Raw genomic sequence first — 144,179 nt, 5'->3', positions numbered from 1 at the left:
ATTCATCATGGGCTGGTGCATAGTGTGTTTTCACTGTGTTTGATTCATCATGGGCTGGTGCATAGTGTGTTTATTCACTGTGTTTGATTCATCATGGGCTGGTGCATAGTGTGTTTATTCACTGTGTTTGATTCATCATGGGCTGGTGCATAGTGTGGTGTTCACTGTGTTTGATTCATCATGGGCTGGTGCATAGTGCATAGTGAGTTTATTCACTGTGTTTGATTCATCATGGGCTGGTGCATAGTGTGTTTATTCACTGTGTTTGATTCATCATGGGCTGGTGCATAGTGTGTTTATTCACTGTGTTTGATTCATCATGGACTGGTGCATAGTGTGTTTATATTCACTGTGTTTGATTCATCATGGGCTGGTGCATAGTGTGTTTATTCACTGTGTTTGATTCATCATGGGCTGGTGCATAGTGTGTTTATTCACTGTGTTTGATTCATCATGGGCTGGTGCATAGTGTGTTTATTCACTGTGTTTGATTCATCATGGGCTGGTGCATAGTGTGTTTATTCACTGTGTTTGATTCATCATGGTTGTTCACTGGTTTGATTCATCATGGGCTGTGTTTATTCACTGTGTTTGATTCATCATGGGCTGGTGCATAGTGTGTTTATTCACTGTGTTTGATTCATCATGGGCTGGTGCATAGTGTGTTTATTCACTGTGTTTGATTCATCATGGGCTGGTGCATCAGTGTGGTGTTCACTGTGTTTGATTCATCATGGGCTGGTGCATAGTGTGTTTATTCACTGTGTTTGATTCATCATGGGCTGGTGCATAGTGTGTTTATTCACTGTGTTTGATTCATCATGGGCTGGTGCATAGTGTGTTTGTTCACTGTGTTTGATTCATCATGGGCTGGTGCATAGTGTGTTTGTTCACTGTGTTTGATTCATCATGGGCTGGTGCATAGTGTGTTTATTCACTGTGTTTGATTCATCATGGGCTGGTGCATAGTGTGTTTATTCACTGTGTTTGATTCATCATGGGCTGGTGCATAGTGTGTTTATTCACTGTGTTTGATTCATCATGGGCTGGTGCATAGTGTGTTTATTCACTGTGTTTGATTCATCATGGGCTGGTGCATAGTGTGTTTATTCACTGTGTTTGATTCATCATGGGCTGGTGATTCATCATGGGCTGGTGCATAGTGTGTTTATTCACTGTGTTTGATTCATCATGGTCTGGTGCATAGTGTGGTGTTCACTGTGTTTGATTCATCATGGGCTGGTGCATAGTGTGTTTATTCACTGTGTTTGATTCATCATGGGCTGGTGCATAGTGTGTTTATTCACTGTGTTTGATTCATCATGGGCTGGTGCATAGTGTGGTGTTCACTGTGTTTGATTCATCATGGACTGGTGCATAGTGCATAGTGTGGTGTTCACTGTGTTTGATTCATCATGGGCTGGTGCATAGTGTGTTTATTCACTGTGTTTGATTCATCATGGGCTGGTGCATAGTGTGTTTATTCACTGTGTTTGATTCATCATGGGCTGGTGCATAGTGTGGTGTTCACTGTGTTTGATTCATCATGGGCTGGTGCATAGTGTGTTTATTCACTGTGTTTGATTCATCATGGGCTGGTGCATAGTGTGTTTATTCACTGTGTTTGATTCATCATGGGCTGGTGCATAGTGTGTTTATTCACTGTGTTTGATTCATCATGGACTGGTGCATAGTGTGTTTAGTCACTGTGTTTGATTCATCATGGGCTGGTGCATAGTGTGTTTATTCACTGTGTTTGATTCATCATGGGCTGGTGCATAGTGTGTTTATTCACTGTGTTTGATTCATCATGGGCTGGTGCACGGTGTGTTTATTCACTGTGTTTGATTCATCATGGGCTGGTGCATAGTGTGGTGTTCACTGTGTTTGATTCATCATGGGCTGGTGCATAGTGTGTTTATTCACTGTGTTTGATTCATCATGGGCTGGTGCATAGTGTGGTGTTCACTGTGTTTGATTCATCATGGGCTGTTGCATAGTGTGGTGTTCACTGTGTTTGATTCATCATGGGCTGGTGCATAGTGTGGTGTTCACTGTGTTTGATTCATCATGGGCTGGTGCATAGTGTGTTTATTCACTGTGTTTGATTCATCATGGGCTGGTGCATAGTGTGGTGTTCACTGTGTTTGATTCATCATGGGCTGGTGCATAGTGTGTTTATTCACTGTGTTTGATTCATCATGGGCTGGTGCATAGTGTGGTGTTCACTGTGTTTGATTCATCATGGGCTGGTGCATAGTGTGTTTATTCACTGTGTTTGATTCATCATGGGCTGGTGCATAGTGTGGTGTTCACTGTGTTTGATTCATCATGGGCTGGTGCATAGTGTGTTTATTCACTGTGTTTGATTCATCATGGGCTGGTGCATAGTGTGTTTATTCACTGTGTTTGATTTATCATGGGCTGGTGCATAGTGTGTTTATTCACTGTGTTTGATTCATCATGGGCTGGTGCATAGTGTGGTGTTCACTGTGTTTTGATTCATCATGGGCTGGTGCATAGTGTGGTGTTCACTGTGTTTGATTCATCATGGGCTGGTGCATAGTGTGTTTATTCACTGTGTTTGGTTCATCATGGGCTGGTGCATAGTGTGTTTATTCACTGTGTTTGATTCATCATGGGCTGGTGCATAGTGTGGTGTTCACTGTGTTTGATTCATCATGGGCTGGTGCATAGTGTGTTTATTCACTGTGTTTGATTCATCATGGGCTGGTGCATAGTGTGGTGTTCACTGTGTTTGATTCATCATGGGCTGGTGCATAGTGTGTTTATTCACTGTGTTTGATTCATCATGGGCTGGTGCATAGTGTGTTTATTCACTGTGTTTGATTTATCATGGGCTGGTGCATAGTGTGTTTATTCACTGTGTTTGATTCATCATGGGCTGGTGCATAGTGTGGTGTTCACTGTGTTTTGATTCATCATGGGCTGGTGCATAGTGTGGTGTTCACTGTGTTTGATTCATCATGGGCTGGTGCATAGTGTGTTTATTCACTGTGTTTGGTTCATCATGGGCTGGTGCATAGTGTGTTTATTCACTGTGTTTGATTCATCATGGGCTGGTGCATGGTGTGTTTGTTGGGCCTGTTTTTGTGTGTAAAATCAATAACAATGTTAAAAGAGTGGTTCACTTTTTCTGAACCAATTGTCTAGTTTTGAGAAACCTACCTTAATTAAAACAAAGCATCGCGAAGGCCCAAGGTGGGTGATGACGCGATGTGATTTCTGCCCAGTTCTCTGAATGTCAAAGTGAACTATGACTCTCTTATACCACCCGCGACACGCGTTCTCATTGCGGCACCCAAAATACGTCCTTTAAGAAATCGGCAAAGCTCTCGGAATAGTGAAGCAGGTCTTTAAATGTTAGGGCTCCCAAGTGGCACAGCAGTCTAAGGCACTGCATCACCAATGCTAAAGGCATCACTAAAGACCCTGGTTCTATCCTGGGCTGTATCATATCCGACTGTGATCTGGAGTCCCATAGGGCGGTGTACAATTGGCCCAGAATTGTCCGTGTTAGGGGAGGGTTTGGCTGGGATAGGCTGCCATTGTAAATAAGAATTTGTTCTCATTTGACTTGCCTAGTTAAATGAAGTACACATGACATTGAGCAGAAACAGTCCTGGTGGGGGAGAAGTCCTGCACAGTCTTGTAGCCCAGGTAATGACTGACAGTGTCAAACTTCAACAGTTACCTGTTAGAGGACCATAAACCACTTTAAGGATATATTCATAGGGAACCATGTTATGGGTATTTATGAATGGTGGGCTATGATCAGAGGTGTACTGATTTAGTCAGTTTTCGTCCGTTTGGTACCTAATGAATATTACCCAGGGCTCAGATCCGTACTAATGTAATTCAGATCTTACTTGGGGACATTTTGGACCAGGATCCCTGCCACCAGGCCCATGATAGGCTGGCATCACACTCCCCCGTCTTCTCATTGATGCTGACCTCCAGGGGAGAGGGCACAGTCACAGGGACAAAGAGATTAGTACACTGCAGTGCACAGCACTGAAAACTCACCAACTTCTTTATCATCTCTATAGCAGAGTTTTTATATGTGTATTTATATTTGGAGGGGTTTTTATTTATTTTATTGAGGGGAAAGGAGACATGAAAGAAGTAGGACAGGTTGCCAGAGAAGTGCAGATTCTAACTGATATATTCAATGTATTCTTGCTGCTTTTTCCTGCAGAATTTTGTTCTTCCTCTTCCTCCTTAATTTTGTCCCCTAAATGCCTACTCACAACCAATCATAATCTTTTCTGCTCTAAGAACATGTTTGAGTAAGTAAAACTCCCGTCAGCCTAGCATGTGGCATTTATTATTTATATATTATTTTGCTCACCAAGAGAGGAGTTTTTGTATGGTGGTCAACGAGAGTGTCGAAAATGGTAAACAAAAAATGTAATGGCATATTTGCTAAGTGTTATTTATTTGATCGAATAGGAGTTTCTTAGTGCTTAGGGTGTCACGAGTGTTCCGATAAGTAGGAAACGTGACATCCCGGCAACTTTGAGAAAAAACATCGGAGTTGTGCCTGTTGTTTACACGCGTACCTGCCATCTCATTAGCTAGAATGTTCCCACCTGATCTTGCCTCCTCCCGACCGCATTCTAGTCTGAGTACCAGACTCTTTAGTTAACATTCCACGCCTTGCCACTCCTTGTCATTGCCAAAGAGACTGGCCTTTCGGGAATCTCAACATTCAACATGCGCTTGTATTTACGGCGGAGTTGCTCATTGGTTGATGGAAATAACGTTAATATTTCTACGACAACATGCGGAGCCTTGAAAATAGAATTTGAATTTATAATAAAGTCAAAAACAAAAATGTGGGAAAGTAATTTGTATTCTGAGGCTAAGATGTTGTGTGGTTGAAATTGCAGTATGTATTTCCTTTGAGAATTTCGACATGAGCTAACAAATTTTGACAGACTGGTTTCATCTGGACAAACAAAAATACCACAGTGTTCGGTGGAGAAAAAAAGTTCCAATATTTGCATAAGTTTTGTGATTGGAGGATAGCTGTGAGGGTGATCGAATCAGGATCAAATCCTCTGTTCTCCTCAAGCTCATTAATGATAGAATGTTCGTGTTTGAATATGGAAGAAAGGCCATTCTCTTTGGCACATGACATGGAGTACAGGGAGTGGATTAGGTAAAGAGACCGGTACCCAGGCTAACTGCCTTCCATTTTTGAAGACATTTCTTTTCACTGTTAGAGTGGCCTCGGAGCTGCATCATTAGTGGAGGTTGACGTTTACTGTTGACTTGTTTGATTTGAGTTAGATGGAAGTCAAAATTTCCTGGAGATAATTAAGGGGTTCCACATAAAAGACCCACTTAGTTTTAATTGCTTCCCAAGGCTTTGTGATCTTTTCTAGTTCCTTCTCGGAGCAATACCTTACCTGTAGTGAAGGATTTTGTTGTTTCACAGCCACAATCTTGGAGCTGCACTTTAAAATACAGATTCATGGTAATAGCACTGAGATGGCAGTGGTGGCATGGAACAATACCTCTTGCAGAATTTGTTAAGCTGAAAGTATTAATTTATTTCTGCGAAATTGTTATCCCCGACTTCAAAACTGTCACATGGATTAATTAAGGGTCAGGAATACACAAGTTGCAAAACAAACCCTTTACAAACCCTTTGCTGTTGGGCGAATAACTAATAATTTTTTTCTCATCTTTTTCATTCGTCAGTGCCAATACTAGCCGTAGGTGGCTGTTTCTATGTAAACAAACCCAAATCATAAGTTGTTGACTCTATGGGCCAATCAACCACTTTCATGGTAACTGAAGATGGACGTGATTTTGGTTAAACTTAGAAGTTTGGTTTGGTGCACTGTATATAAACTTCTGTAGTATTGAGGTTGATAGTGATTTTGTCAATATACAGTACATACAATTTAATTTGAATGATTATATTTGATTGATTGATTGATTCACTATCCATGTGTACTCATAGCCAATCAAAGCAATGACATTACTACCACATATCTACTATAGTGCCCAATGAAAAGGCACGGCAATGCATTGCAGTATCTATCCCTCTGCTGCTAACCTTGGTGCTGAGAAGGCTCCTGTGTTGGGGTCTGATGGAAAAGCTGGCCCAGTGCCCTGTGTTGGGGTGATCCCCACTGATGGGTTCATGATTACGAGGTCATGACTAGCCCAGCGCCCTGTGTTGGGGTGACCCCCACTGATGGAAAAGCTGGTCCAGTGCCCTGTGTTGGGGTGACCCCCACTGATGGAAAAGCTGGCCCAGTGCCCTGTGTTGGGGTGATCCCCACTGATGGAAAAGCTGGTGGTGACCCCCACTGATGGAAAAGCTGGTCCAGTGCCCTGTGTTGGGGTGACCCCCACTGATGGAAAAGCTGGTCCAGTGCCCTGTGTTGGGGTGACCCCCACTGATGGAAAAGCTGGCCCAGTGCCCTGTGTTGGGGTGATCCCCACTGATGGAAAAGCTAGTCCAGTGCCCTGTGTTGGGGTGATCCCCACTGATGGAAAAGCTGGTCCAGTGCCCTGTGTTGGGGTGACCCCCACTGATGGAAAAGCTGGTCCAGTCCTGTGTTGGGGTGTCCAGTGAAAAGCCCTCCAGTGCCCTGTGGGGTGACCCCCACTGATGGAAAAGCTGGTCCAGTGCCCTGTGTTGGGGTGACCCCCACTGATGGAAAAGCTGGTCCAGTGCCCTGTGTTGGGGTGACCCCCATTGGTGGCTAGGCTAGCCCAGTGATGTGGTGTATCAACAGCTTCCTCCTAGAACCCATTGGCAGCTTCTCATATAGCTCTCTGTCAGTGTGAGTTATTGTTCTGCGAGATCAACCATAGCAGCACAGGTACCCTAAGACCTTCCCCCCAGATCAGCCTCACTGAACTCCCTAGGACCCTCCCCCCGGGCCGGCCTCACTGAACTCCCTAGGACCCTCCCCCCGGGCCGGCCTCACTGAACTCCCTAGGACCCTCCCCCCGGGCCAGCCTCACTGAACTACCTACCCAAGATCCTCCCCCTGACCCGGCCTCACTGAACTCTCTAGGTCGCTCCCACAGTGCCGACCCCACTGAACCCTCTAGGACCCTCCCCCTGGGCCGGCCCCACTGAACTCTCTAGGACCCTCCCCCTGGGTCGACCCCACTGAACCCTCTAGGACCCTCCCCCTGGGCCGACCCCACTGAACCCTCTAGGACCCTCCCCCTGGGCCGACCCCACTGAACCCTCTAGGTCGCTCCTCCCAGGCCGGCCCCACTGAACTCTCTAGGTCGCTCCTCCTAGGCCGGCCTCACTGAACTCCCTAGGACCCTCCCCCCGGGCCGGCCTCACTGAACTCCCTAGGACCCTCCCCCTGGGCCAGCCTCACTGAACTACCTACCCAAGATCCTCACCCTGACCCGGCCTCACTGAACTCTCTAGGTCGCTCCCACAGTGCCGACCCCACTGAACCCTCTAGGACCCTCCCCCTGGGCCGGCCCCACTGAACTCTCTAGGACCCTCCCCCTGGGTCGACCCCACTGAACACTCTAGGACCCTCCCCCTGGGCCGACCCCACTGAACCCTCTAGGACCCTCCCCCTGGGCCGACCCCACTGAACCCTCTAGGTCGCTCCTCCCAGGCCGGCCCCACTGAACTCTCTAGGTCGCTCCTCCTAGTCCGGCCTCACTGAACTCTCTAGGACCCTCCCCCTGACCCAGCCTCACTGAAATCTCTAGGTCACTCCTCCTAGGCCGGCCCCACTGGATTCTCTACTGTAGGTCGCTCCACCCAGGCCGGCCCCACTGAACTCTCTACTGAAGGTCGCTCCACCAAGGCCGGCCCCACTGAACTCTCTACTGTAGGTCGCTCCACCCAGGCCGGCCCCACTGAACTCTCTACTGAAGGTCGCTCCACCCAGGACGGCCCCACTGGACTCTCTACTGTAGGTCGCTCCACCCAGGCCGGCCCACTGAACTCTCTACTGTAGGTCGCTCCACCAAGGCCGGCCCCACTGAACTCTCTACTGAAGGTCGCTCCACCCAGGCCGGCCCCACTGAACTCTCTACTGAAGGTCGCTCCACCCAGGACGGCCCCACTGAACTCTACTGTAGGTCACTCCACCCAGGCCGGCCCCACTGAACTCTCTACTGAAGGTCGCTCCACCCAGGCCGGCCCCACTGAACTCGCTACCAAGGTCGGCCCCACTGAACTCTCACCCTCCACCAAGGCCGGCCCCACTGAACTCTCTACTGTAGGTCGCTCCCACCAAGGCCGGCCCCACTGAACTCTCTACTGTAGGTCGCTCCACCAAGGCCGGCCCCACTGAACTCTCTACTGTGGGTCGCTCCACCAAGGCCGGCCCCACTGAACTCTCTACTGTGGGTCGCTCCACCCAGGCCGGCCCCCTGAACTCTCCTGTAGGTCGCTCCCCCACTGAACTCTCTAGGTCGCTCCACCCAGGCCGGCCCCACTGAACTCTCTACTGTAGGTCGCTCCACCCAGGCCGGCCCCACTGAACTCTCTACTGTAGGCTCCACCCAGGCCGCCCCACTCCACCCAGGCCGGCCCCACCCCACTGAACTCTCTACTAGGACCCTCCCCTGACCCAGCCTCACTGAACTCTCCAGGTCACTCCCCAGGCCGGCCCCACTGAACTCTCTACTGAAGGTCGCTCCACCCAGGCCGGCCCCACTGATTCTCTACTAGGGCTCCACCCAGGCCGGCCCCACTGAACTCTCTACTGAAGGTCGCTCCCCAGCCGGCCCCACTGAACTCTCTATAGGTCGCTCCACCCAGGCCGGCCCCACTGAACTCTCTACTGAAGGTCGCTCCACCCAGGCCGGCCCCACGGAACTCTCTACAGGTCGCTCCACCCAGGCCGGCCCCACTGAACTCTCTACTGAAGGCCGGCCCCACTGTCGCTCCACCCAGGCCGGCCCCACTGAACTCTCTACTGAAGGTCGCTCCACCCAGGCCGGCCCCACTGAACTCTCTACTGTAGGTCGCTCCACCCAGGCCGGCCCCACTGAACTCTCTACTGTAGGTCGCTCCACCCAGGCCGGCCCCACTGAACTCTCTACTGAAGGTCGCTCCACCCAGGCCGGCCCCACTGAACTGAAGGTCGCTCCACCCAGGCCGGCCCCACTGAACTCTACTGAAGGTCGGCCCCACTCCACTCCAGGCCAGGCCCCCACTGAACTCTCTACTGTAGGTCGCTCCACCCAGGCCGGCCCCACTGGACTCTCTACTGAAGGTCGCTCCACCCAGGCCGGCCCCACTGAACTCTCTACTGTAGGTCGCTCCACCAAGGCCGGCCCCACTGAACTCTCTACTGTAGGTCGCTCCACCAAGGCCGGCCCCACTGAACTCTCTACTGTAGGTCGCTCCACCAAGGCCGGCCCCACTGAACTCTCTACTGTAGGTCGCTCCACTCCAAGGCCGGCCCCACTGAACTCTCTACTGTGGGTCGCTCCACCCAGGCCGGCCCCACTGAACTCTCTAGGCTCCATCCCCGGCACCACTGAACCCCACTCCACCCAGGCCGGCCCCACTGAACTCTCTACTGTAGGGCTCCACCCAGGCCGGCCCCACTGAACTCTCTACTGAAGGTCGCTCCACCCAGGCCGGCCCCACTGCCGGCCCCACTGAACTCTACTGTAGGTCGCTCCACCCAGGCCGGCCCCACTGAACTCTCTACTGTCCAGGTCGAACTCTCCACCCAGGCCGGCCCCACTGAACTCTCTACTGGTCGCTCCACCCAGGCCGGTCGAACTCTCTACACCACCCAGGCCGCTCCACCCAGGCCGGCGCCACTGGACTCTCTACTGTAGGTCGCTCCACCCAGGCCGGCCCCACTGGACTCTCTACTGTAGGTCGCTCCACCAAGGCCGGCCCCACTGAACTCCGCACTCACACAAGAAAAGGTTGTCATGTCAATCCTGCCTTTAATGATTATGGCCATTCCTTCAGTTCATACAATATACAATACTATAATGGATTGTTTACTCTGTTACCATCTGGCAAGCAGTACCGGAGCATTGGGTCTAGGAACAACAGGCTCTGAGACAGCTTCTACCACCAGGCAATCAGACTGCTGAACATCTAACCCGAGCTGTCTCCTTGCACAGACCTGTACCTTAGAGACTATTTACACTGACTGTATGCACATGCAACTCTTGCACATGCACTCACACACACACACACACACACACAGCCATTTGATTACCTGTTCAAGAGTCTTATGGCTTGGGGGTAAAAACTTTTGAGAAGCCTTTTTGTCCTAGACTTGGCCCTCCGGTACCGCTTGCCATGCGGTAGTAGAGAGAACAGTATATGACCGGGGTGGCTGGGGTCTTTGACAATTTCAAAATCAAATCAAATTGTATTTGTCACATACACATGGTTAGCAGATGTTAATGCGAGTGTAGCGAAATGCTTGTGCTTCTAGTTCCGACAATGCAGTAATAACCAACGAGTAATTTAACCTAATAATTCCACAACAACTACCTTATACACACAGTGTAAAGGAATGAAAGAATATGTACATAAAAATATATGTATGAGTGATGGTACAGAACAGCATAGGCAAGATACAGTAGATGGTATTGAGTGCAGTATATACATATGAGATGAGTATGTTAACAAAGTGGCATAGTTAAAGTGGCTAGTGATACATGTATTACATAAGGATGCAGTAGATGATATAGAGTACAGTATATACGTATACATATGAGATGAATAATGTAGGGTATGTAAACATTATATTAGGTAGCATTGTTTAAAGTGGCTAGTGATATATTTTACATCATTTCCCATCAATTCCCATTATTAAAGTGGCTGGAGTTGAGTCAGTGTGTTGGCAGCAGCCACTCAATGTTAGTGGTTGCTGTTTAACAGTCTGATGGCCTTGAGATAGAAGCTATTTTTCAGTCTCTCGGTCCCAGCTTTGATACACCTGTACTGACCTCGCCTTCTGGATGATAACGGGGTGAACAGGCAGTGGCTCAGGTGGTTGTTGTCCTTGATGATCTTTATGGCCTTCCTGTAACATCGGGTGGTGTAGGTGTCCTGGAGGGCAGGTAGTTTGCCCCCGGTGATGCATTGTGCAGACCTCACTACCCTCTGGAGAGCCTTACGGTTGTGGGTGGAGCAGTTGCCGTACCAGGCGGTGATACAGCCCGCCAGGATGCTCTCGATTGTGCATCTGTAGAAGTTTGTGAGTAGTTTTGGTGACAAGCCGAATTTCTTCAGCCTCCTGAGGTTGAAGAGACGCTGCTGCGCCTTCTTCACGATGCTGTCTGTGTGAGTGGACCAATTCAGTTTGTCTGTGATGTGTATGCCGAGGAACTTAAAACTTACTACCCTCTCCACTACTGTTCCATCGATGTGGATAGGGGGCTGTTCCCTCTGCTGTTTCCTGAAGTCCACAATCATCTCCTTAGTTTTGTTGACGTTGAGTGTGTCACACGCGGACGTCCAGAGGGGGCTCTGTCGGTGCCGTCTTCCAGCACCCCCGCCCCGGAGCCCATGGAGTTGGTAGGGGCTGCGCGTAGGGAGGCTGGAGGAGGGGCCATCACGTGCACCATCTGTGGCCACAGAGGGCACACTAGTTTAGGGATCCCCATTATTCCTGTAGTTAGACCATTCCCGGTTCATGCTCTGGACAGTCCGGGCTAATCAGCGAAACCACCATCTCCGTGGCCATGGAGATGCAGCGGGGTCACGAGGAGAGAATCAGTCTCTTCCTCATTGACTGTCCTGCGTTTCCCGTGGTACTGGGCCTTCCCTGGTTGGCTCATCATAGCCCCACTATTTCCTGTCAACAGAGGGCTCTCACGGAGGGGTCGCGATAGTGCTCGGGGAGGTGTGTAAGGGTTTCCGTTGGTGCAGACCAGGTCTCCACCGTGCGCATCCTCCCAGAATATGCCGATTTGGCTCTCGCCTGTGTGACTCAATTACCACCTCATCGACCGATAAATCTCCTGGCAGACGCTGCGCTCCAGGAGTCACATGTATCCCCTGTCGCAAGCGGAGACAGTGGCTATGGAGACATATGTCTCTGAATCCCTGCATCAGGGATACATTCGGTCCTCCACTTCACCCACCTCCTCCAGTTTCTTTTCCGTGAAGAAGAAGGATGGAGGTCTATGCCCGTGCATTGACGATAGTGGTCTCAATCAAATCACGGTGAGTTACTCTTACCCGCTACCTCTTATTACCACAGCGATTGAGTCAATGCATGGGGCGCGCTTCTTCACGAAACTGGTTCTCAGGAGTGCTTATAACCTGGTGCGTATCCGGGAGGGAGACGGGTGGAAGACAGCTTTTAATACCACCTCAGGGCATTATGAGTACCTCGTCATGCCGTACGGGTTGGTGAATGCTCCATCAGTTTTCCAATCCTTTGTAGACGAGATTTTCAGGGACCTGCACGGGCAGGGTGTAGTGGTGTATACCGATGACATTCTGATATACTCCACTACACTCGCCGAGCATGTGTCTTTGGTGCGCAGGGTATTTGGATGCCTGTTGGAGCATGACAGGTACGTCAAGGCCGAGAAATGCCTGTTCTTTCAGCAGGCCATAACCTTCCTAGGGTATCACATTTCCACATCAAACGGTGGAGATGGAAAGTGACCATGGCATAGCAGCCGTGCGTAACTGGCCGACTACCACCACAGTAAAGGAGGTGCAGCAATTTTCAGGGTTTACCAATTACTACCAGATATTTATCCGGGGCTTTGGCCAGGTGGCTGCTCCCATTACCTCACTGCTGAAGGGGAGTTCTGTATGTCTGCAGTGGTCGGTTGAGGCGGACAGGGCTATTGGGCACCTGAGAGCTCGGTTTACCTCGGCTCCCGTGCTGGCCCATCCGAATCCCTCTTTGGCATTCATAGTGGAGATGGACGCATCAGAGTCTGGGATTGGAGCCGTGCTCTCTCAGCGCTCGAGCACGCCACCGAAGCTCTGCCCCTGTGTTTTCTTTTCAAAGAAACTCAGCCCGGCGGAGCGGAACGATGATGTGGGGGACCGGGAGTTGTTGGCTGTGTCTAAGGCTTTAAAGGCGTGGAGACATTGGCTTGAGGGGGCTAAACAGCATTTCCTCATCTAGACTGACCACCGCAACCTGGAGTACATCCAGGCAGCGAGGAGACTGAATCCTCTTTAGGCAAGGTGGGCCATGCTCTTTACCCGTTTTGTGTTTACCTTGTAAAAACAGACCAGGTTCCCAGAATACGAAGGCAGACGCACTGTCCCGGCTGTATGACACAGAGCAGCGGCCCATGGATCAGACTACCATACTCCCGGCCTCTTGCCTGGTAGCGCCGGTCATGTGGGAGCTGGGCGTGGACATTGAGCAGGCATGGCCCGCTCCCCTCCAGTGTCCCATCGGCGTATGTACGTTCCATCTGCTGTCCGTGACCAGTTGATCTATTGGGCCCACACGTCACCCTTCTCTGGTCATCTGGGGATCGGTCGGACGGTGCGCTGTCTGACTGGGAAGTACTGGTGGCCCACCTTGGCCAAGGACGTGAGGGTATATGTTTCCTCCTGCTCGGTGTGTGCCCAGTGTAAGGCTCCATGACACCTGCCCAGAGGTAAGCTACACCCCTTACCCATTCCACAACGGTCACACCTTGGTCACACTTGTCTGTGGATTTTTTAACCGATCTACCTCTTTCACAGGGAAACACTACGATCCTGGTCGTTGTGGATCGTTTCTCTAACTCATGTCGTCTCCTCCCTCTGCCTTCCTACGGCCCTACCGACTGCGGAAGCCCTGTCAACTCACATCTTCTGGCACAACGGGGTGCCTGAGGATATAGTGTCTGATCGGGGTCCCCAGTTCACATCGAGAGTCTGGAAGGGGTTCATGGAACTTCTGGGGGTCTCGATCAGCATTGCCTTGGGTTTTCACCCCGAGAGTAACGGGCAGGTAGAGAGAGTCAACCAGGATGTGGGCAGGTTTCTGTGGTCCTATTGCCAGGACCGGCCGGGGGAGTGGGCGGCGTTCGGGCCCTGGGCCGAGATGGCGCAGAACTCGCTTCGGCACTCCTCCACTAACCTCCCCCTTTCAATGCGTATTGGGGTACCAGCCGGTTCTGGTGCCATGGCATCAGGTTCAGACTGAGGCTCTTGCGGTGGACGACTGGCTGGTTCAGGGGAGCTGAGGAGACATGGGAGGCCGCCCATGTTCACCTCCAGCGAGCCGCGCTTCACCAAAAAGACCAGCGCAGACTGGTCTGACCAGGTCTGGCTCTCGACCCTCCACCTGCCCCTCCACCTGCCCTGCCAGAAGCTGGGTTCGCGGTTTGTGATGCCATTCTCAATGTCCTGAGGAGGTTGAACGAGGTGTGTTCCATCTTTCCTCTGATTACCGTATTAACCCCTTAATCCCTAAAGAGCTTGCCCAGCTCCCATGTCTCGGCCGGTTCGCCCAGGTGGAACGCCGGGTACTGTCACGTCTGCTCCCGCTCTTCCCACCCCCTGGCACTTGAGGGCGCCATATTACCCTGCATCACACGCTCCTGCCATCATCACTCACACCTGCCTTCCCTCGTCACTCTCATCAGCGTTAGTGGACTCACCTGGACTCACTTGTCGTGACATCAAGTAACATTCTAATATAATATCAAGCAACATTCTAATATAATATCAAGCAACATTTTAATATATAATCAAGCAACATTCTAATATAATATCAAGTAACATTCTAATATAATATCAAGCAACATTTGAATATAATATGAAGCAACATTCTAATATAATATCAAGCAACATTTGAATATAATATCAAGCAACATTCTAATATAAAATCAAGCAACATTCGAATATAATATCAAGCAACATTCAAATATACTATCAAGCAACATTCTAATCTACTATCAAGCAACATTTGAATATAATATCAAGCAACATTCGAATATAGTATCAAGCAACATTCTAATCTACTGTCAAGTGACATTCTATTATAATATCAAGCAACATTCTATTCTAATGTCAAGCAACATTCTATTCTAATATCAAGCAAAGTTGCTGAATGGATTTTTTTTATTTAACATGCTTTTATGTATTTTCACCCACCCAATAAGACACTTATTAGCGGAGAAATTATGATGAAATAATTTGTAATTAAACCGTTTTCCATCTGTTTAATCAAAATCAAAAACATGTCTGGAAGGCTGTATCCGGTCACACCGCCCACCCAGATTTGAGTGAGTGCACCGAGCGTGAACCTCAAAACACATCACTCTCGATTTTCATTTTTAATCAAATGCTATTGATTCGCTTAAGGGTTGAATTGATTGATGTGACACCCAAACCTGAGATATTCAGAGTGTGATGGCAAGTGCAGGCTTTATTGAGCAGAAGGAATTGTCTTTTATTCTGCTGAGAGCAAGTTAATCCTTTAAAACCTATACAGTGGATCAGGGCAATTGATAGGCAGCACGACTTATTCCCGTCTACTGAATAAAGCCTTTTCATATAATGATCGTGGCAAGGTTATTCACCTCCCTGGTTATTCTCCAGTTTTCAGCTTCTTCCTGACCTGACTCGGCCCTAGATGAACTAGATATTTATTAGATTGTTGATGTATGAAGTTGTTATTTATATGTGTTCCATTTTGAAGCAACTTTAATTAATAACCCACAGTGAAGCCCTCCCTCAAGTATTATTGTAAAAATAAAACATACTATGACAAGTATAATTCACCATGATTATTGTAAAGAGAAGTGCGGTGCTATCGCTCCCTCCGGGCTGGCCCCTACTCTGATAGGTTGAAAACACCCAGGGCTCTCTTTTTTAAGCAAACACAATTGTCAAACGCACGCTTGTTTGCAATTTGGACCTTGTTAAATTAGTGGATTCGGATACTGTAGCCACATCCGTTGCTAACAGGTGTATAAAATCGAGCACACTGCCATGCAATCTCCATAGACAAACACTCACAGGATAACGGTCTGTACTGAAGAGCTCAGTTGACTTTCAACGTGGCACCTTCATAGGACGCCACCTTAACAAACAAGTAAGTTCGTCAAATTTCTGCCCCCACTATATACCGTGTAGCCGATGCTATTTAATAAACTGTATCAAGCCACAATAGACCAGGAAGAGAATATTCCGTGCCCCCAGCCCAATTGGAGTTAATGACAACGCAAAGACCATCTAAGACACTGCATCTCTGTGCAAAAGGCATCACTACCGTCCCTGGTTCAAATGCAGGCTGTGTCACATCCGGCCATGATTGGGAGTCCCGTAGGGCGGTGCACAATTGGCCCAGCATTGTCCAAGTTTGGCTGTGGTAGGCCGTCATTGTAAATAAGAACTTGTTCTTAACTGACTTGCCTAGTAAAAAAGAGATAAAATGAAGCCATGAAATGCATTGATTGGCCAGTGAGTGGCCAAGCCCTTGTCATAGCTATTAATCAAAACCCAGCCTTTTAGTGCACTGCCAGCTCTTTGTGCCCCTAATTCCTTCAGTGAAAAAGGAAGCAGAAGGTTGTGTTAAAATAGAGCCCACAATGTCAGAGTAGTGTTTTTAAGTTTCAAGAGATGATTAATAAGCACCCTCTGAAATACTCAAATGAGATCAGAACAATATCTACGTTCCAGAACCGGAGATGACAGGAGGACAGAGACAATGCAAGACAAGTTCAGGAGTCAGTTGTCCTCTCATAGCAAATCCCTGACATAATGTTTTAACAAAAGGCCCCGAGTCTTGAGTGGATGGACAGTGGGATTGGCACATTCAAAGGGAAAGAGTAGTATCACAGCCAGACTTCAGCGGCAGGAGAAAACAATCGTGTGACTGAGAGAATCCAAGGAGTGTGTGTACTGAGGCAGAAGTCAAACAGACAGAGAGACAGAACCTGTCATTTTACCCCATACAGTCTCCAGTTGAAGTGTAATGACTTGGAGGTCCTCTAGTAAAATGTCCACTTTTCCTTTCCTTCTGATAAAACAATCCAAAAGACAAATGGAACCACCTTGTCTCATACCTTTATGATAAATCAATCCAAAAGACAAATGGAACCACCTTGTCTCATACATTTATGATAAAACAACCCAGAAGACAAATGGAACCACCTTGTATCGTACATTTTATGTTATAAACCAAGCATGTCAAACAATACTAGCTAACACTTTACAGTTGAAAGGGGTGAGAGGTACAATTTAGAAAAAAGTAAACAAAACAATTCTGTCTTTGCAGGCATCCACGGTACACTCGTAGGGTTCTTCGGCTGTTCCCATAGGATAACCATTTGAAGAACACTTTTTGGGTTCCAGGTAGAACCCTTTCAGTTCCAGGTAGAACCCCTTCGGGTTCCTTGTAAAAGCCCTTTCCACAGAGGGTTCTACATGGAACCCAAAAGGATTCTACCCGGAACCAAAAAATGGTTATCCAATGGGGGCAGCCGAAGAAGCCCTTTGGAAGCCTTTTTTCTAAGAGTTTGGGTGGCTATGGGAGGGAACGTTTCTGAATCCACGGGATGGGTCTGCCATGTGTTCTCCCATGCTTAGCCTTCACCATCTTTTGTAGCCCTTTCCTGCTGGAAATGACCAAAAGTGCCCTCTTTGGGTAGAATGTTATTCATATTTTACATAACTTCATTATTAAAATAGATGATAAAAAATAAAATAAAAGATGAAAATCCTGTGTTTCCATATTAAATGTTGTTTTTTTCTTGTTTTTCTCCCCCTTCATGTTTCAGTCTTCTGTGATGTATATAACATATCGTATTGGGATGGAAACACAATTGAATACATTTCTTTATATCTGACATGGTATGGATGTCTTCTCTTGTTTAAACCCATATCCATGTCTGTGAGGTGTATATTTTGGTTTCAAAGTGGATTTGTTTAAGGCTATGAATAATCACTCTGTTTGACCCTGATTTTAGCCCACTGCAGTAAAAGGTAATCAACGCTTCGCTGCCGGAGAGATTTACAACGTCTTTCATCAGTAAATGGTGAATACTTCTTCTCTACCCTCCCTACTGGAAATTTACCTCACTTTACCTTATCTTTATGGTAACGGCCAAGTCGGGCAAGTCTCACGCTTATAAAAAAATATATAAAAAAATCTGAGGATTGCGATCTGTTAGAGAATGTCAATAAGGAAAAGACCTTTACCGCTTCAGCACAGCCTTTGCTAATATTCCTTAGACATTTGAAAGTATTCAAAGGGTTTCGGCTTAAATTTATTGCATTACACATTGATTTGGGAGAATAACTTGAGCTCCTTGACCTTACTGTGCAAACAGCCAGATGACATTGGCGACACTATTCTAATAAATCTCTGCAGTGTAAAAGTAGTAGACAATGAAGAAAAGGTCCCCCCCCCCCAGTGACTTCGCACTCTGCTGTATGAGCTTCTGGCCCATATTAACACATAACAATCGTAGATCATCAATGTCGAGGCAAAAAAGTCACCAGGTACATGGGAACAATTCTCTTGACCTTACACAATGAGATTTGTTACAGTCATCCAGAGGTTTTGTTGGAAATACACACACATTTGACATGCACTGATAGCTCTGTTTACATATCAATCTTAATGTTAATATACTATAACATGAATGAAAATGACATATATATGGATGTTGCCGTAAAAAAATGATTGGTAAATGTTGAATTAATATGGAAATTACGAAAAGTAACTCCACTACATGTAACTGTTATTCTATGAGTTTAGAGATTTGGTTTGCTGTTACTACAAGTTCAACTAAAGAGTTGGGGATCATCTGAATGTGAACATGCTTATCTGTAAAATGGGCTACTAAGGAGGATTAGTTGACTTGTGTAGCGGTCTTCATGCGGTGAAGGAGAGTCGGACCAAAATGCAGCGTGTAGATTGCGATCCATGTTTAATGAACAAACGTAAACACGAATCAATACAAATACTACAAAACAAAAGAACGTAATGAAAACCGAAACAGCCTATACTAGTGTAAACTAACACAGATACAGGAACAAGGACACTAAGGACAATCACCCACGAAACACACAAAGAATATGGCTAACTAAATATGGTTCCCAATCCGAGACAACGATAATCACCTGACTCTGATTGAGAACCGCCTCAGGCAGCCATAGACTATGCTATACACCCCACACAACCCCAAGATGAAACACACCACAAATAAACCCATGTCACACCCTGGCCTGACCCAATACATGAAGATAAACATAATAAATATAGACCAGGGCGTGACAACTTGTGGAAAACATCAGCCATAGATAGGTGATCAACAGTCTTCAGCACCCTGGGGGAAATGTCTCCCACACCCTCAGTGGGAACATGACACCTCTATCCTCCATACAGGTGTGTGTCTGACATCATAGCTGATGTCAGCCAACGTCTTTTTCCTTCTCTTTAGGTCAGAGTGGCAATAAAGCCAGATACAGATACGAAAAACCATTTCAATTCCCGTCCCACAGCTCTGTGCCCCACTACATTCACAACTGAGTGTAACAATTTTCCTGGAATCTCTTCTCGGGTCGAACTTTACATTAAATTGCACTTAAAATAGACGCCATGTTACATGGAAGTGTTTTTGCAACTAGTAGACCTACCAGCCTTTCCGTTCAAGGCCAGTTTCCTTCCATTTAAATACGGCCACGTCAAGCAATTGTTTCAAGTGTGGTGTCCTATGCATAGTTCCCATGTACACCTGAGTGACTGCATCGTAGTTACCAAAGCAGTTACCAAGCAACAATTTTTAAGTATTGCCCTCCCTTCTTTTCATCTGTTCATGTGACTCAAACCAGTGCTTTTACTGCATAGAGACAAAATAAATTGCGCCTAAATTGCAATATTACATTATGGCCTTTCTCTTGCATTTCAAAGATGACGGAACAACAACAACAACATAGAATAGAAAACACACTTTTATCTGTTTGTATTATATTTTTCCGGATCTAATTTTTTATATTAGCCTACATTATCCTACATTCATTCCACAAAGTGTTTCCTTTCAAATGGTATCAAGAATATGCATGTCCTTACTTCGTGCGCTGAGCTTCAGGCAGTTAGATTTGGGTATCTCATTTTAGGATAACATTTTTAAAAAGGGTTCAATGTGTTCACTTATTTTTGCACCAGCATTAATTTCTTTTCATTTTGTTTTTCTACTACGTGCATGATTTCCTCTACACCAACATATGGTATTGCTAAATACAAACCTGTTATGTCAGATCAAAAGACTGGTTCTGATTAAATGAAGAGTTCATGGTAAAAACCTAAGAAATTGGTAATTTCACATACTTTCAAGAAGCACTGTGTGTATATAGTGCTTTTCAAGGACCCAATCTTGCCACAACTAAATTGATTGTTATTGCTTGAGACTTTCTTATTGCAGACTCCATTCAAGGTATTCTCCACAATGCTTGTCTGGAAAATGATCTGGCGGCGTACATAAATTGTATTCGCCAAGGGAGAGAGGGGAAAAGCAGACAGAATCCACCCAGCAGGGACTTCAAAGTTTAGAAGGCAGCAGTCGAAACACGGTAACACTTTGTAACTTACTATCTCCATGTGAAGCGGACTCTAAAATATTGAGAAATCGATAGATGTGTTATTGGGTGTATCATCTTCTGTGTCAGATGTACTATTACAACAGAAATGGAAAACTTCAAATCCTATTTCATTTTTGTATTTTGTTTTATTTAATGAGGAAATGTGATCCTGTCGGTGTAGTTTGTATCAGTATCGGTCTGTGCATGTTAACAATCTGCTTTAAATGACGCTCAGCTTATAAAGGCTTCGTACAGCCTTCATAATACCTTCATAAGCACTACATAAATGTGTTACAATTAAGTATCTATAACTGTATGTCATGTTCTATAAAGGGTTCATAAATGTGGCATAACTGTGTGACATAATCACCACTGTCAAATGTGACATAACCCATTATGTCGAATATGATATAATCATGTGACCTGTTGTGCTGAAGGATGGCAGGATGGCTCTGAGGTGATGTCATGTCAGTCACATTACACCTAATCTCGTTCCCAGACACCAACGCATCAAAATTGGCCTTCATTAGTTAGGGTTAGATTTAAAATCACAGTTTAAGAAGATACATTGCGGAAATGGGCAAGGTTTAGATATAATTATGACTTTATCACTGTGTTAAGTAGTGACGATGACAAATACTTTACTCAGTAAGGTCACTCCTATAGAACTCTATGGTCACTCCCTCTAAGGCCATCTCTGAATGGTTGGTATCCCAGGATAATATGTGCTGTGTGTTCAATAGCCTGGGGGACGCCGTTGCACCAAGAAACACTGACCCAACCTAAATATGTTTAAAGTAACAAGTCACATGTTCTTCAATACACAAACACAACAATCTGACGAGCCGTACCGTGGGGTGCTGGGCCCAGGCAGGTCTTTGACACGTTCACCCACTGAAAGATCAGCCACAACATATTGGCACCGTTGTAGTCGATTGTAATCAAGCCCTGGTCTCCAGCAACAGAAGAGGAATAACTGGTGTCGTAGACTCAGATTGGACTACTCCAAATCATCTTGGTTCTGACACACACACGCACGCACACGCATGCATGCACGCACACTCACACACACACACAAGCTTTGCAGGCAGGTCTATCAACACGTTTAAATACCTCTCACATACTACAGTAATCTGTGGATCATGAGAGAACCGTCATAAATCAACAGGACGTGACACGTTTATTGACACTTATTTTGGCAATAAATAAAGGTTAACTAACTTTTTTTTCCTGTCCATTGGCAGCACAAGTGGGCATTTCAATTGCAAAAAAACTAAGTACAGTACATGGTCAGAAGTATGTGGACACCTGCTCGTCGAACATCTCATTCCAAAAACATGGGCATTAATATAGAATTGGTCCTCCCTTTGCTGCTACAACAGCCTCCACTCTTCTGGGAAGGCTTTCCACTAGATGTTGGAACATTGCTGCTACAACAGCCTCCACTCTTCTGGGAAGGCTTTCCACTAGATGTTGGAACATTGCTGCTATAACAGCCTCCACTCTCCTGGGAAGGCTTTCCACAAGATGTTGGAACATTGCTGCTATAACAGCCTCCACTCTTCTGGGAAGGCTTTCCACTAGATGTTGGAACATTGCTGCGGAAACTTGCTTCCATTCAGGCACAAAAACATTATTGACGTCGGACACTTATATTGGGCGATGAGGCCTGGCTGGCAGTCGGCGTTCTATTTCATCCCAAATGTGTTTCGTTGGGGTTGAGGTCAGGGCTCTGTGCAGTTCTCCCACACCGATTTCGACCAACCATTTCTGTATGGACCTCACTTTAAGCACGGGGGCATTGTCATGCGGAAACAGGAAAGGGTCTTCCCCAAACTGTGACCACAAAGTTGGAAGCTCAGAATTGTCTAGAATGTCATTGTTTGCTGTAGCATTAAGATAACACCACTTACTGTTGACCAGGGCAGCTCTAGCAGGGCAAAAAAATTGGACGAACTGACTAGTTGGAAAGGTGGCATCCTATGATGGTGTCACGTTGAAAGTCACTAAGCTCTTTAGTAAGGCCATTCTGCTGCCAATGTTTGTCTATGGAGATTGCATGGCTGTGTGCTCAATTTTATACAACATGTGAGTCTAATACTGAATGCTGATTGTTTAAAACCACATTCCAGCCGTTGTCTATTCCACAAGTTGCCACCGGCTAACTCTTTAAAATGCCGACTCTGTTCCATCTGACTGAGCAATCCACTGTCTCATCAGCCCAGCCAGGCAATTTATAAACTTGATCTCCACTATGAAAAGCATCTAGACATTATCTCACATTTCTTTTAGACATTTAGTTTTCAACAGCCGAGATTTGTATAAACCTTGCAGTCTTTTTCTCTGACATTTGCAACAATTGTTTCAATATTCAAATTCGATCTCCAGAAGTCCCATAGTAATGAACGTGTCGGGAGTCGGGATGAGACAGACAGGCAGCTTTTCTCAGCCAGTCGAAATCATGAATCAACATAATTTACATGGATATACAGAAAGAACTGTCAATAGTATATACAAATAAATATCAATTTGGCTCGCTAGAGGTGCAGCGGTCTAAGGCACGGCAGCTTAGTGCAAGAGGTATCACTACAGTCCCTGGTTCGAATCCAGGCTGTATCACATCTGGCTTTGATTGGGCGTCCCATAGGGGTGCCCACAATTGGCTCAGTGTCGTCTGGGTTTTGCCATTGTAGGCCATCATTGTAAATAAGATTTTGTTCTTAACTGACTTGCCTCGTTAAATAAAGGTTCAATTTAAAATATATATCACAATAATAGAAAACAGGTCAAACTAAGTGCAGCTAGATGTCTTTCCAGCTTCAGTTTGAAATGATTGTCTTAGCTGTGCTGTTGGCCAGCTCCTCTAAACAAGCATCCTGACGAGAGAGCACATTTTCTGTGCCAGGATAAATCACGCATCATTACATTGTTGTGGATGTATCCAAAAAAATGCACCTGTCAGCAAAGGGTGTGGCTGAAATTGCAAAATCCACTAATTTGAAGGGTGTCCCTTTACCTTTGTATATGCAGTGCCTTCAGGAAGTATTCACACCCCTAGACTTTTTCCACAATTTGTTGCGTTACAGCCTGAATTTTAGATTTAGATTGTGCACCTGGCCTACACACAATACCCCATAATGTCGAAGTGGAATTATGTTTTTAGAGATTTGTACAAATTAATTAAAAGTTAAACACTGAAATGTCTTGAGTCAATAAGTATTTGACTCCTTTGTTATAGCAAGCCTAAATAAGTTCAGGAGTAAACATGTGCTTAACTAGTCACATAATAAGTTGTAAGGACTCCCTCTGAGAGCAATAATAGTGTTTAACATGATTTTTGAATGACAAGTGTTCCCAACACATACAATTATCTGCAAGGTCCCTCATTCAAGCTGTCATGGCAGATTTCCTCCTCTTCGTCTGAAGAGGAGTAAGGATCGGACCAAGATGCGGCGTGGTAAGTGTTCATGACGATTTTAATAAGAAAAGCACTGAACACTATGAAATACAAAAAACATAAACAAATACGTGAAATAACCAAACCAAAACTGTACTGTGTGGCGACAAACACACACACATGGAAACAAATACCCACAAACCAACAGTGAAACCCAGGCTACCTAAGTATGATTCTCAATCAGAGACAACTAATGACACCTGCCCCATACTAGGCCGAAACAGAAACCAAGCATAGAAACACAAAACATAGACTGCCCACCCAACTCACGCCCTGACCATACTAAATAAAGACAAAACAAAGGAAATAAAGGTCAGAACTTGACACGAGCAGTGAATTTCAAACACAAAATCAACCGCAAAGACCAGGGAGTTTTTCCAGTGTCTCACATGGGCACCTATTAGTAGTAAAAATGTCAAAAGACATTGAATATCCCTTTGAGGATGTTGAAGTTAATAATTACACTTTGGATGGTTTATCAACACACCCAGTCACTTCAAAGATACAGGCGTCCTTCCTAACTCAGTTGCCGTAGAGTAAGGAAACTGCTAAAGGATTTCACCATGAGGGCAATGGTGACTTTAAAACAGTTAGAGTTTAATGGCTGTGATAGGAGAAAACTGAGGATGGATCCACATTATTTGTAAGGGATTTCCTCTTCTTCCGAAGAGGAGAGGCGAAAAGGATCGGAGGACCAATATGCGGCGTGGTAAGTGTCCATGGTTCTTTTAATAAGAAATAGTACACATGAACAACTGAATACAAAAACAATAAACGTGGAATGAACGAAACCCAAAACAGTACCGTGTGGTGAAAAACACAGACACGGAAACAAATACCCACAAACCAACAGTGAAACCCAGGCTACCTAAGTCTATGATTCTCAATCAGAGACAACAGAATGACACCTGCCTCTGATTGAGAACCATACAAAAATGGCAAATCCAAACATCGAAATCCCCAACTCATAGAAAAACAAACATAGACTGCCCACCCCAACTCACGCCCTGACCATACTAAATAATGACAAAACAAAGGAAATAAAAGTCAGAACGTCACATTACTAGTATTGTATTACTCCACAATACTAACTTAATAGTCAGAGTGAAACCAAGGAATACTGTATAGAATACAAATATTCCACAACATCCCATCCTGTTTTCAACAATTCACTAAAGTAATTCTGAAAAAAATGTTGCAAAGCAATTCACTTTTTTACAAAGTGTTATGATTGGGTAAAATCCAATACATTATGGAATATTACTCTCCATATTTTCAAGCTTAATGGTGGCTGCATCATGTAATGGGTATGCTTGTGATCTTTAAGGACTGGGGAGTTTTTCAGGATAAAAATTAAACGGAATGGAGCTAAGCACAGGAACAATCCTAGAGGTAAACCTGCTTTCTACCAGAAACGGAGAAATTAATTCACCTTTCAAAGGGACAATAACCTAAAACACAAGGCGAACTCTACACTTGATTTGCTTACCAAGAAGACAGTGAATTTTCCTGAGTGGCTGAGATACAGTTTTGACTTACATCTGCTTGAAAATATCAGGCAAGAACAAAAAATGGTTTTCTAGCAATGACCAACAACTATTTTGAAAGAGCTTTAAGAATTTGGAAAAGCATAACGGGCAAATGTAGCGCAATGCAGATGTGGAAAGCTCTTAGAGATTTACCCAGAAAGACTCACAGCTATAATTGCTGTCAAAAGGTGCTTATACAAAGTATTGACTCAGGTGTGTGAATACTTACAGTATGTATATTAAATCTATTTAATAACATTTTCAGGCTGTAACACAACAAGATGTGGAATAAGTCAAGGGGTGTGAATACTTTCTGTAGGCCCTGTATCAGGGTCTAATCATTCATACACACAGGACATGTCAGAAGTGGCATCTTTATTTTTTTGAGAGGTAATGTTGAGCAGCAACTACTTCCTGTGGCTTGAGAGGAATATGATACGTGTTTGTCTTGTGTGGGCCACCCCTCTCTCTACGTTCTCTGTCCTGTCTGCTCCTCTCTCTATGTTCTGCCGTGTTCTCTCTCTGGCCTGTCTGCTCCTCTCTCTATGTTCTCCTGTGTTCTCGCTCTGGCCTGTCTGCTCCTCTATGTTCTGCTGTTCTCTCTCTGGCCTGTCTGCTCCTCTCTCTATGTTATCCTGTGTTCTCTCTCCGCTCCTTCCCTGTCATGTGCTCCTCCTGGACAGCCTCTATGTTCTCCTGTGTTTCTCTCTCTGGCCTGTCTGCTCCTCTCTCTATGTTCTCCTGTGTTCTCAAATCCTCTGGCCTGTCTGCTCTCTCTCTATGTTCTGCTGTGTTCTCTCTCTGGCCTGTCTGCTCCTCTCTCTATGTTCTCCTGTGTTCTCGTTTCTGGCCTGTCTGCTCCTCTATGTTCTGCTGTGTTCTCTCTCTGGCCTGTCTGCTCCTCTATGTTCTGCTGTGTTCTCTCTCTGGCCTGTCTGTCTCCTCTCTCTATGTTCTCCTGTGTTCTCTCAGGCTCGGCCTGTCTGCTCCTCTATGTTCTGATGGTTCTCTTCTCGCTCATGTTCTGCTGTGTTCTTCTCGTTCCCTGTCTGCTCCTCTCTCTATGTTCTCCTGTGTTCTCGCTCTGGCCTGTCTGCTCTTCTCTCTATGTTCTCCTGGGTTCTCGCTCTGGCCTGTCTGTATCCTCTCTCTATGTTCTCCTGTGTTCTCTCTCTGGCCTGTCTGCTCCTCTCTCTATGTTCTCCTGTGTTCTCGCTCTGGCCTGTCTGCTCTTCTCTCTATGTTCTCCTGTGTTCCCCAAGGCTCTGGACTGTCTGCTCCTCTCTCTATGTTCTCCTGTGTTCTCGCGTAAGTTCTGGCCTGTCTGCTCCCCTTTCTTGCTTGCTGTCTGAAGTTCTGATTTCCTGGATCTCCTATATTATTACAGAGATGGTACGGTATCAGTGTCATAGCAAAATGGAGTATTCTGAACAGACAAACACACAGAGAAGCAATATGAACAGGCAAATCCTTTCACTTACTCTGGCAAATGCAACAACCATCTCTTTGTTTCCTGAGCTGCATCGTTTGTCCTCTTTCTCAAGAAGAAATTGAGTATGTCCATATTCTATAAGTTGGAAAAACAATGTTAACTCAGCTATCCAGCTTTGTTTTCTCAACAGATAGCAAGTTATTTGAGCTCACGTTACCAAAAGTAGCTAACGTCATGTTAAAGTTAGCTAGCTAACTTTATTAGCATTATTTAGCATATTTGGATAGTATTTGATTAGATAGTAATTTGTTAGATAGTGATACTTTTCAGGTGATGAACAGAGCTCCAGCAGTTGGATTCAGTGTCCAGATAGCTAATCAATTACTGTCAAAACCTTGTTCATAAAATTTGCTCGTTAGCTAATGTTAGTAGCACTACTATCTAGTCTGTGTGGTCACTGACGTTATTTAGCTAGCTTAACATTATCTGTCAGCGTAGCTTTTGAGTCAACATGTTGGATTGTAAGTTACTTGAATCTGGCTTACTGTGAGGTCAATAACACTGAATAGCATCATCAAATAATAATAACACAGTGGTTGTAGAGAGTGCAACAGGTCAGCACCTCAGGAGTAAATGTCAGTTGGCTTTTCATAGCCGAGCATTCGGAGTCAGAGACAGCAGGTGTGATAGAGAGAGTTAAAACAGCAGGTCTGGTGAACAGGTCAGCATTCCATAGCCGCAGGCAGAACAGTTGAAACTGGAGCAGCAGCATGACCCGGTGGACTGGGGACAGTAAGGAGTCATCAGGCCAGGTAGTCCTGAGGCATGGTCCTAGGGCTCAGATCCTCCGGGAGGGGAGGGGAGAGAGAGAATTAGAGGGAGCAAACTTAAATTCACACAGGACACCGGATAAGACAGGAGAAATACTCCAGATAAAACAGACTGACACATCGTTTTGGGCTAGCAAAACGTGCTAACTATAGTAGTAGCAAGCTAACAAAGTTTACCTACAGTTCTCCTTCTCATCTTTGCTCTCTCTCAGAATGAACAGTCGCCATGTAAGTATGAGCCTAAATATAATTTATTAGGATGAATCAAAAAAGACTTTGGAAAACCTCCTAAAGAGACATCTTACACAGAAATGATATGTTCAGGCAGGATTAAAAAGGCAGGGCAGGCAAAGGCAGTGTAGATCAGTTTGTTTTACACCATCCCAGCAGAACAAAGGTTTTCGAGATAAAATCATCCCTGAAATTCAGGGACTGGTGATGTTAATGCTGAGTGCTATGGGGTGGTAGTCATTGTGGCATGAAGCCTTAAGAGTTCTTAGGAACAGTAATGATGGTTGTGATGATGGTTGTCAGTGGGGATTAGACTGGGACAAGGAAAGGTTGAAAAGGATTGGGAATATGCCTGCCAGGTGTTCTGTGCGAGAACCTCTCTCTCTGAGAACCTGCGGCCTTGAAAGTATTGACATGATTAAAGACCTTACTCACATAGGTCTCAGAGAGTGAGATCCCCCAGGCCCATGCCTCATGCGGAGGGCGTCAAAGCCTGTTAATTATGTTTTATGTTCTTTTTTAACCAGGCAAGTCAGTTAAGAACAAATTCTTATGTACAATGTTCTCTGTGTTCTCATTCCTGTCTCTCTCTATGTTCTCCTGTGTTCGGCCTACCCCAGACAACGCTGGGTAAATTGCGCTCCGTTCCCTATGGGACACCCAATCACGGCCGGATGTGATGCAGCCTGGATTTGAACTAGGGACTGCAGTGATGCCTCTTGCACTGAGATGCAGTGCCTTAGACTCTGGCCTGTCGCCACTATGATTCCAGCTCATTCCTATATTGTCCTTTTCTCTCATTTAATAGCTCTATCCTTGTTCTGGGACTTCTTGTACTTGTTCATGTCCTCAGCCGTAGCCTCAGGGTTGTCTGCGATAGCCCTATATGTGGTAGCCCTGTCCTTTAACTTAGCGCAAACCTCAGTGTTGATCCAGGTTTTTGATTAGGGAAGCAGCAAACCTCAGTGTTGATCCAGGGCTTTTGATTGGGGAAGCAGCAAACCTCAGTGTTGATCCAGGGCTTTTGTTTGGGAAGCGGCAAACCTCAGTGTTGATGCAGGGCTTTTGATTGGGGAAGCAGCAAACCTCTGTGTTGATCCAGGGCTTTTGATTGGGGAAGCAGCAAACCTCAGTGTTGATCCAGGGCTTTTGATTGGGGAAGCAGCAAACCTCAGTGTTGATCCAGGGCTTTTGATTGGGAAGCAGCAAACCTTCATCGTGGGGACAACGTCCCCGATGCATTTCCTAACAAAGCCGGTGAAGGAAGTGGAAAGCTTTCTGCTTGCGTTATCGGAGCTGTCTTGGAACATATTCCAATCAGGTCTAGCAAAGCAGTCCTGTAGTATATTCCCTGACTCTGATGATCATTTCTCAGCGGAGCAAGACACGGGTACTTCCCTGTTTTGAGCTTCTGCTTGTAAACAGAAGCAGGAGTATGGATTCATGATCTGATTTGCCGAATGGGGAACGAGGAGGGCCTTGAATACTTGCTTGTGGGTAGAGTAACAGTGGTCTAGAACGTTTTCATTACTCCTAGTGGCGAAGGAGACATGATAATGAAGATTAGGTATCACGTGGCTAAATGGACGTGGAATAAAAATCACCAGCAACAAGAAAATCGCAATACTAATCTGTGTGGTCCCTGTTATTTACCTTACTGTCAGTGCAAAACTTTTCCTGACTTTTCCTGACGTTTTTTATATCCTTATACAGTTTGTTAAGTGCCAAGCTTGTTATTTTTCTTGTCCTGTGGTGGAATGTAAACAACAGTCCCGATAACATCTGAAAACTCCTCGTGAGGTAGAAGGGCTTTTCGGCATTTGACCATCAGGTATTCCAAGACGGGTAAACAGTGGGTCGACTCTTCCACCGTGCTCAATACCATTTGTTGTTGATGAAGAGGCAAACCCCTCCCCCTTTCGATTTCCCTGACTCCACTGTCCTGTCTGCTCGGTGAATGGAGAATCCATTGTGTTAGGTACACATGTGGAGTATCTTGTCCGGAAGCCATGTTTCAGAAAAGCAGAGAATATTGCAGTTATAAGAGTCCAGTTGGTAGCAAATCCACAATCAGAGGTCATCCATGTTATTATCAATAGAATGAAAAAAATGGCCGGGTTTTCCCTTAGCCTTAATCTGGGTAGGATTCCCAATCTCTTGGCTATGTAACATTGCCATTTCCTCTTGGATGCCTGAAAATTACAGTACGGCACCATCTTGATTTAAATTCCATCCTCATTATAGGCCAGAACTTACAGAACGGCACCATCTTGATTTAAATTCCAGCCTCATTATAGTCTGGAACATACAGTACTGCACCATCTTGATTTAAATTCCAGCCCCATTATAGGAACATAGAGATAGAGAGGTTATATTGTTTCAGGAGAAGTATTGTAAATGAATCAATCCTTTAGGACACAACCACATTAAGTCTCCTTCCTTGGTGCTCTCACACAGACAGACACACTAACACTCTCTGTCTCCTTCCCTCATGCTCTCACACAGACAGACACACTAACACTCTCTGTCTCCTTCCTTGGTGCTCTCACACAGACAGACACACAGACACTCTCTGTCTCCTTCCCTCGTGCTCTCACACAGACAGACACACTAACACTCTCTGTCTCCTTCCCTCGTGCTCTCACACAGACAGACACACTAACACTCTCTGTCTCCTTCCCTCGTGCTCTCACACAGACAGACACACTAACACTCTCTGTCTCCTTCCCTCGTGCTCTCACACAGACAGACACACTAACACTCTCTGTCTCCTTCCCTCGTGCTCTCACACAGACAGACACACTAACACTCTCTGTCTCCTTCCCTCGTGCTCTCACACAGACAGACACAGTAACACTCTCTGTCTCCTTCCCTCGTGCTCTCACACAGACAGACACACTAACACTCTCTGTCTCCTTCCCTCGTGCTCTCATACAGACAGACACACTAACACTCTCTGTCTCCTTCCCTCGTTCTCTCACACAGACAGACACACTAACACTCTCTGTCTCCTTCCCTCGTGCTCTCACACAGACAGACACACTAACACTCTCTGTCTCCTTCCCAGTTTCGTGCTTGTTATTTTTCTTGTCTCACACAGACAGACACACTAACACTCTCTGTCTCCTTCCTGAGGTGGTGCTCTCACACAGACAGACACACTAACACATTTCTCTGTCTCCTTCCCCATTGTGTTAGGTACACATGGAGTATCTTGTCCGGAAGCCATGTTTCGTGCTCTCACACAGACAGACACACTAACACTCTCTGTCTCCTTCCCTCGTGCTCTCACACAGACAGACACACTAACACTCTCTGTCTCCTTCCTTGGTGCTCTCACACAGACAGACACACAGACACTCTCTGTCTCCTTTCGTGCTCTCACACAGACAGACACACTAACACTCTCTGTCTCCTTCCAGCCCATTATAGTCTGCTCTCACACAGACAGACACACTAACAGCCCCATTATAGGAACATAGAGATCCTTCCCTATTGTCTCAGGACAGTATTGTACAGAATCATCCTTCTAAGTCTCCTTCCTTGGTGCTCTCACACAGACAGACACACTAACACTCTCTGTCTCCTTCCCTCGTGCTCTCACACAGACAGACACACTAACACTCTCTGTCTCCTTCCTGGTGCTCTCACACAGACAGACACACAACACTCTCTGTCTCCCTTCCCTCGTGCTCTCACACAGACAGACACACTAACACTCTCTGTCTCCTTCCCTCGTGCTCTCACACAGACAGACACACTAACACTCTCTGTCTCCTTCCCTCGTGCTCTCACACAGACAGACACACTAACACTCTCTGTCTCCTTCCCTCGTGCTCTCACACAGACAGACACACTAACACTCTCTGTCTCCTTCCCTCGTGCTCTCACACAGACAGACACACTAACACTCTCTGTCTCCTTCCCTCGTGCTCTCACACAGACAGACACACTAACACTCTCTGTCTCCTTCCCTCGTGCTCTCACACAGACAGACACACTAACACTCTCTGTCTCCTTCCCTCGTGCTCTCACACAGACAGACACACTAACACTCTCTGTCTCCTTCCCTCGTGCTCTCACACAGACAGACACACTAACACTCTCTGTCTCCTTCCCTCGTGCTCTCACACAGACAGTAACACTCTCTGTCTCCTTCCCTCGTGCTCTCACACAGACAGACACACTAACACTCTCTGTCTCCTTCCCTCGTGCTCTCACACAGACAGACACACTAACACTCTCTGTCTCCTTCCCTCGTGCTCTCACACAGACAGACACACTAACACTCTCTGTCTCCTTCCCTCGTGCTCTCACACAGACAGACACACTAACACTCTCTGTCTCCTCCCTCTGTCACACAGACAGACACACTAACACTCTCTGTTCCTTCCCTCGCTCACACAGACAGACACACTAACACTCTGTCTCCTAACCTCGTGCTCTCACACAGACAGACACACTAACACTCTCTGTCTCCTTCCCTCGTGCTCTCACACAGACAGACACACTAACACTCTCTGTCTCCTTCCCTCGTGCTCTCATACAGACAGACACACTAACACTCTCTGTCTCCTTCCCTCGTGCTCTCACACAGACAGACACACTAACACTCTATGTCTCCTTCCCTCGTGCTCTCACACAGACAGACACACTAACACTCTCTGTCTCCTTCCCTCGTGCTCTCACACACAGACAGGCACACAATGCCTTGTGAAAAAGCTTCCACGTGAAACTGACCAAATAGTAGTACTTTTACGCTGATTTCGCTCACTGCTGGGCAACAACATCAAAACTGGATAATAACTCAAAAACAACTTGTAAGGCTAGAGATTTTTATAGACAAACACTATCACAACAGACATGGGGGAGCATAAACACAGAAAGAATGGAGAATAGTAATAAGAGGCTGATACAGATGACCTATTTTCATCACCCTGTACGGTAAGCGTGGAGACCGAACTGCTAAAAATCTATCAATTATAAATTAGGCGTACTTGAGATAATACGTGAAGATATACATGAGATGGAATGAGTGATGAGAAAGCAGCGACACTGGAAAAAATCAACTAAAAAGCTGAAGGGTACAGTCAACGTTATAGAATCTGACATTAATGAACTTAATAAAAGAGAGAACAAGTTGTTCAGAGAATCAACACTTGATATACAGACTAGATCAATGCACGAAAATCTGGTGCTTACCGGACTTAAAGAGGATGAAGGTGATGATTCAGTGAGGGTGGTGAAAGATTTCATTGTTGAAGCAGATCCCAGGTGACACTATCGACCAAATTAAACTTGAATGTGTACATCGTTTTCGGACAGAGAGGACAGCGATACGAACGCCCGATCGTTGCCAAATTTGCATATTCTTTAAAGATAAAATAATGGTTAAAAGCCTGGGAAAAACACTTGCCGGCTTTAAAATAGGAACGATCCATTCCCAACGGAAATCGCAGAACGAGGCAAAGTACTGTATGCACTCTTCCAAGACAGACTAAATCGGAGACGTGTAATGTAGCTCTCGTAGTCGATAATCTATACATTGATAACCAACTGTTCCGAGACACCAAGACCAGTCCATGGCTCTTTCAAAAATCAAATGGAACATCCAACACTATTAATGGTAAGGATTGTAATATAAAACTATATAGCTACACTGTACTATTCAAGTCAGGGAATATTCTGGAACACAGGAACTGGAATACAGAAGTACCCCAGGCCTGACATTTGTCAGGAATCAACAAGGTAGAAATAAAACCATGACAAACAGAGGACATAAAAGGCAGAATATGTGGTTATGTATGGAGTGTATCTGTGAGGGGAGAGTGGGTATGTAGGAAGATTGGGTGCCCATTGTTTAATGTGTTTGGGAAAGTGTGATGAGTTAATTGAGATATGGAAGGAAATAGTTGCAAATGCCATCTGTGTTTTCACTCTTGCGCAGATATGGGATGTACATTTCACAATTAAAGCAAAAATATATAGTTAATTTATTTTTGTCCTATCATGATGGAACAGTGCTAACCCTATATCATAGACACCGACCTGAGCAACCCACCCACTAAGGAGAAGTCCTTATCCGTTTTATTGGCCTATGGCAAGTGGCCTATGCAGGGATGACAGAAAAGTGAATGCTGTCAGAGACCCGCTAAAGCCCCTTCAAGAGTCTGAGTGTCACACCCTGACCATAGTTTGCTTTGTATGTTTCTATGTTTTGTTTGGTCAGGGTGTGATCTGAGTGGGCATTCTATGTTGTGTGTCTAGTTTGTAAGTTTCTGTGTTTGGCCTGATATGGTTCTCAATCAGAGGCAGGTGTTAGTCATTGTCTCTGATTGGGAACCATATTTAGGTAGCCTGTTTTGTGTTGGCTTTTGTGGGTGATTGTTCCTGTCTTTGTGTTTGTTACACCAGATAGGGCTGTTTTTGACGGTTTATTTATTTATTTATTATTTTGGGGTATATTGTTCTATTTTCATCTTTATTAAAGATGTATCACAATAACCACGCTGCGTTTTGGTCCGCCTCTCCTTCAACAGAAGAATCCCGTGACACTGAGCCTGTCTAGCAGAGTACTGTATGTCCAAAAGCCAAAGCTCCTGGATGGGTGAGCATAAAATACAATATAAGGATTTTCTCAAAGCTGCTAATGAGAACCTTGACGACCCCATACCTAGGCGGGAGGAACCTTGACGACCTCATACCTAGGCGGGAGGAACCTTGACGACCTCATACCTAGGCGGGAGGAATGACGACCCATACCTAGGCGGGAGGAACCTTGACGACCTCATACCTAGGCGGGAGGAACCTTGACGACCTCATACCTAGGCGGGAGGAACCTTGATGACCTCATACCTAGGCGGGAGGAACCTTGACGACCTCATACCTGGGCGGGAGGAACCTTGACGACCTCATACCTAGGCGGGAGGAACCTTGACGACCTCATACCTGGGCGGGAGGAACCTTGACGACCTCATACCTAGGCGGGAGGAACCTTGACGACCTCATACCTGGGCGGGAGGAACCTTGACGACCTCATACCTAGGCGGGAGGAACCTTGACGACCTCATACCTAGGCGGGAGGAACCTTGACGACCTCATGCCTAGGCGGGAGGAACCTTGACGACCCCATACCTAGGCGGGAGGAACCTTGACGACCTCATACCTAGGCGGGAGGAACCTTGACGACCTCATACCTAGGCGGGAGGAACCTTGACGACCTCATACCTAGGCGGGAGGAACCTTGACGACCTCATACCTAGGCGGGAGGAACCTTGACGACCTCATACCTAGGCGGAAGGAACCTTGACGACCTCATACCTAGGCGGGAGGAACCTTGACGACCTCATACCTAGGCGGGAGGAACCTTGACGACCTCATACCTAGGCGGGAGGAACCTTGACGACCTCATACCGGGAGGAAGTCCAGTGGAATGACAGTGGGAGTGTTGGTATCACTGGATGCAGTAACCCATTGGGAGGGAGTCGATAATAATAATTTTGCATGCCCAATTTTTCAGTTTTTGATATGTTAAAAAAGTTTGAAATATCCAATAAATGTCCCACTTGATGATTGTGTCCCACTTGTTGTTGATTCTTCACAAAAAAAATACAGTTTTATATCTTTATGTTTGAAGCCTGAAATATGGCAAAAGTTCGCAAAGTTCAAGGAGGCCGAATACTTTCGCAAGGCACTGTATATTGTGTGATCCTGTTTGTAAAGCAGGTCAGGTTTTTTGAGTATGGATTCAGGTCCACCAAGGATAGCCAACCCAGGACATCGATAAGAACATTTGCATGCGAAGATTTCTTTTCCTTGGAGGTCACTGAATTTGCACTGCCATACTACGGTGTGGTAGGATTCTTTGTTGCAAGACATCATTGCACCCTACATTGCAGTGAGGCAGTTATAAGAACACACCACATTTACACACCTGACCGTGTTTAATGATAGGCAGGGTCACTTACATTCCATCTCATAGTGGTTTATAAGTCAGTATTTGTGAATTGGGTTGTGTTTTTCTATTCTATTGAGCTTTGAACATCAAAGAGAGTTTGTTACACCCTAGGAAACTATGGGCAGGATATATAGCTGATATCTAAGTCTATTATACTGTTTATGTATTTAATTCATATTGAGCTCATTGTACAAATTTCACATATCAATATTTACTTATAGTGATTATTTTTTGTTGTTGTAAGAATTTGTATTTACCAAATACAAGCCGGCATTCTTTTCCTAAATGATTCATTTGTGTGGTTTTCATTTCTCCCGACCTGGTCCAATAGAGGTTCATCTTAAACATACAGAAGCCCATAGTGTTAAGCAATTGTTAAAAGGGGCCTTTCCAAATCATGTAAATAAGATATTTCTGTTTTTTAAAGGATGGACCCCCATGTGTTAAAGGCCCTACGGTCCATGTGCTATTTTTAACGGATGGACCCCTATGTGTTAAAGGCCCTAGGGTCCATGTGTACAGGGATGGTCAGCCAGTCACTGGGACATACAACCCAACTTGGGATGAGGAGAGGTTTTAGCAGGTGAAATATTGTTAATAGTAATTAGATAATTAGATAATAGATAATTAGAGGTTTACTTAGTCACAGTTTCAGTATGCTTAACGGTGCAAATATCATGGTACAGCTATATGGACACTTAATTATCACAGTACTTGTTAATGGTAAGTTTATAAACATATATTATGGTAAGTATAATTAAAACTTGTATCTCATGATGGTAAGCGGTCAAATAAGTATAGCTCGTTACAATTTGTAATGGCTTAGCAGATAATAAAAAAAGACGACCGGTCTTTACCTGGCTGAAAGAAAAAGGAATATAATATCTATTGTTTACAGGAAACTCATTCTACACATTTAGACGCAATTGTATGGAAAAGGGACTGGTGGGACGAAATGCATGTCTCCCATGGGCAAAGACACTGAACAATCACTTTGATCCCAATGTGTAAACTGCTCAATCAAAACCACAAGGAAGGTGGATTTTTTAAAATTATCCATTGGACCATAAACATAATTGGCTCATTAATCTATACGGTCAAAATCTTGATATTGGTCCATGCTTCTTTGAATATATATTATATATATAAATTCATATAAAAAATCCTACAATGTGATTTTCTGGATTTTTTTCCCCCTCATTTTGTCTGTCATAGTTGAAGTGTACCTATGATGAAAATTACAGGCTTCTCTCATCTTTTTAAGTGGGAGAACTTGCACAATTGGTGCCTGTCACGCCCTGGTCTATATTTATTATGTTATCTTCATTTATTGGGTCAGGCCAGGGTGTGACATGGGTTTTTTGTGGTGTGTTTCATCTTGGGGTTGTGTGGGGTGTACAGATTAGTCTATGGCTGCCTGAGGCGGTTCTCAATCAGAGTCAGGTGATTATCGTTGTCTCTGATTGGGAACCATATTTAGGTAGCCTGGGTTTCACTGTGTGTTTGTGGGTGATTATTCCTGTCCCTGGCTAGTCAACCAGACTCTTCCAGATCTGCTAGTCAACCAGACTCTTCGAGATCCGCCAGTCAGCCAGGATCTGCCAGAACTGCCAGCCAGCCAGGATCTGCCGGATTCAACTCCCTGGCTGGGCTTCCTCTCAGTGCTGGGCTTCCTCTCAGTGCTGGGCTTCCTCTCAGTGTTGGGCTTCCTCTGTCCCGAGCTGCCTCTCTGTCCCGAGCTGCCCCTTTGTCCAGTGGGGTTCTGGGTGAGGACTACTAGGCCATGGTCGGCGGCGAGGGTGGACAATCCTAGGACGCGAGGAGGGGGGACTAAGACATTCATAGAGTGGGTTCCACGTCCCGAGCCGGAGCCGCCACCATGGACAGACGCCCACCCGGACCCTCCCTATTGTTTTTGTTGTGCGTCCGGGAGTCCGCACCTTGGGGGGGGGGGTTCTGTCACGCCCTGGTCTATATTTATTATGTTATCTTCATTTATTGGGTCAGGCCAGGGTGTGACTTGGGTTTATTTGTAGTGTGTTTCGTCTTGGGGTTGTGTGGGGTGTACAGATTGGTCTATGGCTGCCTGAGGCGGTTCTCAATCAGAGTCAGGTGATTATCGTTGTCTCGGATTGGGAACCATATTTCGGTAGCCTGGGTTTCACTGTGTGTTTGAGGGTGATTGTTCCTGTCTCTGTGTTTGTTACACCAGTCAGGGCTGTTTCGGTTTTCGACGTTTGTTGTTTTGTATTATTCGTGTTCTTCATCATTAAAGATGTATCAAATGAACCACGTTGCATTTTGGTCCGATCCTTATTCCACCAGAGGAGGAGTTGGAAGAAACCCGTTACAGTGGCTGACTAAATACTTTTTTGCCCCACTGTATGTATGTGTATCTCTCTCTCTCTCGCTCTCTCTCTCTCTCTCTCTCTCTCTCTCTCTCTCTCTCGAGTTTACAGGTAATGCATGACTCAGTTATTATGGTGGGAAATGATGCTACGGTTCTACGTACCTCAGTGGACCGTAAAGGAAAACACTACAAACCATCACCATCATACACTTAATGAAATGACGAGTATTATGGATATATTGGAACTAGCTGAAATATCCTGACCTACTGATATATACTGCACATGGAGGATGCTTAATCAACCTATTCGTCTTGACTACATTCTTATGTCGTTTTCACTGGGACCAAAAGTTACTTTTACAGAATTTCCGCGAGGATTTTGGAATTTTAATCAAAGTCTACTGGATGATAACTTGATTTTAACCATGACAGACGATCTATAACGGACATTTTCCCACATAACATAGGCACAGCAGATCCCCTTATTGTATGGGAGACTTTTAAATGTGCCTCTAGAGGCCATGCAATTCAATAAAAAATATATATATTTAGGTCAAAAGAGTTTGTGCTCAAAAAGGACATAGAGGAACTAACAGTACAGATAGATAGTAATAAAAACTGTGACATAGTTCCACTAACAGTACAGATAGTAAAAAACTGTGACATAGTAATAAAAACTAACAGTACAGATTGCAATAAAACTGTGACATAGAGGAACTAACAGGACAGATAGAGAACAATAAAAACTGTGACATAAGTTAGAGGAAAATCCCAAAGGAATGGAGGAACTAAAACGAACTGGATGGCAATATGGGGAAAAAATACACCAAATCTTCAAAATAGAAACGCTACCAACAAGAATTTACAGAAAATTGTTACAAATGACAGAGATTCATCCATGATTCCAACATGTAGTGGAACACGTTGAGAGCTTCAAGTTCCTTGGTGTCTACATTACCAACAAACTATCACGGTTCAAACACACAAAGGCAGTCGTGAAGACGGCATGACGAAGCCGATTCCCCCCCAGGAGACTGAAAAGACTTGGTTCCTCAGATCCGCAAGGTTCTACAGCTGCACCATCGACTGTCATCCTGACTGGTTGCATCACTGCCTGGTATGGCAACTGCTCGGCCTCCGACCACAAGGTGCTACAGAGGGTAGTGCGTACGGCCCAGTACATCACTGGGGTCAAACTTCCTGCCATCCAGAACCTCTATACCAGGCGGTGTCAGAGTAAGACCCTAAAAAATCTCAAACACTCCAGCCCCCCTAGGCATAGACTGTTCTCTCTGCTCCTGCACGGCAAGCAGTACCAGAGTACCAAGTCAATGTCCAAAAGGCTTCTTAACATCTTCTACCCCCAAGACATAAGACTCCTGAACATCTAATCAAATGGCTACTCAGACCCCTTGTTTATGCTGCTGCTACTCTCTGTTTATGATATATGCATAGTAATTTTAACTCTAACTACATGTACATATGACCTCAATTACATCAACTAACCAGTGCCCCCGCAAATTAACTCTGTACTGGTACCCCCTGTATACAGCCTCACTTGTTATTTTGTTATTTTACTGCTGATGTTTAATTATTTGTTACTTTTATTTTCTATTTTTTACAGATCTATTTTTTACTGATCTATGTTTTACCGATCTATTTTTCCGGGACTGGTCTGACAGGGGATGACAAAAGTGAAAACTAGCTTTTTATTGGAAAAGAGGTTCGGAACTCTCTTCCTTGTTGGTCTGATATCACCAGGCAGGCCAAAACACCATCCCACCAAAAACAGGCTGAAACTACAGGCAATCTTTTTGAAACATCTCTTACACTAAAAGGGCATTATTATACTTTTCATAATTTCACAGTATTATTCCAACCTCATAGTGTGGAATCAGACCCCTCGTTTATGCTGCTGCTACTCTCTGTTTATAATATATGCATAGTAATTTGAACTCGAACTACATGTACATATGACCTCAATTACATCAACTAACCAGCCTATATATATATAACACAATAGCTCTAAGTATCTCCTGTCAAGTGGACCAGGTACGGAGGGGAAGGTGGTTAGTCGACCAATAGAGAAATGATAAACCAGGGGTAGGCTACCTGGTAGCTGATGAATACATGGTTAGGGGGTAGAGGAGGGGAGAGGCTCATTTCCGCCTGCCACACCACCAGGAGCATCCGTTTAGAGACAGGAACCACGTGTGCGCTGGTTGAGATGCTGCTCCAGTGGTGTTCTCCCTGTCCAGAATAGCCTGTTATCTCAACCAGAGGATGCTGATTACAAAGGCTCTAAACAAAGCCTGGCACCGTATGACTACACCTTACTTGCATATTGTGCTTTTTGGATGTATATTCTTATCTAAATACCAAGGCCAGAAGCCTGTAGCTTGCCGCAAGCTGTTCTGACTTTGAGTAACTGAGTCCCTGGATGAACCGTAGTACCTTTCTAGGCGGCAGGGTAGCCTAGTGGTTAGAGTGGAGGGGCGGCAGGGTAGCCTAGTGGTTAGAGTGGAGGGGCGGCAGGGTAGCCTAGTGGTTAGAGTGTAGGGGCGGCAGGGTAGCCTAGTGGTTAGAGTGTAGGGGCGACAGGTAGCCTAGTGGTTAGAGTGTAGGGGCGGCAGGGTAGCCTAGTGGTTAGAGTGGAGGGGCGGCAGGGTAGCCTAGTGGTTAGAGTGGAGGGGTGGCAGGGTAGCCTAGTGGTTAGAGCGTAACCGGAAGGTTGCGAGTTCAAACCCCCGAGCTGACAAGGTGGTTAGAGTGGAGGGGCGGCAGGGTAGCCTAGTGGTTAGAGTGTAACCGGAAGGTTGCGAGTTCAAACCACCGAGCTGACAAGGTACAAATCTGTTGTTCTGCCCCTGAACAGGCAGTTAACCCACTGTTCCCAGGCCGTCATTGAAAATAAGAATTTGTTCTTAACTCACTTGCCTGGTTAAATAAAGGTAAAAAAAAAAATAGTATTATATCTAACAAGATATCGGTTTATTGACCTGGGCTGCAGTAAATCTGCTCCTCAAACACGATCCGGGAGTGACACATATTTATATTTGTATCTATGTAAACAACTTGATTTGCAGCAGTTGGGCACAATCGCCTATGGCTGGTACAGATAGGCTGATTTTGTTTGGGGGTCCTAATATGTAGTCGTGACTCACCAAGGGCCTAATCCCAACTTTAAATGCATGTCTGTAGCTCTAAACGTTTTGGAGTAGATTATGCATCACTAGCTATGTTTTTATCCAATTAGCGACAGATTGTCATGGGAATATTCTGATATCAACATAAAGACAATAAGCACATTTTCCCACCAGTGAGTTGCCACCAAACGGACTTGTTACGGATAACAATCATTGCGCGATGAGGAAGTGCAACACAAAATGTACTTTTTTTTGCTTCAGTTTTTTAATGTAGCGAATGTTTAACTCTACCTATAGGCTTGTCACAAAAACTGTTGTGTTAAATAGCAAACTCTGGTTTTGGCACAGTGAGCACTAGCCAACAGCGCTTAGATACTGTGTAGATAAGCATTGCAGGTAGGCTAGTCTACATGATGAGATTATTATGGATTATGGCAGTCAAGCATCGATCATCATGTCACCACAATAAGACCCTCAATATTCATTGGAAAGGAGCATCAAGCTCATCACCGTGCACTTTCACCACCCTGTGAAGTTCCTCATAAATGATTGAACCTGGAGCCTAATAAACTGCATGGTTTCCGAGTCATAGTTGGAGGACCACACACCATATCATCACGTGACTCCAAATTGACTTCAATATGATGGATACTATACCAATATTTGCACAAAAAGGCATTTCCACCGCCATCTCTTGCTAAATTAATTTTACGAACACAGAGCTAACTAAATATAAAAAACAAGAGCTAATGTTAACCTACTGTATGATGTTTCCTAAGCTTGTTACGCTGAAGCAGAGAGAGAGAGATTCTTGTGAGGAAATAGCTAAGCAATGAAGAAAAAAAATCAGAAATTATATCTAACAAGATATCGGTTTATTGACCTGGGTTCTGCCTAGAAGACTGCTCCTCAAAAGGGTTCTGCCTAGAAGACTCTATGAATTTGTTCTGCCTAAACAACTCTATTTGAAGGGTTCTGCCTAGAAGACTCTATGAAGGGTTCTGCCTAGAAGACTCTTTGAAGGGTTCTCCTAAAGACTCGTGATCACCAAGGGCCTAATCCCAACTTTAAATGCATGTCTGAAGACTCTAAAGGGTTTTGGAGTAGATCTATGAAGGGTTCACTAGACTCTATGTTTTTCTGCCTAGAAGACTCTATGACAGGGTTCTCATGGGAATATTCTGATATCAACATAAAGACTATGAAGGGTTTGCCTAGAAGACTCTAGTGAGGGTTCTGCCAAACGGACTCTATGAAGGATAACAATCTAGAAGCTCTATGAGGGTTCTGCACAAAAGACTCTATTTTCTGCCTTCAGACTTTTTGAATGTTCTGCGAATGTTTAACTCTATGAAGGGTTCTGCCTAGAAGACTCTATGTGTTAAATAGCAAGACTCTGGTTCTGCCTGAAGATTCTATGAAGGGTTCTGCCTAGATACTCTATGCATTGCAGGTAGGCTGTCTACATGAGAGATTATTATGGATTATGGCAGTCAAGCATCGATGACATGTCACCACAGATAAGTTCTGCCTAGAAGACTCAATATTCATTGAAAGGAGCATCAAGCTCATCAGGGTTCTGCCTAGAAGTTCCTCTAAATGATTGAAGGGTTCTGCCTAGAACACTGCATGGTTTGCCTAGAGTCATGAAGGGTTCTGACCTAGAAGACTCTATCACGTGACTCCAAATTGACTTCAAGGGTTCTGATAGATACTATATCAATATTTGCTAGAAGAAAAGGGCATTTCTGCCTAGAAGCTAAATTAATTCTGCCTAGAACACAGAGCTAACTAAATATGAAGGGTTCTGCCTAAGAAGATTCTACTGTATGATGTTTGCCTAAGACTCTATTACGCTAGAAGACTCTATGAAGGGTTCTGCCTAGAAGAGGAAGGGTTCTAGCTATGCAAGGGTTCTGCCATAGAAGACTCTATGAAGGGTTCTGCCTAGAAGACTCTCTGAAGGGTTCTGCCTAGAAGACTCTATGAAGGGTTCTGCCTAGAAGACTCTATGAAGGGTTCTGCCTAGAAGACTCTATGAAGGGTTCTGCCTAGAAGACTCTATGAAGGGTTCTGCCTAGAAGACTCTATGAAGGGTTCTGCCTAGAAGACTCTATGAAGGGTTCTGCCTAGAAGACTCTATGAAGGGTTCTGCCTAGAAGACTCTATGAAGGGTTCTGCCTAGAAGACTCTATGAAGGGTTCTGCCTAGAAGACTCTATGAAGGGTTCTGCCTAGAAGACTCTATGAAGGGTTCTGCCTAGAAGACTCTATGAAGGGTTCTGCCTAGAAGACTCTATGAAGGGTTCTGCCTAGAAGACTCTATGAAGGGTTCTGCCTAGAAGACTCTATGAAGGGTTCTGCCTAGAAGACTCTATGAAGGGTTCTGCCTAGAAGACTCTATGAAGGGTTCTGCCTAGAAGACTCTATGAAGGGTTCTGCCTAGAAGAAGACTCTGCCTGAAGACTCTATGAAGGGTTCTGCCTAGAAGACTCTATGAAGGGTTCTGCCTAGAAGACTCTCTGAAGGGTTCTGCCTAGAAGACTCTCTGAAGGGTTCTGCCTAGAAGACTCTATGAAGGGTTCTGCCTAGAAGACTCTATGAAGGGTTCTGCCTAGAAGACTCTCTGAAGGGTTCTGCCTAGAAGACTCTATGAAGGGTTCTGCCTAGAAGACTCTCTGAAGGGTTCTGCCTAGAAGACTCTATGAAGGGTTCTGCCTAGAAGACTCTATGAAGGGTTCTGCCTAGAAGACTCTATGAAGGGTTCTGCCTAGAAGACTCTATGAAGGGTTCTGCCTAGAAGACTCTATGAAGGGTTCTGCCTAGAAGACTCTATGAAGGGTTCTGCCTAGAAGACTCTATGAAGGGTTCTGCCTAGAAGACTCTATGAAGGGTTCTGCCTAGAAGACTCTATGAAGGGTTCTGCCTAGAAGACTCTATGAAGGGTTCTGCCTAGAAGACTCTATGAAGGGTTCTGCCTAGAAGACTATGAGAGAGAGAGAGAGAGAGAGAGAATACCAGAATACACTCCCAGGAATCCCAGTTCCACAATAAATGCTTGATTTGTTCGATAAAGTCCATAATTTATGTCCAAATACCTCCTTTTTATTCACGCGTTTAGTACACAAACTCACGGCGCGCGGGCAAGTCCAGGCAAAAGTTCAGACGAAAAGGCATATTACAGTTCGTAGAAACATGTCAAGCGAAGTATAGAATCAATCTTTAGGATGTTTTTATCATAAATCTTCAATAATGTTTCAACCTGAGAATTCCTTTGTCTGTAATGCAATGGAACAGAGCTAACTCTCACGTGAGCGAGCATGATCAGCTCATGCCACTCTGGCAGAGCCATGACTCATTCAGCTCTCATTAGTCCCCACTTCACAGTAGAATCCTCAAACAAGGTTATAAAGACTGTTGACATCTAGTGGAAGCCTTAGGAAGCGCAATATGACCCCATAGACACTGTATATTGGATAGGCAAACCTACAAACCTCAGATTTCCCACTTCCTGGTTGGATTTTTTTCTCCGGTTCTGTTATACTCACAGACATCATTCAAACAGTTTTTGAAACTTCAGAGTGTTTAATAATATTCATATATTAGCAACTGGCCTGAGTAGCAGGCAGTTTACTCTGGGCACCTTATTCATCCAAGCTACTCAATACTGCCCCAGCCATAGGAAGTTAAGGAGAAGTGGATCTATAATACCATCTTTAACACTTGTATTTTCAACAACATTTATGATGAGTATTTCTGTGAATTGATGTGACTCACTACAAAATCACCGGATGTTTTAGAAGCAAAACATTACTGACCATAACGCGTCAATATAAACTGAGATTTTTTGGATATAAATATGAACTTTATCGAACAAAACATACATGTACTGTGTAACATGAAGTCCTATGAGTGTCATCTGATGAAGATCATCAAAGGTTAGTGATTAATATTATCTCTATTTCTGCTTTTTGTGACTCCTCTCTTTGGCTGGACAAATGGCTGTGTTTTTCTGTGACTAGTTGCTGAACTTACATCATCGTTTGGTGTGCTTTCGTCGTAAAGCCTTTTTGGTTCATCTTAAGTTTATCTTTAAAATGGTGTAAAATACTTGTATGTTTGAGGAATTTTAATCATGAGATTTATGTTGTTTGAATTTGGCGACCTGCACTTCCACTGGCTGTTGTCATATCGATCCCGTTAGTGGGATTTCAGGCGTACAAAGTTTATTAGCCTTTAACATGTAATTCTTTATGACAATTCATACATCTCAGAAGGCCTTTCTTTGAGGGCCTAATTAAACTCTAATACTGGGGTGTTAGGAAACTCCTGGTTTACAGGTCACATCAGGCCTGCAACTCACATTTTACAGGCTTGCAAAGTTATGCGTAATTCTTCATGAGGACCTACGCTGGACTCCTGTAAGGATCTTCAGCAAATGAATGTCCAAGGCAAGGTAAGCTGTTGAATATGCCTCTGGGATTGTGGCAGGCCGGAGGAGAATGTATCAGAGAGTGCTTGGTCTCAGCCCCTCAAATATCGATGCCTGCGTGAAGGCCACATGTGTTCTCCACACCTGCGGAGGGCATCCCATGAGTTGTTTCTGGTGGAGATGGGCACACCAAATGGTCACCTACCTGATATTACCAGTGTAGGGGCCAACAACGCCCCAGACAGGCACTCCAGGTGAGGGAGAAGCTGAACACCTACTTGATGCCCCCAGACAGGCACTCCAGGTGAGGGAGAAGCTGAACTTGATGCCCCCCAGGCACTCCAGGTGATGCCCCCAGACAGGCACTCCAGGTGAGGGAGAAGCTGAACACCTGCCCCCAGACAGGCACTTGATGACCACCCCCCAGACAGGCACTCCAGGTGAGGAGAGCTGAACACCTACTTGATGCCCCCAGACAGGCACTCCAGGTGAGGGAGAAGCTGAACACCTACTTGATGCCCCAGACAGGCCTGAGCTGAACACCTACTTGATGCCCCCAGACAGGCACTCCAGGTGAGGGAGAAGCTGACCACCTACTTGATGCCCCCAGACACAGGCTGATGACCACCTACTTGATGCCCCCAGACAGGCACTCCAGGTGAGGGAGAAGCTGACCACCTGCCCCCAGACAGGCACTCCAGCTGGTGCCCCCACAGGCACTCCAGGTGAGGGAGAAGCTGACCACCAGACAGACAGGCACTCCAGGTGAGGGAGAAGCTGAACACCTACTTGATGCCCCCAGACAGGCACTCCAGGTGAGGGAAGCTGAACAACTTGATGCCCCCAGACAGGCACTCCAGGTGAGAAGCTGAACACCTACTTGATGCCCCCAGACAGGCACTCCAGGTGAGGGAGAAGCTGAACACCTACTTGATGCCCCCAGACAGGCACTCCAGGTGAGGGAGAAGCTGAACACCTACTTGATGCCCCCAGACAGGCACTCCAGGTGAGGGAGAAGCTGAACACCTACTTGATGCCCCCAGACAGGCACTCCAGGTGAGGGAGAAGCTGACCACCTACTTGATGCCCCCAGACAGGCACTCCAGGTGAGGGAGAAGCTGACCACCTACTTGATGCCCCCAGACAGGCACTCCAGGTGAGGGAGAAGCTGACCACCTACTTGATGCCCCCAGACAGGCACTCCAGGTGAGGGAGAAGATCCCATGATGCCCCCAGACAGGCACTCCACTGACCAGGTGCCCCGACAGGCACTCCAGGTGAGGGAGAAGCTGACCACCTACTTGATGCCCCCAGACAGGCACTCCAGGTGAGGGAGAAGCACCTACTAAGTCCCATGGCAGCATGCCGTGGAGTGAAACAACTATTTTAAGAGCCCCCTAACACCAAGGTTATTTTAAGAACCTTCCATCGCTGTTCATGAATTACCCTTTTTCTGATTATTTTCTTTCTCATTGTCTCTCTTCATTTGGAAGTCATTTTTATTAACATTTTGGAGTAAAGACCACACCTTAAATCCCCTTCCCTCTCCCATTAACATCAGTATTATACCCACCTGGCATGTTTTTGTATGTATATATTTATTTATTTATTTACTTATTTATTTATTTAATTATTATTTATTTATTTATTTATTTATTTACTTATTCATTTATTTACTTACTTATTTATTTATTTATTTACTTATTTATTTATTTATTTACTTATTTATGTATTTATTTATTTACTTATTCATTTATTTATTTACTTACTTATTTATTTACTTATTTATTTATTTATTTACTTATTTATTTATTTTCTTATTTATTTATTTATTTACTTACTTATTTATTTATTTATTTATTTATTTATTTACTTATTTATTTATTTATTTACTTATTCATTTATTTACTTACTTATTTATTTACTTATTTATTTACTTACAACTGTGACCTGGCCAAGATAAAGCAAAGCAGTGCGACAAAAACAACAACACAGAGTTACACCTAAACAAACATACAGTCAATAACACAATAGAAAAGTATATATACGGTGTGTGCAAATGAGGTAAGATAAGGGAGGTAAGGCAATAAATAGGCCACAGTGGCGAAATAATTACAATTTAGTTTATGAAAATAGCAGATCCATACCACATTGGGTGAGGTGGGTTGTATGTTGGAGTTGCCGTTTAAAAAATATTTGAAAAAATATATGCGAGGAAAAAATATATATACACGGGACACGACAAGACGAAGACGAAGACGAAACGAAGACGCCTGACTGCTATGCCATCTTGGATTTTATGGTACCTCGGGTGAACAGGAGCTCTAAATAATGTTTTCGACACAGAGTTAGTATGATAACAATGGGTAACCTACTGCAGGGGCCATACAAATGAATGGTTTTCCACCATCTTCACTGGTCTGACAAAATACAGGTGGAAAGAATACCAATTAGGAAGAGAATCTGTTTTCACTTTCATCTTGTCTTAGATCTGCAATGGTGTAGACAGGAAATAAGGAGATTATTAAAATGTAAATGAGATACTAATAATAAACAAATTAAACTGACCATGAGTAATAAGTATTCAAGTATAGGAAAGAACATGACATGTATGTGTGTATTGAAGGAGTGTGTGTGTGTGTGTGCATATAAAAATACAAACATTTACTCATAGCTAGTCACCTATAATCGCACAAATGACCTATAATCTTGAAGAAAAGAACATAAGCATGTATTTTTGGCAAAACTGCGGACAGATACAGGGACCATAAGTAACAGGGGACTTCAGACATAAAGAGAGACAGAGAGGTGGGGCAGGGCACTGGAGATCTGATGTGCAGAGATGAGTGGAGGAGAGGTGTGTGTGTCTGAGAAAACCCCAACTATCCACAATCCAGGTAAACACACATTTCACCTTTTAGTTGTTGTAAAAGAACAACAAGACCATCTGAATTCTCCGGTGTTTGAGTTTCAATTGAGTACATTTTCATGCAATCTTTTTACAACTAATAATGAATTTGATCGTAAGTATTGACTAATTATTTACTTTATGAATTCAATTAATTTTACACTCAAAAAAGCTACTAACAAGGACATTTTAAACTGAAAAAGGACAGTTGGAAAATCTCAATTGAGGACGATTAAAAATTCTCAGTTTCATTTCCTTGATTCCTCACGTCCTCTCTCCTCACCTCTCGCTCAAAACCCACTGGAGGAGAAGGTCAGCGTGAAGGAACCTGACATTAGGTTTCTCTGACCTTCTCCTCCAATGGGCTTTGAGAAGGAGGCGAGGAGAGAGAACGTGAGGAGTCAAGGAAATACAGTTAAGATTCTACCATGGAGAGAGAAAGTACTACATTCAACCCACCCCCTCACCAGTCTGCCTGCTTTCTCCCCTCTATCTGGCTCTGCTCCATCCCTATGTTTAGTCCCCACCATTCATATCGACAGCCTCCTCAGGCAGAAGGAGATAAAAATGTGGGGCACCGGAAATGTGAGGTGCCTCGAGTAGAAGAGCAGTGTGTGTGTGTGTGTCTCTGTCTCTGAATGTGTATCCATAACACAGCTAAACAAACAAATGGCCCCTGGACGTAATGGACCAGTCGATGGAACATAACTTCACAAAAAGGTTTTCTGGTGGTTTTAAATGAAATAGATATAGACCAAGAAGAGCATCTGTGAATTCTCTGTTGTGTGAGCTTCAATTCAGTCAAATCAGAAATCTATGTAGCACAAATAATGAATGCTATCCTAAGACATTAGTGACAATTTACTTGATGAATTGACTGGACTTAAATGGAATTGACAGGAAAGGTACAATGAGGAAGGTCAAAACAACAACCAGACAATTCTCCTCTTCCTGTCCTTCCTGTGAGCTGGCTCTCCATTTCCTCTCCTTCCTGTGAGCTGGCTCTCCTCTTCCTCTCCTTCCTGCCTGTGAGCTGGCTCTCCTTTACCTCTTCTTCCTGCCTGCAAGCTGGCTCTCCTCTTTTTCTTCTTCCTGCCTGCCTGCGAGCTGGCTCTCCTCTTTCTCTCCTTCCTGCCTGTGAGCTGGCATTCCTCTTTCTCTCCTTCCTGCTTGTGAGCTGGCTCTCCTCCTCTTCTTCCTGTGAACTGGCTCTAATCTTCCTCTCCTTCCTGTGAGCTGGCTCTCCTCTTCCTGTCTTTGCTGCGAGCTGGCTCTTCTCTTCCTCTCCTTCCTGCCTGTGAGCTGGCTCTCCTCTTCCTCTTCTCCTTCCTGCCTGTGAGCTGGCGCTCCTCTTCCTCTCCTTCCTGTGAGCTGGCTCTCCTCTTCCTCTCCTCTTCCTCTCCTTCCTGTGAGCTGGCTCTCCTCCTCCTCTCCTTCCGGTGAGCTGGCTCTCCTCTTCCTCTCCTTCCTGTGAGCTGGCTCTCCTCTTCCTCTCCTTCCTGTCAGCTTGTCAGCTAATTTGAAACCATCTCTGGATAGGAAGAGAAACAACACATACAAGCATTACATAATATAGCACCATAGAAGGTGAGATTTATGTTAACTAAATACTGCGTGTGTAGTTAGTGGCATAAATATTAGAACAGTGTGTTAAAGTTGGTAATTATTGCTGTTTACTCATGGAATCTGTATTTCAGATCAAAAGAGGAATATGACAGGAAAATATTTAGATAGCAAACTGTTATTTCAGGGTATTTTATAACCCAGAAACAACAGCTATACATTTGCCTCAAAAAATCCTTTGATCTGAAATACTAATTAGCCTACATGAGTATACTGCAAAAATGACCCAGTTCAGTTTACTTCACTATCGCAATACTTATCTCACTACTTATCCCACAACACCTGTCCCACTATCATCCCTACTATCATGGACACCTGTCCCACTATCATCCCTACTATCGTGGACACCTGTCCCACTATCATCCCTACTATCGTGGACACCTGTCCCACTATCATCCCTACTATCGTGGACACCTGTCCCACTTTCATCCCTACTATCGTGGACACCTGTCCCACTATCAACCCTACTATTGTGGACACCTGTCCCACTATCATCCCTACTATCGTGGACACCTGTCCCACTATCATCCCTACTATCGTGGACACCTGTCCCACTATCAACCCTACTATCGTGGACACTTGTCCCACTATCAACCCTACTATCGTGGACACTTGTCCCACTATCAACCCTACTATCGTGGACACCTGTCCCACTATCAACCCTACTATCGTGGACACCTGTCCCACTATCATCCCTACTATCGTGGACAGCTGTCCCACTATCATCCCTACTATCGTGGACACCTGTCCCACTATCATCCCTACTATCTTGGACACCTGTCCCACTATCAACCCTACTATCGTGGACACTTGTCTATGTTTATGTCCCTTTAGCTGTCCGCAGTTGTGTCAAAAAGACACGGTTTTGAAGATGCTGCGAAAACGATTCTCTCCTCCATGTGTCCAACAACCGCATGCGACCATCTGCAACACGTGTCGATACCTGCATTCAGTATTGTTGCGTTGAAGCACAAAAATGTTATGCAGCATTGATGCGATGACGCTGTCGTTGTGATTAAGACGTTGCTCCCATTCCTATTGCAGAATGTAGCCTTTTGACAGCGTGTAGTAAAGTCGATTTAATCCACACTTACATTAGTCCCCTTCTTTGGTGATTGTCATTTAGGACGTGACAACCAAAAGGCAGCAGACAATCCTACAGTATGTTTTAGCAGGGACGTTTGGTCGGACAATCTGATTTGTAACTATGGAAATATATGTTTTTCAAAACATTGTGAACCCAAAAGTGTAAGTTTGATTCTAGAGTGGGGACACATCATTTTATCTTCAGGAGATTCTATTTGTCTATTAACTTTATTTAGTGGAACAATTCTGATTCTCAACAATGGGCATGAAAATATATGGCTATTTATTTACTGTGCTTGTCAGCAAGAACACGACTGCTATTCCTCACACGTATTTTATTATTCTACCTCGTCACAGTTTGCCAGTGTATTCACATATTTGAAATCGGATATGCCCACTTGTGTCTTTAAAAACGGATGATTTGAAGTTTTTTTTTTTTTGCTGCCATTCATGGACAGTTTTTGAATAAGTCATACAAATAAGCATTGGAATAAAATATAATTAGGCATTTTAGTATTGTGCACATGCCAGGCAGAGATGGGGACTCACTACTCATGATTATATGTGGTTTTTGTAGCGTAAGATGACGGCAAGGATTTTCAACGAGTAGACATAAACCACCAGAATATTGATATTCATTGGATTTTTAATGAAGTGGTGATTTTAGGAAATTCATTGTTATAACAAGAACATTTGGGAAACATAGCTCAGGGGTGGCCAAACCTCCTGGAGAGCAAGCAAGATTTTCTTACAGACCTCATGTGAAGAGAGAGTTCACACCAATTACAAAATGTTTGTAACCTTGAAAGCAGTATTTAAGGACAATGAGTGCTGCGATCTATGATTTGGTTACCCACTACAATTAATATGACTATTTATTGTGCATAGCCTTTGTGTAGTGGTAACACTATATGGCAAGTGTCACATACAACGTTCCACCTGAGAACAGGGATCCATCCAACCTTCCTACTGTTTCCCTTGCCCTGTAGTTCACATACAACGTTCCACCTGAGAACAGGGATCCATCCAACCTTCCTACTGTTTCCACCGTCCTGTAGTTCACATACAACGTTCCACCTGAGAACAGGGATCCATCCAACCTTCCTACTGTTTCCACCGTCCTGTAGTTCACATACAACGTTCCACCTGAGAACAGGGATCCATCCAACCTTCCTACTGTTTCCACCGTCCTGTAGTTCACATGTAGGGTTCCAACCTTCCACTGTTTCCACCGTCCTGTAGTTCACATACAACGTTCCACCTGAGAACAGGGATCCATCCAACCTTCCTACTGTTTCCACCGTCCTGTAGCATTTCACTCCATCCCCAGTTGTAACTAATCATCTTATAAACCAGAATCAGGTGCTCTAGATCAGGGTTCGAATGAAAACCTGCAGGATGGTACTGCAGCTCTCCTGGAATAGAGTTGGACATCACTGTTATAAAATATGCATATAAAATGAATCCTCCAAATGCATCGTTTACCTATGAACACACATATTGTCTGAAGACAATTTTCTATTTTTAGTACCCTCAAACACCACGTTACAGTAGACACTACCTATAGGCCATGTCAATCATGAATGATAATCAATCACGTTTTACTGGTGAAACCGCATCGACATGCCAATAATTTTGATTGATTTTGATCAGTTTCATGGGAACCGCCTATTTAAAAAAATATATATATATCTCACCTTTATTTAACCAGGTAGGCCAGTTGAGAACAAGTTCTCATTTACAACTGCGACCTGGCCAAGATAAAGCAAAGCAGTGCGACAAAAAACAACAACACAGAGTTACACATAAACAAAAGTACAGTCAATAACATAATAGAAAAATCTATATACAGTGTGTGCAAATGGAGTAAGGAGGTAAGGCAATAGATAGGCCAATAGTGGCGAAGTAATTACAATTAGCAAATTAACACTGGAGTGATTGATGTGCAGATGATGATGTGCAAGTAGAGATCCTGGTGTGCAAAAGAGCAACAAAAAAAGTAAATAAAAACAATATGGGGATGAGGTAGGTATTTTGATGGGCTTTTTACAGATGGGCTGTATACAGCTGCAGCGATCGGCAAGCTGCTCAGATAGCTGATGCTAAAAGTTAGTGAGGGAGATATGTCTCCAAATTCAGCTATTTTTGCAATTCATTCCAGTCATTGGCAACGGAGAACTGGATGGAAAGGCGGCTAAATGAGGTGTTGGCTTTGGGGGAGACCAGTGAGATATACCTGCGTGTGCTAAGGGTGCTATGGTGACCAGTGAGCTGAGATAAGGCGGTGCTTTACCTAGCATGGACTTATAGATGACCTGGAGCCAGTGGGTCTGGTGACAAATATGTAGCGAGGGCCAGCAGACGAGAGCATACAGGTCGCAATGGTGGGTGGTATATGGGGCTTTGTTAACAAAACGGATGGCACTGTGATAGACTGCATCCAGTTTGCTGAGTAGAGTGTTGGAGGGTATTTTGTAAATGACATCTTCGAAGTCGAGGATCGGTAGGATAGTCAGTTTTACGAGGGCATGTTTGGCAGCGTGAGTGAAGGAGGCTTTGTTAAGAAATAGGAAGCCGATTCTAGATTTAACTTTGGATTGGAGATGTTTAATATGAGTCTGGAAGGAGAGTTTACAGTCTAACCAGACACCTAGGTATTTGTAGTTGTCCACATATTCTAAGTCAGAACCGTCCAGAGTAGTGATGCTAGTCAGGCGGGCAAGTGTGAGCAGCGATTGATTGAAGAGCATGCATTTAGTTTTACTAGCGTTTAAGATCAGTTGTCGGCCACGGAAGAAGTGTTGTATGGCATTGAAGCTCGTTTGGAGGTTTTTTAATACAGTGCCCATAGAAGTGCCAGATGTATAGAGAATGGTGGATAGAGGTGGATCAAGGAATCACCAGCCGCAAGAGCGACATCGTTGATATATACAGAGAAAAGAGTCGGCCCGAGAATTTACCTCTGTGGCACCCCCATAGAGACTGCAAGAGGTCCGGACAACAGACCTTCCGATTTGACACACTGAACTCTGAGAAGTAGTTGGTGAACCAGGCGAGGTAGTCATTTGATAAACCAAGGCTGTTGAGTCTGCCGATAAGAATGTATTTCCATCTTCTTAAATGACTGTTACTTGAGCTAATTAGAGCAGATGATGATAACAATGACCCTTTCTTGTATTTTGTTTCAATCAAAGTATATATCATAGTGGCGCACTTTGGTGCATGGTCATTTTTGGGGGACCATTCAGCTCCATCTAACCATCCTAAAATCTGATTAGAAATGAGGAGGTGTTGAAGGTTTAACATTAACGTTTACAGGCCTACTATGCTACGGTATTGTATTCAGTTCGGTTATGTAAAATACTAATTATTCATTATGTGATCTTGCTTGTCCTTTGATTACAATTATATCCAGGTAGAACGACAGATTTGTACCTTGTCAGCTCGGGGGTTTCGGTTGCTAGTCCAACGCTCTAACCACTAGGCTACCCTGCCGCCCCGCCAGGGTAGCCTTGTTGCATGTTTAGAAAAGTTAGTAGATCAAAGCTGAATTAATGTCTTGATTACAATTATACCCTATTACAGAATAAAGATTGATTCATCTTTGATCTAACTTTACTAAACGATCACCATTGTGATAATCTTCTATAGTGATAATAGTGACAATCTTCTATAGTGATCGTGATAATAGTGATAATCTTCTATTTTGTAACGATAATAATATGTGATGAGTAGTACTATTAGACGTAGGCAACAGATCTTGATGAGGGTTATTTTAAACCATTGGAACGCTCTTTTATGGAGCTGAAAAGGGACAGCTTTGATTTGATTAGCTTGATAACATGGTTACACTCTATAAGAGATTGGAATAAAACAGTGGGGTGAACTATCAGTTCATGTAATTTATTTACATAGATCAAGTCAATTGACCAAGTAGTGAACATGAATCATTACTACATAGAAGTGCAGTCAATCATATGTTGGTGTGGTGTATTCATGCATCTCAATAAACTATAACCTAAATACATTATTACCTCCCAACTTGGCCCAATTCACATTTACAATTTCCCACCCTGATATACCAAGCTAGAACGGGCCCTGTGGCATCTCAACCAATAGCCAATATAGACAAAATATCCCAATCAGGGCTGCAGGAACTCCCAGAGAGGGTCAGGCTCTTGGGCTTTGGGTGTCCTCGGCAGTTGTTGTTGCTATAACCAAGAGGTTACATATCGTTCTGGGTTCCACTGCGCAAGAGACTTTTGTTACTTTTATTTCATACTTTGTTTGTTGTATTTTTCTTAACTGCATTGTTGATTAAGGGCTTGTAAGTAGGCACTTCACTGTATTCGGAGCGTGTGACAAATAACATGGGATTTATTTGGTGGGAGTTTTATGAACGTCAAGGCAGACACACAGGAATTATATATGTTTTTTTTCTCAATGTTCTGAAGTTGTCGAGCCTCCAACGGGTCTCTGCAGTGCATGTAGCCTACAGTTTTCATAATTGGCCAGAGAGAAGACCAGGAAGAAACCACCATTAACCGCAGATTACATATTTATTTGGTTTGTAATTCCATCGTTTTTTTTTTCATGGAATTATTGCGGTAATTAAATGTACTTTACTTAGAATCGATCCAAATACATTTTCCTTGCATTCTCAAATTTAAAAAAAGATGTGTTCCCTCAGCACTGCACACCTGCTTACTTGTGAAACGAAGGCAGCTACACAGCACTATTTCATCAATAAAGGAGTGTGTGTGTGGGGGGGGGGTGAATTATTCGCTGCGCACCAACCGCCAAACTACTTCCTGCGGCTATGACATCCAATTAGAAAAATCCCTTGGCTCTTGAAGAGTTGGTGGAAAATATAGCAAAGTACTGGCAAAGCTCTATATGTAGATTTCTGAGGACAGAACAGTCAGTCCCTCCTACGCTCCAAATGTACAGTATATGGCAATGCTATAGGGACTTCAGAGTATTCTTTCCTGCTATGACTGGGTGACTCAGAGCACATGGCGAGCTAGCAGCATGCTATTAATATACTGAACCAAAAAATGTATGCAACATGTGTTAGTCCCATGTGTCACGAGCTGAAATAAAAGTTATCAGAAATGTTTAATGCACACAAAAAGTTTAGTTTACTGAAATGTTGTGCACAAATTTGTTAACCTCCCTGTAAATGAGAATTTCTCCTTTGCCAAGATAAAAAATACACCTGACAGGTGTGACAAGAAGCTGATTAAATAGCATGATCATTACACAGGTGCACCTTGTGCTGGGGGCAATAAAAGACCACTCAGAAATGTGCAGTTTTGCCACAGATGACTCAAGTTTTGAGGGAGCTTGCAATTGGCATGCTGACTGCTGGAATGTCCACCAGAGCTGTTGCCAGTTAATGTAATGTTCATTTGGCAGCCACAGACCATGTGTATGGCATCGTGTGAGCAAGCAGTTTGCTGATGTCAACTTTGTGATCAGAGTGCTCCATGGTGGCAGTGGGGGTTATGGTAGGGGCAGCCATAATTGTATTTATTTATTTATTTTATTTAAGTCAGTTAAAGAACACATTCTTATTTACAATGATGGCCTAGGACCAGGGAGTTAAACTGCCCTGTTCAGGGGCTGAACGACAGATTTTTACATTGTCAGATCTGGGATTCGATCTAGCTATGGACAACGAACACAATCTCATTTTATCGATGGCAATTTGAATGCATAGAAATACTGTGACAAGATCTTGAGGCCCATTGTGAGGCCCATTTGTTTTAAGGTGTCTGTGACCAACAGATCCATAGACTAGGTTCTAATGAATTGATTTCAATTGACTGATTTCCTATTTCCTATTTCCTATGAACTTCTACTTGTCTCATGTTGCGTTTATATGTTTATTCAGTATACATCAAGCAAATGTTCTTTCCCTGGGCATGTGATGTAGAGACATTCAACTCCCTCTTCTGGGTGCTTGATCTATTTGTATAGAAGTCCAAAATTATTGACACCCTTTGTAAAGGGTAAAAAGACTAGAAAATAAATAATACAAATATGGAGTTATAGTATACAAAATATTTTTGAGGAAATTATATTATTTTATACTACAATCTCTTGTTCAGTAATATTTTATTTTCTGAAAAATATAGTGGTCAAAATGATTGGCACCTCTGTTTTTGATACCTTTTAATTAAGTCTTAGAGCTAGCCTCTATTTTCCTGAATTTCCGTCTGACTGACGTGCCCAAAGTAAACTGCCTGTTACTCAGGCCCAGAAGCCAGTATATGCATAAAATTGGTAGCATTGGATAGACAACACTGAGACTATAACACAATTGGTATGGCAGACAAAATTCCAAAGAAAAACCAAACAGAATAAAACAAATGTGGAGCTCCCAGGCACTTAGAACCCATAGCTTTCCATTATATGTCATTCCAGCTCCCAGATTGCAATTCCTATGGCTCCAACTAGATGTCAATAGTCTTTTTTCATTGTTTCAGGCTTCTCGTTTCTCCAAAAACAAGCAAGAATTTTGAGTTTTTGTACAATGTTCAGAATCAGTCTGTTGGCACACGCTTACTAATTTTACTTTTCTATTAATCCTTTCTGTATGAAGTACTATATATATTTTTTGTTTACATTTTAGGAGACCTGAGGAATAAATGTAGAAATAGAAATGTAGTTTGACTTGTTTGAACAAAGTTTCAATTTTCAAAAATAAGTTATTTATTTAATCGCTATTTGTGATTTTATGAAGCCTGTGCTGGTTGAAAAATATGTTGACGTGGTGCGCCGTCCTCAATCAATTACATGGTATGCTTTCGCTGTAAAGCCTATTGTAAATCAGATAACACAGTTAGATTAACAAGAATTTAAGATTTTAAATGATATAAGATACTTGTATGTTCATGAATGTTCATGAATGTTTAATATTGCAATTATTTATTTGAATTGAGCGCCCTCCAATTTCACTGGTGTCCCACTGACGGGAAATGCCTGTCCCTATTAATACCTCATCTTGCGAGGGAAGACAACACTGAGCCTTTTTCTGTCAGGGATCTTACACTGTTCCTTGATACAGAAACATTCCAGATCTGTGATTCGTCTGCGCTTGTGGACTGCCTCATTCAATTCAAACCACAGGTTTTCAATGGGGTTAAATTTCAGAGACTGATGGGCATTGCCTCAGGCCCTGTAATAGGGTTAGAAGTTTGTGGAAATGTGAAAGAATTTAGGAGAATATGAAACATTAGATTTGGTCAAAGATAATACAAAGAATAAAATATATATATATATTTTTTACCATCATCTTTGAATTTTAAGAGAAAGGCCATAATGTATTATTCCAGCCCAGATGCAATTTAGATATTGCATGTGCAACATTTTAGTGTGTATTTTATTTTATTTCACCTTTATTTAACCAGTTGAGAATAAGATAAGATAAAGCAAAGATAAAGATAAAGCAAAGCAGTGCAACAAAAACAACAACAGAGTTACACATTGGATTAACAAACCTACATTCAATAACACAATATACAAATCTATGTACAGTGTGCAAATGTAGTAAGAGTAGGGAGGTAAGGCAATAAATAGGCCATAGAGGCAAAATAATTACAATTGACCATTACCACTAGAGTGATAGATGTCTGATCCAATGAACCATTGCATTTCTGTTCAAAATGTTGTATCAAGATTGCTCAAAATATCCTAATTTGTTTATTAATAACTTTTCATGTTCAAAACTGTGCATTCTCCTCTAACAATAGCATGCTATTATTTTACTGTAATAGCTACTGTAAATTGGACAGTGCAGTTTGATTAACAAGAATTTAAGCTTTCTGACAATATCAGATATGTCTATGTCTTGGGAAATGATCTTGTTACTTACAACCTCATGCTAATAGCATTCGCCAACATTAGCTCACCCGTCCCACACGGGAACCACCAATCCTGTTAGTGTCTTACTGGAAGATCCACCTGCAGTCAAATGTCAGCCTCCTGGCAGAGGCAACCAGGTATTTGGATAAAATGTCCCGGTACTGGGTAAAGTTCATTATGCCTTTGACCTTTATTAAGGACCCCAGGACAAGTGGAAGCAAAAAAGCCCCATAACATTGAAGATCCGCCATCACATCCTACAGTAGGTATATATTTTTTTCTTCTGCAAAAGGCATAATTTGTTCGACTCTAAACCCACCACTGTCAAGCTTTATTTTCATGTTGTTTTTTTTGCCTACAATATAGCTCAGAATTTGTATTTATTTTATACAGTATTTTTTTCTCGCCTTATCAAGGCTGCCAAAAAGGTTGAACCTGACTGTCTATAATCCTCTGACACATCTCTTATCTAATAAGCTGCATTGGCTGTACAGGAACAGAAAGCCTCACATAAGAAGTAATGGAATATGCCGAATCCAATTACAAGGAATGGCCTTGGTTGCTTTCGTTACTTTTTTTTACAGAAACATAGAGCACACTTTATTGTCTTTTAGGCCTGCAGATGCATCAAATCATCATAATCAAATTCTATTTTTTGTGTGTAGACAAACAACGAAATCCTTACTTACGGACCTTTCCCAACCATGCAGAGAGAAAAATAGAAAAATAATAACTCAAAGAATAAATACACAATGAATATTGATAACTTGGATATTTTATGAATGAAAAGAGCTTCTGGATATCAGAACAGCGATAACTTACCTCAAACTGGACAAAGATTTTAGTCCGACGTGAAGAATATACTCGAACTGCTCGCCCTCCATTTGGCAAATCTGACCATCAAATCAAACTTTATTTGTCAAGTGTGCCAAATACAACAGGTGTAGACCTTAACGTGAAATGCTTATTTTAAAAGCCCTTAACCTACAGTGCAGTTCAAGAAAAGAGTTAAGAAAATATTTACCAAATTAACTAAAGTAAAAAATAAGTAACAAAATAAGTAACACAATAAAATAACAATAACAAGGCTATACAGTGCCTTGGGCGTGCAAAATTGGGCATGCAAAATTATTCAGCCCCCTTAAGTTAATACTTTGTAGCGCCACCTTTTGCTGCGATTACAGCTGTAAGTCGCTTGGGGTATGTCTCTATCAGTTTTGCACATCGAGAGACTGAAATTTTTTCCCATTCCTCCTTGCAAAACAGCTCGAGCTCAGTGAGGTTGGATGGAGAGCATTTGTGAACAGCAGTTTTCAGTTCTTTCCACAGATTCTCGATTGGATTCAGGTCTGGACTTTGACTTGGCCATTCTAACACCTGGATATGTTTATTTTTGAACCATTCCATTGTAGATTTTGTGAGTGTTTTTGGTGTATAGCCAAATTTCTTCAGCCTCCGGAGGTTGAAGAGGCACTGTTGCGCCTTCTTCACCATGCTGTCTATGTGGGTGGACCATTTCAGTTTGCTTTATGTTTTGGATCATTGTCTTGTTGGAAGACAAATCTCTGTCCCAGTCTCAGGTCTTTTGCAGACTCCATCAGGTTTTCTTCCAGAATGGTCCTGTATTTGGATCCATCCATCTTCCCATCAATTTTAACCATCTTCCCTGTCCCTGCTGAAGACAAGCAGGCCCAAACCATGATGCTGCCACCACCATGTTTGACAGTGGGGATGGTGTGGTCAGGGTGATGAGCTGTGTTGCTTTTACGCCAAACATAACGTTTTGCATTGTTGCCAAAAATGTTCAATGTTGGTTTCATCTGACCAGAGCACCTTCTTCCACATGTTTGGTGTGTCTCCCAGGTGGCTTGTGGCAAACTTTAAACAACACTTTTTATGGATATCTTTAAGAAATGGCTTTCTTCTTGCCACTCTTCCATAAAGGCCAGATTTGTGCAATATACGACTGATTGTTGTCCTATGGACAGAGTGTCCCACCTCAGCTGTAGATCTCTGCAGTTCATCCAGAGTGATCATGGGCATCTTGGCTGCATTTCTGATCAGTCTTCTCCTTGTATGAGCTGAAAGTTTAGAGGGACGGCCAGGTCTTGGTAGATTTGCAGTGGTCTGATATTCCTTCCATTTCAATATTATCGCTTGCACAGTGCTCCTTGGGATGTTTAAAGCTTGGGAAATCTTTTTGTATCCAAATCTGGCAACAGTATCTCGGACCTGCCTGGTGTGTTCCTTGTTCTTCATGATGCTCTCTGCGCTTTTAATGGACCTCTGAGACTATCACAGTGCAGGTGCATTTATACGGAGACTTGATTACACACAGGTGGATTGTATTTATCATCATTAGTCATTTAGGTCAACATTGGATCATTCAGAGATCCTCACTGAACGTCTGGAGAGAGTTTGCTGCACTGAAAGTAAAGGGGCTGAATAATAATAATAATAATCATTTTGCACGCCCAATTTTTCAGTTTTTGATTTGTTAAAAAAGTTTGAAATATCCAATAAATGTTGTTCCACTTCATGATTGTGTACCCACTTTTTGTTGATTCTTCACAAAAAATACAGTTTTATATCTTTATGTTTGAAGCCTGAAATGTGGCAAAAGGTCGCAAAGTTCAAGGGGGCCGAATACTTTCGCAAGGCACTGTATACAGGGTGAACCGGTACCAAGTCAATATGCGTGTGTACAGGTTAGTTTAAGTAATTTGTAGATAAAGGGGTAAAGTGACTATGCATAGATTATAAACAGCGATTAGCAGCAGGGTAACAACAAATGGGGGGGGTCAATGTAAATAGTCCAGGTGGCCATTTGAAGGGGTATACACCGCCTGATATAGAGGTCCTGGATGGCAGGAAAGCTTGGCCCCAGTGATGTACTGGGTCGTACGCACTACACTCTGTATGGTCAGATGCCGAGCAGTTGCCATAATTCTATCATCCTGATTACTGCTTGCAAGCAAAAACTAAAGCAGGTAGTACCAGTGACTCGCTCAATACAGAGGTGGTCAGATGGTGCGGATGCAGCGCTACAAGACTGTTTTGCAAGCACAGACTGGAATATGTTCCGGGATTCATTCAACGGCATTGAGGAGTATACCACCTCAGTCACTGGCTTCATCAATAAGTGCATCGATGACATCATGCCCACACGGACCGTACGTATATATCCCAATCAAAAGCCATTGATTAGCTCGGTGCAGATGTTGCCTGTAAAGGGTAGAACTGCTGCTTTCAAGGAGCAGGACAATTATAAGAAATCCCGTTATGCCCTCAGATGAACCGTCAAACAGGCAAAGCGTCAATACAGGACTAAGATTGAATCGTACTACACCAGCTCTGATGCTCGTAAGTAGGTGTCAGGGCCTGGAAACCATTACAGACTACAAAAAGAAACCCATCCGCGAGCTGCCCAGTGACGCGAGCCTACCAGACGAGCTAAATGCCTTTTATGCTCGCTTCGAGGCAAGCAACACTGAAGCATGCATGAGAGCACCAGCTGTTCCAGAGGACTGTGTGATCATGCTCTCCACAGCCGATGTGAACAAGACTTTTAAACAGGTCAACATTCACAAGGCTGTGGGGACAGAAATATTACCAGGACGTGTACTCAGTGCATGTGTGGACTAACTGACAAGTGTCTTCACAGACATTTTAAACCTCTCCCTGACCGAGTCTGTAATACCTACATGTTTCAAGCAGACCACCATAGTCCTTCTGCCAATGAAAGCGAAGGTAACCTGCCTAAATGAATGCCGACCCGGAGCACTCACGTCGGTAGCCATTAAGTACTTTAAAAGGCTGGTCATGTCCTTCATCAGCACCATCATCCCAGAAACCCTAGAACCACTTCAATTCGCATACCGCCCAAATAGATCCACAGATGACGCAATCTCAATCGCTCGCACTCCTCACTGCCTATGTGAGAATGCTATTAATTGACTGCAGCTCAGTGTTCAACACCACAGTGCCCACAAAGCTCATCACGAAGCTAAGTACCCTGGGACTAAACACCTCCCTCTGCAACTGGATTCTGGACCTCCTGATGGACCGTTAGGGTAGGGAACAACACATCTGCCATGCTCATCCTCAACAGGGGCCCCCTCAGGGGTGTGTGCTTAGTCCCCTCCTGTACACCCTGTTCACCCACAACTATGCTGCCAAGCACGACTCCAACACCTTCATTAAGTTTGCTGGTGACACAGCAGCTGTAGGTCTGATCACCGACAACGATGAGACAGCCTATAAGGAGGAGGTCAGAGACCTGGCAGTGTGGTGCCAGGACAACAACCTCTCCTTCAACGTGAGCAAGATGAAGGAGCTGATCGTAGACTACAGAAAAAGGAGCACAACTGAACACATCACCATTCACATCGACGGGGTTGTAGTGGAGCGGGTCGAGAGTTTTAAGCTCCTTGGTGTCCACATCACCAACAAACGATCATGGTCCAAACAAACCAAGACAGTCTTGAAGAGGATAGAACAACACCTTTTCCACCTCAGGAGACTGAAATTATTTGAAATTGGTCGCCAGATCCTAAAAACGTGCTGCAGCTGCACCACTGAGAGCATCCTGACCGGTTGCATCACCACCTGGTATGGCAACTGCTCGGCATCCGACCATAGGGTGCTACAGTGGATAGTGTGTATGGCCCAGTACATCACTGGGGCCAAGCTTCCTGCCATCCAGGATCTATATACTAGGCGGTGTCAGATGAAGGCCCCAAAAATTGTCAAAGACTCCGGTTCCCCAAGTAATGGACTGTTCTCCCTGCTAACGCACAGCAAGTGGTACCGGAGGGCCAAGTCTTGGACCAAAAGGCTCCTTAACAACTTCTACCCCCCCCCCCCCCCGTTGGGGCCACCTGGACTATTTACATTGACCCCCCCTTTGTTTTTACACTACTACTAGTCGCTGTTTATTATCTATGCACTTCACCCCTACCTATGTGTACTAACTACCTCGACTAACCTGTACATTGACTCAGTATATACCCCCTGTATATGGCCTTGTTATTGTTATTTTATTGTGTTCCTTTTAATTTTATCTTTAACTTTAGTTTATTTTGTAAATATTTTATTAACTCTATTTCTTGAACTGCTTACTCTTGGTGAAGTGCTTGTATGTAAGCATTTCACGCTAAGGTTGTATTCGGCGCTTTTGACAAATACAATTCGATTTTATTATATTTGATATATACACAGGGTACCAGTTGATATGCAGGGGTGCAAGGTAATTCAGGTAGATCTGTACATATAGGTAGGATTAATGTGACTAGGCAACAGGACATATTATAAACACGCTCATAGAGTTACATTAGAAGTGCCCATCCAAGAAGGCTCAATGTCATTGGCCACAGGTTAAATGAAGTCTAATCACATATTTACAGTAGCTTTGATTGGACTGATCATGTCAACATCATATTTTCAAAATATAGCAGTCATCATCTTGAATCAAGTCGACAATGTACTGGTAAATCCTTTGTAAAATCCTTGTCATATGAAGCGGTATAATGAAGAGAAATTGTAAATGAAACGTATTGGTGCTCATCGGCCATTGGACATAAATATTACACAACAAGTTGGAAATCGCAAATTCAACAATGAGTGGTTTGGAAGGAGTCAGTGTGGTTAACTGCAAGCATTGCAAAGCAATCATTAGCCTGCTATTCAGTGGAGTGGCTGTGTGGTCCCAAGTCTAAGATTCAGTGTCTCTTTTCCTAGTTTAAAATGATAAACATTCAACATTGGCCATGCTATCAATGAAGCATGATTTGTGCCGTGCTCAAACAACTGTTAACTTGTAACTGCAAAATCTTTTTTGAGTTCAAGATAACTGGGAACTCGGGAAAAACGAGCTACAGCTGGGAAAATACTTTTTGAACTTTCATCCAATACGGAATTGTGAATTCGGAACTCTGTCCACTTTCTAGAACTATGACCTGAAGATCACAGACATCAGGATTCAACCTTTTTTTTGAGTTTCAAGTTGTCTTGAAGGGACCATAAAATGCCAGAATTTGATAACAAAGTCTGATGACGACAACTTTCCAATGAAGGACTGCCACGCCACCTTCCCATTTAAGTGAGCACAACAAGGTGAGCCCAAAAATAGCGTGTATGCTGATGCATAAATTATGTAATATGACAGGGAGATATGTATACTGTAGCTAAGAAAGTAATACTTAGTGTATGTTGTGTATAACGATGTTAGTAGCCCATGTGCCTCACCCTAATAATTTGGTCATTACCCCTCTTAATTTCACCTACTGTTCTGACTTGGTGGTGCACTATCACTTGTTTTGAGAAATGTAGTAATTGAAAATGCCCCCTTTATTTATCCTACATTTCTGACTTGGTGTACAGGGAGAACACTATAAGAATGGCCCATGTTCTGAATTCTGATGCTGTACATTTCAAAAGTGCTGAACAAATAGTTATATTGACTATGTCCGTCCTAGCTCGCTCATTAATGTCTCAATCAAAATGACGGATTGCCTCTTATCCGCTTGTCATCTCCTTATGCCATAGTTTGTACATCTCAATCGCCAGTAGAAACAACATTAGTTTAACCTCTCTGGGCAACCCGACACGCAAGCGTCCAACCTTGCCAACAATAAATGCAAATGCGCTACGCCAAATGCTAATAGCACTCGTTAAAACTCAAACGTTCATTAAAACTCACATGCAGGGTACTCAATTCAAGCTACACTCGTTGTGAATCTACATTTACATTACATTTAAGTCATTTAGCAGACGCTCTTATCCAGAGCGACTTACAAATTGGTGAATTCACCTTCTGACATCCAGTGGAACAGCCACTTTACAATAGTGCATCTAAATCATTAAGGGGGGGTGGTGAGAAGGATTACTTATCCTAGCCAACGAGTCAGATTTTTAAAATGCTTTTCGGCGAAAGCATGAGAAGCTATTATCTGATAGCATGCAACACCCCGAAATACCAGAAGGGGACGTAAACAAAAGAATTAGCGTAGCCGGCGCTACACAAGAGCAGAAATAAAATATAAAACATTCATTACCTTTGACAAGCTTCTTTGTTGGCACTCCTATATGTCCCATAAACATCACAATTGGGTCTTTTTTTTCGATTAAATCAGTCCTTGTATATCCAAAAATGTCCATTTATGAAGACCGTCAGATCCAGGAAAAACACAGTTTTTAAACGTAACGTTATTTTTTTAAATTACAAAAATTGCCTATAAACTTTGACAAAACACTTCAAACTACTTCTGTAATCCAACTTTAGGTATTAGTAAACGTTAATAAACAATCAAATTGATCACGGATCGATCTGTATTCAATAGGCACAAGTTTGGAAAACGTAGCCCACTTTTCCGGTGGCATTTTTCCCAGCTGTGGACCTGAAGACCGGATGTGGCTATTACTCAGATGACCATGGATTTAGTTGCATCGAAATCACAACACTGGCGACATCATGTGGAAGCTGTAGGAAATGTAATCCCATCCTTAAGTATTTTTCCTACCAATAGACAATACATAGACTGGCGGATTGATTTTTTCTCCGTCGATTTTGTGATCAGGTTTCCTTGCGATTTTGACCCCGGAACTCGTTCTGTTATAGTCACAGACACCATTGAACCAGTTCTAGAAACTTCAGAGTGTTTTCTATGCACACATACTAATCATATGCATATACTATCCTCCTGGCATGAGTAGCTGGACGTTGAAATGTTGCGCAATTTTTAACAGAACGTTTTAAAAAGTAGCCCGATCTCTAAGCAATTCAGCCATATCAGCTAAGTTTTTTTAAGGGCAGTAAATGAGACTGAATGAACTGTTTCGCTGCAGACAAGGCTCCGCTGATAGCCAGGTGTAGCCGTGAGGTGTTAGGAATGCTGTTGGGACTCTGCTGTTGGGACAGCTGTTGAGACTGTAGGCCCTAACAGTTTGTGGACACCGTTTGTCGCCGTTATAGTGCAATTCATGTATTGTTTAGTGTTGTGTTGTGTAGGGGCTTAGTTGGCATGCATCCCACATTTTTTTTAAATTTTCCCCACCAAGATTTACATCCTTAAATCACCACTGGTCGTATGTATGGGGGACAGAAGAAGGGTTAGTCATTAAAAAATCATGACAACCCTTATTATTTCTATTATTTTACACAGAGTGACTCCATGTAATTGTCACACCATGACCATAGTTTATTTTGTATGTTTCTATGTTTTGGTTGGTCAGGGTGTGATCTGAGTGGGCATTCTATGTTGGATGTCTTGTTTGTCTATTTCTATGTCTGGCCTGATATGGTTCTCAATCAGAGGCAGGTGTTAGTCATTGTCTCTGATTGGGAACCATATTTAGGTAGCCTGGGTTTCACTGTGTGTTTGTGGTTGATTGGTCCTGTCTCTGTGTTTTGCACCAGATAGGGCTGTTTTTGGTTTTCTTACGTTTGTTATTTTGTTAGTTTATCGTGTATTGTTTCCTTATTAAATAAAATGAATCACAACTTCGCTGCATTTTGGTCCGCTCCTCCTTCCCACAACGAAAGCCGTGACAGTAATTTAGTATGTGATTTAGGCTTGCCTAAACAAAGAGGCTGAATAGTTAAGCAACAATTTATATTTGAGTTAGAATTGTTTATAAATAAAATTCAAACATTCTTCCACTTTGACATTACAGAGTATTTTGTGTATATTGTTGACATAAAAAAATCAAATTTCAATCCATTTTAATCCCACTTGTAAACACAATGTTAATAAATCCAAGGGTTCTGAATACTGACAGGCGATAGCATACTGTACATGCTCCATTTTCGTTGTGCTAAACATGCTACATGCTAAAGCACACAATGATCGTGTACAGGCAGTGGGATCTCAATGGGTCTCCTATAAAGGTTTCCCACCCTCATACAGACAAATAAAACGTTTCTGTGGCTTTGTATTGCACTGTGCTACTGCCTCCCCCTTTCTCTTAAGTTCATCTGGTCATACGCAAGAAAGAGAGAGGGTAATATATTTTTGTGAATGGAAGACAACAGAACATTTAATTAATTCTGGCAAGAGGGGCCCGATAACAATATGAATCAAGAGGGCCCCGATAACAACATGAATCAAGAGGGGCCCGATAACAACATGAATCAAGAGGGGCCCGATAACAACATGAATCAAGAGGGGCCCGATAACAACATGAATCAAGAGGGGCCCGATAACAACATGAATCAAGATGGGCCCGATAACAACATGAATCAAGAGGGGCCCGATAACAATATTATTGAATAAAATGCATGTGCACACAAGTAGCTGCACACACATAAACACAGTAAGTCATACAATATTGTCCAATAATAATTTTGATTCCTAAGATCGGCTGACACCATTTCAAATGAATGAACCCAAATTTAACATACAAACAACTCTTAAAGGGGCAATCAGCAGTTGGTACATCCACAAACATATACAGTTGAAGTTGAACGTTTAACATACACCTTAACCAAATACATTTAAACTCCGTTTTTCAAAATTCCTGTCATTTAATCATCCCAAAAAATTCCCTTTCTTAGGCCAGTTAGGATAACCACGTTATTTTCAGAATGTGAAATGTCAGAATAATAGCAGAGAGAATGATATATTTCAGCTTTTAATTATTTCATCACATTCCCAGTGGGTCAGAAGTTCACACACACTCAATAAGTATTTGGCAACATTGCCTTTAAATCGTTTAACTTGGGCAGCCTTCCACAAGCTTTCCACAACAAGTTGGGTGAATTTTGGCCCATTCCTCCTGACAGAGCTGGTGCAACTTAGTCAAGTTTGTAAGCCTCCTTGCTCGCACAAGCTTTTTCAGTTCTGCCCATAAATCTCCTATAGGGTTGAGGTCAGGGCTTTGTGATGACCACTCCAATAATTCGACTTTGTTGTCCTTAAGCCATTTTGCCACGACTTTGGAAGTATGCCTGGGGTCATTGTCCATTTGGAAGACCCATTTGCAACTAAGCTTTAACTTCCTGACTGATGTCTTGAGATGTTGCTTCAATAAATCCACATACTTTCCCTGCCTGTTGATGCCATCGACTCTTTGTTATTGTTTTAACTGCTGATTAACCCTTTAACTGTTCAAACCAATACATCATGTTATCTGTTGAGTTTCAGACTGCAATGCAATTACGGAGATAAAGTCGTTTTTGGTACAAAGAGTCTGTTGACGACGAGACAAGACAACAGGAGCATTTTATACAGTCGGCCTCTTGAGTATTGAGTACGCATTTCTTTAATTAACAGCACTCATAGGATATTAATATCCTTGAATACAGAAATGACAGGGGATCTGTAATTATCCACAGGCCTTTTCACAATAGCTGTGGCTAGTGAATCATGCTTGAGAATGAACGCATAGTTTTCTTTGAGTGTATGATCTTTTCATATCCCTGTTAGTGTATTTATCCAACAGCCCTTTTTGATCATCCTTGCAGTACAGTCATATGTATCTCGCTTCTAACGAGCTCATGCGCACCCAATCTTCAGCCATTCATGTTAGGCATTGCCCCGACCAAATACTTTGTTCCTGGCCTCCATAGAGAGATCATACAACAGAAGGGAAAAACACCTGACGAAAGAAATACACCAGTGCTCCGCATATTGCCTCAGTGAAAACAAGCCCACGAAAGACCATATGGTTGAACAGATGTCGGTCCCAAGGTGGCTTTGCTGGCATGATATTTCCAATGCCTAAGGTACTCTCAGTATTTCTAATTACCCCATGAACGCAGCCTTGGTCTGCACCGTGTCAGACATTAAGCAGTAAAAAAGCACTGTCTTTCACACTCCACGGAGCCTGTGAAGACTCAGCATTTTTTGACGAAACACATCTGGTTGGGAGACTGTAAATGAAACTAAAGTATTTTCAAATTCTGATTATTTTGCCACAATGGAAGCTCCATTGCATCATTATGTGTTGTACACTTTCCAGCTACCGCTGTCTTCAGGGTAAGCCATGGATGTTTCACTTCTGAAAGCGAAAATAAAGTTGATTTTTGACAAGTGTCTGACAATGCCATGTGAGATTGGATAAACGTTTGACATTGATAGAGCGATGTCTGCGCGACGTGTCTTTAGTTGAAAACGAGTCTGTTTAGGAGCAGTTTAAAACACAAGACAAGAAAAAAAAGGCCTGAAAAAAAGACCAGCACTGCTGCTTCGTTTTTATACACTACGTTCGTGATGTAATTGTCACGGGATGGCTTTGAGTTGAACAGCATCAAGAACGCTACAGTAGAGCCAAATGGAGGGGAACCTCCCACCAAGCTCTTTTTTAGACTCTCTGCTGTGTGTGTTTTGGACCACTGACAATAGGAACACACACTTTGAAAGTGTTTCTATGCCTGTGGGCAGTGGTGTTCTATCCCCAGAGTCTAACGATGTTGCAAATCCCGTCGTGTCAATCAAAGTAACTTGCACTCTGTGGCCTTGGCTACCAACAGCAACAGCAACTTGTTCCTAACGTTGTACATTTTTTATATTTTTTATTTCTTTTACATTTAAATATTATCTGTATTCCTGTAAACTTGGGCCAATAAAAAGTTTGACTCAATATGTTTGAATTAACAATCTCATGCAAATATTGTGTTATCTGAACAATACCTTTTGTCAAAATCCTGTATAAAACTTGTGCCAATAATGTGTGAAACCCAAAGGATGGTTCTTCTTCAAATGACACCTGCTCTGTCAGGGAATAAGGGCTTCAGAATGACTCTCCAATAGACACCTGCTCTGTCAGGGTATAGAGACTTCAGAATGACTCTCCAATAGACACCTGCTCTGTCAGGGAATAAGGGCTTCAGAATGACTCTCCAATAGACACCTGCTCTGTCAGGGAATAAGGACTTCAGAATGACTATCCAGTAGACACCTGCTCTGTCAGGGAATAAGGACTTCAGAATGACTCTCCAATAGACACCTGCTCTGTCAGGGAATAAGGACTTCAGAATGACTCTCCAATAGACACCTGCTCTGTCAGGGAATAAGGACTTCAGAATGACTATCCAGTAGACACCTGCTCTGTCAGGGAATAAGGGCTTCAGAATGACTCTCCAATAGACACCTGCTCTGTCAGGGAATAAGGGCTTCAGAATGTCTATACAGTAGACACCTGCTCTGTCAGGGAATAAGGGCTTCAGAATGACTATCCAGTAGACACCTGCTCTGTCAGGGTATAGAGACTTCAGAATGACTATCCAGTAGACACCTGCTCTGTCAGGGAATAAGGACTTCAGAATGACTATCCAGTAGACACCTGCTCTGTCAGGGTATAGAGACTTCAGAATGACTCTCCAGTAGACACCTGCTCTGTCAGGGAATAAGGACTTCAGAATGACTATCCAGTAGACACCTGCTCTGTCAGGGAATAAGGACTTCAGAATGACTCTCCAGTAGACACCTGCTCTGTCAGGGAATAAGGACTTCAGAATGACTATCCAGTAGACACCTGCTCTGTCAGGGAATAAGGACTTCAGAATGACTCTCCAGTAGACACCTGCTCTGTCAGGGAATAAGGGCTTCAGAATGACTATCCAGTAGACACCTGCTCTGTCAGGGAATAAGGACTTCAGAATGACTATCCAGTAGACACCTGCTCTGTCAGGGAATAAGGACTTCAGAATGACTCTCCAATAGACACCTGCTCTGTCAGGGAATAAGGACTTCAGAATGACTATCCAGTAGACACCTGCTCTGTCAGGGAATAAGGACTTCAGAATGACTATCCAGTAGACACCTGCTCTGTCAGGGAATAAGGACTTCAGAATGACTATCCAGTAGACACCTGCTCTGTCAGGGAATAAGGACTTCAGAATGACTATCCAGTAGACACCTGCTCTGTCAGGGAATAAGGACTTCAGAATGACTATCCTCACAGATTTGGCATTGTTTCAGTTTGCAGCTGATTTAGAATTTGATTTTGTGAAGATTAATGGCTCAAAGGCGAGGAACAACAAGTAGTCATTATAATTATCTACCGCCCTGTCAGATTTGTTATCCACATTGGGAAAACTATGCCAATTTAATGTCAGTCGTGAGAAATATGGGGATTTTTTTTTGTTAAATGTATAACCACAACTCCTGCACATTCAATGGTAACAGATGATAAACATGCACACCAAATACATTAAAACAGGTCTCTAGTGGACTGACAACAATATGGCTCCTTGTTACAAAAGGCATGGAGAGGGCGAGAGAGAGAGAGAGGGACAGAGACACTTAAAGTTGGTACATTGAGAAACCACTCTCACTTACAGTTAATCCTATACTTTGCACACAAACCACCACCCACTTGGAGTAAGAAATCATGTATGTATTTCCGTGAAATGCCTTGGTTTGCCCATATTTCTCACGGAACCGGGCCACCTTGGAAAGGGGGTCGGGCCTTTTCCCGGCACGCTTGTCAGGCTCTGATTGTCCAAAAATTGTTCCAACAGGTCTTCTACTGTTGTTCTCCTTTGTAGTTGTCAAGTATCTGGTGACTTGTCGTGTAGTCCTGAACAGAACTACAGAGTTGATTTTCCTTACATTTGCTCCTGAAGATGCTTCTTTGAAGATAGGCTAGCAAGCCGTGTCGATGGTTCCCAGTGGCATGATGAGAGTAGCCTAATACGATGTTTGAACAGAGTAGTAGAATAATCAGCTGTACCAGTGACTGTCTGGGAGGTGAGTTTATCATCTCTACCTCGTGTTGAGATTCAAAATTCATACCACTTTAAACATGCAGCGGCAGGTCAACACTTTTCTGGTCTGATGTTTTTCTTAACCCATCATTTTTTACAGCGTGTTCAAAGGGGGCGGTTCCGTCAGGCTGACAGGCTCTCTGACCTCACTCAGGGGTGTGACTTGTCACTGTGCAAAGCTTATGTAAAACAATGATCTCTTATAGCTTCAGAAATCACATCACTCTCTTAACAAAAACACTAATTATTTTTCATATTTTATGTACAACGCATAGGATGGACACTTGTGGGCACTCTTTCCAAGTTACAGAATCTATAACATGTTTAATGACATCACAAAATAACCAAAAAATTACATTAGTGTTCCATATGTCGCCCCTGACCCTTCCCCGCGTTCTATGTTAGGAATATTGTTCCTGTATTTGCTTTTGAACGTGTTCAGCGGGAAACGTCTCCTGAAACAAATGCACATTCCTTTGGAGACCTGAATCTTCTCCTTTTGATTTACAACAGGACATGAGCTGTTAATCCCCACTAGTTCCCTCCTCCTCCCTCCGAGAGGGGGTCTGGTTGAAGATATTCATTGCAAACCTGATCTGACCTATTTGGAATCTCGTGGAAAAGTCATGACACACAGCTTTAGATCCTCATCTCATCCTGGGTTCTTATAGCAGGAACTAGATAGAAATGAGGCTAATGAGACAGAGATTACCACTGGTTAGACGACAAATCAATTGACAGATCATCTGGAATTTGAGTTTGAAGACAATTTCTCAGTCAGGTCCATTTTTTTAAGCAATAACAGTCCAGACACACCCTAGCCATTTTCCCTGAGCAGAATGTAAACAATCACCTAATTATTTGCGCTTTTCCAAAGATGCTATAACCACCATGTCAGGCATCTGCCTCCAAAATGGTTCTTAATTCATTTGATCTCCCAGCTCTAAGCCTGCATGATTAAGCCTATGATACAATTAGACCTGAGAGAGTGAATTAATTGTCGCTGGAACGTAGGCTGAACGTGTCTGACATTTTAAATCCTCAAGAAAATGTTTATTTTACCCGCACCATTATCTAACACATGTCTGTACAGTAAACTGTCATCTACTGTATTATAATGTACAGTAAACTGTCATCTACTGTATTATAATGTACAGTAAACTGTCATCTACTGTATTATAATGTACAGTAAACTGTCATCTACTGTATTATAATGTACAGTAAACTGTCATCTACTGTATTATAATGTCTACGTACAAAGCAGTAATACCATGTTTGCAGACTGAAAACCATTCTGGGATTTCATTTGCCCATGAGAGCTGCTCTCTGAACATCAGTCAGACTTACTTACGGAAAACATATTTAAGAGTTTCTTAATATACTTGTCATTTGTTATCACCAACCGTATCTGTAGTTGGCTGGCTTTAGCTACACTATATACTGTATACAGAAGAATATGGACATTCATTCAAATTGGGGCTTCGGAGTGGCTCAGCCATCTAACGCACTGCATCTCAGTGTTAGAGGTGTCACTGCAGACACCCTAGGTTCAAATCCAGGCTGTATCACAACCGGCCGTGATTGGGAGTCCCATAGGGCAGCGCACAATTGGCACAGCATCATCCGGGTTTGCCCGGGTGAAGGCCATCATTGTAAATCAGAATGTGTTCTTAACTGACTTGCTTAGTTAAATATAAAACATTTGTGGATTTGGCAATTTCAGCCACACCTGTTGGTGACCAGTGTATAGCATTTAGCACATAGCCATGCAATCTTCAATGGAAAACATTGGCAGTAGAATGACCTTTACTGAAGAGCTCAGTGTCTTTCAACATTGCACCATCATACGATATCAACTTTCCAACAAGTCAGTTAGTCAAATGTCTGCGCTGCTAGAGCTGGCCCAATCAAATGTAAGTGCTTTTAATGTGAAATGGTAACGTCTAGATGCAACAACGGCTCAGCTGCGACGTGGTAGGCCACATAAACTCACAGAACAGGACCGCTGAAATGCGTATCCCATATAATTCATCTGTCGTCGGTTGCAGGACTCACTACCGAGTTCCAAACTGTCTCTGGAAACAACGTTAGCACAATAACTGTTTATCGGGAGCTTCATGTAATGAGTTTAAATGGCTGAGGCGCAACACACACAATCCTAAAACCACCATCAAATCTAATCAAATTTTATTGGTCACATACACATGGTTAGCAGATGTTAATGCGAGAGTAGCGAAATGCTTGTGCTTCGAGTTCCGACCATGCATAAATATCTAACAAGTAATCTAACAATTTCACAACAACAAAGGAATTAATGAGAATATGTACACATAAATAAATGTGTACACATAAATAAATGGATGAGCGATGGTCGAACGGCAAAATGCAGTAGAGTACAACATGAATCACACTACACACTGCCCTAACCCATCTGGACAAGAGGAATGTCTTTGTAAGAATGCTGTGTATCGACTACAGCTCAGCATTTAACACCATAGCACCCTCCAAACTCATCATTAAGTTCGAAACCCTGGGTCTCGACCCCTTCCTGTGCAGCTGGGTCCTGGAATTTGACGGGACGCCCCCAGGTGGTGAGGGTAGGAAACATCTCCTCCCCGCTGATCCTCAACACTGGGGCCCTACAAGGTGCATTCTTAGGCCTCTCCTGTACTCCCCTGTTCACCCATGGCTGCGTGGCCATGCACGCCTCCAACTCAATCATCAAGTTTGCAGACAACACAACAGTGGTAGGCTTGATTATATACAACGACGAGATGGCCTACAGGGAGGAGGTGAGGGAGGAGGGGAGGGCCCTCGGTGTGTGGTGTCAGGAAAATAACCTCACACTCAACGTCAACAAAACAAAGGACATGATCGTGGACTTCATGAAACAGCAGAGTGAGCACACCCCATCCACATCAATGCGACAGTAGTGGAAAAGGTGGAAAGTTTTAAGTTCCTTGGCGTACACATCACGGACAAACTGAAATTGTCCACCCACACAGACAGCGTGGTGAAGGAGGCACAACAGCGCCTCTTCAACCTTAGGAGGCTGAAGAAATTCGGCTTGTCACCAAAAAACCTCACTATTACAGATGCACAATCGAGAGCATCCTAGGCTCTCCAGAGGTTAGAGAGGTCTGCACAAGGCATCACTGGGGGCAAACTACCTGCCCTCCAGGACACCTACACCACCCGATGTCACAGAAAGGCCAAAAAGATCATCAAGGACAACAACCACCCGAGCCACTATCTGTTCACCTCGCTATCATTCAGAAGGCGAGGTCAGTACAGGTGTATCAAAGCTGGGACCGAGAGTCTGAAAAACAGCTTCTATCTCATGGCCATCAGACTGTTAAACAGCCATCGCTAACATTGAGTGGTTGCTGCCAAAATACTGACTCAAATTTATAGCCACTTTATTAATTAAAAATTGGATGTAATACATGTATCACTAGCCACTTTAAACAATGCCACCTTCTACAATGTTTATATACCCTACATTTATGATCTCATATGTATATACTGTACTCTCTTAGAGCTACCCCCGTACGTTTTTCAATTTCCGCCTGAAGACATACCCAAATCTAACTGACTGTAGCTCAGGCACAGAATTTGAAAGAAAACACTCTTAAGTTTGTGTAAATGTGAATTGAATGTAGGAGAATATAAAACAATAGATCTGGTTAAGATAATACAATGAAAAAAACATGTGTTTTTTCATCTTTAAAATGATAAGATAAGACAAACATTCAGATAGGATGATGGGGACAATTTCAGTGAAAAATATAAGAGGGCAACAGTACTTGTGCAAAGTTTCAGAATGATAACTTCCAAAATGAGTGTGCTACATGACATTTATCATGAAGTCACCCAGGTGTCCCACACAAGTAGCCCAAACATACCCAAGTGGCCAAATTGGTGAAGGTATACATTTTGAAACAAATAACTATATACAAAATGCCAAAATGGTATTCTAACACACACCCCCCAAAAAAAAAATGGAAAACAAATATGAAGAAAAAATTATATACATTTACAAAATAACATGGGTAACTATTTACACACTTTCAATATTTGGAAGACCCTCAGTCCTCTATCAAATCAAATGTATTTATATAACCCTTCATACTTCAGCTAATATCTCAAAGTGCTGTACAGAAACCCAGCCTAAAACACCAAACGGCAAGCAATGAAGGTGTAGGAGTACAGTGGCTAGGAAAAACTCCCTAGAAAGGCCAGAACCTAGGAAGAAACCTAGAGAGGAACCAAGCTATGAGGGGTGGCCAGTCCTCTTCTAGCTGTGCCGGGTGGAGATTATAACAGAACATGGCCAAGATGTTCAAATGTTCATAAATGACCAGCATGGTCAAATAATAATCATCACAGTAGTTGTCGAGGGGGCAACAGGTCAGCACCTCAGGAGTAAATGTCAGTTGGCCTTTCACAGCCGATCATTGAGAGTATCTCTACCACTCTTGCTCTCTTTAGAGAGTTGAAAACAGCAGGTCTGGGACAGGTAGCACGAACAGGTCAGGGTTCCATAGCCGCAGGCAGAACAGTTGAAACTGGAGCAGCAGCTCAGCCAGGTGGACGGGGGACTGCAAGGAGTCATCATGCCAGGTAGTCCTGGGGCATGGTCCTAGGGCTCAGGTCCTCCGAGATAGAAAGAGAGAATTACAGAGCGCATGCTTAAATTCACACAGGACACCGGATAAAACAGGAGAAATACTCCAGATGTACAACAAACTGACCCTAGGCCCCCGACACATAAACTACTGCAGCATAAATACTGGAGGCTGAGGGGGTCAGGAGACACTGTGTTGCCATCCAATGATAACCCCGGACAGGGCCAAACAGGCAGGATATAACCCCACCCACTTTACCAAAGCACAGCCCCCACACCACCAGAGGGATATCTTCAACCACCAACTTACCATCCTGAGACAAGGCTGAGTGTAGCCCCAAGGCCGAGTTTTACCCTTAAGACAACACTAGGGTTAGCCGTTTTACAGTAATTTTCTTAATGCGTGCTTATTAGTGACTTGAATAAGCGATTTCATAAATGTGTCAAGTGCAGTGCAATATTCTTTAAGTCATCAACATAATAAATCACTACAAAACGTATTGCATGACCTCTTATACAATGTATTAGGGCCAGCCTTTGGAACTTTGGCTTTCTGAGAAATCCTATGGATTTGGATACTGCTTTAAAGCAAATTTCTGCACCTTTAGTAAAGATATGATTCAATACATATTGATTAATTAATTCCTGTTTGTAACTACCCTTGTAGGTTGACTGATTACAGGCAGGCACTGGTTACAGTTTGAAGCTTTTTCTTGAGTGGGCAGCTTGATGAAAGCCAGTCAATATTTAAATCAACCAGAAAATATACCTCTCTGATATCACATACATTATCAAACATTTCACACGTGTTATCCAGATACTGACTGTTAGCACTTGGTCTATAGCAGCTTCCCACAATAATGGGCTTTAGGTGAGGCAGATGAGCCAGTAGCCATATTACTTCAATAGTATTTAACATGAGATCCTCTATAAGCTTTACAGGAATGTGGTTCTGAATATAGACCTGTCATGGCCATTGTTGGTGGAAGAAGGTGAGGACCAATGCGCAGCGTGGTAAGTGTCCATTTTAGATTTATTCGATAACTGAACACTGAAAAACAATAAAATGACAAAACGAACAGTCCTGAATGGTGACGCAAAACACAGAACAGAAAATAATCACCCACAACTCAAGGGTGAAAACAGGGTACCTAAGTATGTTTCTCAATCAGGGACAATGATTGACAGCTGCCTCTGATTGAGAACCATACCAGGCCAAACACAGAAATCCCAAATCATAGAAAAAAGAACATAGACTGTCCACACCAACTCACGCCCTGACCATAGTAAAACAAAGATAAATCAACGGAACTAAGGTCAGAACGTGACAAGACAGCAACACCGCCCTCAATGGCATTTCTGTCTTTTTGGTAGATGTTATTACCATGTATTGCTACCACTATATCATCAAAGGTATTAACTAAGTGAGTTTCAGAGACAGTCATAATATAAATGTCATCAGTTGCAAGCAAGTTATTGACTTCATGGACCTTGTTTCTTAGGCTACATATGTTAATATGGGCTATTTCTAGCACTTTTCTGGGTTGCTTGATTGTTTTTAATGCTTCCTGGAAAGCTTATCAGAAGTAGACTTGCTCATGTTATTTATATTGGAGCTGATAATGCAAGGTGAGTGGCACACAGTGGACTTCCTGCTAGGGTACACCGCCACGGGGAGGGATCCTTGCAGAGTCCCAGCCAGTCGGCTGTGGAGAGCCGACACAGCAGCAACACTTCCACCAGACCAGAGCGGCGTCCGGTTTCTGGGGTAGAAGAAAAAATAAAAAGTTGCTAGGCGTGGATTCCCCAGTAGCTTGTGTAGGTTCTCTACTTGTTTGCTAAGAGTAGCCACTTCGCCCCTGTAGTCCTTTGCAAATAAACAGTTGCTACATTGAAAGGCTGGGCGGTCCCGGAAAAAAGCTAAATAAAGACAGCTCCTGCAGCATTGAAAACATTCAATAGCGACCTCCATTTGAGACTGCCGGCCAGCTAGGCTAGCTGGGATTCCATGACTCTCTCTTTCCATGGAAATCTCAACTAAGTGAAAAATAAGAGCTCACACAAAAAAAACTGAACAATTTGACAATCTGAAAAAATATATGTCCTCCTTAAAATCCTCTCACAGCTGTAAGCACGAAAGCAACGCCTTTGAGCGTACTGTTGGTAGCAGCATCGGCTAACTTTGGTAGCTATACAATGCAGTTCGAGCCAGGTCAGGTTGCAGGGACAAAAGCAGCAGGAACAATCAGCGTGGGACACCTCACAAGGGCTAATCGTGTCGCGGGCTGTGTTCAAATTGTTTGTGGATAACCCTGATAGTTTGATAGTGATTGTGACCAGCTAGGCTAATAGCTAGCTTCGGTAAACTACTTCAGACCTTTTGGTCTGATCCCCGAACATGGTGAATGGTCTCAGCAACTAAGGCCAACAGAGCTGCCGGATTCAAAATCAAAAAAGTATATACATCAAACTTTGCATGACAAGCTTATAGCGTCATCTGCAGAGAAGAATGGGAGAAACTCCTCAAATACAGTTGTGCCAAGCTTGTAGCGTCATACCCAAGAAGACTCAAGTCTGTAATCACTGCCAAAGGTGCTTCAACAAAGTACTGAGTAAAGTAGAAGGTCTGAATACTTACATAATAATGATATAGCCATTTTTTATTTATTTTTTATAAATGTGTTCAAATGTTGCTTTATCATTATGGGTTATTGTGTGTTGATTGATGAGGGGAGAAAAACAATTGAATACATTTTAGAATAAGGCTGTAATGTAACAAAATGTGAAAAAAGTCAAGGGGTCTGAATACTTTCCTAATGGACTGTATCTGTAACTGAGAGATACACACACTACATGTAAACTGTAAAGTCTTTTGTCTGAAATGTCTTTTTCATTATGTGTCGGACCCCAGTAAGATTAGCTGTCACCATTGGCGTCGGCTAATGGAGATCCTAGTAAAACAATTGAAATGATTTAACCATGTATTGAGGCTTTACAGGGTCTGTTTTACATGTACTTTTAGTAATATAAACATACTGTACATTTTGTGTTCTGGTGAAGTGTGACAGTTGAACTAAGTTAAGGAGGCATTTATAAGTTATATTTTCCAAGAATCAATGGGTACATATAATTGTTTTGAGTCCAACAATGTATCTAGCCATCTGAACATTGACTCAGTAAGGGGTAGCAGCCAGGCTACACTGTTGACAAATTAACAAAAGTCTCAAATTGTGTTTATTTCAACGACAGAGAAGCAAATACCCTACATGTTGTTTCTTTTACTGAGAATGCCTTGTTTCACGCTGTGTTTTCCTCACAATTTTTCTTTTTTGGACAGGCCAGTCTGACCTGAGTTATGGAGGTTGGATGATTAACAGAACATGTCACCAAAATCAAATGGTAGGAGAAGATGAAGGAAATGCGGTAGGGGTTGTCTGTAGAAGCATTTAGTGGAGGATTTACTTGGCCTAAACATGCCAGAGCCGTCACGGCACGGCAGTTGTTTTTAAAGCTGCCACACTGGCATCCAGGACGTTATTCTCTGGTCGCACTGCTTTCCAATAACGCAGTGCCAAAGTAAGCAACCTCAGAGGAGCTTTTTCCATTTATACAATCCCATTTACCTCAGCGGGAGCCACATCCACAGCTGGCACTCCTTTCAATCTAATCCAAACAAAGAGTCTTAGTAATACCTCATCCAAATCTGTTAGGATTTGATTCCTATGGGAAAGAGTCTTAGTAATGCCTCATCCAAATCTGTTAGGATTTGATTCCTATGGGAAGGCGAAGACACAATAAAAAGTCAAGAGGGCTAATGACTCTCCTGAATAATGGTGAGAGTGGGCAATTTGATACAAAGTTTTCAGAGAGAGGACTCAGAGCCTAGTTTATTGTAAATATAATCAGGCAGCACTGCTTTGGCTGTTAAAAAATAATTAAGTGAAACTCAGTTAATGGGCATTGTCATGCAAATTCTGGGAGATGTATTGTTGTCTTTGGGAACACATGTTTTAATGTAATTAAAGTAACTCTAGGTTGTTGATCTGTTGTATTTGAAAGAGAAAGAAAAACAGAGGGAAGCATGTTGTGGAGGACACACTCCAGTTTCTCTTCTTCAGTTATTAACTTGAGAGCTTGATGAATGGAAAGATCTATGTATATTTATCTAGTTGGAGTTGTTATTGAACCAAGGTTATCCTCCATGAGCAATGAAATCACTGCAACATTTACAGTTGAATTCAGAAGTTTACATACACCTAGATTGGAGTCATTAAAAAGTGTTTTTTCAACCACTCCACAAATGTATAGTTTTGGCAAGTCGGTGAGGACATCATTTTTCCAACAATTATTTACAGACAGATTATTTCACTTACAATTCACTGTATCACAATTCCAGTGGGTCAGATGTTTACATACATGAAGTTGACTGTGCTTTTAAACAGCCTGGAAAATCCCATAAAATGATGTCATGGCTTTAGAAGCTTTTGACAGGCTAACTGACATCATTTGAGTCAATTGGAGGTGTACCTGTGGATGTGTTTCAAGGTCTACCTTCGAACTCAGTGCATTTTTGCTTGACATCATGGGAAAATCAGAAGAAATCAGCCAAGACATCAGAAAAGAAATTGTAGACCTCCACGGGTCTGGTTCATCCTTGGGAGCAATTTCCAAATGCCTGAAGGTACCAGGTTCATCTGTACAAACAATAGTACGCAAGTATAAACACCATGGGACCACGCAGCCATCATAACACATTCAGTCTCCTAGAGATGAATTTGGTGCGAAAAGTGCAAATCAATCCCATAACAACAGCAAATGACCTTGTGAAGATGCTGGAGGAAACAAGTGTCTATATCCACAGGAAAATGAGTCATATATCGACATAACCTGAAAGGCTGCTTAGCAAGGAAGAAGCCACTGCTCCAAATCCACCATTAAACAGCCAGACTACGGTTTGCAGCTGCACATGGGGACAAAGATCATACTTTTTGGAGAAATGTTCTCTGGTCTGATGAAACAAAAATAGAACTGTTTGGCCATGATGACCATCGTTATGTTTAGAAGAAAAGGGGGAGGCCTGCAAGCCGTAGAACATCTTCCCAAATGCGAAGCACGGGGTTGGCAGCATCATGTTGTGGGGGTGCTTTTCTGCAGGAGGGACTGGTGCACTTCGCAAAATAGATGGCGTCATGAGGGAGGAAAATTACGTGGATATATTGAAGCAACATCTCAAGACATCAGTCAGGAAGTTAAAGCTTAGTCGCAAATGGGTCTTCCAAATGGACAATGACCCCAAGCATACTTCCAAAGTTGTGGCAAAATGGCTTAAGGACAACAAAATCAAGGTATTGGAGTGGCCATCACAAAGACCTGACCTCAACCCTATAGAAAATGTGTGGGCAGAACTGAAAAAGTGTGTGCGAGCAGGGAGGCCTACAAACCTGACTCAGTTACACCACCTCTGTCAGGAGAAAGGGGACAAAATTCACCCAAAGCTTGTGGAAGGCTACCCGAAAAGTTTGACCCAATGTAAACAACTTAAAGGCAATGCTACTAAATACTAATTGAGTGTATGTAAACTTCTGACCCACTGGGAATGTGATGAAAGAAATAAAAGCTGAAATTAATCATTCTCTCTACTATTATTCTGACATTTCACATTCTTAAAATAAAGTGGTGATTCCAACTGACCTATGACAGGGAATTTTTACTAGGATTAAATGTCAAGAATTGTGAACAACTGAGTTGAAATGTATTTGGTTAAGGTGTATGTAAACTTCCTACTTCAACTGTAAACAAGAGCTGCACTCAGTTCCAGAATTGGTGGCAAATAAATTAGTTCTAAATATTTCCAAGGCTAAAAGCATTGTATTTGGGACAAATCATTCACTAAACCCTTAACCTAGTGGGTCCTGTGTGGCTCAGTCGGTAGAGCATGGCGCTTGCAACGCCAAGCGTCGTGGGTTCGATTCCCGCTGGGGCCACCCATATGTAAAAGTAGTGGCCCCAGCCGACTTGTAAGTCGCTTTGGACAAAAGCGTCTGCTAAATGGGATATATTATTTATATTATTATTATTATATATTAACCTCAACTAAATAATGTGAATAATGAATAATGTGGAATTTGAGCAAGTTGAGGAGACTTAACTGCTGGAACTGTAAACAGACAAACACTCACACGGACACACGCACACATACACATGATAACATACAGACTATACACACATGTCCTCTATGTTCGTACCTCACCAGGATACCAAATTCCCATGAAAAAACATCCAAAATGTTTTCAGTTGAAATCAGTGAATGATTTGCCAAAGTACATCCCCAGCTCTATTTTCTGTCTTACATGCCAAGCCACAGTAACATCAAAGATGTCACCCCATTGAATTACACTGGGAGTGTTTGTCAAACTGCGTCGCTTTTTAGAATGCTCTATGCAGGCATACCGTGGGCTCATCAGTACCAAAGCAGGGACATTAGGCCTCGCTAACTGACGCAATATATTTGCTCTGGTTAATTGGATTTTTGTTTACGCAAGTGGCCATAACGCAACTCAGACTCCTATGTAATCAGAATGTCCCGGCTTCGTCCATTGTCACAGCGATACACTTCTAAGCATGTTGATTTAAACCACTTCACATCCAGACACTATTTGCCTCACCAAAACAAGTGGGATCAATGAGCGAAACTGGCCTGAATCACCCAGTAAAGAGTATGATATCTCACTAATCTCTTTTACCTCTATGTGACGTACCTTGACACCTGTTAAAGCCCATGTGCTTTGCCTCCTTAATTTTCAAATTCAACTAATTATCTGTTCAAGAGAAATACTCCTGGGGCAGTGTTCCTTTACACTTTTAAAGATCGCAGTCTTTGTTTTCCACAATGTAGGAATTATTATAATTATTCTAGAAACGCAAGGTTCTCTTGGACGGCCACTTCCCTACTCTTTGCAAAGCTCAGATGAAGGCACAGGAATAAACCATTAGGTTATATGCAACCAAGGTGAGCAGTATTACAGGTACAGTACACCTGATTGCCTTTTATACAGTCAAGTCATTTAGCAGACACACTTATCCAGAGGAACTTGCAGTAGTTGTGTGCATATGTTTTTGCATTGGTACCCTGTGTGAATTGAACCCACAACCCTGGTGTTGAAAGCATCATGGTCTACCAACTGAGCCACACAAGAGGGTGAAGAGCCTTCTAGTTTGCCAGTGCACATTTCTAGTTTTCCCCAAAGTTTCACGCCATAAGCTAATCTATGCAGTTGATCAATATGAAATGTCGGCTTGCAGGCAGCTTGTTTTCATGTTGTTGATTCCACTGAAATATATTCTGCTAGATTGTCATAGCCGACAAGGTTATGTGTGATAAACACATCATGAAATACTTTTGATTAAATGGACCAACTGCTTGAGTCACAGAACGCATTGCAACGAGCAAACAAGTAATTCTACCCTGCACAATCTCTATCTAAATGATGCAGGTGACTGCCATCTTAACTGCGTTTAGTTCAAGTTGTATTGTCACTCGCACAAGTACAGTGAAATGCTTAACTTGCAAGCTCTAACCAAGAGTGCAGTAATCAATATCAAAATAGTATATCTTTTTTTTGTGTAAATGGAGTGATTATGGAGTGATGGTTCCATTTCCCTTTATAGGAAGGGTCTTGTGTGTATAGCTCTTGAAAGACACTGGTGCTAGAAAAAGGCCTGTTAATACAGGACTAGTAAAGGCCTGTTAATACAGGACTAGTAAAGGTCTGTTAATACAGGACTAGTAAAGGTCTGTTAATACAGGACTAGTAAAGGTCTGTTAATACAGGACTAGTAAAGGTATGTTTATACAGGACTAGTAAAGGTCTGTTAATACAGGACTAGTAAAGGTCTGTTAATACAGGACTAGTAATACAGGACTAGTAAAGGTCTGTTAATACAGGACTAGTAAAGGTCTGTTAATACAGGACTAGTAATACAGGACTAGTAAAGGTCTGTTAATACAGGACTAGTAAAGGTCTGTTAATACAGGACTAGTAATACAGGACTAGTAAAGGTCTGTTAATACAGGACTAGTAAAGGTCTGTTAATACAGGACTAGTAAAGGTCTGTTAATACAGGACTAGTAATACAGGACAAGTAAAGGTCTGTTAGTACAGGACTAGTAATACAGGACAAGTAAAGGTCTGTTAGTACAGGACTAGTAATACAGGACTAGTAAAGGTCTGTTAATACAGGACTAGTAAAGGCCTGTTAATACAGGACTAGTAAAGGTCTGTTAATACAGGACTAGTAAAGGCCTGTTAATACAGGACTAGTAAAGGTCTGTTAATACAGGACTAGTAAAGGCCTGTTAATACAGGACAGGTAAAGGTCTGTTAGTACAGGACTAGTAATACAGGACTAGTAAAGGTCTGTTAATACAGGACTAGTAAAGGCCTGTTAATACAGGACTAGTAAAGGTCTGTTAATACAGGACTAGTAAAGGTCTGTTAATACAGGACTAGTAATACAGGACAAGTAAAGGTCTGTTAGTACAGGACTAGTAAAGGTCTGTTAATACAGGACTAGTAAAGGCCTGTTAATACAGGACAGGTAAAGGTCTGTTAGTACAGGACTAGTAATACAGGACTAGTAAAGGTCTGTTAATACAGGACTAGTAATACAGGACAAGTAAAGGCCTGTTAATACAGGACTAGTAAAGGTCTGTTAATACAGGACTAGTAAAGGCCTGTTAATACAGGACAGGTAAAGGTCTGTTAGTACAGGACTAGTAATACAGGACTAGTAAAGGTCTGTTAATACAGGACTAGTAAATACAGGACTAGTAAAGGTCTGTTAATACAGGACTAGTAAAGGTCTGTTAATACAGGACTAGTAAAGGTCTGTTAATACAGGACTAGTAAAGGTCTGTTAATACAGGACTAGTAAAGGTCTGTTAATACAGGACTAGTAAAGGTCTGTTAATACAGGACTAGTAAAGGTCTGTTAATACAGGACTAGTAAAGGTCTGTTAATACAGGACTAGTAATACAGGACTAGTAAAGGTCTGTTAATACAGGACTAGTAAAGGTCTGTTAAATACAGGACTAGTAAAGGTCTATTAATACAGGACTAGTAAAGGTCTGTTAATACAGGACTAGTAAAGGTCTGTTAATACAGGACTAGTAAAGGTCTGTTAATACAGGACTAGTAAAGGTCTGTTAATACAGGACTAGTAATACAGGACTAGTAAAGGTCTGTTAATACAGGACTAGTAAAGGTCTGTTAATACAGGACTAGTAATACAGGACTAGTAAAGGTCTGTTAATACAGGACTAGTAAAGATCTGTTAATACAGGACTAGTAATACAGGACTAGTAAAGGTCTGTTAATACAGGACTAGTAAAGGTCTGTTAATACAGGACTAGTAAAGGTCTGTTAATACAGGACTAGTAATACAGGACTAGTAAAGGTCTGTTAATACAGGACTAGTAATACAGGACTAGTAAAGGCCTGTTAGTACAGGACTAGTAATACAGGACTAGTAAAGGTCTGTTAATACAGGACTAGTAAAGGTCTGTTAGTACAGGACTAGTAAAGGTCTGTTAATACAGGACTAGTAAAGGTCTGTTAGTACAGGACTAGTAAAGGTCTGGTAATACAGGACTATTAATACAGGACAAGTAAAGGTCTGTTAGTACAGGACTAGTAAAGGTCTGTTAATACAGGACTAGTAAAGGCCTGTTAATACAGGACTAGTAAAGGTCTGTTAATACAGGACTAGTAAAGGCCTGTTAATACAGGACTAGTAAAGGTCTGTTAATACAGGACTAGTAATACAGGACAAGTAAAGGTCTGTTAGTACAGGACTAGTAATACAGGACTAGTAAAGGTCTGTTAATACAGGACTAGTAAAGGCCTGTTAATACAGGACTAGTAAAGGTCTGTTAATACAGGACTAGTAAAGGCCTGTTAATACAGGACTAGTAAAGGTCTGTTAATACAGGACTAGTAAAGGCCTGTTAATACAGGACTAGTAAAGGTCTGTTAGTACAGGACTAGTAATACAGGACTAGTAAAGGTCTGTTAATACAGGACTAGTAAAGGCCTGTTAATACAGGACTAGTAAAGGTCTGTTAATACAGGACTAGTAAAGGCCTGTTAATACAGGACTAGTAAAGGTCTGTTAATACAGGACTAGTAAAGGTCTGTTAATACAGGACTAGTAAAGGTCTGTTAATACAGGACTAGTAAAGGTCTGTTAATGCAGGACTAGTAAAGGTCTGTTAATACAGGACTAGTAAAGGTCTGTTAATACAGGACTAGTAAAGGTCTGTTAATACAGGACTAGTAAAGGTCTGTTAATACAGGACTAGTAATACAGGACTAGTAAAGGCCTGTTAATACAGGACTAGTAAAGGTCTGTTAATACAGGACTAGTAATACAGGACTAGTAAAGGTCTGTTAATACAGGACTAGTAAAGGTCTGTTAATACAGGACTAGTAAAGGTCTGTTAATACAGGACTAGTAAAGGTCTGTTAATACAGGACTAGTAAAGGTCTGTTAATACAGGACTAGTAAAGGCCCAGTGTTACAGATGTCTGTTAATACAGGACTAGTAAAGGCCCAGTGTACTACTTTGAGATTTTCATACTTATATTTATTTATATTTATTTGTCTGTCAAGAGATGCTGCAGAATAGCCTTGTTTCTTTCTTTGTTTTCTGGAACGTATCCTTGTTTCTTTGTGTTCTGGAACGTATCCTGTTTCTTTGTGTTCTGGAACGTATCCTCGTTTCTTTGTGTTCTGGAACGTATCCTCGTTTCTTTGTGTTCTGGAACGTATCCTCGTTTCTTTGTGTTCTGGAAGGTATCCATGTTTCTTTGTGTTCTGGAACATAGCCCTGTTTCTTTGTGTTATGGAACGTAGCCTTGTTTCTTTGTTTTCTGGAACGTATCCTCGTTTCTTTGTGTTCTGGAACGTTGCCCTGTTTCTTTGTGTTCTGGAACGTAACCCTGTTTCTTTGTGTTCTGGAACGTATCCTCGATTCCTTGTGTTCTGGAACGTATCCTCGTTTCTTTGTGTTCTGGAACGTTGCCCTGTTTCTTTGTGTTCTGGAGCGTTGCCCTGTTTCTTTGTGTTCTGGAACGTAACCCTGTTTCTTTGTGTTCTGGAACGTATCCTGTTTCTTTGTGTTCTGGAACGTATCCTTGTTTCTTTGTGTTCTGGAACGTATCCTCGATTCTTTGTTTTCTGGAACGTATCCTCATTTCTTTGTGTTCTGGAACGTACAACCTCCATGAGAATGTTAGACCATGCACACACACATCTGCTAGTGGTTCAAATATTGTATTGCAAGCTGGGGGGGCGATAAAATGGGGGATGATAAAATGGGGGACGATCTTATTCATAAAACAAATTAACAGTAATATTTGCTGTTAGTGAGAAGAGCAAAAATTGATGTTGTATTTTTTAGAATCTAAAATAATTAGACATTAGATTTTTTTTATGTCGCTGAATAAATTCCTCACCATTTCTGGAGATGGGTTCATGGCTCCTTCGGGAATATACGACAAATGACCGGCAAATGACCATGTGCATCTCATTTAATTGGACCTAGTAGCTTAGTAAATAATTTATATGTTTTGCAATATCATAGGCAGAGTGCTTTATAATCCAGTCGAATATAACTGAACAGTTAATCTTTTCGATTTTAGTCATTTATTTTATCTGGTGCAATTTAGGTTTTGCTCAGGGGCATATTGAGACATTTTTTCACCTAGTCAGCTCTGGGATTCAAACCAGCAACCTTTCGGCCAGTTGCCTAACACTGAAGCGTTATGCTACCTGACACTTTTACATTGAAGCAGGCCTTAGTAAACTGCCATAAGTACTGTAAATGCATTTTTTTATTTAAAAACATTGCCTGCCAGAATTCGCGAGTCGTCCATATTTAGGTTGGGGGGAAAAGTTGATGCGAAACATTGTTGATTTCAAACATCCTGCTGACAGGTCCCAAACCATTTGCCATTGTTTTGTCGTTCAGAAACTGACAGTCCTTTTCCAGATACAACATAAATGACTGCTAAAGATAACATCCTGCCAACAGAGTAAATAAACCGGTAAGGTTAGCTTATGTCAAATATTTGACAGTATGGGTAGGCTACAGTATTGCTGTGTGATAGGAGCACAACATCATTGTCCATCATTGCCTATACCAAGGCAGGAGTTAGAAACCCAATAATCTGTTGACAAACTAACAATGAGTATTTTGCATGTTGTGGCCTAATGCCAATAGTTTCAAACTATACAGCATATAGAGGGTGTCACCATGGAAGGTGAATGGAGGAGTTTTACTAAAGGTCTGCTTTATAAAGGGAAACAAGAATGGCGTGAGGCAAGTTTATAAATCTCAATATTTTGTACGTGCTTTGACTTTGTATAAATGGCGTGGGCAGGAATGTAGTGTGAAATTTATGCAACGGTTATAAATGAGGACTCTGGGCTTTCTGAATGAGATTCCATTTTTAGAAAGCTTGAAAGGGGCTTGGCCCTAAAGACATTCTACAGAACAGAGTGAAAATTACTAAAACAAAAGCTGCATGTTTTTTGTATGTAAACCTCTTTCCCTCGAAGGCATTTCAAACGCAGACAAATCGTAGGGGGAGGGGCCACATGGTTGATGCAAGAACATGGAAAACGATGATTTTCCATGTTTAACAAACCGTATTTATTTCTGAAGTACTTAACAGATGTTACGCGGTCATGCCCATCAACGAAGGGGGGACCTTATGTGTCCAAAGTGATACGCAGGTTTGAAGAAAATTTGGTTGGAGAGAAAAATGTAATTCACTTAAACGTTGAAGTGAAAGTGCCACCTTTTTAGAGACGTCTAACTAGCTAATATTACTGACCTCGGCTACTGAGCCTACTTTGCCATTTTGCCTAACGACACGTTCAGACCTTTATGTACAGCAAAGAAGACACACAGGCTCCTTGTTCGACAAAATAATTGATTGGCTTCATTACTTGAAAAAGAAGTAGAGCAATTTTTTTTATAAAGGTCATTGATTAAAAAAAGAGAGGTGCTAAAACCTCAAACAGATAAATGATCAGCGGCTAATCTACCCGAGCCCTTCCCGAATCAAACTAGCGGGGAGGTAGATAAAAAAAAAAAACTGATTATAAATTATATATAAAAAAGAAACATTCATTATCTCCCCTTGTTCTTTGATAAGTTCACAAGGGATCTTGTTAGTCTGAGCAGACCAGTTCATTACATATTCAGTGCACGTTGAAGGTGGGCTTCCTATTATTTCGTTTTTTACCTTATCTAATGATCAGGTGTTGACATTAAATTAGATGGTGCGTGGGGGAGAATCACTGAACAAAGTGTAGACGTTTCATAGTCTGTGCTATCACAGCCTCATCGTACAGTACATCCGTTCCAAAGATGTCACCTACGTTCATCTCTGTAGATGTAGTCGCAATGTGACGCACAATGCTGCCCTTATAGCATCTTAATCAGTTCTCTACGTACGGAGCTCTCACTAATCAACACTGTCTCCGTACAGTCTATTTGCCAGTATGAAATAATGTTTCACTTACTGAATGGAAATACCAAGGACATGTAAAACTGTACATTCCATTCAGTTTGTGTTACTAACTACACTACCATTCAAACGTTTTGGGGTCACTTAGAAATGTCCTTGTTTTTGAAAGGAAAGCACTTTTTTTAACCATTTTAAAATAACATCAAATTGATCAGAAATACAGTGTAGACATTTTTTATGTTGTAAATGACTGGAAATTGTAGCTGGAAACTGCTGGTTTTTAGTGGAACATCTACAAAGCCGTACAGAGGCCCATTATCAGCAACCATCACTCCTGTGTTCCAATGGCACGTTGTGTTAGCTAATCCAAGTTTATCATTTTAAAAAGGCTAATTGATCATTAGAAAACGCTATTTCAAAATTACTTTTAGACAGCTGAAAACTGTCTCATTTATCATGATAGCATACACAGTTACATTGTAAGAAGGGAAGCAATTTACCCCGTACACATCACTGACATTGGTTTTTCACTGTAACCTAAATTGGGCTTTAGCATCCTGACTTCGATATAAAGCAATGCAGACAAATATTTGACTTTGCCTTGTCAAATCATCCCCAAGGCTACCATTAATTAGCTTGAGATCAGTAATAAAATAGATGTTTTAAAGGCTTAGTTAGTTAATGCAGGAATTTAATCCTTTACATGTTACAAAATAGCAATACAGTGTCCATTTAAACTAAATGGAAACTCCCACCTCCCTTTAAACTAAGTGGAAACTCCCACATCCCTTTAAACTAAGTGGAAACTCCCACATCCCTTTAAACTAAGTGGAAACTCCCACATCCCTTTAAACTAAGTGGAAACTCCCACATACATTTAAACTAAGTGCAAACTCCCACATACCTTTAAACTAAGTGGAAACTCCCACCTCCCTTTAAACTAAGTGGAAACTCCCACATACCTTTAAACTAAGTGGAAACTCCCACATCCCTTTAAACTAAGTGGAAACTCCCACATCCCTTTAAACTAAGTGGAAACTCCCACATACCTTTAAACTAAGTGGAAACTCCCACATCCCTTTAAACTAAGTGGAAACTCCCACATACCTTTAAACTAAGTGGAAACTCCCACATCCCTTTAAACTAAGTGGAAACTCCCACATACCTTTAAACTAAGTGGAAACTCCCACATACCTTTAAACTAAGTGGAAACTCCCACATACCTTTAAACTAAGTGGAAACTCCTACATCCCTTTAAACTAAGTAGAAAGTCCCACATCTTTAAACTAAGTGTAAACCCCCACATTCTGATGTTTAAGAGATGAGTGACACCATTAATATATATCACCACTCATTACTGGCTCCAGGCCTGTGATAAATGCCATAATGGGTCAATTGAGGACGTTTAACATGTGTTTTGCTCACATAAAAAAAAACAGTGTTATTTTCCAGTTCACTTCCATAGCCACTTCAGCCTAATCTCCATGAGATTAAATGAGTGTCCTGATATTTTGTAATTCATGATCCATTGCTTGAAAACTTGGAACGGTACCACGATTGAAATGGATCAGGGTAGCTCATTCCATTTGTGCCTTGTTAATATGGCGAGGAGCTCAAAAATGTAAGTATTTTCTTGCCAATGGAGTCAGGCAGTCATTGAAATGCACCTCGTGTTCCTCTTTTCTCTCGTTCATTAATCCCTTGACATTCTGTTTTTTGCCGCAAACCTGAAATCTGAGAATATCATCACAGCAGGGCGTGTGCTCATGACTCCCAAGCCTGCACCACGTAGAACTGAAAACTGCACCATATAGAACTGAACTAGGGAGAGGATTTCAACACAGAACCCTAAAGAACAAGTGACAAATCAGCAATTGGTCTTGACCAAAGAGCAGAATATGATGCTCGGTCCCATTTTGGCCATTAGTATCCTCGTTCTGTCATATAGCCAGCCGAAACGTCTTGTCAAGTAGAGATACAGTCAATTAGGAAAACAATCATGATGAACATGAGTTTCCACTTCTAGGAGACATATTCCAACAAACAACCAGATTCGTATTTTATTGCCTCTCTTGACGTAAACAGCCCAAATTGGAAAGCGGGAAAACATAATGTAATGATGAGTTTTCCTAAATTACTTCCCACATTTCAACACCAATTTTCCAGTAAAAATGACCCTCTGGCCATATTATTTTCTTAAGATCCATTGCTGGTATTATTGCCATACCCTTAAGGTACACACTCACTCTAATGGCATCCAAAGGTGCCAACACCATCATAATCGTAGGAAAAACATATTCCTTAGCTTAACAAGGCACAAATGATGTCCCTCGCAGGCAGAGAGAGATGCCAGATGCAACGCAGTGAAGCGACAATGATCACAGATGACATTTGCAAAGATTGGGTTATTTTCAGTATGAGGTTAGGGACAGTTCAAAATGTGGTTGGGGGGGTGGTTGTCAAACATATTTTTTTGCTTTGGGGAGGGTTGTGTGTTTTTTTGGGGCACAGGGGAGGGTAGTGTTTTTTGGGAGGGGCCATCAGGGGAGGGTTGTTTTTTTGGGAGGGCCACAGGGGAGGGTAGTGTTTTTTTGGGAGGGGCCACAGGGGAGGGTAGTGTTTTTTTGGGAGGGGCCATCAGGGGAGGCTAGTGTTTTTTTGGGAGGGGCCATCAGGGGAGGGTAGTGTTTTTTTGGGGGGGGCACAGGGGAGGGTAGTGTTTTTTTGGGAGGGGCCACAGGGGAGGGTAGTGTTTTTTTGGGAGGGGCCATCCCCCATATAAAGGTGTTTTGGGGAGGCTAGTGTCTAACTTTTTTGGGAGGGGCAATCAGTGACACTATAGGGAGGGTAGTGTCTATTTTTTTGGGAGGGGCATTCGACAGGGGAGGGTAGTGTTTTTTTGGGAGGGGCCATAGGGGAGGGTAGTGTCCTCTACTCACCATTTTTTAGTCTACCAGGGGGGTGGCACAGTGACAATATAGGGGAGTGGTAGTGTATTTTTGGGAGGGGCCACAGTGACAATATAGGGGAGGGTAGTGTCTATCTTGTTTTTTAGTGGGACTGTCTATCTTGGGGCCATCAGGGAGGGTAGTGTCTGTCTATTTTTCTACTCCCCATAGTGGTTTACATTCTCATTCTATTGCAGTCTATCTTGTCCTTTACCATGTAATCTCATCCATCCTAGCCACATTTCCTAATCTGCTTGCATCCGCCTCCCCCATATAAAGGTGTTTTGGTTCTTCCTTCATGCACTACACTTTTTTTTTGTTAACTTTTACTATTCCACAGGTCAATATAGTCTACCAGTCTAACTGTCTATCTTGTCCTCTACTCACCATTCATAGTGACAATATAGACTACCAGTCTAACTGTCTATCTTGTCCTCTACTCACCATTCATAGTGACACTATAGTCTACCAGTCTGTCTATCCTGTCCTCTACTCACTATTCATAGTGACAATATAGTCTACCAGTCTAACTGTCTATCTTGTCCTCTACTCACCATTCATAGTGACAATATAGTCTACCAGTCTAACTGTCTATCTTGTCCTCTACTCACCATTCATAGTGACAATATAGTCTACCAGTCGTTTTGTTGTTTCTTGTTTTTGTTGGCGACATTGATGGGTCTAAAATCTATTTAATCCAATCTGAATTTAGGCTGTAACAACAAAACTGTGGAATAAATCAAGTGATATGACAACTGTCTGAAGGCATTCCAATTGTCGTCAGATTTCATGTGAATAATCTACAATCCGCATAAAAAAAATATGCGCATTTTTCCATCAGAGTTGTTTTGTTACAGATACAAATATGTGCGTAAATACATAGTGCACACAAACAAAATACTTGTGGTTAAATTCCCATGTACTGAAAAAAAAAAATACAAGTTAAATGGGCTCCCATTGCATTGCACTCTGGGCCTACTGATTTTATCACAAAGAAATGTTGTGTAGGTATAATGAATATTCACACTCTGGTATTGGCATTTGTGATCTAGCCAATAGCTTGCAGACACGGTGCGGGTATAGCCGAAAGGGTTATGGACAAAAGTGCAAGATTATTTTTACTTGTCAAACGGCAGCCAATCACCATGTCACCACTATTAGACCCTCAATATTTACTGAAAGGAGCATCAAGCTCATCTGTAAGGGTTTTCGTCTTCCTCCTCTGACGGAGGAGAGGGTTTTCGTCTTCCTCCTTTGTCTTGCCCATTCACCCTCTGAATGGCACACATGCACAATCCATGTCTCAATTACCTCAAGGCTTAAAAATCCTTGTTTAAACCCCTAAGATCAATGTCCTTGCCCCCAGGAAATCTAATTAGCATAATATATATATATATATATATATAATTTTTTTATCCATCATGGGGTCTTAAAATTCTAAATCAAATTATCCTTGGAATGGCCTTTTTCAATTTAAAGTTTTATTAAATGTTCTTGTTTTTCAATCAACCAACAAAACACATTCCACATTCACAGATGTGACAGACTTAAAATAAAAATAATAAAAAATAACTTTGAATAATAAACATAATACAAAATTATTATTAAAAAATATATAAAATCTTGCAGCAGCACTATCAAGGTTCTTATTAGCTTTTTCCAGCCTTAGCTGAGATGACGAGCAAATAATTAGTTTTTCCCTAATCACCCCATTCACCAATTTGAAATATAGTTGAGTAGTGGAGACCAGAGTCAATCAAACTTGGGCTGTCTCTTGTGGAGGTCATAAGTGAGCTTTTCAAGAGGGAGAAAGTCAACAATCTGGTCAATTCACATTTTAAACGTAGAAGTATTAGAGGACAACAATATAATAATACATTTCTTAGCAAAGTATGTAATAGTCATGAACACATTTTCTCTGTCAGGATCAAGAACAAAGTCCTGCTGTGCATTAAGAGAGACATGGAGTCATATCAAACTGTACATGTAGTATCTTCTGTGCAGCAGTATCTATAGATTGCCAGATTTTGGCAATCTCTATACAGCTCCAACAAACACGCATATCGGTTCCACTTTCAATTGTACATCTTTTACAGTTAGGAGAAATGTATTTTTTCATTGTATGGAGTCTCATTGGAGTGCAATAACATTTGTAATTAGATTCTTTCATTTTTACAATAGCAGAGGAGCAGTATACCCTGTTCGCAAACCTCATCCCATAACTCATCACTGATAGTCAGACTGAGGTCCTTTTCCCAGAATATATTCGAAGGAGTAAAGGTGGAGCCTCCTTTCTCAGAAAGGAGTCTATAGATATAGGAGATTTAGCCTTTAATGGATTGTGCTGTAGCAAGAAGGGTTTCAACTTCATTCAGCTGAGCTCTAAAACTCCTCTTGAAAGTAAATGAGGAAACGACATGTCTAATTTGAAGATATAAAAAAAAAATGGGATCTTGGCACATTGAATTCACTGCAGAGCTCTTGAAAGGATTTCAGTGTAGTGGTTTTCTGATGAAATAGGTCTGAAAAGGTCCTGATTTCTAGTATGCCAAAGAATAAAGTTGGCATCCCTCAGGGCTTTTGGAAAGTTTGGGTTGCATACTATAGGCGAGTGAGAATATATTTGGGAGGAAATGCCCAGGTATTTCTTACAGTCCCTCCACGCTAGTAGGGTGCTGTAAATCACAAAGGTTTTGGCTATGTTGCCCACTTCACTAAAGATATTAATGAATATAATTGAGCTTAGGGGCAATGAACCACAAGATTGGGCTTCTATCTGAATCCACGTTGACTTTTGTCTGTTTGTGATCCATGTTAGCATGTTGCGGATTTGGGCAGACCAGTAGTACAATTGAAGGGAGGGAAGGGCAAGACCACGCTGAGATTCAGGTTTCGATGGAGTGGAAACTTGATCCTAGGTTTTTTATTGCACAATATAAATTGGAGATGCTTTGGTTAGTTGTTTTGAAAAAGGAAACTGTGAGATAGCATGGGAGCATCTGAAACAAGCAGTTCAGTCTAGGGAGGACGTTCATACGGATGACATTAATTCTTCCTACTAAGCTAATTGGGAGGGAGATCCAGGTTTGGAATTCGTTCTTGATTCGATCCAGGAGTGGAAGATAATTTTCCTTAAATTCAGACCTGGTGTTACGAAGATCCCAAGGTATTGAAACCTCTGTCTTCCATTGGAATGGACATAGTGTCTTCATAGAGCTGGTGAGTGTAAGATTGAGAAGGCAAACAGTGGATTTGTAAAAATGTATCTCATATCCTGAAAACTTGCCATACTGAGCAATTGTGTCTAAAATGGGATGGATTTCTCAGGGTTGGATATGTAGAGCAAGACATCATCCGCGTAAAGAGAAATCCTGTGCTGAAGACCGCCTGCAGAGACACCCATAATACTTGGATTGCTCCTTATCAGCTCTGCCAGAGGCTCCGCCCCCAACGAGCAGGGGGGACAGCGAGCACCCCTGTCTTGTGCCCCGTCCCAAAGGGAATCTGTCTCCCTCCCTCTCCCTCCCCACCAAAGAAATGCCTCATCGTCTCCTCTCCTCTCCACATTGAGTAAGTGAGAACGTCTCTCCCTCCCCACTAAAGAAATGCCTCATCGTCTCCTCTCCTCTCCACATTGAGTAAGTGAGAACGTTTCTCCCTCCCCACCAAAGAAATGCCTCATCGTCTCCTCTCCTCTCCACATTGAGTAAGTTACGTCCCCCCCCCACCAAAGAAATGCCTTATCGTCTTCTCTCCTCTCCACATTGAGTAAGTGAGAACGTCTCTCCCTCCCCACCAAAGAAATGCCTCATCGTCTCCTCTCCTCTCCACATTGAGAAAGTGACAACGTAGCCCCCTTCCAGACCACATTAAAAAAGACCACATGAAAAAAAAGTTAAATCAAATCAATAGCCCAGCCTACATATTCCTCCCCCAGGGGACATGGGGATAATCGTTTAGACCAAATAAAACAGAAATGTTGGGGCAAATCCTTAAGAGGAATCTATAGGATAAGTTGTCTGATTGTATTAAAACGTAATCAACAGGATAAGGCCATAGGCATAAAATTGACACATTGAGCTTATCGTTAGGTCTGCAAATGTGTCGTTATCGAAGGCCTCTAAATGGCGGAGGCCTATGTGAAAATGATAACTACAAATAATAGTAATACAAAAAAAGGGAATAAAAGTAGGCTGAGACGATAGGCTCTGTTGCCTCACCTAGGCCTTCTATCACTCTCAGCTAAAGGAAAAGAAATGGACATTTGACGGCTATAAAGACATTTATTGGGGAGGCTGGGTCTTTGGATGTCAGCTATATGTTGTCTTACCTCCTTTAGTAATAACAGTAATCACTTTTAGTCATTGGTCCATTTCTCAATGACCAGGATTGTCCTTCAAAAAAACGTTTTGCCTCTTTGGGAGTTTTGAAGAGTCGCAGGGCTCGTTGGTGAAGAATCCTGAGCTCATTTGGATATTTGAATTCCCTGAAGATGCCTCGGTCAATGGAGTATTTCTTCACCTCGTCAAACTCTCTTTCGGCATAATCCAGCTGACAGGTCCTGGTGTAAAGTGAGTTTGGCGTTTCCCACCGTAATGGTGTTGACTGTCGCCGCCTGTAGGACTCGTTCCTTGTCGGTGAATCTCAGGTTAGGTATGGTGATTGGGCGCGGTGGTTGTCTGGCTGCTGGTGGGGGCCTCAGTGCTCGTTGAGCTCTCGAGTTCTATGTGCCTGTCGGTGGACAGGTGGAGCCACTCGGGAAGTTTGTCTTGCAGTTAGCGGATCAGTGGCATGTTTCCCTCTTCTTTTTCGCCCAGATTTAATAGAACACAATTATTCCTTCGCCCCCTGTTTTCCAGGTCCCCTGTTTTGTCTTCCAGATGCCCTATTTTCTTTTTAGCTTATGCTGTTGTTTCCATGGCATCTGTCAGTGAGTTTTCCATGGACAGTATTCGCCTCTCTGCCTCAACCTTCAATGCGGGGCGCCTGGACATCTTGTTGTTGATGTCAGGCAAAGCATTTTCCAGGGTTTGATGTTGAGTTCTGTAAGTTGGGATCTCAGTTCTTCGACAGAGTGTGAGGTTGGCATTTGTTGGGCCTCGAGTGGGGACGGGTCCTCTTGCTCCTGGCTAATGGCGCTAGCTTTTTCTGAAGCTAGCTGCTTCTTGGAGGCTGTTTCCGTCGATAATGAGTCTGTTAAAAGTGTCACCTGTAAGGTCGCCTTTTTAGACGACATGACTTTTTGACTAAAGCTGAAAGAGTTTAAACTTGAAGTGGAGGTAAGATTAAGAATTGGAAACTACTTGTGCGGAGCTCTTAGTTCATGCGGCCATTTTGTTCAGGGGTCACGTGATCCCCTGGTATGGCCTTCTTAAAAACAATTCTTATGGAATTTCCCACTTCAAAACAACCTTCCTTTACATTTTTAGAGGGGACTATCTGTTGTTCCATGTAGTGAATCTATTAATCATTGTATTTTTATGGACTAATACACTACATGACCAAAAGTATGTGGACACCTGCTCGTCGAACATCTAATTCCAAAATCATTGGCATTAATAAGGAGTTAGTCCCCCTTTTGCTTCTATAACAGCCTCCAGTCCACTGGGAAGGCTTTCCACTAAATGTTGGAACATTGCTCAGGGGACTACCTTCCTTTCAGCCACAAGAGCATTATTAAGGTTGGGCACTGATGTTGGGAGATAAGGCCTGGCTCGCAGTCAGTGTTCCAATTCATCCCAAAGGTGTTCGATGGGGTTGAGGTCAGGGCCCTGTGAAGGCCAGTCAAGTTCTTCTACACCGATCTTGACAAACCATTTCTGTATGGACCTCGCTTTGTGCACAGAGATATTGTCATGCTGAAACAGGAAAGGACCTTCCCCAAACAGTTGCTACAAAGTTGAAAGCACAGAATCATCTAGAATGTCATTGTATGCTGTAGAGTTAAAATTAGTTTGCTAAAACTAAGGGGCCTAGCCCCAGACCATTATTCCTCCTCCACCAAACTATGCACTGGAGCAGGTAGCGTTCTCCTGGCATCCGGCAAACCCAGATTAGTCCGTCAGACTGCCAGATGGTGAACGTGTTTCCACTGCTCCAGAGTCCAATGGCGGCAAGCTTTAAACTACTCCAGCCAACACTTGCCATGGAAACCCATTTCATGAAGCTTCCAACGAATAGTTCTAATGCTGACGTTGTTTCCAGAGGCAGTTGGGAACTTGGTAGTGAGCATTTTCTGTTTGTCGAGATTGACATAGGCTATTAATTGTGGTGTTTAAAACCTCTTGATACTACCCATCCCGTATCCGGGATCGTGAATACAGCCTCAGGCTCATTACCATAACGCAACGTTAACGATTTCTGAAAATCGCAAATGAAATGAAACTAATATGCCTGCTCTCAAGCTTAGCCTTTTCTTAACAACACTGTCATCTCAGATTTTCAAAATATGCTTTTGAACCACAGCAAATCAAGCATTTGTGTAAGAGTATTGCTAGCTAGCTTAGCATTTAGCATAGCATTTAGCACGCAACATTTTCACAAAAACCAGAAAAGCAAATAAATAAAATCATTTACCTTTGAAGAACTTCGGATGTTTTCAATGAGGAGACTCTCAGTTACGTAGCAAATGTTCAGTTTTTCCTGAAAGAATCTTTGTGTAGGAGAATTCGCTCCGTTTTGTACATCACATTTGGCTACCGAAACGAACCGAAAATTAAGTCACCAAAACGTCAAACTTTTTCCAAATTAACTCCATAATATCGACCGAAACATGGCAAACGTTGTTTAGAATCAATTCTCAAGGTGTTTTTTCACATATCTCTTCATTGATATGCCGTTCGTGGAAGCCTGCTTTCATCTCAGAATCCCATGGAAAAATACCAGCAGCTGAAAATGACGCAACAATTTTGACGGAGGACACCGGGCGGACACCTGGCAAATGTAGTCTCTTATTGTCAATCTTCCAATGATATGCCTACAAATACGTCACAATGCTGCAGACACCTTGGGGAAACGATAGATAGCGCAGGCTCCTTCCTGTCGCATTCACAGCCATATAAGGAGACAATGAAAAACAGAGCCTCAAAAATCCTGCTCATTTCCTGGTTGCAGTTTCATCTTGGTTTTGCCTGTAGCTTCTGTTCTGGGGCACTCACAGACAATATCTTTGCAGTTCTGGAAACCTCAGAGTGTTTTCTTTCCAAAGCTATCAATTATATGCATAGTCGAGCATCTTTTTGTGACAAAATATTGCGCTTAAAACGGGCACGTCTTTTTATCCAAAAATGAAATAGCGCCCCCATAGATTTAACAGGTTAAAACGCACTGCTATGATATTGGAGCGGCAGAAGGCCTAGCGGTTAGAGTGTTGGTCTAGATCAAATCCAAGAGCTGACAAGTTAAAAATCTGTTGTTCTACCCCTGGACAAGGCAGTTAACCCACTGTTCCTAGAATTTATTCTTAACTGTCTTGCTTAGTTAAATAAAGGAGTAAAAAAATATACATTAAATCTCCCGAAGACGGTGTGTTTTAAAGTTTTGTGCATTGAAACAGAAACCTGTTGGTGGAAATTTCATTGCATATGTTTATATATAATATAAACGCAACATGAAAAGTGTTGGTCCCATGTTTCATTAGCTGTGTTATGTGTAGTGGAGAAAGGAGTCAGACGCAGGAGACAGAGAGTTCAGAGTAGGCTACTTCTTTATACACCGACCAGGTGAAAACAGACGCAACTCAAAACAAATACCCCAAACCACAGGGGAACGAAATGGTATAACAAAACCAGCTCACGTACCCGCACAACCGTGACATACATGCGTGTACAACGAGTACACATGAAACAATCCCGCACACCCAGCAGGCGGGCCGGCTGGCTAATAAAGCCCAACTAATAACCTAATTGACAACAGGTGTAACTAAGAAACAGACAAGGAGGGGGAAGAAAAAATCAGTGGCAGCTAGTAGGCCAGTGACGACGACCGCCGAGCACCACCCGAACGGGAAGGGGAGCCACCTTCGGTAGGAGTTGTGACAATACCCCTTCCCCTCCCCGGCGTGCGGCTCCCGCAGCGCACCGACACTGGACTCAAGGGCGACCCGGCGGGCGAGGCGCAGGGTGAGGTGCAGGGCGATCCGGATGGAGGCGATGGAAATCCGTCAACATTGACGGATCCAAAATGTCCCCCACCGGTACCCAGCACCTATCCTCCGGACCGTACCCCTCCCAGTCCACGAGGTACTGCAGGCACCTCACCCAGGGTCTCGAGTCCAGAATGGCCCGTATCGTATACGCCGGGGAACCCTCAATGTCCAGAGGGGGAGAAGGTACCTCTGGCACCACACCGTCCTGCAAGGGACCAGCTACCACCAGCCTGAAGAGAGACACACGAAACGAGGGGTTAATACGATAATAGGAAGGGAGTTGTAATCGATAACACAACTCGTTTATTCTCCTGAGAACTTTGAAGGGCCCTACACACTGCGGCCCCAGCTTCCGGCAGGGCAAGCGGAGGGGTAGGTTTCGGGTTGAGAGCCAGACCCTGTCCCCCAGTACAAACACTGGGACCTCACTGCGGTGGCGGTCAGCACTCCTCTTCTGCCGTCCACTGGCTTGTTGGAGGGATTCCTGGATGGCCCTTCAGGTCTCCTTGGAGCGCTGCACCCACTCCTCCACCACAGGAGCCTCGGTCTGACTCGGTTGCCATGGTCCCAGGACCGGCTGGTACCTCAACACGCACTGAACTGGTGACATGTTAGTAGAGGAGTGGCATAGTGAGTTCTGGGCCATCTCAACCCAGGGGATGTATCTCGCCCACTCCCCTGGCCGGTCAAGGCAATACGACCGCAGAAACCTACCCACCTCCTGGTTCACTCTCTCCGCCTGCCCATTACTCGCTGGGTGATAACCCCGATCAGAGACGATGTCCCCTGACACCTCGTAGTGCCGGAAGACGTGGGTGAATAATGCCTCCGCAGTCTGTAGGGCTGTAGGGAGACAGGGCAACGGGAGGAGACGGCAGGACTTAGAGAACCGATCCACAATCACCAAAACTGTTGTGTTCCCCTGAGACGGGGGGAGATCGGTCAGGAAACCTACGGATAGGTGAGACCATGGCCGATGTGGAACGGGGAGTGGTTGTAAATTCCCTCTAGGAAGGTGCCTAGGAGCCTTACTCTGGGCGCACACCGAACAGGAAGAGACATAAACACTAACATCCCTAGCCAAGGTGGGCCACCAATATTTCTCCCTGAGGCCCCCCACTGTCCTCGCCACCCCAGGGTGACACGAGAAGGGTAGGGTGTGAGCCCACCGAAACAGTTGGTCCCGGACACTAAGCGGCACGTACTTCCGCCCAGCCGGACACTGAGGAGGCGCAAGCTCCGCCCGTAACGCCCGCTCGATGTCCGAGTCCCCCTCCCATACCACTGGTGCCATCAGCCTCGAGTCAGGAAGGATGGGAGTAGGCTTGGTGGACCGATCCTCTGTGTCGTAAAGGCGGAACAGTGCGTCAGCCTTTACGTTCTGGGAGCCTGGTCTATATGACAAAGTCAACCGGAACCGGGTGAAGAACATGGCCCACCTTGCCTGACGTGGGTTCAGTCTCCTAGCTGCCTGAATATACTCCAGATTCTGGTGGTCGGTCCAGTTGAGAAAGGGGTGCTTAGCCCTCTCAAGCCAGTGTCACCACACCTTCAGAGCCCTGACCACCACTAACAACTCCCGGTCCTCCACATCATAGTTACGTTCCGCTGGACTGAGCTTCCACGAAAAGAAAGCGCAGGGGCGGAGTTTTGGTGGCGTACCCGAGCGCAGTGATAGCACGGCACCCACCCCAGCCTCGAATGCGTCCACCTCCACTATGAATGCTAAAGAGGGGTCCGGGTGCATCCGTGAACAGCGCCTTCAACCTATTGAAGGCTCTGTCTGCCTCTGCTGACCACTGCAAACGCACCGGGCCCCCCTTCAGCAGTGAGGTAATGAGAGCCGCTACCTGGCCAAAACCCCGGATAAACTTCCGGTAGTAATTGGCAAAACCCAAAAACCGCTGCACCTCTTTTACCATAGTCAGCCAATTATGCACAGCCTTAATGCGGTCACACTCCATCACCACCCCCGAGGTGGAAATGCGATAACCCAGGAAGGAGACGGCTCGTTTGGAGAACACACACTTCTCAGCCTTGACGTATAGGTCATGCTCCAGCAGTCTACCAAGCACCTTGCGTACCAGAGACACATGCGTGGCGCAGGTGGCGGAAAAGTCAGTGGCAGCTAGTAGGCCGGTGACGATGACCGCCGAGCGCCACCCGAACGGGAAGGGGAGCCACCTTTGGTAGGAGTCGTGACAAGCTGAAATAAAAGATGTTCTATAAACACAAAAAGCTTATTTCTCTCAAATGTTGTGCACACATTTGTTTACATTTCTATTAGTGAGCATTTCTCCTTTGCCAAGATAATTCATCCACTTGACAGGTGTGGCATATCAAGAAGCTGATTAAACAGCATGATCATTACACAGGTGCATCTTGTGCTGGGGACAATAAAAAGCCACTCTAAAATGTGCAGTTTTGTCTAACAACACAATGCCACAGATGTCTTAAGAGCGTGAAATTGGCATGCTGACTGCAGGAATGTCCACCAGACCTGTTGCCAGTGGATTGAATGTTAATTTCTCTACCGTAAGCTGCCATCAACATCGTTTTAGAGAATTTGACAGTACGTCCAACCGGCCTCACAAGCACAGACCACATGTAACCATGCCAACCCAGGACCTCCACATCCAGCTTCTTCATCTGTGGTATCATCTGAGACCAGCCACCTGCACAGCTGATGATACTGAGGAGTATTTCTGTCTGTAACAGTGCACTTTAGCTCGGAAAAAATCTCATTCTGATTGTGGGTGGGCATGGCTCCCAAGTGGGGGACCTATGACCTCCCAGGCCCACCTACTTCTGTGCCCCTGCCCAGTCATGTGAAATCCCTAGATTAGGGCCTAATGAAATTGTTGCATATTGCATTTATGTTTTTGATCAGAATATGGCATCAAAATGTTGATCATCGAATTTCCCCCAAGCTGATCATTGTCTGCAAGCAGCTCTGATAGTAAAGTAATGAAACAGGCAGGGAGAGTGAGCTCATCCGTGGTGGTTGGTGAACCCTAAAACTTCTGGCCCATAGCCCTGCGTGGCATCGACTGTGGCACAAAAGCATGCTGAAGTGGCAAAGTGAATATCCTCGTTTATAAACACAGGGTTGTTGCCATATTGAAATAGTCAGTGCGAAAGTGAACGAGAATACACTGATAAATAATAGAACCAGGGAACACTGGTGAATGAGACAACCAGGGAACACTGATGAATGAGAGAAGAAGGGAACACTGATAAATGAGACAACCAGGGAACACTGATGAATGAGACAACCAGGGAACACTGATGAATGAGACAACCAGGGAACACTGATAAATGAGACAACCAGGGAACACTGATGAATGAGACAACCAGGGAACACTGATAAATGAGACAACCAGGGAACACTGATGAATGAGACAACCAGGGAACACTGATAAATGAGACAACCAGGGAACACTGATGAATGAGACAACCAGGGAACACTGATGAATGAGACAACCAGGGAACACTGATAAATGAGACAAGGGAACACAGGGAACACTGATGAATGAGAACACTGATAAATGAGAGAACAAGGGAACACTGATGAATGAGACAACCAGGGAACACTGATGAATGAGACAACCAGGGAACACTGATAAATGAGACAACCAGGGAACACTGATGAATGAGACAACCAGGGAACACTGATAAATGATAGAAAAAGGGAACACTGATGAATGAGACAACCAGGGAACACTGATAAATGAGAGAACAAGGGAACACTGGTGAATGAGACAACCAGGGAACACTGATGAATGAGACAACCAGGGAACACTGATGAATGAGACAACCAGGGAACACTGATGAATGATGATAAATGAGACAACACTGATGAAGGGAACACTGATAAATGAGACAACCAGGGAACACTGATGAATGAGACAACCAGGGAACACTGATGAATGAGACAACCAGGGAACACTGATGAATGAGACAACCAGGGAACACTGATAAATGAGACAACCAGGGAACACTGATGAATGAGACCAGGGAACACTGATGAATGGAACACTGATTAATGATGAAATGAGACAACCAGGGAACACTGATAAATGAGACAACCAGGGAACACTGATGAATGAGACAACCAGGGAACACTGATGAATGAGCATGGGTAGCTCAACACTATACTTCACAGTGGCAAGGCATTGCAGGTGGACGCAAGGCACCAATGCGCCAACGCTGTCTGGGGGAAGATAGTGGGGCCAACCTGCCCTGCCTGCACAGCCTAAACATGACAGGCAAGCCTGTTAACCACTCCAGACATGTAATACTCTCCCAAGACAATGCATGTTTATGTTACGTTATGTAATGTGTTTGTTTTAGCTTCCTGAACTGCCTTCCTTATCTTCTAAAACATTGGATGATGGGGAGAAAGGCATTTTGCAGGTTCACTTGCTATGACTGTCTGCTAATGTGTTATTGTAGATTTTCGATTATTCCTTACACAGTTGGGGAGGACTAAACCTTATGCATTTGCATTTCTTGTCATAATCCCTAAAGCAATTGCACAGCTGAGCCACATGCCACAACACATGCTAACCAGCTGATCTCCCCTCTCTTGAGACGATCGCTCCTACGCATTCCAAGTGGCAACATGCATTCAATAGGGTCCAATAAGCATAGTCACCTCCCAAATGATTGGCATCCTTGATAAAGATGACCAAAAAGACTGTGTCAAATAAATAAAACAAATACTGATATTGTATTTCTAGACCATTCCTCCATACAAAATCTTTACAGATCCTTGATATCCCACAGTCTGCACTTGTGGACAGCCCTCTTCAATTCAAACCACAGGTTTGTAATGTGGTTCAAATCTGGAGACTGAGATGGGAATTTCAAAAGTCAATCTTGTGATCAATTAACCATTTATTTGTGGATTTTCATGTGTGCTTGTGTTATTGTCTTGCTGGAAGATCCACTTGCAGCCAAGTTTCAGACTCCTGGCAGAGGCAACCAGGTATTTGGCTTAAATGACATGGTACTTGGCACACTCAAGAAAAAAGTGTTCCAAAAAGGTTATTGGGTTGTCCCCATTAGGAGAACCCTTTTTGGTTTCAGCTAGAACCCTATTCGGTTCCAGAAGAACTAGTTTGGGTTCCATGTAGGACCCTCTGGGGACAGGGTTCTACCTGGAACCAAAAGGGGTTCTTTAAAGGGTTCACCTATGGGGACATCCGAAGAATACTTTTCCGTTCGACATTCTGCACCTTTTTCTCTAATAACGTAGAGTTCATGGTGCCGTTGACCTTAAGAAGGGCCCCGGGACCAGTGGAAGCAAAACAGACCAATAACAACAAAGATTCATATGCATCCTTCTTTCGACACCGAACCCACCACTGGTGTTCCAAAGCACACTATTATAGTGTCATCTGAACACAGCACTGGTTCCAATCCTAGTACCAATGCCATGTTAGCAAACTCCAGCCGTTTACAGGTTGGTTGCTCTCAGTAAAAGCTTTTTATTGGCAACCTTTCCAAAGAGCCTATTGGCATGGAGGTGGCATCTAATTGTATATTTTTGAGACTTGGCAACCCAAATTTGTGACAAAGTTTTGTAATACTCCAACTTATCTTTCCCTCCCAATCCATCTTCCTCACTGTACGTTGGGACAAGATACACTTACCAGGCAGGGGTACCACTGTTCCAGGGGTTTTAAACTTCTTAATTGATGCCCTAATAGTGTTATATATACAGTATATATATTGCTATTTGTTTGTACCCATTGCCTGATTTATGAAGGTCAACAGCCATTTGTTTCATTTTGTTTTTTGAGTTCTTTGCCTTTTCCAATGATGTTGGATGACAGGGATTTTACATGTGTTACCACGTTTTTATACCCCAGTGAAACAGGAAACCATGGAATGTCACAGTACAGTTCCTTATGCTGACATTACCTTAATAAAGTAGAATGTTAATGCAGATTTAATTTTGTTTGATTTAATTTGTGAGCATCTTAAAGGGCGCCAACTATTTTTAACACGATGACTTGTTAAACAAAATCTTTCTCTATTATTATCAAAAAAACAATAACATACAATATAGCTCAGCATTTCTATTATTTATTTGATAGTCTTTTTTGCTCATCTTTATCAAGGGTGCCACTAATTGTATTTATTTATTATTGCCCTAAATATTGATCATTTTCCCAATGAGTATTATGAAGGTTTAAAGAAGTTGTTTTCATGCACTGATGACAGGGATTTACACATTTCCTTAATCTGCGCCATTAAAAGTGAGAATCTCTTACCGTATGTTCCCGTGCTCTCTTCCATGGATTGCTTTGATCTCTGTGGTTATTTATAAAGTCCAGCGAGATGTTGTTTTGCGCAATTGGTGAAATAAAAAGATGTAATTTGTTGCTTCACAGGGTTGCTACCCAATTATAATTATTTACCTTCTGAAAGTAAACACATTTTTCCCATATTCTGTTACAGCCTCCATTTAAAATGGATTAAATTGAGCTTTTGTGTCACATTCAATAACCCATAATGTCAAAGTGGAAGTATGTTTTTAGATAAACATTTTTATGTACATCCCTCCGAGTCACCGATCTGGAGATGAAAGCCTCCTGGAGCAGGCAAGAGAAGAGCAGCTGAATCCAGATGTATAGAACAACCTAAGACCTTGGCTCCACTTGGTATGAAGAGTAGGATAAAGCATTGACAGTGGGAGTTAGTGAGGGCCTAATTAAGAGAACCGGAGGGGCAACCAACACGAGGACGAAGTTCAATCAAAAAATGGGTATTTATTTGCTCAATCTGGTTTTATCTTTTTTTATATTTATTTTGATTATATCAAGCAATTTAACATAAAATGTATCAAACAGAACACCATAGTCCCTGTGCCCAAGAAAGCGAAGGTAACCTTCTTAAATGATTACCACCCTGTAGCATTCACGTTGTTAGCCATGAAGTGCTTTGAAAGCTGGGTCATGGCTAACATCAACACCCATGCCGGAAACCCTAGACCTACTCCACTTTCAGGAAGTGGACAAGCAGCAGGTGGTAGGAGTCTTTGTGAGAGAGAAAAAGTGTTTTGGAGATTTATTTGATACACCGAGCAGAAATTGAATAATGTGTCCCTGAACAGAGAGGGGGGGGGGGGTTGTATACATCAACAGTCAGTATCTCCATGGGGAGGTATGGGACTTTTTGTCATCCTTACTCGCACCTACCCACACCTACAATCCCATACCTCTTTCACTCCATGGGGAGTTGAGTCCTTTTGTCATCCTTACTCACACCTACAATCCCATACCTCTTTCACCCATAATCCTTACTCACACCTACAATCCCATACCTCTTTCACTCCACAGGGGTTGAGTCCTTTTGTCATCCTTACTCACACCTACAATCCCATACCTCTTTCACTCCACGGGGAGTTGATTCCTTTTTTGTCATCCTTTACTCCATGGGAGTTGAGTCCTTTTCTCATCCTTACTGCACCTACAATCCCATACCTCTTTCACTCCCGGGAGTTGATTCCTTTTGGGAGTTGAGTCCTTTTGTCATCCTTACTCACACCTACAATCCCATACCTCTTTCACTCCATGGGGAGTTGAGTCCTTTTGTCATCCTTACTCACACCTACTATCCCATACCTCTTTCACTCCATGGGGAGTTACAATCACACCCATACCTCTTTCACTCCACGGGGAGTTGATTCCTTTTGTCATCCTTACTCACACCTACAATCCCATCCCGGGGATAGTCCTTTTGTCATCTTTCACTACCACGGGGAGTTGAGTCCTTTTGTCATCCTTACTCACACCTACAATCCCATACCTCTTTCACTCCACGGGGAGTTGATTCCTTTTGTCATCCTTATTTGCACCAACAATCCCATACCTCTTTCACTCCACGGGGAGTTGAATCCTTTTGTCATCCTTACTCACACCTACAATCCCATACCTCTTTCACTCCACGGGGAGTTGAGTCCTTTTGTCATCCTTACTCGCACCTACAATCCCATACCTCTTTCACTCCACGGGGAGTTGATTCCTTTTGTCATCCTTACTCGCACCTACAATCCCATACCTCTTTCACTCCACGGGGAGTTGAATCCTTTGTCATCCTTACTCACAAAACAACAATCCCATACCTTCTTTCACTTTCCACGGGGGGATTTTTTGTCATGAGTCCTTTTGTCATCCTTACTCACACCTACAATCCCATACCTCTTTCACTCCACGGGGAGTTGATTCCTTTTGTCATCCTTACTGCACCTACAATCCACATTACTCTTTCACTCCACGGGGAGTTGATTCCTTTTGTCATCCTTGACTCACACCTACAATCCCATACCTCTTTCACTCCACGGGGAGTTGATTCCTGTTTGTCATCCTTACTCACACCTACAAATCCCATGACCTCTTTGACTCATTTGGGGAGTTGATTCCTTTTGTCATCCTTATTCAACATACAATCCCAGAATCTTTCACTCCACGGGGAGTTGAGTAGAATTTTGAAAAAATAACAAATTACCTCTTTCACTCACGGGAGTTGATTCATCAGCCTTACTGTACAAAAACAAGCAGTTGATTCCACCTTGATTCAACGTCTCACACGGGGATTTGATTTTTTGTCATCCTTACTCACACCTACAATCCCATCTCTTTAAACGGGGAGTTGATTCCTTTTGTCACCTTACTCATTCAATCCCTACTCTTTCACCCAGTGGGATGTTTTTTCAACAGGGATGTTTACAATCTTACCATGGGGAGTTGATTCCTTTTGTCATCCTTACTCACACCTACAATCCCATAACTCTTTACTCCAATGAGGAGTTATCCTTTTGTCATCCTTACTCACACCTACAATCCCATCCCTTTCCAAACACCACTCCACGGGGAGTTGAACTTTGTCATCCTTACTCACACCTACAATCCCATAACTCTTTCACTCCAAGAGTTGGATGAACCTCTTTCACTCCATGGGAGTTGATTTGTCATCCTTACTTAAATCCCATCAATCAGGGTTAATCCTTTTGTCACATTAACAAACCTACAATCACCTCTTTCAAACCTGTGGGAGTTGATTCCTTTGTCATCCTTTTCACACCTACAACAAGGAATACCATGCATGATCACTCCACGGGGAGTTGATTCCTTTTGTCATCCTTTCACACTATACAATCCCATAGTCCCTTTACTCCAAGAAAGGAGTTGATTCCTTTGTTTCAAACATTACTAAAACAATCCCATAATTCTGGTTCACCATGGGGTTGATTCCTTTTGTCATCCTAACTCACATTTACAATCCGTTACCTCTTTCACTCATGGGAGTTGATTAATTTGTCATCCTTACTTACACCTACAATCCCATACCTCTTTCACTAGAACGGGAGTGATTTTTGTCATACTCAGATTACAATCCCATACACTCTTTCACTCCACGGAGTGTGTTTACATGAACATTCATGACAATTGGCCCTCTTTCATCAAATGATGGTCAGCTTACTCACACCTACAATCCCATACCTCTTTCACTCCACGGGGAGTTGATTCCTTTTGTCATCCTTACTCGCACCTACAATCCCATACCTCTTTCACTCCACGGGGAGTTATATCCCATTTTTCACTCCTTGACTCACACCTACAATCCCATACCTCTTTCACTCCACGGGGAGTTGAGTCCTTTTGTCATCCTTACTCACACCTACAATCCCATACCTCTTTCACTCCACGGGGAGTTGATTCCTTTTGTCATCCTTACTCACACCTACAATCCCATACCTCTTTCACTCCACGGGGAGTTGATTCCTTTTTAAACAAGGATGTTTGGATCCTTACAATCCCATACCCTTTACGGGAGTTGGGATCCTTTGTCATCCTTCTTTATACCTCTTTCACTCCATGAGGGAGTTGAGTTTTTGTCATCCTTACTCACACCTACAATCCCATGCCTCTTTCACTCCACGGGGAGTTGAGTCCTTTTGTCATCCTTAACACCTACAATCCCATACCCTTTCTGCCTCTACATTCCTTTTGTCATCCAACTCACACCTACAATCCCATACCTCTTTCACTCCAGGGAGTTGAGTCCAAGAATGATTTGTCATCCTTACTCACACCTACAATCCCATACCTCTTTCACTCCACGGGAGTTGATTCCTTTTGTCATCCTTACTCACACCTACAATCCCATACCTCTTTCACTCCACGGGGAGTTGATTCCTTTTGTCATCCTTACTCACACCTACAATCCCATACCTCTTTCACTCCACGGGGAGTTGAGTCCTTTTGTCATCCTTACTCACACCTACAATCCCATACCTCTTTCACTCCAAATGAGTTGTCATTTTACTCAAAAGAAAATCTGTAATATTTATGTAAATATTTTGTCATCCTTACTCACACCTACAATCCCATACCTCTTTCACTCCACGGGGAGTTGATTCCTTTTGTCATCCTTACTCACACCTACAATCCCATACCTCTTTCACTCCACGGGGAGTTGAGTCCTTTTGTCATCCTTATACCTACAATCCCATACCTCTTTCACTCCACGGGGAGTTGAGTCCTTTTGTCATCAGGGGAAGACAGTTGTCTCATCACCTACAATCCCATACCTCTTTCACTCCACGGGGAGTTGATTCCTTTTGTCATCCTTACTCACACCTACAATCCCATACCTCTTTCACTCTACGGGGAGTTGAGTGGTGCAGGGTGTTACGTTCCCTCTTCCAAGATGATCATGTGACAAATAACATTTGATTTAGTTATGATTTACATTTGGCTGAGTAGAGTTGTCAACTAACATGAATTCAACATGAAATCAACAGAATATTTTACCATGTCATTGGAATTAGGTAGAAGTTGGTTGAAAAAATAACAAATTTCCCTTACATTCATGACTTTGTTCAAAAACAAGCAGTTTTCCACCTTGATTCAACTTCATCACATTTACTTTTTTTGTGTGGAAATGACATATAAACAACCTTGATTCAACTACTTTTTACCCAGTGGGATGCTTTCAACAGGGATGTTTACATCTTACCAACATTAAAGAGGTTCTTTCCAATGATGAAGCTATGATATAACCTTGTGCGTATCGCCTCCTCTCCCATTTCCAAACACCACAGCACAGCATGTGGAACAAATCAGTTAAGCTCAACCACTGTCATGTCAGAAGTGTTGCCCAAGATGGATGAAGAGCTTGATACACAGCCACTTAAAGCATCAATCAGTGGTTAAAACATTAACAAAGCTTCCCTCTTTCGGGAAAACCTGTGGGATTGGTCTGGAGAAATGTAACCACTCTCAAGGAATTATTTCATTCATTCTCACTCAAGGAAGGACCATGCATGATGATCAAATTAAAGTTTTAACCATGTTGAGGCTATACAATGTTTGTTTACGTTTGCTTTGTTTACAAACATTGGAGTAAAACAAGTGTATAATTTGGTTCTGATGGGGTACAATAGTTGAATTAAGCTCACAAGGCATTTATTCGTTATATTCTTCAAGTATCAATGGGTACATATAATTAATTCCAAAATTCAAGTCCAAAAAACGTATTTAACTGCAGATTTCCCATTTAAGCCGCTCGTATTAGAACAAGCAGTGAAAATGATACAGATTATTATAAAGTACACTCGTACTGCTGCGTGAGTGTGTTTACATGAACATTCATGACAGGTTGGCCCTGCTGCTATCAAATGATGGTAGCCCTAAATATGGCCTCCCCTCCGTCATTTAAAAGAGAATAATGATTCAATTAATTGCCACAAAGTGAGCAGAGTGTCCTCAGACATTTTTGAGGGTCATCACAAGAGGAAATTAAGAGGAGTTATATATTTGTTTTACTTTAATGCAGATCATGATTTAACACAAGAAACCTTCTGTCTTATATACCGGGGCTCTGCCAACTTGAAATATAAAATAAAATTGACACATCATTTTAAGACTGCCATAAAAGACAGTTGAAAAGAAAAAGAGATTTGTGTTTGGCCTGTTTTCAGGCTACTTGGCTCTTTAAAAATGACAGAAATATGGCAATTCACGAAGGGTATTATTGATAATAATTAAACAAGGATGTTTGGATCCTTGACCCTGATTGTTGATATGCGGGAGTTGTGGGAGAACAACTTCCGCTTTATAATCATCTATGAGGTGTTACTAATGTGTTTATTTCATAATTCCACTGTCCCACAGCCGTATCTACACATTTTTTCCCATGCTACTATTTGGTTTGCAACAGTTTGGGGTTGTATAAACCTACTGTACCTGTCTGCCTCTACAACCTGTGCAACAACGTATCATTTTACAAATGTGATCTCTCTTGTGCCAGTAGGCTTAGCTAGCCCAAGAATGATATTGAAATGAATAATTCACCCATAGAAATTGTCAACGCTCAGATGTAGTCCTATCGGGTATTTATTAAATAATTATTTATTGAAAGTTCTTGTCTCTCATCATCGTTGAATCTATGCTAGCTACTGTAGCTACATGCCAATGATCTATTTAGCATAGCAATGTCGAATCAATAAATTCATTAGTATGAATTACTGGGTCAAAACATGAGAAAATAAATAAAGACCAGCCCACTTGGGTAGCAACTTCAGAATGCAAAAACAAATTAACTCGTTAAAATAATGTTTTTAACGAAAAGAAAATCTGTAATATTTATGTAAATATATTGGCTACCATTTTATAAAAACAATAAGGCCCTCGAACCCTGGGACTATCTTGTGATAACTCCCTCCTAAGGGCTGTTCCTGGCGCTATGCTTCTCCTCAGGCCTAAGAACAGCCCTTAGGAGTTATCACACGGAAATCGCTTAAATATTCACCCCCTATTGTACGGCAATGTTCTTCTGGTTGCACGGCTGGTATGTAAACGTGTTCTTTTCACCAGGGCTTATGATACTCACTGTAATGCAATCAGGGGAAGAGCAGTTGTCTCATCAGTGGCAACAACAGTCCAAACCGTAATCAGGACAATACGTGTCACTGACGATCAGAATCACGATTGCCTTTCCTCATGTCTTTTTTTAATTTTTAATTTTATTAATTAAAAAAAAAAAAATCTCTTCACCCTGTATTTTAATGCTAAATGGTGTAACTGATCTGCTTGTTGATCACGTATAATCACACAAACAAATTTGGTGTGGTCAATTCTTCCATAATTCCACTTTCCGTCCAACCTGTCTCAATAGTCACATCATGAAGGGTTCTGGGTAAGGGAGGATGGGCTGGCTTCCTGAGGAGAGTGTTGGAGCATCACTAACGATCCTTCAGCCGTGGGGTCTGATGATGATTCATTAATCTCCGTGTTTGTCTCGGTATACAAATACCATCACATGCCTGACACTAATCTGGGTTCGGGCCAGAGATTTGCTCCACCAGCTTCATTTTCGTAAAGAGACCATTGAGAACAGTGGGAATGGGAGAACATGTTCATGATAATGTCATCACACAAATGAGTTCCCTGTTGTAGGCCGCATGATTGCAACTAAAGGCCATCCCTACATTTGCTGAGGCGAGATATAAAGATTAAACTACATTCACTTCTTTCAAAGGAAAATATCCAACTGATAAGAACTTTAAAAAAAAATCTGTTTTGTTGATGTTTAATCTAGATGTACTCTGGGCTACTGTTTCACCACACTCACTTTATCAAAGCGATCACTGTCTAACCAAGACATCCTCGAAGCTAAAAATATCAGAGTGTTTCCGTACAAGATGGTTCAAAAGAGAGCAGTGTTTTCACGTAGCTCAGCAGCAGAGTCTGGTCAGGATATCTGAATCTGTCCTAATATGGACACCATATACTTAAAGGGAAAATTAACTCAAAAATTCCCATTCGTCCACTGTTGATACAGTCCCAATGATATTTGCATGTCAAGTTTCAAGCATTTAGCATTGCCATGATGATGTGACCATTGACACTTTGCCTTTTATCAACAGTGGACTAATGGGAGTTTATTTTCTCCAAAAGATCATTTTTGAGTGAATTTTCCCTTTGAAAGTCCAATATCTGGAAAACCTAACGACATTTTATCGACTGTATCATCAGTGGACTAATGACAGAAAAAATGTCCGTTTTTTTGGGGGGGGGTGGGTTCCTTTTAAAGGGATAGTTCGAGATTTTGTCAATTAAGCCTTTTTTTACTTACTCAGACATACAAGGGGTAATCTACTAGTTTTGCAGCTGGACGATAATGATAATGATAGTAATTCAATTCAGACTGCTGATTGAGGACATTTTTAATGAAGATTGTGTTTGTTTGTTATTTTTTACATTTATTTACCTATGAAAGTCAGTTTAGAATAAATTATTATGTTCCATGACAGCCTAGGAACAGTGGGTTAACTGCCTGTTCAGGGGCAGAACGACAGGTTTGTACCTTGTCAGCTTGGGGATTTGATCTTGCAAACTTTCGGTTACTAGTCCAATGCTATAACCACTAGGCTACCTGCCACCTCTACACTCTAACCACTAGGCTACCTGCCACCTCTACACTCTAACCACTAGGCTACCTGCCACCTCTACACTCTAACCACTAGGCTACCTGCCACCTCTACACTCTAACCACTAGGCTACCTACCACCTCTACACTCTAACCACTAGGCTACCTACCACCTCTACACTCTAACCACTAGGCTACCCTGCCACCTCTACACTCTAACCACTAGGCTACCTGCCACCTCTACACTCTAACCACTAGGCTACCTGCCACCTCATCACTCTAACCACTAGGCTACTTGCCACCTCTACACTCTAAACACTAGGCTACCTGCCACCTCTACACTCTAACCACTAGGCTACCTGCCACCTCTACACTCTAACCACTAGGCTACCTGCCACCTCTACACTCTAACCACTAGGCTACCTGCCACCTCAACACTCTAACCACTAGGCTACCTGCCACCTCAACACTCTAACCACTAGGCTACCTGCCACCTCTACACTCTAACCACTAGGCTACCTGCCACCTCAACACTCTAACCACTAGGCTACCTGCCACCTCTACACTCTAACCACTAGGCTACCTGCCACCTCTACACTCTAACCACTAGGCTACCTACCACCTCTACACTCTAACCACTAGGCTACCTACCACCTCTACACTCTAACCACTAGGCTACCCTACCACCTCTACACTCTAACCACTAGGCTACCCTACCACCTCTACACTCTAACCACTAGGCTACCCTACCACCTCTACACTCTAACCACTAGGCTACTTGCCACCTCTACACTCTAACCACTAGGCTACCTGCCACCTCTACACTCTAACCACTAGGCTACCCTACCACCTCTACACTCTAACCACTAGGCTACCTGCCACCTCTACACTCTAACCACTAGGCTACCTACCACCTCTACACTCTAACCACTAGGCTACCCTACCACCTCTACACTCTAACCACTAGGCTACCTGCCACCTCTACACTCTAACCACTAGGCTACCCTACCACCTCTACACTCTAACCACTAGGCTACCTGCCACCTCTACACTCTAACCACTAGGCTACCTGCCACCTCTACACTCTAACCACTAGGCTACCTGCCACCTCTACACTCTAACCACTAGGCTACCCTACCACCTCTACACTCTAACCACTAGGCTACCTGCCACCTCTACACTCTAACCACTAGGCTACCCTACCACCTCTACACTCTAACCACTAGGCTACCCTACCACCTCTACACTCTAACCACTAGGCTACCCTACCACCTCTACACTCTAACCACTAGGCTACCCTGCCGCCCCATTTCTATGATCCTGCTTTGTATTCCTGTTTTGCATATCATATTGGTATTTGATGTGTGCATCTTTGTAATGACAGGGCTCATTGTAAAAAAAAATAATAATAAAAAGAAAAAAAGAAAGAAAGAAAGAAAGAAGGACTTGGTCTCAACATGACTCCCTTTCAAAATAAAGGTTAAATTAAATTAAAAATAAATTATCTGCCTCAGAAAATTATTGAGTTTACAGAGAGAGTCTACAGAGAGAGTCTCCATCTACGGACTCTTTCATGATTCTGTCTGTTCATAAAAAGGCTCTTTGGTCTCCTTCACCGCAGTCGCAACACAATATCGCCTTCCCTCAGCTCCTCTCTCTTTCTCAGCACTCGATTGCTGTGGTGATGAGTGACACCAGACCTTTCCAGAATATTGAGAGAGTCAGGACTTCAGTGGGTCTCACGATCTGATATTTATTTCCAGAGGAAAAGGGGAACAATTCTCTCTGTGGCTCCTGGCTCAAACACAGAAGGAATATATGTACCGCAGGGAGCAGGCCTCTCACACACACATCAATGCTGAGGTAATATTCAATGAAAGATAAAACACTTCACAGTGCTCCCATGAAAACCAGCCGCTGTGTCTGTGAGGTCTATGAAGATGATTGATATTATTCCCCCCCTTTGCCCTTATGCCACCTGCTCTCCTGATATTTATGAAGCATCCCAAATCATCGCATATCACACACCAGTTGAGTTGAGAAACATACCACAGCTGACCTTGAGGGAGGATTTGTGAGCCTTTAGATAGCGATTCAAATAGGATTTCCTCCTGAACAGACACCATGGTCAAGGAGCAATCCCTCAAGCGGCAGCACCGTATGTGGGAGAAAAGATGATCTAACCTAGTTAGAAAATAGTAATAACATAGAAAGAATATTCATGCTCATTCTAGACTGGGAATATTTGGATGTGTCTTTGAGTAGATTCACATTCTTAATTTAGTTTAGAAATGAAAGGCATGTCCCAAAGACCGATAAACAAATACGAGAGGGTTATGTATCTGCCGATCATAAAAGGTCTTCAGGGATGTGAGATAGTACTTTAATGAAAGGTAGATTACTAATTAGACGTGGTAAAAAAATAAAATAATGTTTGAAGATCAATAAATAATAGCCACAAGGAGAAAAGAAAAACATCAGAAAACTTTCCCATAATGTGGCACCGAGGTTGGGGCAATTTCCTGTCGGGGCCCACTTCAAATGTCTGTGACTAACACATTCAGACAACAAATATCCTGCCATGCATATTCACTATCCATCTCAGCAATCCTCTCAGCAGCATAATTTAGTTCCCCCTGCGTAATGGAACTCACAATACCATTAAGAAAAGCACAGCAAACCTCTGGGGTGTCTCTGCCAACTTCCATTCTGTTTTTCTATAGATTGTTTGAATTCCAGCAATGTCAAAGAAGGTTAAAATAGAGCCCAAGGCTTAAAATGGCCAATCTCAAGTGTGCTTGAATGTATACAATGTATGGAGAACGTTATACTGTTAAAGAATGGGCAGTATTGTTATGAAGATTGGCAATACAGTATTTATTGAAATGTTCAAAGTCTCCCTTGTAAATAACTTTAATTGACCTTCTTGGATAAAGAAACGTTAAATATTGTTTATATTGGGAAGTATTTAGACTTTATCACTTTTCCACATTTTGTTTAAGTTACAGCCTTATTCTAAAATGGAATAAATATTTATTTTTTTGCAAATGTATTGAAAAAGATAAAACAGAAATACCTTAGAAGTATTCAGAACCTTTGCTATGAGACTCAAAATTGAGCTCAGGTGCATCCTGTTTCCATTGATCATCCTTGAGATGTTTCTACAACTTGATTGCAAGTCCACCTGTGGTAAATTCAATTGATTGGACATGATTTGGAAAGGCACACACCTGTCTATATAAGGTCCCACAGTTGACCGTGGATGTCAGAGACCATAACCAAGCCACAAGGATGAAGGAATTGCCCATAGAGCTCCTATACAGGATTGTGTCGAGGCACAGATCTGGGGAAGGGCACCAAAACATTTCAGCAGCATTGAAGGTCCCCAAGAACACAGTGGCCTCCATCATTCTTAAAGGGAAGACATTTTGAACCACCAAGATTTTTCTTAGAGCCACCCGGCCTAATTGAGCAACCGGGGAGAAGGGCCTTGGTCAGGAACCTGATGGTCACACTGACAGAGTTCCTCTGTGGAGATGGAAGAACCTTCCAGAAGGACAACCATCTCTGCAGCACTCCACCAATCAGGCCTTTATGGTACTGTGGCCACTCCTCAGTAAAAGGCACATGACAGCCTGCTTGGAGTTTTCCAAAAGGCACCTAAAGACTATCAGACCATGAGAAACAATATTCTCTGGTCTGATGAAACCAAGATTGAACTCTTTGGCCTGAATGCCAAGCGTCACGTTTCGAGCTAACCAGGCACCGCTCATCACCTGGCCAATACCATCCCTACGGTGAAGCATGGTGGTGGCAGCATCGTGCTGTGGGGATGTTTTTCAGCGGCACGGACTGAATATTTCAACACTTCAAATGTACTCAACTATCAAACTGACATATTTTTGCCCTTTGAAATATCTGAAACACCTTTGACTTGAAAAAGGGAACAAGAATGGCAATTTCACAGTAATATCACTCAACCTTCAAAGCCAATTAGGTATTCTTTGTGTAGAACGATACTCTTTAAGGAGTTTCTCATAATCAACAGCTATGACTACCTCTGATTGGTTCTTCAATGCTTGCCATTCCAGTTTCCCTAACAACAAGGCCTTTGAAGGCATGTTACATTTTCTCTCTTTTCATTTTTGACGAGGTTGCCCTTTGACCTATTCACTGATGTGAATGCTGTTTATTATCCAACCGTTGAAATTTGTGCAATCCCATCGACTCTCGATGCACTCAATTTCAACAGATAACACACCAACGTATCGGTTTTGGTATCTCACGTTGAAAGCTGCTGGGTTCACATAGAGGTAGTAATGGCTCATTATGGAAGGAGTGAGAAAACAGTGGAGACACTCTGATGTAAGTGGAATTCATTCTTAGTGGTTAACGCTCACTCAGTCAGACGTTCTAGGACTTTTAATTGTGCATTCTGCATTCTGAACCGGTACAAGTGATGTGAATATTGTACTGCAATTGTAATGCAGTCCCTAATGCCATTGGATTAGAAGATTTAGACACATGATACAAAGATGCTATGGTTCAATATTGATTGAGATCTCTCTATGGGGTCCAGATGTTGGTCAGGATCTGATGGGTGCCTCGTGATTAGAAGACATTGACAGATGTTTCATTTTTCTGAATGGCTAGTACTGCTAAGCAGTGGAGGGAAACACTGACGATAATGTAGGAGAGTGAGTGCAGAAGAGACATTTCATCGACAGCAGCGATTGCGTTACCAAGTTTTTGGAAGAAAGTTATTTGTTTCTGGCCATTTTGAGCCTGTTTATCGAACCCACAAATGCTGATGCTCCAGAAACTCAACTAGTCTAATAACGACCAGTTTTATTGCTTCTTTAAACAGCATTCAGCTGTAACAACATAATTGCAAAAGGGTTTTCTAATGATCAATTAGCCTTTTAAAATGATAAACTTGGATTAGCTAACACAACGTGCCATTGGAACACAGGAGTGATGGTTGCTGATAATGGGCCTCTGTACGCCTTCGTAGATATTCCATAAAAAATCAGCCGTTTCCAGCTACAATAGTCATTTACAACATTCACAATATCTACACTGTATTTCTGATCAATTTTATGTTATTTTAATTTTAATAGACAAAAAAAATGATTTTCTTTGAAAAACAAGGACATGTCTAAGTGACCCCAAACTTTTGAACGGTAAGTGTATATTTGCTAATTGGCACCATCCCAACGGTGAAGCATGGTGTTGGCAGCATCATGCTGTGGGGATGTTTTTCAGCGGCAGGGACTGGGAGACTAGTCAGGATCGAGGGAAAGATGAACGGAGCAAAGTACAGAGTGATCCTTGATGAAAGCCTTCTCCAGAGCGCTCTGGACCTCAGACTGGGGAGAAGGTTCACCTTCTAACAGGACAATGACCCTATGGACACAGCCAAGACAACACAGGAGTGGCTTCGGGACAAGTCTCTAAATGTCCTTGAGTGGCCCAGCCAGAGCCCGGACTTGAACCCAATCAAACATCTCTGGAGAGACCTGACAATAGCTGTGCAGTGACATCCAACCTGACATTGCTTGAGAGGATCTGCAGAGAAGAATGGGAGAAACTCCCCAAATACAGGTGTGCCAAGCTTGTAGCGTCATACCAAAGAAGACTCGCAGCTGTAATCGCTGCCAAAGGTGCTTCAACAAAGTAGAGTGAAGGGTCTGAATACTTATGTAAATGTAATATTTCAGTTGTGTGTGTGAGGATTGATGAGTGGGAAAAGTTTAATTAAATGAATTTAGCATAAGGCTGTAATGTAACAAAGTGGTCTGAGTACTTTCCAAATGCACTGTAGAAATAGATCCACATGTGTTGTTCTCTATCATGCAAGAGTGTAGCCTGTAACTTGGGAAGCTCAATCAATAATACAGACGTGGGTTTCATGCCCTGGCCATAGAGAGGTTTTTAATTCTCTATTTTGGTTAGGCCAGGGTGTGACTAGGGTGGGCATTCTAGTTTATTTGTTTCTATGTTGGTGTGTTTCCCAATCAGAGGCAGCTGTCTATCATTGTCTCTGATTGGGGATCATAGATAAGTTGTCCTTTTTCGTTTGGGTTTTGTGGGTAGTTGTTTTCTGTTTAGTGTCTGCACCCAACAGGACTGTTTCGGTTATCTCTCTTTGTTATTTAGTTTGAGTGTTTTGAGTATTACATTTATCATGGACACTTACGACGCTGCGTTTTGGTCCACTCCTACATACGACGATCGTTACAGTGGACCTTTTCTTTTCCCACGGTTTTACTCTATTTAGACCACTGAATGAGGTGTTTGTGAAGTGCATGAACAAAAAACAAATTAACTCCTGTGTAAAGGTGCTGTGGCTATCATGACTTCAATTGACTAAGTACAGTTATCATTTTATTTTATTTTGTTAGCCTATACAGGTTTGTCAAATCAAATCAACTTTTGTTTGTCACGTTCGCTGAATACAACCTTAATGTGAAATGCTTACTTACGGCCTCTAACCAATAGTGCAAAAAAGGTATTAGGTGAACAATAGGTAGGTAAAGAAATTAAACAACAGTAAAAAGATGGGCTATATACAGTAGCGAGGCTATAAAAGTAGCGAGGATACATACAGACACCGGTTGTCATATGATTTTGGTGGAGACGGATACACGCATACTCCAGGCAGGACACTTCCCTGCATCCAGGTTGTGGCAGCTGTTTAGTGGGGAAAGTAGTCTTAGCAATTTTTGTAAGGGACAGCACAACAAAGCCTAGCCCCCTCCCACACCCACCCATTTGTCCGATTGGAGGGCACCCTTATAGTTCTCAATAATCAACAATGTAAATGTTAACTATTTTTCTCTATCCATCTTCCGACTGATATGACAGATAGAGAATATTCCTACAGTACCTCGATCCATCTCTCTACAGACACTACAGATATAGAATATTCCTACAGTACCTCGATCCATCTCTCTACAGACACTACAGATATAGAATATTCCTACAGTACCTCGATCCATCTCTCTACAGACACTACAGATATAGAATATTCCTACAGTACCTCGATCCATCTCTCTACAGACACTACAGATATAGAATATTCCTACAGTACCTCAATCCATCTCTCTACAGACACTACAGATATAAAATATTCCTACAGATCCATCTCTCTACAGACACTACAGATATAGAATATTCCTACAGTACCTCGATCCATCTCTCTACAGACACTACAGATATAGAATATTCCTACAGTACCTCGATCCATCTCTCTACAGACACTACAGATAGAGAATATTCCTACAGTACCTCGATCCATCTCTCTACAGACACTACAGATATAGAATATTCCTACAGTACCTCGATCCATCTCTCTACAGACACTACAGATATAGAATATTCCTACAGTACCTCGATCCATCTCTCTACAGACACTACAGATAGAGAATATTCCTACAGTACCTCGATCCATCTCTCTACAGATGTTACAGATATAGAATATTGCTACAGTACCTCGATCCATCTCTCTACAGATGTTACAGATAGAGAATATTACAAGGACCTCCAGAGCCATCTGACCAACTACCTGAGATCTCTCCATGTCACAGAGAAATAAAGCCCAGCTGATCGTAAAATACTTTATGCACTATGTTAACCTCCTTCACTATGGCTGTCTTGTCTGTGTGATAACACATAGCATATTATCCAGGACCACTGGTTGGAATGGACTTACTGTAGTCACTCCAAAACTCATGCACTCTCTCTCCCCTCCTCTAAAAGTCTCAGGCTTTTGTCAATAATGATTGTGTCCATCCCTCTGTCCCCAGGTGAGTCTGCTGGGCTATGGAACTCTAGAGCAGCACATCAACAAACCTGCCACCCTGTCAATCCCAATGTTCCCAGGTGAGTCTGCTGGACAATGGAACTCTAGAGCAGCACATCAACAAACCTGCCACCCTGTCAATCCCAATGTTCCCAGGTGAGTCTGCTGGACGATGGAACTCTAGAGCAGCACATCAACAAACCTGCCAACCTGTCAATCCCAATGTTCCCAGGTGAGTCTGCAGGGGTATGGAACTCTAGAGCAGCACATCAACAAACCTGCCACCCTGTCAATCCCAATGTTCCCAGGTGAGTCTGTTCCATGGAACTCTAGAGCAGCACATCATCAAACCTGCCACCCTGTCATCCCAATGTTGAGGATGAGTCCACCAAATCTAGAGCAGTTTGGAACAAACCTGCCACCCTGTCAATCCCAATGTTCCCAGGTGAGTCTGAATGGAACTTAGCAAATACAAATTTGTATTCAATCCTGTTGTTCTTCAGGTGAGTCTTTTTGGAACTAAGCAGCACAAACAAACCTGAACATTGGACAATCCCATGTTCCCAGAGTCTTTCTCCATCAAGACTAGAGCAGCACATCAACAAACCTGCCACCCTGTCAATCCCAATGTTCCCAGGTGAGTCTGCTGGGGTATGGAACTCAGAGCAGCACATCAACAAACCAGGGTCAATCCCAATGTTTTATTCAGTCTACAGTATAATATAAGACATCACAAACCTGTGTCAGGACAATGTTAGAGTCTGCTGTTTGGAACTCTAGAGCAGCCCAAACCTGCCACCCTTCAATCCCAATGTTCCCAGGTGAGTCGGTATGGAACTCTAAGCAAAACAAATCTGATGTCAATCCCAATGTTCCCAGGTGATCTGATTGGTCAAAAGCACACATCAACAAATGCCACCCTGTCAATCCCAATGTTCCCAGGTGAGTCTGCTGGGGTATGGAACTCTAGAGCAGTTCTTGTGCCACCCTGTCAATCCCAATGTTCCCAGGTGAGTCTGCAGGGGTATGGAACTCTAGAGCAGCACATCAACAAACCTGCCACCCTGTCAATCCCAATGTTCCCAGGTGAGTCTGCACAAAATAATCTTCTAGAGCAGCACATCAACAAACCTGCCACCCTGTCAATCCCAATGTTCCCAGGTGAGTCTGCTGGGGTATGGAACTCTAGAGCACAATTTAATCATATTACTTAAATCCCAATGTTCTTTGGTGAGTCTCAAGGTTTGGAACTCTAGAGCAGCACATCAACAAACCTGCCACCCTGTCAATCCCAATGTTCCCAGATTTGAGTCTGCTGTACATGGAACTCTAGAGCATGCACATCAACAAGACACTGCCTCCTGTCAATTGTCCCAATGTTCCCAGGTGAGTCTGCAGGGCTTTCTCTAGAGCAGCACATCAACAAACCTGCCACCCTTTCAATCCCAATGTTCCCAGGTGAGTCTGCTTATGGAACTCTAGAGCAGCACATCAACAAACCTGCCACCCTGTCAATCCCAATGTTCCCAGGTGAGTCTGCAGGGCTATGGAACTCTAGAGCAGCACATCAACAAACCTGCCACCCTGTCAATCCCAATGTTCCCAGGTGAGTCTGCAGGGGTATGGAACTCTAGAGCAGCACATCAACAAACCTGCCACCCTGTCAATCCCAATGTTCCCAGGTGAGTCTGCAGGGCTATGGAACTCTAGAGCAGCACATCAACAAACCTGCCACCCTGTCAATCCCAATGTTCCCAGGTGAGTCTGCTGGGGTATGGAACTCTAGAGCAGCACATCAACAAACCTGCCACCCTGTCAATCCCAATGTTCCCAGGTGAGTCTGCTGGACGATGGAGCTCTAGAGCAGCTCATCAACAAACCTGCCACCCTGGTGTCAGCTATCAGCAGACTGTTCCATGAGGAAGGATGCAACTATCAAGGTTTTAAACCGTACAAATTTGAGGGATGACCACCAAATGGTATAAAGTTTGGAATAAACTAATCATGTTAATTCTAATAGGTTACTAAATACATTTGAATTAGCCTGTTGTTCTTCTATTTTTTTTTACTAACTACTAAAGGTAACTTGAACATTGGACAACATGCAGACTTTCTCCATCAAGACTACAATTCGAGCTTATGACTCTTATTAAAAGTTCTGAAACCAGTGCATGTCTCATATCCAGGGTGAACACATCTTTATTCATGTACAGTAATATAAGACATCACACAGGTGTGTGAGGACAAATAGGCTGTGTTTAGACAGGCAGCCCAAATCTGATCTTTCTTTGTCACTAATCGGTCTGAAAAAAAAAGATCTGATGTGAAAAGATCTGATGTGATTGGTCAAAAGACATGTAACATATGGCTGCCTGGCAAAGCACAGCCAGAGACAAGTGAGTATACGTCAGTTCTTGTGTTCGTATCAGTTCGTGTGAATTTGCGAGGTTACATACAGTACAACCAATCCATGCTTATGTCACTTCTAGATTACACTACTGCAATGCTCTCTCTTACTCTCCGGCTACCCGGATCAAGCACAAAATAATCTTCAGTTAGTGCTAAATACGCCTGCTAGAATCTTGACTAGAACCACACAATTTAATCATATTACTTAAACTGTTAAATCTTTGGTTGATTTCAAGGTTTTACTGCTAACCTACAAAGCATTACATAGACTTGCTCCTACCTATCTCTCTGATTTGGTCCTGTTGTACATACCTATACGTACGCTATGGTCAAAAGACACAGGCCTCCTTATTGTCCCTAGAAGTTCTAAGCAAACAGCTGGAGGCAGGGCTTTCTCCTATAGAGCTCCATTTTTATGGAATGGTCTGCCTACCCATCTGAATGCTCGGTCTATGAAAAGTCTTTACTGAAGCATTTTCTCTTCTTGAGTGTAGTCTGGCACAGGGGTGTCAAGGTGAACGGCAAGGCACTGAAAAGACTTAACCGCCCTTGCTGTCTTTGACCGGCCGGCTCCTCTCTCACCACTGGGATTCTCTGTCTCTGCCACCAATTGTGCAAGTTCTCCCACTTAAAAAGATGAGAGAAGCCTGTAATTTTCATCATTGGTACACTTCAACTATGACAGACAGAATGAGGGGGAAAAAATCCAGGTTTCTTCCTAGGTTCCTGCCAATCTAGGGAGTTTGTCCTAGCCACTCTGCTTCTACATCTGCATTGCTTGCTGTTTGGGGTTTTAGGCTGGGTTTCTGGATTAGCACTTGTGACATCTGCTGATGTAAAAATGTATTTTTTTAAATACATTTGATTGATTAATTGATATTAAATGTCTACAAGACAGATAATGAGACTCGTGCTGTAGTCGAACGGAAGGTACCACTGAAGTCCCCCATATTCAGTCAGGTAGCTTGAAGCAGATGTGTCACCATCCAGGCCCTTGTCACAGCACGCCTGATAGTTTCCATCACCAACAACATGTTAGCATTTCCTGCACACGTCGATGAACGATCCAAACATTTTGTTAATGTCAGTAGCTTGGCTAACATTGCTAATTAAACACATGTAAATGTAAATATCAGCAAAATTATGTGTATTTAAATTTTCTAGAAACCTAGCTAACATTAGCTACACTATAGTGGTGATGGTGGGAGTTGACGAGCTGACTTTCCAAATAGGGAGAGTGGTAATCAGTAATGTGTTTTTGATTGAGTGGTAATCAGTAATGTGTTTTTGATTGATTTGCCCCAAACGTAACACTTAGTATTCAGGACAAAAAGTGAATTCCGTGCCACATACTTTGCTGTATAACTTTACTGACTTGTTGCAAACAGGATGCATGATATTTGTATTCTGTACAGGCTTCCTTCTTTTCACTCTTTTAGGTATTGTGGAGTAACTACAATGTTGTTGATCCATCCTCAGTTTCCTCCAATCACAGCCATTCTCCATTCACAGCCATTAAACTCTGGATCTGTTTTAAAGTCACCATTTGTCACGTTCGTCGCATGGACGAGACCAAAGAATACATACTTTTTAACGAAGACGAAGAACACTGAACAAACTTTACAAAACAAACCGGACGTGAAGCTGTAATAATACTAGTGCAGACACAGGCAACTAGACAGGAACAAAAACACATACATCACCCATGTCACACCCTGACCTAACCAAAACAATAAAGAAAACAATGAATACTAAGGTCAGGGCGTGACAGTACCCCCGCCAAAGATGTGGACTCCCGGCCGCACACCTAAACCTATATGGGAGGGTCTGGATGGGCATGACTCCGAGGTGGCGGTTCTGGCTCAGGACGTGGACCCCGCTCCATTTCTGACTCGTCACAGTAACTTAATGTCTCTGGAGCGGGAACCCTCACCGCCAACCCCGGATTAGAGGATGCCACTGGACTGATGGTCGAGTCTGGCGTGAGTGGCGCCTCTGTATTGGAGGGAGATTCTGGCCGGACTGAAGGGAGACTCTGGCGCATCCCGGACTGGAGGGAGACTCTGGAGGATCCGGACTGGAGGGAGACTCTGGAGGATCCGGACTGGAGGGAGACTCTGGCGGATCCGGACTGGAGGGAGACTCTGGCGGATCCGGACTGGAGGGAGACTCTGGCGGATCCTGACTGGAGGGAGACTCTGGCGGATCCGGACTGGAGGGAGACGGATCCGGACTGGAGGGAGACTCTCGCGGATCTGGACGGATCCGGACTGGACTGGGGAGACTCTGGCGGATCCGGACTGGAGGGAGACTCTGGCGGATCTGGACTGGAGGGAGACTCTGGCGGATCCGGACTGGAGGGAGACTCTGGCGATCCGGACTGGGACCCGTCGTGGTAGGTTCCGGACTGTGACCCGTCGTGGTAGGTTCCGGACTGTGACCCGTCGTAGGAGGTTCCGGACTGCGACCCGTCGTGGTAGGTTCCGGACTGTGACCGTCATGGTAGGTTCCCGACTGTGACCGTCGTGGTAGGTTCCGGACTGGGACCCGTCGTGGTAGGTTCCGGACTGGGACCCGTCGTGGTAGGTTCCGGACTGTGACCGTCGTGGTAGGTTCCGGACTGGGACCCGTCATGGTAGGTTCCGGACTGCGACCCGTCGTGGTAGATTCCGGACTGCGACCCGTCGTGGTAGGTTCCGGACTGCGAGCCATCGTGGTAGGTTCCGGACTGTGACCCGTCGTGGTAGGTTCCGGACTGGGACCCGTCGTGGTAGGTTCCGGACTGGGACCCGTCATGGTAGGTTCCGGACTGCGACCCGTCTTGGTAGGTTCCGGACTGTGAGCCATCTTGGTAGGTTCCGGACTGTGACCCGTCGTGGTAGGTTCCGGACTGCGACCCGTCGTAGGAGGTTCCGGTCTGTAGACTGTTGCCAGACGTTCTGGACTGGGTACTGTAGCCGGACGCGCTGGACTGGGTACTGTTGCCGGACGCTCTGGACTGGCGAGGCGCACTATAGGCCTGGTACGTGGTGCCGGCATTGGTGGTACCAGGCTGGGGACACGCACCTCAGGGCGAGTGCGAGGAGCAGGAACAGGGAGTACTGTACCCTGGAGGCGCACTGGTGGCCTGGTGTGTGGTGCCGGCACTGGTGGTACCGGGCTGGAGACACGCACCTCAGGGTGAGTGCGGGGAGTAGGAACAGGGCATACAGGGCTCTGGAGACGTGCAGGAAGCCTGGTGCGTGGTATTGGCACTGGTGGTACTGGGCCGAGGACACCTTAGGGCGAGTGCGAGGAGGAGGAACAGGGTGTGCTGGACTGCCGATGCGCACTATAGACCTGGTACGTGGTGCCGGCACTGGTGGTACTGGGCCGAGGACACGCACCTCAGGGCGAGTGCGAGAAGCAGGAACAGGACACACCGGGTTGTAAAGGTGTACCGGAGACCTGGTGTGTATAGCTGGCATCAAATCTTCCAGAACTTTAACACAAGTTTCAGGCTGAGTACGAGGAACTGACACAGGTGGCATCAGACAGCTAACAAGCTCCTCAGGGTGAATGCCGTGCATACTATGCCAAACCAACAGTTGTCTCTCTTTACTGTCCTCCAACTCTCATCGAATGTCTCATAATCTCCCCTCCATTCACTCTCCTCCAATCTGTCCAACAACTCCTCGACAATCTCAGACTCACCCCTCAACTTCGCCGACTGCTCCATGTCCCCCCCTCCCAATACATTTTTGGGGCTGCCTCTCGGGCTTCCAGCCGCGCTGCCATGCTGCCTCCTCGTACTGGCACCTCTCTGCTTTCGCTGCCTTTGGTCTCATTCTGAAATCCCTGAGTGGTTCCTTTCCTCTCCGGCAACTGAGTTAGGAAGGACGCCTGTATCTTTGTAGTGACGGTGTATTGATGTACTATCCAAAGTGTAATTAATAACTTCACCATGCTCCTAGGGATATTCAATGTTTGCTATTTTTTATATTTTTATCCACTTACTAGGTTCCCGTCTCCGTAAGTCATTGGAAAACCTCCCAGGTCTTTGTGGCTGAATATGTGTTTGAAATTCACTGCTTGACTGAGGGGCCATACAAATAATTGTATGTGTGTGGTATAGAGATAAGGTGGTCATTCAGAAGTCATTTTAAGCACTGTTATTGCACACAAATTACAGTCCAGACAACTTATTATGTGACTTGTTAACCTGTTTGTACTCCTGGACTTATTTAGACGGGAGTTTAATTTGTAAACATTTTCTAAAAACATAATTCCACTTTGACACTATGGGGTATTGTGTGTTGGCCAGTAGCAAAACACCTTCATTTAATCTATTTTTATATTCAGGCTGTAACAAAATGTGGAAAAAGTCAAGGGGTGTGAATACTTTCTGAAGACACTGTATTTGGTCACAACTGTAGGTACACAAGGCCTTCATCCATCATCTTCCTATGAGGCAGTGCATTTAGGTACACAAGGCCTTCATCCGTTTGTCTTCCTATGAGCCAGTGGTAGCCTAGTGGTTAGAGCGTTGGACTAGTAACCGGAAGGTTGCAAGTTCAAACCCCTGAGCTGACAAGGTACAAATCTGTCGTTCTGCCCCTGAACAGGCAGTTAACCCACTGTTCCTAGGCCGTTATTGAAAAAAAAAAATTGTTCTTAACTGACTTGTTGAGTTAAAAAAAAATAATTCATGTGTTAAATGGTGCAATGTTTTTGAATGGCATTTTTCAGATGATTAACTCATCTCATAAACAACATTTCCAAACATCTCTCGATTTCATTTGAATTGATAAGTAAACATGCTGAAATGATACCTATTTCTGGTGATTTCAAATAGTGGGATGGAGATTATTGCACTGTATATACACAGGACTGCTAAATGTCATCGGGTTGCCAGTTCTTAGTTGTTTGTAGCAATTTTCCTGATGTTTTCCCCTTTATTTGAACTGCAGTGTGTGGTACAGCAAGCAGGTTTTCCCCCTTAAGTTAAAAAGTAGCTTTAAGAAAAATAACTGAGTACACAATCTGCACATCTATCTCTCCAAACTAATCTGCATTTTATACCACATTACAAAACTATCCATTTGGGAACTTATTGTTTGGGTAAAATGTAGTGGTGGAAGAAATACCAAATTGTCATACTTGAGTAAAAGTAAAGATACCTTGATAGAAAGTTACTTAAGTAAAAGTGAAAAGTCACCCAGTAAAATACTACTTGAGTATTTGGTGGTTTTAAATGTACTTAAGTATTAAAAGTAAATGGACCTGATAAAATATACTTAAGTATCAAAAGTATATATATATTTCTTTTAAATCCCTGTTTTTTTTTACATTTACGGATAGCCAGGGGCATGCTCCAACACTCACACATCATTTACAAACTAAGTATTTGTGTTTCGTGAGTCCACCAGATAAGAAGCAGTAGGGATGACCAGGGATGTTCTCTTGATTAGTTTGTGAATTGGACAATTTCCCTGTCCTGCGAAACATTCAAAATGTAATGAGTACTTTTGGGAGATGTATGGAGTAAAAAGTACATCATTTTCTTTAGGAATGTAGTGAAGTAAAAGTAAACATGGTCAAAATTATACATGGTAAAGTACAGATACCCCAAAAAACAATTGAAGTAAAACTTTAAAGTATTTTTACTTAAGTACTTTACACCACTGGTAATAAAAAATATCACATACAGTGACAAAATATACATTGTTTGGCCATTTCTGACAGCAGTTTGACATTCAGAGTTTTAAAATGTAATTGAAAAGACACAGTAAACACAGAACATCACTAGAGCATCAAAATTGAATGCTAAATAGTATCTAATGTTGGAAAAAAAACTCTGTGATTGTTTTGGAGTCTAAGAAAAATATCTTATTAAACTTCAGGAACTCAACCTTGGGCCACACACTAAATTGCAGGTATAAAAATAATAAGGCTGCTTAAAGACACCCTTCTCAGAAAAGGAAGTATTTTTTTTGTCTGCAAAATTTGTCGGTGGACTTGATTGCCTGACATGCCAAGTGGATGTGGTACGCACTCCACCGCAGCCCCAGGTACTCAGTCAATCAGCAGCTGCCAAATTTAATGAAAGACCAGAGCAATCCAGGGCTGTACTTATGTTGGATGTGTTCGTTTTGAACTGCCTTGGGTGGATGGAGATTTAACCTTTTAAAGGGTTAGTGTGAGATTCTGTCAGTTACCCAGAGTCACAGGAATTTGTGGATACCATTTGAATCTCATGCTAGCAGTAACTGTAGACTTTCAGTCATTGCACTAACGCTAGTTAGCATTTGAATCTCATGCTAGCAGTAACTGTAGACTTTCAGTCATTGCACTAACGCTAGTTAGCATTTGAATCTCATGCTAGCAGTAACTGTAGACTTTCAGTCATTGCACTAACGCTAGTTAGCATTTGAATCTCATGCTAGCAGTAACTGTAGACTTTCAGTTATTGCACTAACGCTAGTTAGCATTTGAATCTCATGCTAGCAGTAACTGTAGACTTTCAGTCATTGCACTAACGCTAGTTAGCATTTGAATCTCATGCTAGCAGTAACTGTAGACTTTCAGTCATTGCACTAATCCTAGTTAGCATTTGAATCTCATGCTAGCAGTAACTGTAGACTTTCAGTCATTGCACTAACGCTAGTTAGCATTTGAATCTCATGCTAGCAGTAACTGCAGACTTTCAGTCATTGCACTAACGCTAGTTAGCATTTGAATCTCATGCTAGCAGTAACTGTAGACTTTCAGTCATTGCACTAACTCTAGTTAGCATTTGCTTGCAAAGTTAACTCCAACTTCCTTCAAAATGTCATTTTTAGGACCAATGGAATGGTCTAAACTGAAGTATATAAACTCTGCCTACCTGGGGCACAGGGCATCGCAAAACAAACGCCCCGAATATAAGTATCGGCATTGGATGGTGTTTCACTGGATAGGGGTCTCTTTAATGTAATATGGATGAAATTGGTCTGGGACATTCGATTCTAAGCTTAAATACAGTTCACAGGATAACCGGCACAGCTGGCAAATCCCCTTTCCTCTTTCAACATTCACTCCATTGTTAATTTGCTAAATTGTAATTACTTCGCTACTATGGCCTATTTATTTCCTTACCTCCTCACGCCATTTGCAAATACTGCAATACTGGATTGTTCTATTGTGTTATTGACTGTACTTTTGTTTATCCCACGTGTAACTCTGTGTTGTTGTTTTTTGTTGCACTGCTTTGCTTTATCTTGACCAGGTCGCAGTTGTAAATGAGAACTTGTCCTCAACTGGCCTACCTGGTTAAATAAAGGTGATATTAAATTTTCAAAAATATACAAAAAAAAACATTGTTGGGAATTTTAAAGAAACTGCCCAGTGTTTCCAGACTGTGTATAAAATATGTGCACTATAATAACTTACAATATGAGTGAAATAGTTTTCTTCCAAAAATATGGCAGCGAAGTTTGCTAAAATGCAGCTTTTCTATGTTGGAATGGTGTGAGCGTACCCCAACAACATAATGGTGTGGGCGTACCCCAACAACAGAATGGTGTGGGCGTACCCCAACAAGAGAATGGTGTGGGCGTACCCCAACAACAGAATGATGTGAGTTTACCCCAACAACAGAATGGTGTGGGCGTACCCCAACAACAGAATGGTGTGAGCGTACCCCAACAACAGAATGCTGTGAGTGTAACCCAACAACATAATGGTGTGGGCGTACCCCAACAACAGAATGGTGTGGGCGTACCCCAAAAACATAATGGTGTGGGCGTGCCCCAACAACAGAATGGTGTGGGCGTACCCCAAAAACAACCCCAAACAGAATGGTGTGGGCGTACCCCAACAACAGAATGGTGTGGGCGTACCCCAACAACAGAATGGTGTGGCGTACCCCAACAACAGAATGGTGTGGGCGTACCCCAACAACAGAATGGTGTGGGCCCAACAACAGAATGGTGTGAGCGTACCCCAACAACAGAATGGTGTGGAGCGTACCCCAACAACAGAATGGTGTGAGCGTACCCCAACAACAGAATGGTGTGGGTACCCCAACAACAGTACCCCAACAACAGAATGCTGTGAGCGTACCCCAACAGCAGAATGGTGTGGGCGTACCCCAACAACAGAATGGTGTGAGCGAACCCCAACAACAGAATGTTGTGAGCGTACCCCAACAACAGAATGGTGTGTTGTACCCCAACAACAGAATGGTGTGGGCGTACCCCAACAACAGAATGGTGTGAGCGTACCCCAACAACAGAATGGTGTGGGCGTACCCCAACAACAGAATGGTGTGAGCGTACCCCAACAACAGAATGCTGTGAGTGTAACCCAACAACATAATGGTGTGGGCGTACCCCAACAACAGAATGGTGTGGGCGTACCCCAAAAACATAATGGTGTGGGCGTACCCCAACAACAGAATGGTGTGGGCGTACCCCAACAACAGAATGGTGTGGGCGTACCCCAACAACAGAATGGTGTGGGCGTACCCCAACAACAGAATGGTGTGAGCGTACCCCAACAACAGAATGGTGTGGGCGTACCCCAACAACAGAATGGTGTGAGCGTACCCCAACAACAGAATGGTGTGGGCGTACCCCAACAACAGAATGGTGTGAGCATATACTAACAACAGAATGGTGTGAGCGTACCCCAACAACAGAATGGTGTGAGCGTACCCCAACAACAGAATGGTGTGAGCGTACCCCAACCACAGAATGGTGTGGGCGTACCCCAACAACAGAATGGTGTGAGCGTACCCCAACAACAGAATGGTGTGGGCGTACCGTGGCAACAACAGAATGGTGTGAGCGTACTAATTGAAACAACAGAATGCTGTGAGCGTACCCCAACAGCAGAATGGTGTGGGCGTTACTTTCAATCCTAACAACAGAATGGTGTGAGCGAACCCCAACAACAGAATGTTGTGAGCATAATTCTCCCAACAGTGGGAGGACCTGTTTCACTGTGAAATGTTGTTGTTGGGCCCCAACAACAGAATGGTGTGACTTGTACCCCAACAACAGAATGGTGTGAAGGACCTCCGTTGACTCTCACTAAATAAATATACATACTTGCATTGAGCCCAATGGATCCCAATGTACTAGCCAACAGAATGGTGTCAAAGGACTGTTGGCGTCATCCCCAACAACAGAATGAAAAGTTTGAGGTTTTAACGAGGGCACGCACAGTATGGCGCTGTTCTTTATGTCCTCTTCCAACAACAGAACTTTCTGAGACATTGTGGGCTCTTATGTGGAACAATTGTACAAAGCATAAATAATTGTGGCTGAAAACAGAAAACAACAGAATGGTGTGGGCGTTACTGGTATGTAACACCCAACAACAGAATTTAACTGTCTACTGGGCTATGTAACACAGGTTGTCAAGCAGTCATTTAACAACAGAATGGTGTGGGCGTACCCCAACAACAGCATGGTGTGAGCACAATATTATAAAAAATATTCACGTAAGTAGACCACTGATTGGCCAGCTCATTCTCCTTAGGGAGATGACATCATGTTCTATCAGGAAATAGCAAGCATTTTTTTAAACGGTGTGTTTGAGATACAAATTTGAGGTGGGGTTTTTGAAGTGCTTTTTCTCCAATTTATACTTTGGCCACAAATACGAGCATAGGACGAGTCAACAGCGCTATTTTGATATGAGTTGAAAGGACTCTCTGGTACTTTTGTAAACTTCTTAACCAGTAGTTCTGAAATTAGTGCTCACAAGCAAAAAGTGGTCCCCCGAAAGTTGTGTACTACGTTACTTATTTGCAGATATGTGCACCACGTCACTGCTCTCTCTCTCTCTCGCTCTGCTGTGAGGGCATCATGTGACTCTTGCTAGCTGTCACTCATATGGCGAGTGGCTGAAGCTCATTGGTTGAACTCGAATTGTTAGGAGGCAGGCCCACGCGTGGCAAAATGTAAGGAATATGGTGCAGCACAGCTTCCAGAAAAAAGGTCTCGACTGAGGGATTCCGTGACTAATTGAAGACTTTAATTCTGCTCATATATTCATGTATGAACTACACATTGACACATCCTCCACAAAAGCGGGAGGTTTAAAACATTATTTTTTTAAAGAGTCAAAGTTCCAGAGCATTTTCACTATGCAGTTACTTTCAATCCATTTTTATTAAGGGGGCAAAAACAAAACTCAATTTAATTGCACCTATTTTGTAAAAACTCAAAGCATTTTATTGCTCTTTAAATAATTGAATTTAAACTCCACTCTGTGAAGACAGCCTGTACAGCGGGGAGATCTGTGCATAATTCTCCCAATGAGTGGGAGGACCTGTTTCACTGTGAAATGTTGTTGTTGGGCATTACATCATCTGCTACTGAAATACAAAAAACAATAATTGCGGGGACTGTAGTCAACATGTCACACCAGCGACAACCGCTCTTGATCTCCTTCACACAGTCCTCCAGTTTTGAAGGACCTCCCCATTGGACTCTCACTAAATAAATATACATACTTGCATTGAGCCCAATGGATCCAGAACAATGTACTAGCCAATTATGTTCTACATTAGGTCTGGATGTGAACACCTTTGTAGTTGCAGCCTCAAAGGACTGTTGGTTTCCTGTCATCTATTTTTAATCAAAGTTGAAGAGGTCATACGCAGTATGCATTTCCTGTTGAAGTATTGCTTTTTATGAAAAGTTTGAGGTTTTAACGAGGGCACGCACAGTATGACGCTGTTCTTTATGTCCTCTTCCTACCTCACCATCTTCACAGACAGACTTTCTGAGACATTGTCCTCCTAAACCAGGCTACACAATAAGCCTAAGGACTCTTATGTGGAACAATTGTACAAAGCATAAATAATTGTGGCTGAAAACAGAAAACATAAGGTGGGTTGGAGTTGCTAAATCTACAGGCAGTCATTTAACTGTCTACTGGGCCACTATGTAACACAGGTTGTCAAGCAGTCATTTAACTGTCTACTGGGCCACTATGTAACACAGGTTGTCAAGCAGTCATTTAACTGTCTAAATGGGCCACTATGTAACACAGGTTGTCAAGCAGTCATTTAACTGTCTACTGGGCCACTATGTAACACAGGTTGTCAAGCAGTCATTTAACTGTCTACTGGGCCACTATGTAACACAGGTTGTCAAGCAGTCATTTAACTGTCTACTGGGCCACTATGTAACACAGGTTGTCAAGCAGTCATTTAACTGTCTACTGGGCCACTATGTAACACAGGTTGTCAAGCAGTCATTTAACTGTCTACTGGGCCACTATGTAACACAGGTTGTCAAGCAGTCATTTAACTGTCTACTGGGCCACTATGTAACACAGGTTGTCAAGCAGTCATTTAACTGTCTACTGGGCCACTATGTAACACAGGTTGTCAAGCAGTCATTTAACTGTCTACTGGGCCACTATGTAACACAGGTTGTCAAGCAGTCATTTAACTGTCTACTGGGCCACTATGTAACACAGGTTGTCAAGCAGTCATTTAACTGTCTAAATGGGCCACTATGTAACACAGGTTGTCAAGCAGTCATTTAACTGTCTAAATGGGCCACTATGTAACACAGGTTGTCAAGCAGTCATTTAACTGTCTACTGGGCCACTATGTAACACAGGTTGTCAAGCAGTCATTTAACTGTCTAAATGGGCCACTATGTAACACAGGTTGTCAAGCAGTCATTTAACTGTCTACTATGTAACACAGGGCCACTATGTAACACAGGTTGTCAAGCAGTCATTTAACTGTCTACTGGGCCACTATGTAACACAGGTTGTCAAGCAGTCATTTAACTGTCTAAATGAGCCACTATGTAACACAGGTTGTCAAGCAGTCATTTAAATGTCTACTGGGCCACTATGTAACAGAGGTTGTCAAGCAGTCATTTAACTGTCTACAGGATACACAACTACTACTATCCTGACGCTAGCAGGATACACTAATAGTACTATCATGACACACTACTACTATCATGACACACTACTACTATCATGACACACTACTACTATCATGACACACTACTACTATCATGACACACTACTAGCAGGATCCACACCCCATGGCACTTAAGTGACATGCACTAAATCATGAAATATTTACTCATCCTCTGGTAAATCAACAGTCTATACCACAGGGACCCAGTAAATACATATCTGGAAGTCTGCAAATTTGACACCACTGTAAATCAACAGTCTATACCACAGGGACCCAGTAAATACACATCCCATTTGACACCCAGCCCCCCTTCCATGTTCTCACAGTTTAAGCCCAGCAGTACTATGAAAATTGTTTTCAACTGTCTTTAATCTCAGAGTAGCCCTCCTCTGACACCTTTATATCATCGCGTGTCAGGAAAGATACTATTTTAGATGAGGATCTGCATTGAACTCCACCTGAAATATCCCTACAATGCCCCATAGACGGGCACTACAGTGAAGTGACAATTACATTGTGGGAATTGACATTCCCCTCGCCTAAAAATCCTCTCGAGATCCGACTGGAAATCATTACATGAATGGGTCACCCTCTTCATTATCCCCATAATGACCTCGTTCAAAATGGCCAGCCTTCCCTTAGCGGCGGGATCATGATATAATCTTCAGTTTAATTAGATGACCCCCAGAGATGGCCGTTATGTTGAGGACAATGACTGGGCTCCTGCTTATTGTTCATGGCCGGTTGTAAAGACTCGTCACAATGGATTCCAGGGAAGCCATTAAATGAAAGAGAGAGAAAAGCTATTGGTAGGGAGCTTCTGAGTACAGCGCCAATACATTGTAAATTAGGTATTGGAACTGACCCTGTATATAGTGTGGTATTAACTGACCCTGTATATAGTGTGGTATTAACTGACCCTGTATATAGTATGGTATTAACTGACCCTGTATATAATATGGTGACCTGTATATAGTATGGAACTGACCCTGTATATATGGTATTAACTGTGTGGTATTAACTGACCCTGTATATAGTATGGTTAACTGACCCTGTATATGTATATAGTAACTGACCCTGTATATAGTATGGTACTAACTGACCCTGTATATAGTATGGTATTAACTGACACTGTATATAGTATGGTACTAACTGATCCTGTATATAGTATGATATTAACTGACCCTGTATATAGTGTGGTATTAACTGACCCTGTATATAGTATGGTACTGGAACTGACCCTGTATATAGTATGGTATTAACTGACACTGTATATAGTATGGTACTAACTGATCCTGTATATAGTATGATATTAACTGACCCTGTATGTAGTATGGTATTAACTGACCCTGTATATAGTATGGTACTAACTGACCCTGTATATAGTATGGTATTAACTGACCCTGTATATAGTATGGTGTTAGCTGATCCTGTATATAGTATGGTACTAACTGACCCTGTATATAGTATAGTATTAACTGACCCTGTATATAGTATGGTATTTACTGACCCTGCATATAGTATGGTACTAACTGATCCTGTATATAGTATGGTACTAACTGACCATCTCCTCCTGGGGTGTATGAGCATCATGGTATTTTACTTGCTGTATATAGTATGGTACTAACTGACCCTGTATATAGTATGGTACTAACTGACCCTGTATATAGTATGGTATTAATTGACCCTGTATATAGTATGGTACTGGAACTGACCCTGTAAATTGTGTGGTACTAACTGAGCCTGTTCATAGTATGCCTACTAACAGTTGAAGTCGGAAGTTTACATACACTTAGATTGGAGTCATTAAAACTTGTTTTACACTAAGTTGAGTGCCTCAGTGCCTCAGACCAGAGGACATTTATCAGAGGACAAACATAATACATTAACTTTATACCAACTAAGCATAATACCAACTAAACATAATACCAACTGAACATACTACCAACTAAACTTAATACCAACTAAACATACTACCAACTAAACTTAATACCAACTAAACATACTACCAACTAAACTTAATACCAACTAAGCATACTACCAACTAAACTTTGAATATATCTGTGTGCATTGATGAGAGAAACGAGCAACAAGGAACATTTGCATTGATGAGAGAAATGAGCAACAAGGAACATTTTGTAATATACTTTGTACAAAGAAAACAACAATTGGGAAACAAGATCTTAAAGGAGACATACTGTTTCTAAAATGGAGCCCTTCGAATTCTAATGTAATGTAATTCAAACTAGCAGTGACCACCTGTTCATCGATTTAAAAAAATAGACGTGACAAGTGTTAAAAGCACACAATTTAGCATACATTATATATCCTAAACATGCAAGGACCCCATCAGGGTGAATAAATTACCCATAAAACCTCGAGCTGACGCTGAGGCCCATGTCTATTGTTTGGCTTGTGATTATCAAACCCACTCATGTTCTATTCTAGCAACATTAGCCTGTTAAATCATAGCATGTCCCACAGACACGCTCAGCGACAACAGCTAGGTATGTTAATGATATACTTTCTCTGCCATTGGGCAAATGCCATGGTAATTTGCGTGCCATACTACTCGCCTTTCCCAATCTCGCGTCGCAGAGTCAGTCATCGCGGAGGCTAATTTGTTTTGAAGCTATACTTAGTCAAATATCCACGTCGCTATGGGGGCTGGTCCCTCCATTGTCAGAGCACATATGGAACCAGAGAGGAGATGAGATGCAGAGGCAGGGGCTTAGAGTCTGAACAGTATGGGTCTCATTGGATTGCTGCTACTGTAATAATCCACCTTCCTCTATGAGAAAAGCCAATGACAAGTGTGATGATGAGGGAGAAATAAAGTCCTCGTGTGATAGATTATCCGAAGACAATAATGACAATATGGGCAAATAATACACTCTGACGAAGAAAACGTGATTTGATTTGATTCAAGAGAGTCTGCTAAATGACAAAAATGTTAATGCACATTATTTAATGAACTCGTGTTTCCATTAGTATGTACAGCACCATAACCATGCATCACACGTCATTTTTTTCTCTCTCTGTGTGGTCCATATGAATTAAAGACTTATATTTTCATATAAGGTAAAGTCAGCGTATACATTTGAGATATTCCCCACACGTCCTGTAAAGCAGCACTGTGTAGGACATTATCTAAAAAGAGTTGCGGAAGTCATTTTCTTTCCGGCTCTGTAAACACACCATGAAAATTAAACGATGAAATGACTTGTGCCGTCTTTCACAGTGGGTTTAAAGGGCCATTGTGAAGGTATTGCATTCAATTTAAAATGGGAGAATGATTCATTAGAATTCCGTTTCTAAAGCACGAGGAGCATTGGAAAATGTGATGAGGGTCTTAGGTTGCAGGCCCATTTTGCACATTAACCTTCATGCTTACAAAAAAAATGTAAGATATTAATTCTGTGCGTTAATGAAATGTTGTAGGGCTGATGGTGGGCTTACTTAACATGGGCCTCTTATCAAATCAAATCAAATTGTATTAGTCACATGCGCCGAATACAACAGGTGTAGACCTTACAGTGAAATGTTTACTTCCGAGCCGCTAACTGACTGTGTAGTTTAAAAAAAATACAGATAAGAATTGGAAGGGAAACATGCCTTTTTAGATTATCATATGCTGATAGATTGGTGGATTTGATTTGACAGTTAACAAAAATACATACACACACAGTACATACATGTTATAACTTGTCAATAGAGTCAATAACTTATTTCCATTGTGCTCCTGTAATGTGCATGGTGCAATACATTACATACAGGGCCTTCAGAAAGAATTCACATCCCTTGACTTATTACACATTTTATTGTGTTACAGATGTCGTGTCACTGGCCTACACACAATACCCCATAATGTCTAAGTGGAATTATGTTTTTAGGAATGTTTACAAATTATTTCAAAATGAAACCCCTTTGACTAAAGGCAAAGACTAAATACGTTCAGGAGTAAACATTTGCTTCACAAGTCACATAATAAGTTGTATGGAGTGTGTGCAATAATAGTGTTTAACATTGTTTTTGAATGACTACCTCATCGCCGTACCCCACACATACAATTATCTGTAAGGTCCATCTGTCGAGCAGTGCATTTCAAACACAGATTCAACCACAAATACCAGGAAGGTTTTCCATTTTATTGCAAAGAAGGGCACCTATTGGTATATGGAGATGTTTTTTTTAAAGCAGACATTGAATGTTCCTTTGAGCATGGTGCTCAAGTTATTAATTAGAATTTGAATGGTGTATCAATAGACCCAGTCACTACAAAGATACAGGCGTCCTTCCTAACTCAGTTGCCGGAGAGGAAAGAAACGGATCAGAGATTTCACCATGAGGCCAACAGTGACTTTCAGACAGTTACAGAGTTTAATGGTTGTGATAATTGAGAATGGATCAACAACATTGTAGTTACTCCACAATACTAACCTAATTGACAGATTGAACAGAAGGAAGCTTGTACAGAATAAAAATATTCCAAAACTTGAATCATGTTAGCAACATCGCACTAAAGTAATGCTGCAAAAAAGGTGGCAAAGCCATTCACTTTTTGTCCTGAATAAAATGTTATGTTTGGAGAACTCCTGAACCTGTGACCAGAAAAAATGATTGAATAATTCTGTCTCTTCGTGCTGAGCTAAGATGGTTGTATGCCCCATATACACTGTGTACAAAACATTAAGAAAACCTTCCAAATAATACGTTGTACTCCCCCTTTGCCCTCAGAACAGCCTCAACTGTCACTTTAGATTGTACAAGTTGTCAAACGCGTTCCACAGGGATACAGGCCCATGTTGACTTCAATGTTTCCCACAGTTGTGTCAAGTTGGCTGGATGTCCTTTGGGTGGTTGGCCATTCTTGATACACACAGGAAACTGTTGAGTGTGGAAAACCCAGCAGAGTTGAAGTATCTTGACACAAACCGATGCACCTGGCACCTACTACCATACTCCGTTCAAAGGCACCTAAATATTTTATCTAGCCCATTCACCCTCTGAATGGTAAACATACACAAGTGGATTATAGCTTTCACCTGGATTAACCTGGTCAGTCTATATCATGGGAAAATCAGGTGTCCTTTAATGTGTTGTACACTCAGTGAAAATATTTAGTCTTGCTCATTAACCCTCCGAATGGCACACATACACACTCCATGTCTCAGATGTCTCTTCTCGGCTATTTTTCAAGCACAATATGTTTTTATCTGCAAGTTCCAGCTTAGTTAAAGTGTATAAAACCTCTTGTAAAGTGTAT

The sequence above is a fragment of the Oncorhynchus masou genome, chromosome 30, assembly GCF_036934945.1.
Source record: "Oncorhynchus masou masou isolate Uvic2021 chromosome 30, UVic_Omas_1.1, whole genome shotgun sequence".
Classification (NCBI taxonomy): domain Eukaryota; kingdom Metazoa; phylum Chordata; class Actinopteri; order Salmoniformes; family Salmonidae; genus Oncorhynchus; species Oncorhynchus masou.
Note: the sequence above shows the minus strand (reverse complement) of the source record.